Source organism: Erinaceus europaeus, chromosome 4, assembly GCF_950295315.1.
Source record: "Erinaceus europaeus chromosome 4, mEriEur2.1, whole genome shotgun sequence".
Classification (NCBI taxonomy): Eukaryota; Metazoa; Chordata; class Mammalia; order Eulipotyphla; family Erinaceidae; genus Erinaceus; species Erinaceus europaeus.
The window spans coordinates 36563798-36705596 of NC_080165.1; the positions used below are offsets into that span (position 1 = coordinate 36563798).

Sequence of the window (141799 nt, forward strand, 5' to 3'; positions counted from 1 at the left end):
CCCGCCGCTGGAAGTAGCGGTTTCATAGGAAGCGGGAAGGTAACATGGGGCAGGAGAGCTCAAAGAATGAAGGGCTTTTCCTCTCGGTCCTCCAGCAGATGCTGCTGGGACGAAGAATTAGGGTACCCCACAAAGAGCTAAAGCAATTCTTAGCATTTATTAAGAAAAGCAGTCCATGGTTCCCAGAAGAGGGAACATTATCATTAGAAGACTAGAGAAGAGTAAGAAAAGATCTGAGAAAATTTTACTCAGAACATGGGCCCAGCGAGGTTCCAGCTATAATATTCTCTTTATGGACCCAGCTGAGAGACTTATTAGGAGACAAATCAGAGTATGAATGTTTGGTAGAAAAAACACAGTCTAATCCTAGAAAAAAAAAAAGGCTATGGAGCTCTTGAGGAACAAGTTAGTCGCCCACTACTAGAGAAGTATAAGTGGCAGAATGATGACTGGTTAGATCCTGAAGAAGAGGCAAAATTAGATGATGAGGCCGCCCATTGTCATAATGATGATGACGGTCTTTTGCCCACCATCCCTATGGCCACGGTGCCTCCCTTGAAGCTCAAAGACAGACAGGGAGGACGTAGAGTCCCTGCTAATGCTGGGTTTATGGCCGCCGTAAAAGAGGCAAGAAGAGAAGGGGATGTTGGGTTCCTCTTCCCGGTAATATCATTGGATGATGAACCTGAGTGGGAGCCTTTACCATTAAAAATGTTAAAGGAATTAGCTCAGGCAGTTCAGTCCACAGGAGCTTCCTCACCATACACTTTACAAATAGTAGAAACGGTGGCAACTATGTGGTTAACTCCCTACGACTGGCAGCAAACAGCCCGGTCAGTTTTGAAGCCAGGACAATATATTTTGTGGAGAACAGAGTTTGAAGATCAGGCCAGAATTTACTTGCAACAGACATTGTTTAAAAGAAGCAGGGGCCCCAAGCCAACATTCTCTATGTTAATGGGCAGAGATGACTGGGGGGATCCCCGGCAGCAGATGAAAATTCCCAGAGAGTCCCTACAAGCTATTTCTAAGATAGCCGTCTCAGCGTGGTGTAAAATACCACAGCCTGAGGGGAAGGTTTCGGTTCTCTCTGGTATCAGGCAGAGACCGGAGGAGCCTTTTGAAGAATTTATTGCTAGGTTAGAAGAGACTGTAAAAAGAATGATGCCTGAGTCAGAAGGAGCAGAAATTTTATTAAAACAATTGGCTTGGGAAAATGCCAACACAGTCTGTAAAGACTTGCTACAGCCATTAAAAAGGACAGGGACAATAGAAGATTTTATCAGGGCATACATGGACGTGTCTCCTGCAGTTATTCAGGGAATGGCCATGGCAGCTGCCCTACAAGGACAGACCCTGCCACAATTCATTAAAAACAAGAACGCAGGGAGAAGACAAAAAGAGAAGTGTTTCAAGTGTGGCCAGACAGGACACTTTGAGAGGGAGTGTCCCCAAGGTAGAGGAGAAAACCGGGGGCCTGGACCCCCACCTGGTCTGTGCCCATGGTGCCAAAAGGGACTCCATTGAAGGAGAGACTGCAGGTCTAAAATTCAAAGGATGGGACCCCACAAGAGAATTTAAAAAACTTCATCACCCAGATGTGGTAATCTAAAAATAAAAATTATTTTGCTAAGGTAAATAGATATGTAAGGTAAAAGCCTAAGTATTTAAACTGACTAACTTCTTAGAGGTGTCAACGTGACAATTCTTCATCTCCAAATTAAAATACAAATTATATGTATGTTTTTAAGTCAGAAAGGTTCTGGGACATAATGGAGGGCCCCCATAATGCCCTTTGAAATTTCTGTAGAAATTAGTCCATAACAAAATTTGTTGTTTGTTTGGCACTGCAAATCTTCTGGAAAACATTGTCACAAATGTGTGTTGACTCTTTAAGTAATTTGAGTTTGTTTAGAGTTTAAAATAAAATTAATTTAAAAAATCAATGTACTTTAGTTAAATTTGGTGTAAAGATCCTGACATTCAGAGATTGATAGATAAGGTTAAATAAGCTAGACTTTAGATTTACTTCCTTTAAAATTCAAACAGAGCCTTTTAAAATAGATATCACACACTTAGGGTGTGTCTCAATTTAACTGAGTGTGACAAAAGACTACAACCATGACAAGCCTTCACATAAAAAACCAGCCTTTCATATGTTAAAAAGCTTTCTTAAAATAAAAAATTCCCTATATGTAGCCCAATTTCAGTTTATGTGACTTAACAATGTTTTTATGTTTTTCCAAAGATAACAAAATCTCAGCTGATTCCAACAGCCTTAATAGTCTTTACTAATGGGTCCTCCTCAAAGACAAGACCACAGACTCCACACAACATTCTTGGTGGAGCACTCTTTACTATTAATATTTTAATTAAACACACAGAAAAAATTTGCCAGTGATGGGTTCTGAAGAACTACAAATAACAGTAGATATACACTGGTTAAATAAAAAGACCCCCTGTCAGGGTCCTAAAAAAGACCAGATCCCGTCCTCATGTGGGGACGAGGGCATGTTTGTGTTTTCTCCTATACAGATAATGAAGCCCGCTGGCCACCAGAGAGGTCCATCCAACAAATGGAGGAGAAAGAGACAAAATGCCTGCAGATGCCGAGACCTATGAAAATTGACAGAAAAGATAGAGAAGCTGAGGCTTGAGATCACCCGGCGTTGTTGATAATGATTATACAAGAGAAATTAAGCTCATGATCTTCTCCCCATATGGGGTCGCTGCCATAGTAGTTATAGAGCACTATGTGTTACTCCTTTGCCTTATAATTCCTCCACTCACTGGGATAGGACTAGAAACCACCTTATGGGCATTTGGCAACACAGTGATATTTCCCATGACATTGATACCCTTCAGGCCCAGATTAGTGCCATAAGCGCTTCCTCCCTAGATACCCCGGATGTTTGGAAATTTGCCCAATCTCTAAAAGAGGGTTTGACATCTCTCAACCCTATTAATTGGCAACATATTCTCATATCACTGGGAGGCATTGTTTTCATACTAGTAATTGTTCTGCTTATTCTTCCAGTCCTCTTCAAGCTCCTCTCCAGATCCATCAGACAGCTCCAAACTGAATTCCACCGCTTTAAACTAAATAAAAAAGAGGGAGATGCGCCGCCCCGTCACGACCACCAGAGAGACTGACAAAGTCATCTCCTCTGGACCTGCATTCAGACTTCAAAGAAGCTGGGCAGAAGGACGGGAATGGGTCGACGCATTCTCCCCCCGTTATTGCTACAAACAATTATACTGTCACAATTGATTAATAATGCTTTGGCAGTGCCTGGTGGGAATGGAGAGTCAGAAGCACCCCCTCTCCCTTACACAGGAGCATATTTGAAAGTTACATTATTGAAAGTGGAGAAGGTGGGTCAGCATAGACGGACAAAACAAGTCATGTTATGACTTGTCCCTCATAGAAACAATACAGAGGTTGAGGCCTCCCAGATACAAGTTGACATATTGAAACAAAAAAAGATTAATAGTTAAACTAGACCAGACCTAGATGAGCAGTGGTCCACGACTAGGCAAAGATCTGTACGCCCCCATAGAAGATTAATGGTAGAGATAGCCCTCAGCAAAAGTCTAAAACAATTTTGGGTATGACCTCCCCTGGGAACAAAACGATACAAAGTATTGTACCCATTCTTTACAGTTATGAGGGAATAACATGTAGCCTGCCAAAGTCACAAGACTATTGTTACTTCTTTATGAGCTGGTTGCTTGGACAACCTGAATGTAACCTGAAAAAAGTATAAAAGTTAATGCAGTTTCACTATTAAAACGAGTCCAGATTCACCCTCCAATAGAGTGTGGTGTCTATCTGTTCTCCCTCGCCGACTCCTGACCCACCTGGGAGGTTGCCTTCAAGACCCCTGACCCTCCTGTTGCTCATCCACTGAGTGGTCCGCGGCAGAAATGGACCTACCCTATGACCCTGCAACTCCTCTCCTGGAGATATATCCTAAGGAACCCAACCCATCCATCCAAAAAGATCTGTGTACACATATGTTCTTGGCAGCACAATTTGTAATAGCCAAAACCTGGAAGCAACCCAGGTGTCCAACAACAGAGGAGTGGCTGAGCAAGTTGTGGTCTATATACACAATGGAATACTACTCAGCTGTAAAAAATGGTGACTTCACCGTTTTCAGCCGATCTTGGATGGACCTTGAAAAAATCATGTTGAGTGAAATAAGTCAGAAACAGAAGGATGAATATGGGATGGTCTCACTCTCAGGCAGAAGTTGAAAAACAAGATCAGAAAATAAAACACAAGTAGAACCTGAAATGTAATTGGCATATCGCACCAAAGTAAAAGACTCTGGGGTGGGTGGGTGGGGAGAATACAAGTCCAAGAAGGATTCAGAGGACCTAGTGGGGGTTGTATTGTTATATGGGAAACTGGGGAATGTTATGCATGTACAAACTATTGTACTTACTGTTGAATGTAAAACATTAATTCCCCAATAAAAAAAAGAAAAAAAATATCAATTTATTACTATAGTAAAAATTTATTTTTGGGAGTCAGACTGTAGTGCAGGTTAAGCGCAGGTGGCACAAAGCGTAAGGATCCGGGTTTGAGACCCCAGCTCCCCACCTGCACGGGAGTCGCTTCACATGCTAGAAAAAGAAGACTTCTGAACCCCACCACTAACCAGGTGTAGTGACTGAGGTCCAGAGATGAGAACTTATTTTATCGAAGTCACAGACATCATTGTACAGATTCATCAGAGTTTTAGGGAAGTTAACACAACAAATATTAAAGTTAGTGAGAACCCAGACAGATTCTAGCATAGTGGAATTTGTAATGCTAGTTGTATATATATATTTTTTGTTTGTTTGTTTTTTTGTTACCTGCTTCACCACTCAAGGTTTCCCCACTGCAAGTGAGGAGGAATAGAGGTTGAACCCAGGTCCTTGAACATGGTAACATGTGCACACAACCAGGTGCACTACTATCACACCCCTATCATTTCTTATAAGTCAGGGTTTAAAGTCCACTGAAGAAAGTTATGTAGTGCCATCTCTAAATACACTTCTCATAAAGAGATGGCTAACATAAGTCTCTCAGATGTATCTGGTTGTCAAGCTAGTATCTAAAATTTGTTCTGAGTTCTTTGATCTTAATGTTCTCTAAGTTTGGTTGGGATTATCTCCATTTTAGGTGGATTTATGATGAAAACAGGTCTCCACTTCAAACTTAAGAGAAAGGTAAAAACAGTATTCAGGGTGGTCCGGGAGGTGGCACAGTGATAAAACTTTGGACTCTCAAGCAGGAGGTCCTGAGTTTGATCCCCTGCAGCACATGTGCCAGAGTGATGTCTGGTTCTTTCTCTCTCCTCCTATATTTCTCATTAATAAATAAATAAAATAATAATAAAAAACAGTATTCAGGGACTCATTAAGTGGGGTGCCTTCTGGGGTTGGGGTTTGCTGAAACTTTTAATGAGCATAGTAAAGTAGAAGACCCAAGGAGACTAGTTAAATTACTGCCTAATTGGAAAAATATAGAAGTTTATGTTTCATTGCGATCTCAGAGCAGAATACTAGTTAGTCAAAAGAAAAACTTAACTATGACTATCAAATTCAAAAGAACAAAGTCTTAATAACATCTGAAGAAATATAAATTACATCTATCAAAATGAACATTGTGAAACAGTTGACATGTAACCATTCTATGCTAATTAATACAATTAGTAGAGTATGTGCAAGGCCTTTTGTAGTATAAAGGTCTCCTATAGACTTATTCTAAGTATATATGATTAAAATCATATCATTACATTTTTTAAAAGATTTATTTATTAATAAGAGAACCAGATCACTCTGGCACATGCAATGCTGGGGAATGAATTCAGGACCTTACATTTGAAAGTCCAAGGCATTATCCACTGTGCTATTTCCTGGTATGCTCAAATTGATGAACAACTGAAATTGAAAATGCTATAATTCTGATGACTACAGGATATTGTATATAATCAGTGTAATAGCTAGATTATAAGATACCATATACTTAACAAATTTATTTTATATTAGATTCCATTGTTAGTTATTGAATTAGAAAATCAGATTAAAAAAATTTTTTTAAAAAGATTTTATTTATTTGTGAGAAGATATGAGGAGAGAAAGAACCAGACATCACTCTGGCACATGTGCTGCTGGGGATCAACTCAGGACCTCATGCTTGAGAGTCTAAAGCCTTATCACTGTGCCACCTCCTAGACCACAGATTAAATCTTTTAAAATTTATTTAAATAAAAAATATCAACAAGACAGGGAGTCAGGCGGTAGTGCAGCAGGTTAAGCGTCGGTGGTGCAAAGTGTAAGGATCCCGGTTCAAGCCCCTGGCTCCCCACCTGTAGGGGGTTCCCTTCACAGGTGGTGAAGCAAGTCTGCAGGTGTCTATCTTTCTCTCTCCCTGTCTTCCCTTCCTCTCTCCATTTCTCTCTGTCCTATCCAACAATGACGACATCAACAATAATAACTACAAGAACAATAAAAGCAAGGGCAACAAAAAGGAAATGAATATTTTAAAAAAAAAATCAACAAGACCATAGGATAAGAGGTATACAATTCCTACTACCAGAGTTCCATATCCCATCCCCTACATTGGAAGCTTTCCTATTTTTTATCCCTCTGGGAGCATGGGCCCAGGATCATTATGGGGTGAGAAGGTAGGAGGTCTGGCTTCTGTAATTGCGTCTCTGCTGAACATGGGTATTGGCAGGTTGATCCATACTCCCAGTCTGTCTCTATCTTTCTCTAGTGGGGCAGGGCTCTGGCTCTGGAGAGGTGGGGTTCTAGGACACATTGGTGAGGTCTTCTGCCTAGGGAAGTCAGGTTTGGCATCATGGTAGCATCTGCAATTTGGGAGCTGAAAAAGCATTAAGATATAAAGCAGAACAAATTGTTTAGTAATCTGGAGCCTAAAGGCAAGAATATAGAAGATGAGATTTGGGGTCTCCATTTTGGAAAAAGCTAATGGGTGTATTTTAGGTATATTCCAAGGGGCCCAGGACTTTACAAAATTTTGCCTGAGCCTGACAGCTCACATGCAGGTGGGTTAAAGGTATTATCTGGGGAGATGGAATCAGAGTTGGGGGTGGAACTAGAAAGCTGAATCAGGGAAGAGAGTAGCTCCCAATATGAGAAAATTATAAAAATATTGTTAACTGTAAACCCCATCGATTTGATCTGGGGCCCATATTTAGCACAGGAGCCTGTGTAACCTTTGCATCCCTGTAGGTCTGAGTTTGCATTCCGTGGTCATAGTTAGGAACGTTTTAGGCTGCACTCACTTTAGGACCCATCTTCCTTGAGTGGTAGAGTATCTTGTCCCAACCTCCCTTTAGAGAATGGGGCAGTCTCTACCATTGTTGATGCACATTGTAGGGGCCCACAAAGGGGTCCATTATGTTGTTCCTGATGGAGATGATCATTGACAGTGGAAAGACGAATCTATTAGATCTAAGTCTAGGCCCATCATATCTATGCAGGAATCCCAGGATTCCCTGACTACAGCCTGGGTAATTGGGTGGCCTGATAGTAACCAAAAGAGCATGGTAATGTGTGGTCTGTCAAATATACCACTGCCAGCCACCCAATTATTAACTGTCTTCAATCTTATTTTAACTGTTATATGCCTTGGTGAACTTAGGTGTGTATTTTTCTTGGAACCCAACTGAGCCTTCTGGACCTGGGAAATCTTTCTCCACCAGGATTATCTTTGGGGTTCATCACCTGCACTAAGTCTCCAAGTGGGGAGGCTGGACGGTAGTGCAACGGGTTAAGCACACATGGCACAAAGCACAAGGACCAGCGTAAGGATCCCGGTTCGAGCCCCCCAGCCTCGCAAGCAATGAAGCAGGTCTGCAGGTGTCTTTCTCTCCCGTGTCTTCTCCTCCTCTCTCCATTTCTCTGTCCTACCCAACGACAATGACAGCAATAACGAGGGCAACACCAAGGGCAACAAAATGGGAAAAAATGGCAGGCCAAAAAAAAAACAAACACTGGTTCCAGCAGCTATTTTACTTTTTTTTAATAGAGAGAAGCAAAGAGGGAAACAGCTACAGTACCATTCCTCCACTCATGGAGCTTCTCCCCTGCAGGTGAGAGGCCCAAACTCAGGTCTTCCTTGTGTGTATTCTACCAGGTGTGCTATCACTCGGCTGCGATTCCCTTTAGTTTGGGGAAATTCTCAGCTACTATTTTTACAAATATGAATAGTTCCTCTATTTTCTTTCTTTTTTAAAATTTTTTATTAAGAAAGGATTAATGAACAAAAACATAAGGTAGGAGGGGTACAACTCCACACAATTCCCACCACCCAATCTCCATAACCCACCCCCTCCCATGATAGCTTTCCCATTCTCTAGCCCTCTGGGAGCATGGACCCAGGGTCGTTGAGGGTTGCAGAAGGTAGAAGGTCTGGCTTCTGTAATTGATTCCCCTATTTTCTTTCTTGAAGAAAATTTTGTTATCTTCATTTTGCCTTACTATTTTTGTTGTTGTGGGAAGAGGGGGTCTTCTACCTTGAGAAAACCAGAGCCCCACTGAGTGAGGCTTATGAGATGTCAGGGATTAAACTCAGCACATTATGAGGTCACCACCTCCTAGGCTGCCTGTTATTCCCCACTTTCATCTTTGGTATTTGTCTTCTTGCAGTTATATTAATTCCCCCACTATTCCATTGGATATGTTGCAGTCCTTTACCAAAACTCTTCTCACATAGGTAAGCACCCCTGGTTCCACAGCTTTGGTTTCACTAGGTTTATGTCATTAGTTCTGAATTTGAGATTTTCCTCAAGCTGCTATCTGGCCCAATATTACAGGTGAAGTTCCAGAGATGATCTCCCCCAAAGTAAATATATATTGACAAACTACCAAGTTACTTATTTTAGGTTAAGGTGTTATAATAAATTTATAACATTTCAATGAATATTTACTGATTTCTATATAGCTGACTACTGCTCTAGCAGGAATAAATATCCTTCATTAGTTTATTATCCATTTGTGTTTCATTAGATTGTCTTTTATACTTGTCATCTTACTCTGGCACACCAGAATTCTATATTTTACTTAGACAGTATTTTTTTTTAAATTATTTTAAAGATGCATTTATTTAGCCTCCAGGGTTATCACTGGGGCTCGGTGCCAGCACTACAAATTCACTGCTCCTGGAGGCTATTTTTCCCATTTTGTTGCCCTTGTTGTGGTTACTGTTGTTATAGCTGCTGTTGGATAGGACAGATAAATTGAGAGGGGAAAAAGCAAGGGGGAAAGACAGACACCTGAAGACCTGCTTCACAGCTTGTGAAGCGACCCCCCTGCAGGTGGAGAGCTGGGGGTTCAAATCGGGATCCTTATGCCGGTCCTGGCGCTTTGTGCCATGTGCACTTAGCCCACTGCACTACTGCCCAGCTCCCTACTTTGACAGTAAGAACTGACTTATGCTCAATTCTAACAAAGTTGATTTTCTAAAGACTTACTTTTTTCCAGTAATTGTATTTATTTTGGTCACTGGGATTTCACCACTCTGATTTGACTTTTTAAGATAAAGACAGGTGATGGGGATGCGGAAGATAACACAATAGCAAAGTTTCCTCTAATACAGTAGGGGCCAGGTTTGAAATAAGTCAAATGCAAGACAAAGCAGACATACTACACTCTGAGTGAATCAACTTTGCTGGCCCTTTCTATATATAAACTTTATGTTATAACCTTTTTACCTACAAATGGTTTCAATGACCTATTTTGATTCTTTCTCCATCAGGGTTATTACTTGGGACTCAGCAGTTTGCAGTGTCACTAGTCATCAGCTTCCCCCACCCCCAACACACACCTCTTTCATTTTTGATAGGGAGAAACTCCTGTAGCATTGGTGCATAGCTGTTTCTCCCCTGCAGCTGGGGACTTGGACTTGAACTTGGGACCTTGCACATGCTAATGTGTACTCTACTGGGTATGCTATCACCCAACAGCACCTACTTATTTTTTAATTTTTCCTTTTTTATCTTTTTGCATTATCAAGCTATCTAGGACCATGTACAAATAATAGTGGCAATGAGAGTGAATGGGAGTGGGAGGAAGGGCAGTGTGTGTGGCAACTTTGAGACCAGATGGAAAAAAGGTGAATAAAAGGGGGACAAAGAGATGGCGCTTACTTAGTGACTACCTCCTACCCCACCAAAAAAAGAAAAACCTACAAAGGCATATAAAAATATTTTTTAAATTTCTATAAATATATTTTAAAAGTAGCATTCAAACCAGTTAACCTATACCATTAACTCCTGTTGGTGCTAATGTTTTCTAAATTATAAAGAATGTTGCGTGCTTGCTATGGCAGCACATATACTAAAATTGGAACAAGCGATCCAGAGGGTGGCGCAGTTGATAAGGCATTGGACTCTCAAGCATAAGGTCCTGAGTTCAATCCCCAGGAACACATGTACCAGAGTGATATCTGGTTCTTTCTCTCTCTCCTATCATTTCTCATGAATAAATAAGTGAAATAAAAAAAAATTGGAACAATACAGAGAAGAGTATGACCCCTGCACAAGGATGACACACAAATTTGTGTCGCTTTCCATATTAAAAAAAAAAGGGGGGGGCACAGGTAGATAGCATAATAGTTATGCAAAAAGACCCAAATGCCTGAGGCTACAAAGTCCCAGGTTCAATCCCCTGTACTACCATCAGGCAGAGCTGAGCAGTGCTCTGGATTAAAAAAAAAAAAAATGTTGCTGCTGTGGTTCTAGAATAGCTGACTGGACTAGCCATTATTCTTTCTAGATTGAAATAAAGACTTTCTGGAGACAAAGAAATGGATTTTTCAAAGGGTCCCACAGAGCAAAAGACAGGTAAACAAGAGTCAAATAAAATACACATACATTAAACATAACCCTGCTAGTGACTTGGCAGGGATATGTTTAATGTGACTAGGGTTATGTTTAAAGGTGACTCGGCCAGTCACTTCAAGGAGTTGGAGAGAGGAGAGGTCCACACACATCTTTATCTGGATACTCACAAAGACAACCATGAAATGTTTGCCTGTGCTATCTTTATCGTGTAGAAAGGTAACAGATCTGTGCTAGGAGCTGGAAGGAACTTCTCTATACCCTCAAGAGTCCTTAACCAGTAAAGATTCCTCCATGTTTCCGGAAGGTGGTGGGGCTCCAAAAATCTTGGCAAGGAGTCCTTTGTTGGAGCGTGCCTGATTCTCGGCGTTAGCCAAACGAGCACGTTCACGTCCCCCAGGTCGTGCAGCCTTCCGGGCCCTCAGCTCCTGCTCAGTAAGCCGTTGGGCAAAGGCCCAAGAGCCATTCGGGCGATCAGAGTTTCCATCAGCCGCAAGGAAGCGTTTTCCCTGCTCCACATTTCGAAGATAGAAGTCAGTCTCTCGTTTGGCCTGGGCAACCTCTGCCCTTAGGCGTTGTCTGCGCACCTGGCGCTCAAAGGCAAGATGCTCGCTGAGGTGAGACCAGGTGAACCGGTGTAAATACTGCAGGTAGAAAAGACAAGAAAAGATGTGCATAGGATTGGTCAAGGATGGAGAGGAGATGGGATAAGGCCAGTCAAATAACCAACATGAGGGGTCTCACCTTGAGGTTCCATAGGTCATAACGGAAGGGGCTGCGCTTCCGGGCACCCATGGGAGTGTTATGGAGACTGGCCGCCACTCGTTTGGCTACTCGCTTGTCCCGGAACTCCACCCAGCCCTCGGTGTAGTCTTTGCTGTATTTGGAACGCTTCTTCCCATCCGTGGTCGAGGCTTTCTTTTTTCGCCTGATGAACCCATCTGTATGCCAAGGACAACAGTGGTCAAGAAAGCTGATGCAGCACTCATTCAAATGCAACTCCCACTCTCACAGACCTCCAAACCTACATGAGGGAAAGAATCTCATCTCAAAGGGAGGGTCCTTGTCCCACCTCTCCTGAATGGTCTCCCTCACCATCTCACTAATTTCCTCCCATGTCATCTCCTTATTTAGGTCTGGTCTGAATATTCTATTTACAATCCACATTAGGTCCAGTGAAACTGCTCACCAGATAAAGCATAAGAGTGCAGCCCAAGTTTGAGCCTAGACACCAAACCAGAATGTCCTGGCACAGGAGGCAGATGTGGTGCTGTAGTGTGACTCTCTCTCCCTCTCCCTCTCTGTCTTTCTTTTGCTCTCTAGCTGAAAGAAAGAAAGAAAAAAAAAAGCACATAAATAAAGCCCACACTATTATCAGCCCTAATTCCTAAATCAACAGGAGGTGCAGGACTGTCAGGTAACTTTTAAGTTCAAGGACATCGGTTCGAGCTCCTGCTCCCTATCTGCAGGGGAAGAGGCTTTACTAGTGGTGAGGCAGGTCTGCAGGTACCTATCTTTCTCCCTCTCTATCCACGCTTCCCTCTCAAATTCTCTGTCCTGTCAAAATAAAATAGAAAGGGGGGCAGGCGGTGGCGCACCTGGTTAAGCAAACAAACTACAGCTCTTGATCCCCACCTGCAGGGGTGAAATAGATTTCAAAGTGTCTACTTCCTTCTCCTCTCTCAATTCTTCTGTCTCTATGCAATAATAATGGGGGGGGGAGTGCTGGCACCGAATCGAGGCGATAACTCTGGTGGAGTTATAATAATAAAATAATAATAAAAAAGCGCACTTCTATTGACTGATCGATTTACAGTCATCGTGGGGGCTTCACAGCTTTGGGGTCGACTTTTTCAAGTAGCAAGTAGCGGAGAGACAGAAGCTGCTGAAGCTTCCTCCAAGGAGAGGGATGAGTGGCGGACACCGAAGCCTTGATAGCATGTCTTTTTTTTTTTTCTTTTTCTAAACCTTAGCTAAAACAGAGATGGGTTCTGCTTTTTTAAAAAAAAAAAAAAAAAAAAGTTTTTCATTCAAGCTGTATCCATTTAACAAACTCAAGTTAAGGTCATTAAAGAATGGTCTCCAATTGAGGAACGAGAGTCAGCTGGACCACTGAACAGCACACACCTCTCACCCCATTAGCAGCACAAGCTAACCACCAATGGTGAGCACCGCACCATCACCGCGACCGCCACCACCGCCTCCTCCAGCGCCAGGATCTGCGAGACCGAGGCAACAGGACGCGCCGGGGTGCTCCCCTCCCCGTCAGGGCCAGCACACTCACCCTCAGGCTGGAAAAAAACGCGCCCGACCTCGCCGTAGGCGCTCATCAGATTCCGTACGTGCAGAGGCCGAAAGCGAGGCGGAAGGTGACCCAGGTACACAATACCGGGCACCACCCGCTTCTTGCCGCTAGAAGCTGCTTCTTCGAAGTCTTCCTGATCCCCCTCCGCCTCTGATTTCGGCTCCGCAGCTTCTCCCAACGATTGTCCGGCCTCTTTCTCCGACTCCTCCGCCTCCATGCTTGCCGACCAGCGAGCCGTGACAGTCGTAAAGCAGCGTCCGACGCACAGCGCGTGGGACGGCTTACAATGAGGGGTGGGGCCTACTCGAGCGATGACCAATGAGAGAACTAAAGTGGGCGACGCTAGTGAGTTGCGTAAGAGGGCGGAAGTGGGGTTCCCGGTGGGCCCCGAGAACCCAAATTTCAGAGGGAGATCAAAGGCTCAGCTCTCACACTTCCCTGAGCGGGAGTAGCAGAACCATAAGAGTTGTATAAGACTGTCGCCTATGGAAATTTTGGAGAATTATCTTAGGAATTTGGGAGATTTCTGTTTTCTAACCATCAAAATAGCCGCACTGAGGGTCCCACCAAGTCTTATCCAGGTGCATTTTTATGTATATTTAAACATTTTGAAAAACTCATCAATCAATGAGAACTAGAGTATCTCTGGCACATGCGACGCTAGGGATCAAGCTTAGACTTCATGCTTTGGAGCCCAACGCCTTTTGTGCCACTTCCTGGCCACGATAATTTTTTTTTGTATTCTCTTTATTGAATTAATGATTTACAGTCAACAGTAAAATACAATCGTTAGTACATGTGTAACATTTCTCAGTTTTCCACATAACAATGTAATCCCTCTAGGTCCTTTGCCATCATGTTCCGGGACCTGAAACCAAAGCACTGCTCAGCTCTTAGCTTATGGTGGTGTGAGTGGATTAAAAACACCCCCTTCCTCTTCTGTCTTCAAGTGTGGCTTCAATGAAGATCAAGTAAGTTACCAGAAATGTAAATTTTGTTGAATTGAGATTGTGTTGTCAGATGTACAAATGACCCGTCTCAGGTGACCCTGTCTGCTCGCTTAATTCTATCCTTCGAGGAGGTTGTCATGACAGACTTGCCATCTGATAGTAAACTGCTATAACCTGTCTGCATTAAAACACCCGACCCCAAGGTTCCACCCTGGGCTCTAGGGGTCTATTCCGATACCTAGCCAGAGGTGTCTTTCCCGCCCTTGCTGAGCCTCTGCCCCTTCTTGTTTCTGATAATGTGCCCACCAGGGAGCGCTATCAGCATGCTTAGTGTTGGCTACTCTGGCTACCCACGCGAGTAGCAGAATGCACGCAAATGATATAATTGACTTCCTGGAAAGGACCGAGACTAGCAACCCAGAGATCTCCAGTGGAGAGAATTATGTCCTCAATTATACTCCAAGACGACAGCTATTGCCGGACAGGGTCTAAATATATTTGAAAAGTTAACACGTCCACATTCCCTTTCATGAAGTAATATAAAAAAGCTAATAACCAGATGGAGGGTAGATAGCATAATGGTTATGCAAACAGACTCTCATGCCTGAGCATTCAAAGTCCTAGGTTCAATCTTACACCACTACAAGCCAAAGCTGAACAGTGCTCTGGTTATATTAAAAAAAAAAAAAAAGCTAATAACTAGACTGAATTCTCACAGACCCTGTTTTATTAATTTTGTAGAAGAAAATGTTATATCCGTTTCTATCTGCTCCTTTTTTGGAATAGACTTGGTTTGACATTGATTTCTTACACATGCTGTCTTAAAAACACTGAGTATATATGAAATGAGAACACCTTTTGGGATCGCTTCAAAATATTGGGTTCGACTATAAGCCAGAGCTGAACAGTGCTCTGGTGTTTCTCTCTCTGCATCTCTCAAAAATAAAGAAAATATGTTTAAAAATCGGGTTCATTGGGTGATGACTGTGATGGTGAGGTATGCCATCTTCTGTACTATGTGTATGTTTGAAATTATTGTTAATAATATACTTAGATAAGTGCTAACTTAGAGAATCCTAAAGGGCATTCGAACCTGGGGGGAGGTATGGAACTAAAATATTAGGATGGGTGTTTTTCTTCCCACACCCCCCCCACAGCCCCCCCACTTTAATTCAGTAAAATTTACATTTCCCATAACCTGAGTTAGAGCAACTCAACACCTGAAGGAACTAGGGGAAGGGGGGTACTTTTAATGCACTTGTTCATCTGTGTGCACAAAGTAGCAGTGTGATGCTGGCTATGTTCAACATACTTAGATGTTGCTGCAAAGAACCAGGCCTACACAATGCCAGTGTGAACTTTCCAAAAATCCAAATCCTTTGAGCTAGATTCAACCCAGCAACCTAAGGATGTCAATGGGGAAAGCCTATAGCCCTTGGCTCTGCAAACTGGACTATCAAAGGGACCAAAATCTACAGCCTTTGAATAACTGACCATTCTAATGATTTTTGTTTAGTCTACATATTAACTAATATATACATACACCTGATTGAGTGCACATGTTACAATGCTCAAAGAACAGGGTTCAAGTCTCTAGTCCTCACCCTAGGAGGAAGTGGTGAAGCAGTTTTATAGCTCTCTCTCTTTCTGTCTCTCCCCTTCCCTTTCAATTTATTTCAGTCTCTATCAAATAAGTTAATTAAATATTTAAAATATATGTAGGCAAATCTGAAAACCTCAACTTTCTAGGATTCTTTTTTAAATTTTTAAAAATATTTATCTATTTATTTTCCCTTTTGTTGCCCTTGCTGTTTTTTTATTGTTGTTGTAGTTACTATTGTTGTTGTTAGATAGGACATAGAGAAATGGAGAGAGGAAGGGAAGAGAAAGATAGACACCTGCAGACCTGCTTCACTGCTTGTGAAGTGGGATCCTTAAGTCAGCCTTTGTATTCTCTCTCTCTCTTTTCATCTAAATGAAAAAGAGGTCATAAGTAAAATCTCATGCGTTCGAGACCTTGCCTCCAAAGATAAAAATTCACCATAACTATTTAAGGAAAAATGCTTTTTAGTTCTCCCTCAGCATCTAGGGGGTGAATAAGTTCTTAAACTGCAAGCATTATAAAAGCACAGGTCAGGGTGAGGTGGTGGCGCACCTAGTTAAGTGCATACATTACAATGCTCAAGGACTCAGGTTCAAGCCCCTGGTTCCCCCCCTACAGGGGGAAAGCTTCACAAGTGGTGGAACGGGGCTGCAGGTGTCTCTGTCTCCCTGTATACCTACCCCCTCTCAATTTCTCTCTAATAAGTAAACTAAAAATCTTTTTATAAAAAGCATACGCCAGACTAACACTTGATGAGAACAAGTTATTGAACAGCACAAGTACCTCCAACCATGACAAATTACTACCCTTCCTATCCATGCTGGTCGTTTTGAGAATGGAAACTGATAACTAATTAAATTGTCATCCTTAGATTAAAACCTCAAAAGTTAATAAATATTAAAAAGAAAAAGGTAGCCATCATCAATCTAGGTAAGAGGTAAATCAGTACAAATCACGTGGTCCCAAATATACCACGCACTCCCTCCCTGACTGAACAGGCCCAGACAGGATCACTAAGAAAATGAACGCATTGACAATCCACAGTCTAGGATCGAAAGTCAACCAATCACCATCTGAGAAACTTTTCATCAATCAGAACTACACTGACTGGAAACTTCATTTGCATAGAGGGCTTCTCACAAATGAGAATTAGGCCCACTTTCCCAGCTGCCTTCAACATAAATTCCAGAAGTTGGCTGAAATGCCTGTTAACTATGTCTTTGACACTTGTAGTTCTAAATACTCAAATAAGGATTGCTGTAGCATTTGACACAGGCTTTTGCAGTCAAACTGTGAGGGAGCATAGGCTATAAATTTATTGCCCCTTTTTCATCCTTAATGCCGATCTTTAAAAAAATGCCATGGCAAGCGAAATGAGAACACATTTTGGGTTTGTGTAGAAAGCTTAGCGGTTGGGGCAGGATGTACATTTGTGACAATTTGTGCAAAATATGGTTGTTGTTTATGGGCAATGGATACAATGAAACGTACTAATATTTTTCCTACTTTGGGGTATGTTCGAATTTGCTCTTAATACGAAGAATTAGCTAGAACTGCTGAAAATAATGTTACCCCAGAGAGCTGTTGCATATCTGAATCTTTAACAAAATTAAATTGAAAAGCCTGAGAGCAGGGCTCCCTTCCCACTCTTCAACACTTTTCATGCGCCTGTGCAAATGAATGCCGTAGCAAACGTTCTTTGACTTGTTGGGTCAATTTGCAGACACAACAGTAACCCACATAATTCAGATGGGGTGGGTGTGGCCAGACACTAGGAGGGCGCCAACAACCCACGGGGGCCGGGCACGGACTGACGGGATGCTGGGAGAGAGGCTGTAATCAAATGTGCATTTCATACTTGAAAATTAAAGACTTGCTAAGGGTGTGTCCTTTCAGGGACCTGACAACCTTTATTTCTCTATTGTGATCTAACGAAATTCTTTTGCGGACCGAGAGGGTCCAAAACTTTTGTCCTTCGAGCCGGATTCGAACCAGCGACCTAAGGATGTCCAGATTACACCTTACTCCTACAGTCCTCCGCTCTACCAACTGAGCTATCGAAGGATCAGCTAGTAGGAGTTTGGACTTTCAGGGTCAATTACTTTAAAAGCTGTAACAATGATTTTGTTGTTTTTTTTGCTTTAGTGATATTCACCTTTTAAAGTACCCATCAACCTTAAACCATCTTAAAAGCAGAACGTATTCCATATAATGATCTAGGTAAGGAATTTTCATAGGTTTATAAATGTATAAAAATCACTGGATTTAGGACCTGGTGGTGGAGCCACCTTGTTGAGCAGCACCTTATCATGAGCAAGGACTTGGGGTTTGAACATCCTGTCCCCACCTGCAGGAGGAAAGCTTTGCAAGTAGTGAAGCAACGGTGTTTCTCTTTCTCTTTTTTTCCTACTGTACCTCCCCCACCCTCTCGTCGGTTTCTGTCTTTATCCAATAAATACATTTTTTTAAATCACTGGGTTGTACGTTAGGATATAAACCAATGTATATCTCAAAACAAAAACCCGGTATCCATAACCTTCTCCCCTAGATGTAATATGGTTTCGTATGGAACCCTTGGATTTCTTGCTGTCACCTAAGGTCACATCCTTTTCCTCAAGTGCCTGGGTTTGCTCAGTAAATATAGTTGTCCTAAATACAACTAGACTGAGGCTCTCAGGGTTCTGAAAAAGAACATTGTCCAAAGTATTTTTGTACCATTGAGACGACACATTTGCAACAGTCCAACAAATAGCATGTATATGAATTCATCTAATGAGGTAATATATATATATACACACATATATATACACATATATATACACATATATATATATAAAGAGGGTTTGTGGTTGTTGTAAACTTTCTCAGTTGAATAGACTGTTCGGGAAGGTCATATATTACACAGTTGTAATGGAGCAATTAAACTGAAAAACAAAACTTTCTTTTAAATCAGTAATATGAAAGGATAACTTTGTCCAAGCTATGACAAAATATCACAGAGTGGGTGACTTAAACAATAGAAAATTAGTTTTCTCACAGTTCTGAAGAGTGGAAATTCAAGATCAATGTAATACCATTTGTTTTTTAGGTGAGAGCTCTCTGTATGCCTCACAAATTTGTGTTCTCACATGAAAGAAGAGAGAACATTTCCTAGTGTCTCCTCATTAATGGAGGTCTGCCTCTCAGGAACTTATGACCTTAATGACATGCATAATTTTACAGCAATAAGTTCTGGTAAATGCATATCTGGGTCATATTGTTATTATATGAACATCATATTCTATTTACACAATCCTAGATTTATAGCCTATCACATGTTTAGACTCTATGTGATCTCTGTCATATATATATGCCATTGATGGAGACTTTGTTTAGCAAAACGTGACTGTATTTCTATTTAAAATAATTAGATTTGGGGGGCTAAGCTTCAGCTTATGAATTTGGGGATGATGTGGGGAGTAAAACACCTTAACTGAGATCTGTGAGCTTAGAGTTGAGTCAGCAGTTTAACAATTGGTGTAGAGTCCAGTCAGCTGGCTGATTGTGGAGATGGCAGATGAGAAAGAAGACCCCACACTTGAGGAAGAATATGAAGAAATTGGAGGATGTGCAGAAGGTGGACAGGGTAAAAGAAAGAGACTTTTCTCAAAAGAATCGCAATGTATGGTGTATGTGTTTGGGGATTACCAGAATCCTTAATCCTTAAACTGAGTATAATGTGTGTGTGTGTGTGTGTGTGTGTGTTGTGTGTGTGTGTTGTGTGTGTGTGTTGTGTGTGTGTGTGTGTGTGTGTGTGTGTGTATAGTAATTTGTTTATTGACAAAGACCAAAGGATTCCTCAGCTTTGACTTATAATGGTTTTGGGGGATTAAGCCTGGGACCTCAGAGCTTCAGGCAAGAGATTCTTTTGCATAAGCATTATGCTGTTTCTTCCGTACTATAATTATATTTATACACCCCCTTCTTTTCAAATTAGCTCTACAGGTCTGAAACTAAGAAGAAATTAACTGGGACGCGCGCCTCCTAGTGGTCATGTCCCCACCGGTAAGTTTGTTTTTTTTTTCCTTTCTGAAAGCGAACCTTCAGGGTCATAATTAGGGACTCAAAGCAATCTGTTTCTAGGGTCAGCAGTAACAACTGGTGGAAATTTTAGGAGAGCAGGGATTGACAGAAACTATTGGAAGGACGCAAACCCAACTTGATTGCTTAGAAAACTTGATGTCTCTTTCTGAATGTACCTGTCCCTGACTTATAGTCTCCATTTTCCGGAGATAGGAATCTAGTGTTAAAAGTCGAAGACACATGTTTTTGTAGACTCCACACTCTTGCTCACGCTTGGTCTTGTCTCAAGACGACTCAGGAGAGGAGTAACTTGGTTCTTTAAGATGACATTGACTACAAGGTTGCCACGAAGGCTGTTAATATTGTACAGATGTTAAAGGGGGTGAGGAAGAGACAGTCACTTGTCAGGGTGGGGAATTAGCTCAAATGGTAGAGCGCTCGCTTAGCATGCGAGAGGTAGCGGGATCGATGCCCGCATTCTCCAGTTTTTTAAAATTTTAATCTTAACTCCCACTCCTGTAGACACTTTGCTAAAATTCCATCCGTTAGGGTCCATTTCATAAAAGCAATGGCACTTATTTCAAAAGTCACTTACTCACCGTTACTTCATTTCCCACCTGCTGTAATGTTTCTTGGTGCTACGGTAAGTAAAGTCTAATTTTGGGGCATAGTCTCACGTTTTGCAGAGCTCTGTCATGTAGACTGACAGATCGGCACAGAAGTATTTATGCGTTCATATATCTACATTTTTTTTCTCAGAATTTATCTCCTATGTCCATCTTAATGAGAGTCAGCTTAAGTTCTCACAACTGAGATAAATAATTTCTATTTCTTAGTGTAATGGTGAAGGACTAAGGAACATCTAGGTGTGTTTGAGGGGTTGTTTTTTGTTTGTTGTTAAACATTTCTCTCCTGCAGTCTTCTGACTAGTCTCTTGGGAGGGTAATGCTGTGGCTGTTACTAATATGAGGCTATGGTAGGATGTGAATCCCAGATACAAAGGTGTATAGCTCTGAAGAGCCTTACCTGAATCAAAATCTATGGTGTATCAGCAAGAAAGTCAGTCCAAGAATACCATAAACATTGTATCCAAGGCCCAAATGTTATCTTCAAAAATTGGATTATTATTTTTCCTTTTTTTTTTTTTTTGGTTCTTTTATCCACAATCCACTTTCTAAAGGCAATGAGCTAATCAAGAACTACCAATTTAGACAAATCTACAAGCCTCAACACAGGTGAATCTGAATCTCACAGTGAATCTTAAACCACTACCATGATTCAACAGATCTTGGCTTCTGTGTTATTTATTAACTCTCCTAATGGCTGTGATACATACCAAAGTTTGATACACCTTTAAAGAATAAAAAGCTATACATCATAACAGGAGAAAATCCAATAAATTATCAAGCACGAAATCTTCTTTCTTACTTTGTTATCTTTGAAGAGATATTAGGTGCCCAGGAGAACATCTCTGAGACAAGATAGTAGTAGAAGTAAAAATATACTGAGACTGAGACAAAATTAGCAACTATGTTTTATAATTAAGAAATCTCTACCAGGTGGGGGAAAAAAATCTTTCTCCAAATGTACTATTTCTTTTTTTTTTTATCATCTATTTATCTGTCATATATATATTTATTTATTATTTTTGAACCATGGTTGTTCCTGAGGTTCTGCAACTGAGTGCTTCCACAATTCCCTGAAGCCAATTTCTCTTTTTCCGTCCCTTTGGTACCTCTGTTTCTTTCTTTCCCTAGCATCTTTTCTTCTTTCTTTCTTTCTTTCTTTTTGTCTTTCTTTCTTCCTTCCTTCCTTCCTTCCTTCCCCTCTTCCTCCCTTTCTCCCTTCTTTCCTTTTTTTTTTAAATAATTCATTTCTTTATTGGGGAATTAATGTTTTACATTCAACAGTAAATACAATAGTTTGTACATGCATAACATTCACCAGATTCCCATTTAACAATACAACCCCCACTATGTCATTCATCATCTTTCATGGACCTGTATTCTCCCCACCCACCCACCCACCCACCCCAGAGTCTTTTACTTTGGTGTAATACTCCAAAAATGTACTATTTCTTTGTCCTAAAATGTTAAGTTTTCTACTCGTAGCGGTTCTCAAACCTTGCAGCACATAAAAATTAACCGGAAATCTTTTAAATTGTCAAATGTCTGGGTCCCGCTTCCAGAGTGATTCAAGCACAGGCGTGCTATATAAACTCTTCCCAGGTGACTTTGATATCCTCTAATTTTTCTCAGCCAAGACTGAAGACAATCCTTACATGATTAAATAGGGGAGAAGGGTATGGGAAAGAGGAAAGAGAGAAGTGGGGAAGAGGAAGGAGGGCCCCTGTCTCCTTCCCGCCCCCTCTCTAGGTAGAGCAATGTAGCAAGAAAAAAATAAAAACCGTTTACAGAGACTCGAAACTCTAACTCCACTAGGGGGCGCGCGTCAACCACCGGTTAGTCGCTGGTCCTTGTCCTGCATTATACCCCTACCTACCCAACAGCACTTCACACACTACGGGTCCTCACGCCCACCTCAAGTTCCCAAACCCGGGTTATTACTCTAGACCTATTTCCTGGTGGATCTTTAGACGCAGCACTTTTTCTTCAACTCTAGCTGCAGGTAAACTAAGAAGCTGAAGTTTGCGGGTATTTGTTAAGAATTATTACCAAGAATAATCATTTTTTAAAAATTGAGTCGCGGCACAGTGACAAGAACCTAAAACAGAAGTAGATCAAAAGATGTGTACTTAGGATGTGTCTGGCACTTGCGGCGGACCTTTTTGGGTTGTGTTTGAATGACGCAAAACGTAAATTCCTTCGAGCCGGATTCGAACCAGCGACCTAAGGATAGCCACAAGCTCCCACTACAGTCCTCCGCTCTACCAACTGAGCTATCGAAGGAACCACGCTGTTAACTTGAACTATTAAGAAGCCATCTCTACTCGACATTGGGTGTACGTGAGACACTTCTTTGGTATTTTTTGTCTGCCCCAGTAGCCTCCCCATCTTTTAATTCACCCATTAGAAAAAGAAATTTTTTAAAAAGATTCAAATATCAAGGAAAAAAAACGGAAACATCTACTGCTTTACAAAAAAAAGACAGACGTTAAGGACGCACAAGAAACGAGTCAAGATTTAGTTTTGGGTGGCTGTTCTTGTGATAAATGAATCTAAAAGATCAGTTTTGACCCTCAAGGGTATAACTCCATACCCTCCACCAAAGTTCTGTGCGTCCTCGAGCCCATATTTTTAGTTTAAAATTTTTAAATGCTATCAGCAAAGAAAGGACAAAGCATTTAAAAGCCTTGTTTTGTAGTTTAGAGAATTTGATACTTCATTTGAACATCTTTGTAATGAAAAGGACCACTGATTCTCAGCTGCATGCCTTAGTGAAAATTTTTATCTCTGATGAAGATTTTTGTGATTTTCTGTGCATACACATATATGATCCTCAATGGCAGGAGATGTATCCTCCCGTTTTCATATTCACCTGTTCCTGTGGTTTGATTTGATTTGATTTTTGACAAGGTGCCTAACACTGAACTTAAGGTTACAAAAAAAAAATAAGTTCAATAAAATATATGATTGGAGGGGTCTTGAGGGAAAAGTGAGTCGAAAAAAGGCAGACTTGAGGTTTCTGAAGTGTTTGTGTGTAAATAACATTTTTTGTAGGACAGGAATCATCTGACTCCTCTATATAAAGTTAGAATACTACTCTTTTTTTCAAAAGAAAATGTAAGTGAAATGGGGAAGGTTTGATGACTTCTTCCTTTCCTTTCTTTGTCCTCTTCATAAGTAGTCTTAGATGGAGGTGGGTGAAGAAATTTCCAGTCTTCTCAACCCCTTGACCCAACGCAGAAAAAGAAAAGAGGAGAGGGAAAGAGGGAGGGGTAGGGGAGAGAGAGAGAAGAGAGAGGAAGAGGGGGAGAAGGGGAGAGAGAGAGCGAGAGATATGGAGAGAGAGAAGGAAGGAGGGAGGAAAGAGGGGAAGGAGAGAGAGGGAGGAGGGAGGGAAAGATGGGGATGGGGCTTACATAGTGACGGGTGGAGGGGGCGGGGTGGGGAGGCATCGCGAGATTCTGCGGGGTCCTCGGTGGGAGGGTTTCCGTAGCAGTGTTGAGCTTTGGGCTGCGAGTCTGTATTGCTCTCTGCCCCATTTTTCCATCTTCTCCACCCACACCCAAGCGGCAGGCTTTCTTTGCCCCCCTATAATCAATCAGCAGTAGAATTAATTCTCGGAGTTCGAGAGGCAGATAAAGCAGGTAAGCACTCTCAATTCCTAGGGAGCAGGGTAGGTGCGGGGGTCACATGACTGCGAGGGTGCGGCAGGGGCCCGCCATGCTGGCGCGGTGGCTGCGGAGACCCCGGGCTGTGTGGAGCATTGTGCATCCGCATAATTAACGACCAAATACGTGTTTTATTCCGAGTGGGGCCCATGGTGCAAAGCCACAGGTCGTTAATTCACAGACGTTCATTTAGCCTTTGGTTCATAGTTAGAGGTTTACTTAAGCGCGCCTCCTGCGCCAGATTTTGAGACAAAAACCGATTAGTGACTCAAGTGTAATAGCTGCAGCGCCGGGTGACGCCAGAAGAAACCCACATGGAGAGTGTGCTGCGGAAATAATGCAGAGCTAATATAAATTGTGTTTTCTGTATGTGATGCCCCTCAAAGTAGACATGTATTGAACTAGTCATGTCTATAGACTCTAGAACACCGTATGAAATAATGTCAGCTATAGAAATAAGACCAGTCACGAAATATGTGATGTAATGAAAAGACCACTTTTGAGTCAACATGAGAAATCCCTAAGGGATCGAATTGCGACTATCAACAATGACTTGTTTACTGATCCACTCCTACAGGCTCTAGCGGGGATGTTTTGAAAGGCGTCTTATCTGAGATCCATCTTTGTGTAAATCAGTTGTCAATTCAAGAATAAACCATGTGGAGATCTAGCCTTCTGTAGCAGATGGGTTTTCTTTTTCTTTGTGGTTTCCTCAGTAACAGGTATGAAGCTCTGTTGATTGTCCAGAAGACAAAGGACAAAGAGAACTTGGGGGAAGGGCGTGAGGTTCTGATCCTTGTTCATGCTTTGCAGATTCAGTTTTAATGTTTAACTGTCTTGGAAAAAACAGTTCCAGTAAACAAGAGTGCTAAAAATTACTACCTCTTACCTAACCCAATTTCAGGTTACCTCTTTCCTCTAAGGTCATGTTACTGAGTCCTGCCCTTTGGGGGTCACATTTTCATCAGGATCATGTTTATGTAAGGTCTAAAAGTTGATTTTTTTTTTCTGATATTGGCCTTAATAGTTGTGATTGACTTAAAATCAAAGAAAGAAAGTAATATACTTTCAGTGTAACTATACAGTGACCTGTATAGTTACAAATATATATGGAACACTATTTCAGTCATTTGTAAGATCATATTCACAAGCACAAAGAATAAGTTGAGTCATAGAGTTAAAGGCACTCAGATTTGGAGATTTGACTTCTTGCTAATTTAGATCATAAATCATACTTGACAAAAATTACTTTGCCATAGGGCAGGTTATTTCTCCTCTGACATGTTGCATAGATTGACTGCAGATATCTTAACATGTACTCACCAACAAACACAGTATTTCTAGGTTTTATTTACTTATCTTTGATAGAGTAAGAGATGGGATGAAAGACTACAGCACCAGAGCTTTCTTCAGTGCAGTGATGGTTGGGCTCAAACCTGGGGACACACATGGTGAAGAAGCCCATGATCTTTTTAAATTAACTTGGAGTTTCTCATTCTTCCATGACTTTTCAGAAAAAGCATTTTATGTTAGAAGTGTAAGACTTTGCAGCCCAAGAGGTGGTGCAATGAATAAGGCTATATGATGGACTCTGGCATCCCAGGTACCAGAGTAATGCTCTGATTCTCTTGGTCTCCCCTTCTTTTTTTCAAATAAATCTTATGGAGGGTGTGGTTATACAAAAGACTTAATATCTGAGGCTCCAAAGTTCCAGATTCAGTCCCCAGTACCGCCGTAAGTCAGAACTATGCACTCTGGTTAAAAAAAAAAAGTAATAAATAAAGTAAGTCTTTAAAAATAGAACAGCCAAAAGAGTGAGTGGAATATGGAAAGAACATAGTAAAACATTTGCTAGACATTTATAAACATAAGGGGAAAAAATGCAACATTTTTAATTTAATGCATTAAACCTCTGTTACTGTCTGAGGTCAGGAACTTTCTGTCCTACTGTGTCACAGTTAGCTCTCAGATGATAAGAGAGCAATCATATTTAGTACTCATGATACTATATTAAGAAGTAATTAATAATTCAGAGATTTATCATCATTTTATACCAGAGCATACAGTTCTGACTTATGGTGGTATGAGGGATTGAACCTGGGACTTAAGAGTCACAGGCATTAGAATCTCTTTGAATAACCATTATGCTATCCATCCTCACCCTGAGATTTATTCTAGTAGGTCTAGAAGACAATGTTATAGTTAATTCTGACTTTAGATGCATCCATTTTGTTACTTTAACCTGTTGATGCTGAACATAGCTAATGCATGCAATAAAGGGAATTGGTTGGCATAGTTGACTCTTCTGGGAAAAGGGTACCATGTAGAAATTGCTAGAATAATTTGGTGGAAAAGAATGTGAGAGAGGGAGTTGGGCGTAGGTAGCGCAGCGGGTTTAAGCGCAGGTGGCGCAAAGCACAAGGACTGGCAAGTATCCGGGTTCGAGCTCGTGCTCCCCACCTACAGGGGAGTTACTTCACAGGCTGTCTTTCTCTCCCCCCTGTCTTCCCCTCTCTCCATTTTCCTCTGTCCTGTCCAACAACGATGACATCAATAACGACAACAATAACTACAACAACAATAAAAAAAATGTGAATGAAACTTGAATGAGATAATCCATTTGCTGATAGTCTCCATATTGGTTTCTTTTTTAATTATCTTTATTTATTATTGGCTAGAGACAGCCAGAATTTGAGAGGGAAGGTGGTGATAGGGAGAGAGACAGAGAGACACCTGCAACACTGCTTCACCACTTGTGAAGCTTTCTCTCTGCAGATGGGGACTGGGGGCTTGAACCCAAGACCTTGCACACTGTAATGTGTGCCCTTAACCAGGTGCGCCACTGCCTGGCCCAGTCTCCATATTCTTGACTACATTGCCTTTTTTTTTTTCTTTTCTTCCCTATAGAGACAGAAATTGAGAGGGAAAGAGGAGATAGAGAAAACAGACACCAAGAGATTCTCATGCCTAAGGCTCCAAAGTCCTAGGTTCAATTCCCTGCACCACTGTAAGCCGGAGCTGAGCAGTACTCTGGTAAAAAAAAAAAAAAAAGAAAAGAAAAGAAAAGAAGAAGAAAGAAAACAGACACCTGCAATATTTTTTCACCACCTCTGAAGCTTGTGCCCTGCAGGTGGGGTCCAGAGACTTGAACCTTGGTCCTTGAACATTGCAGTGTGCACTCAGCTGGTTGAATCAGCGCTTAATCCCTGCATCACCTTTCATAGTGTCTTCTATAAAAATGTGGGGTCTTTTCCCTCAAAAGACCTTACAATAGTAGCCCATATTACAGTACAGAGGATAAAGACTCTAAAGCATGAGATTTCAAGTTTACTCACTGATATCACTTGTACCAGAGTGATGCTCTGGTCCTGTCCTCATTAGTAGATTGATATATATATATATATTGCATAGCTTTCTTTCTGCGTTTATAATGATTTAATAGTGAATTAAAAATACAACATAACAGGAGTATAATCACACCCCCTTCCCTCCACTAGAGCTTTTTTTTTTTGTCATTATATCTTTTTTATTTTTATTTATTTTTTTAAAGTTGCATTGATTTAATGTCTTTTTTTTTCCTCTTTTTTTATTGGGGAATTAATGTTTTACATTCAACAGTAAGTACAATACTTTGTACATGCATAACATTCCCCAGTTTCCCATTTAACAATACAACCCCCACTAGGTCCTCTGAATCCTTCTTGGACCTGTATTCTCCCCACCCACCCCAGAGTCTTTTACTTTGGTGCAATACGCCAATTCCATTTCAGGTTCTACTTGTGTTTTCTTTTCTGATCTTGTTTTTCACCTTCAGCCTGAGAGTGAGATCATCCCATATTCATCCTTCTGTTTATGACTTATTTCGCTCAACATGATTTTTTCAAGGTCCATCCAAGATCGGCTAAAAACGGTGAAGTCACCATTTTTAATAGCTGGAAAAAAAATAGCTGAGTAGTTATCCACTGTGTATATATACCACAACTTGCTCAGCCACTCATCTGTTGTTGGACACCTGGGTTGCTTCCAGGTTTTGGCTATGCTGCCAAGAACATATATGTACACAGATCTTTTTGGATGAGTATGTTGAGTTCCTTAGGATATATCCCCAGGAGAGGGATTGCAGGATCATAGGGTAGGTCCATTTCTTGCCTTCTGAGAGTTCTCCAGACTGTTCTCCTCAGAGGTTGGACCAATTGACATTCCCACCAGCAGTGGAGGAGGGTTCCTTTGACCCCACACCCTCTCCAGCATTTGCTGCTGTTACCTTTTCTGATGTATGACATTCTCACAGGAGTGAAGTGATATCTCATTGTTGTCTTGATTTGCATTTCTCTGACAATCAGAGACTTGGAGCATTTTTTCATGTGTTTCTCGGCCTTTTGGATCTCTTCTGTGGTGAATATTCTGTCCAAGTCCTCCCCTCATTTTTGGATGGGGTTATTTGTCTTGTTGTTGAGTTTGGCAGGCTCTTTATATATGTTGGTTATTAAACGCTTGTCTGATGTATGGCACGTAAAGCTCTTCTCCCATTCTGTGAGGGGTCTCTTGGTTTGGGTAGTGGTTTCTTTTACTGTGAAGAAGCTTTTTAATTTGATATAGTCCCATAGGTTTATACTTGCCTTAGTCTTCTTTGTAATTGGATTCGTTTCATTGAAGATGTCTTTAAAATTTATGCAAAAAGACTTCTGCCAATATTTTCTTCGAAATATCTGATAGTTTGTGGTCTAACATCCAAGTCCTTGATCCACTTGGAATTTACTTTTGTATTTGGTGAAATACAGTGGTTCAGTTTCATTCTTCTGCATGTTTCAACCCATTGTTTCCAACACCATTTGTTGAAGAGACTCTGCTTTCCCCATGTAATAGTCTGGACCCCTTTGTCAAAGATTAGATGTCCATAGGTGTGGGGGCTCACTTCTGGGCCTCAATTCTATTCCACTGGTCAGTGTGTCTATTCATGTTCCAGTACCAAGCAGTTTTGATGACAATGGCCCTATAATACAATTTGAGATCTAGGAGTGTGATGCCTCCAGTTCTGTTCTTTTTTCTCAAGATTGTTTTGGCAATTCTAGGTCTTTTCTGGTTCCAGATAAACATTTGTAGCATTTGTTCTATTCTCATAAAAAATGTGCTTGGGATCTTGATGGGGATAGCATTAAATTTGTAGATGGCTCTGGGTAGTGTATTCATTCTGATGATGTTAATTCTACCAACCCATGAACATGGAATATCTTTCCACTTCTTTGTGTCTTTTTCAATTTCATTGAGTAGTGACTCATAATTTTCAGTATATAAGTCTTTCACTTCTTTGGTTAGGTTTACTCCTAGATGTTTTATTGCTAAGGTAAAAGGAATTGATTTCTGGATTTCAATTTCTTCTTAGTGTTTGCATAGAGGAATGCCACTGACTTTTGAATGTTAATTTTATAGCCTGACACCTTACTGTATTGCCTGATGATTTCCAAAAGCTTCCTGCTGGGTTCCTTAGGTTTTTCTGTGTATACTATCATGTCATCTGCAGATAGGGGGAGTTTGACTTCTTCTCTTCCAATATGTATGCCTTTAATTTCTTGGTCCTGCCTGATTGCTATGGCAAGAACTTCCAACACTATGTTAAATAGTAATGGTGATAGTGGGCAGCCCTGTCTAGTACCTGATCTGAGTGGAAATGCTTCCAGTTTTTCACCATTGAGTATGATGTTGGCTGTAGGTTTGCTATATATAGACTCCACTATCTTCAGGAATTTTCCATCTATTCCCATTTTTTGTAGTGTTTTGATCATAAAGGGATGTTGTATTTTGTCAAAGGCTTTCTCTGCATCTATTGATATGACCATGTGGTTTTTTGGTCTTGCTTCTGTTGATGTGGTGGATCACATTGATTGATTTACGTATATTAAACCAACCTTGCATGCCTCAGATAAACCCCACTTGGTTATGATGAACAGTATTTTTAATATACTGCTGTATCCGGTTGGTTAGAATTTTGTTCAATATTTTAGTATCTATGTTCATCAGAGATACTGGTCTGTAGTTTTCTTTTTTGGTTGTGTCCCTGTCTGCTTTTGGTATCAGAGTGATGTTAGCTTCATAAAAGCTAGCAGGGAGTATTCCAGTGTCTTCAATCTTCTGGAAGACTTTTAAAAGTAGAGGTATTAGTTCTTCTTTGAAGGTTTTGTAGAATTCATTTGTAAAACCATCCTGTCCAGGACTTTTATTTTTGGGGAGATTTTTGATAACTGTTTCAATTTCATTAGCTGTGATGGGCCTGTTCATGTTATCCACTTCCTCTTTACTTAGTTTTGGAAGTTGGTAGGTATCTAGGAAATTGTCCATTTCTTCCAGGTTCTCTAGCTTGGTGGCTTATAGTTGTTCAAATATATATATTTTTTTTATCTTTTATTGCCACCAGTTATTGCTGGGGTTCAGTACCTCCATCGCTCCTAGTAGCATTTTTTTTTTCCTTTTTCTCCTTTTTACTATATAGTACAGATAGAAACTGAGAAGGAGGACTGGGTGGTGGCACACCTGTTTGAGTGCACATGTTACAGTGCTCAAGGACCGGAGTTCAAGCCCCCATCCCCGCCTGCAGAGGGAAAGCAAATGTTGAAGCAGGGCTACAGGTGTCTCTCAGTCTCTCTCCCTCTCTTATCACCCCCTACCCTCTTGATTTCTGGCTGTCTATCCAATAAGTAAAGATAATTAAAAAAATTTAAAAAGACTTAAAGATGTTTTTAAAAAACAGAAATTGAGAAGGGAGAGGGAGATAAGGAGGGACACCTGCAAACCTGTTTCACTGCTCCTGAAATGTTGTCCTGAAGGTGGGGCGCAGAAGCTTGAACCCTGGTCCTTGCACATGGTAATGTGTTTATGTGTGCACTTTTTGAGTGCACCATTGTCCAGTCCCCAATAAATCATAAAACAAAAGGAGGGGGCTGGGTGATGACACCTGATTGAGCACACACATTGTATTATTGCTCAGGGCCCCAAGTTCAAGCCCCCAGCCCCTGCCTGCAGTGGGGAGGCTTCATAAGCTGTAAAACAGTACTGAAGGTGTTTCTTTCTCCATCTCCTCTTTCCCTCTTTAAGTTCTCTTCTTAGCTATCCTAAATAAATAAATTAAAATAATAATAACCTTATTACAACACCTGTTCCAGGTTTGTCCCCAGTCCAGGTCATTCCTCACAGTGTTGCCTTGTGAGACGAGGCAAAATTGCCAATGAGAAAATGTTACTACCATCACACTTTTTTTGTTTGTTTTGTTTCTTTCTTTATTTTTTATTTTCCTTCCAGGGTTATCGCTGGGGCTCAGTGCCTACACTAAGAAACCACTGTTCCTGGAGGCTATTTTTTCCCTTTTTGTTGCCCTTGTTGTTGCCATTGGTGTCGTTATTAAATAGGACAGAGAGAAATTGAGAGGGGGAGAAAAAGACACTTGCAGACCTGCTTTACCGCCCATGAAGCAACCCCCTGCAAGTGGGGAGTCCAGGGCTCAAACTGGGATCCTCATGCCAGTCCTTGTGCTTCACACCATGTGTGCTTAACCCACTCTGCTATCACCCAACCCCCTTTTTTTTTATTGATTTAATAATGATCAACAGGATCGTCAGATAAGAGGGATACAATTCCACAAAATTCCCACCACCAGAGTTCTGTATCCCACCCCCTACATTGGAAGCTTTCCTATTTTTTATCCCTCTGGGAGCATGGACCCAGAATCATTATGGGGTGTAGAAGGTCTGTCTTCTGTAATTGCTTCTTCACTGGAGATGCACATTGGCAGGCTGATCATGCTCCTGGTCTGTTTCTATCATTTCTTTAAATTATATTTGTTTATTTGTTTATTTATTTATTTGGATAGAGATAGCCAGAAACTAAGAGGGAAGGGGATGATAGGGAGAGAGACACCTTCAGCCCTTGTGAAGCTTTGCCTCTGTTTCTGTCGTTCCCTAGTGGGGTAGGGTTCTGGGGAGCTGGGGTTCCATGGCACATAGGTGAGGTCATCTGTCCAGTGAAGTCAGGTTGGCATCATGGTAGCATCTGCAACTTGGTGGCTGAAAAAACATTATAAAAAAGCAGAACAAATTCTTTAATAATCAAGAATCTAAAAGTAAAACTGCAGCCGATGAGATTTGATGTCTCGGTTTTGGAAGAAGTTAGTAAGTGTATTTTAGGTATATATTCCAAGGCCCGTGACTTTACTAATTTTTGCCTGAGCCCAACAACTAACATGCAGGTGGACCAAAGATAATGTCTGGGGAGATGATTTCAGAGTTGGAAGTAGGGCTAGAAAGCTGTATCAGGGTACAGCGTAGCTCCCAATTGTGGGAAAAGTATATAAATATTGTTATAATATAACCCCATTGATTTGATCTGTGGTCCATATTCAGCACAGGAGCCTGTGCAGCCTCTGCATCCCTACAGGTCTGAGCTGGCATTCTGTTGTCATGGCTAGGAACATTGTAGGCTGCACTCATTTTAGAACCCATCTTAATCAATTGGCAAGTATGCTGACCCAGCTTCCCTTCCAAGGACGGGCAATCCCACCAGTACTGACCCATATAGAGGGCAGGGTCTTGTAGAGGCCCACAAGAGGGTCCACTCTGCTGTTTTTGATGGAGATGACTGGTGACAGTGGGGAGAGGTATCTGCTGGAGGTCTAGGCCTGTCATTGTCTATGTCAGAGTCCCAGGATTCCACGACTAGGGCCCTGGATGACAGGGTGGCCTGGTAGTGGACAAAAAAGCCATCATTAAAGTGTCCCCTTCTGCTGTCATATCAGAAAAAAACTTCAAACATAGAGCCAGTCTTTTGCCACTATCTAGCTTTTGTAGTACTTACCTTGTCTGACAAGGTTAGCCTTGGAGTGATTGAGGGAAGTGAATTGGGAAGTAGGTGAGGAGGGTATAAGTAGAAACTATTTGATTAAGTACTTTATGGTACCTAATACAAAAAGTGCCCTCTTTTAGGTCTTTCTATTTGTTTGCTGTGCTTATTGAATCACTGCAAACTATTGTGTACTTCTACATTAATGTATATATTTCCCCTTAACTTATGGTCTACATATAGGTTCTGTGGCTCTTTCTTTTTTTTTTTCTTTCTTTCTTTTCTTTTCTTTTTTTTTTTTTTGCCTCCAATGTTATCGCTGGGGGTTGGTGCCTGCACTACAAATCCACTGCTCCTGGAGGCCATCTTTCCCATTCTGTTGCCATCGTTGTTATTGTTGCTATTGTTGGATAGGATGGAGAGAAATCGAGAGAAATATAGACACCTGCAGACCTGCTTCACTGCTTGCTCATGAAGCGGCCCCTATGCAGGTGGGGATCCAGGGGCTCGAACCCGGATCTTTCATTCTTCTTTTCTTTATGGGGAGAGAAAGTGACTGAGACCATTTATTTTCCTTTTTATTGCCCTTGTTGCTTTTTATTATTGTTGTAGTTATTGTTGTTGATGACGTCGTTGTTGCATAGGACAGATAGAAATGGAGACAGGAGGGGAAGACAGAGGGAGAGAAAGACAGACACCTGCAGACCTGCTTCACCGTCTGTGAAGCGACTCCCCTGCAGGTGGGGAGGCGGGGCTCGAAGACTCCCCCCACCACCCCTTTTAATAACATTTAGTCCTTATTCAAGGTCTGTAAAGAGTAACTTTTTGCCTGTTATTGATTCCTATAGATGTCAAAGAATATCCCTTGTCTGATTTATTTTTAATGTATATATGTATTTTTTCCTCATTTATATTCATCTCTCCAGCCCTGCCTTCACTTACTTTTTTTTTTTTCCTCCATGTTAACACTGGGGCTTGGTGCCTGCACTACGAGTCCACTGTTCCTGGAGACCATTTTTACCTTTTTTGTTGCCCTTGTTATCGTCATTATTATTATTGTTGTTATCGCTGTCACTGTTGTTAGATAGGATAGAGCGAAATCAAGAGAAGATGGGAAGACAGAGAGGAAAGAAAAATAGACACCTGTAGACCTGCTCACCATTTGTGAGTGACCCCTTGCAGGTGGGGAGCCTGGGGCTCTAACCCAATTGCTTACACCAGTCCTTGTGCTTCATGCCATGTGTGCTTAACGTGCAGCGCTACCGCCTAGTCCCGTGATTTTTTTTTTACGCCTTATTAATTAAAAAGAGAAGAGAAAAATTAGACAGTCACTCTGGTTCTTGCAGTGTCCTAGAATTCAAAGTCAGGACTTCATGCTTGAAAGTTCACTGCAGGGGCCAAGCGGTGGTGCACCTGGTTAAGCTCACACTTTACAGTGCGCACGAACCCAGGTTCAAGCGCCTGGTCCCCACCTGCAGGGGGAAAGCTTCACGAGTGGTGAAGCAGGGCTGCAGGTGTCTTTCTCTCTTCCTCTCTATCTCCACCTCTTCTCTCAATAATAAATTGTCTCTATCCAATAATAAAGAATTACTTAAAAAAAAAAAACCCACTACGAATAAAGAAAGTCCACTACCTTATCCCCGGTATCATAGCTTGAGCTGCTTCTGATCCCTTTCTGTTAGTTTATTGTTGAATACTTATGTATTGCTAATTATAATACATTTCTCTAGAAGGGTGCCTATTGGGTTTATAGGAGGTAATATGTATGCATTAAAAACACATACTTGGGAGTCGGGCTGTAGTGCAGCGGGTTAAGCGCAGGTGGCGCAAAGCACAAGGACTGGCATAAGGATCCCGGTTTGAACCCGGCTCCCCACCTGCAGGGGAGTTGCTTCACAGGCGGTGAAGCAGGTCTGCAGGTGTCTGTCTTTCTCTCCCCCTCTCTGTCTTCCCCTCCTCTCTTCGTTTCTCTCTGTCCTATCCAACAACGACGACAACAATAATAATAACTACAGCAATAAAACAACAAGGGCAACAAAAGGGAATAAATAAATAAAATATTTTTTAAAAAGTTAAAAAAAACACATACTTGTTATCTTAGCTGATTCTTGAAACAATCTTCTAAGTATACAGAACAGGTATTATACCCTTTTAATAAGATACTAAGATTCTGTTCATTTAAATGATCTGCTTAACTCGAGAAAAGCTCTGTAAGTGAAAAAAACTTTTACTCTTCACTCTAGATTACTGTTTTGTTTTGTTTCCCCCATGTTCTCTCTGCTTATGTCTGCTTTTTTTTTTTTTAATTTTGTTTATTTATTACTGGATAGACACAGAGAAATTGAGAGGGGAGAGAGACAGAAAGACACCTACAGCTTTACTTCACCACTTATGAAGCTTTCCCCCTGCAGGTGGGGACCAGAGCCTTGAACCTGGGTCCTTGCGCACTGTAATGTGTGTGCTTAACCAGGTGTGCTACCACCTGGCTCTTTATGTCTGCTTTTATACCAACCGGAATGGAACTGAAATAGAGTATAGTATGTGATTGTTTTTATATAGTAGATTTTTACTGCTAATCTAGTTAACTATTTTTAACTTTTTTTTCCCCCATAGATAATGGAAATGTGTTCTAAGAACTAGTGACCAAGATCAGCGGCTACTGTGACAGCGGCTGCACCACTAAATTGAGTACAGCTGTTGAAAAGTACTACACAGTATACTCATTGGCTGCCATTAGCTCGGATTTAGGCATATTAAGGTCTGATTGAGGAACCTCCCCCAGACTTGATTGTTCTACTCCCCCCTCCCACTCCCCAGTGGGCCTACCACACTGTGGTCACCTTTAACTAAATGCTACAGGTACTTGTCTTGACTAAGAACACAAACTGAAACTATAATTTCTCTCTAGTTTACATTCTCACTGAAGTTTGAGTTGCTATTGGACTGCCTTCCTTCAGCTCCTCCCTAATCCAGAAGCCAAGTCCTCTGTGGCAGATTCCTGACAAACAGCTTGTAAGATGGGATGGGCATCAAAATTCAAGCGTGATGTCTGCCGCCCAGCCCAGGAGAAGGGCTGGCGTGCCGAGAGCGCCTTTAAACTGCTACAACTTGATGAGGAATTCCATCTCCTCCAAGGCATCACACGGGCAGTTGACTTGTGTGCAGCCCCTGGCAGCTGGAGCCAAGTGCTGATTCAGAAGATGGGGAGCCAAGGGTCTGGCCATGTGGTAGCTGTGGATCGTCAGGATATGGCTCCACTGCCAGGTGTGTTACAGATCAAGGGGGATATCACTCAGCTGTCCACTGCCAAGGCAGTTGTCCAGCACTTTGAGGGTTCTCCTGCAGACCTGGTGGTATGTGACGGAGATCCTGATTTAACTGGCCTGCAAGATATTGATGAACATATGCGGACCCAGCTCCTTTTGGCGGCTCTAAACATTGCTACACACATATTGAAGCCTGGGGGCTGTTTTGTGGCCAAGATCATCCGAGGCCGGGATGTGACCCTGACCTACAGCCAGCTTCGAGTTTTCTTCTCCACTGTAGTCTGTGCCAAGCCCAGGAGTAGTCCCAGCTCAAGCAGTGAAGCTTTTGCTGTCTGTCAAGGTTATGATCCCCCTGCAGGCTTCCTACCAGATCTGACAAAACCCCTGCTGAACCATTCTTACGATGCAGATTTCAACCAATTGGATGGTCCCACCCGCATCATTGTGCCATTTGTGACCTGTGGGCACCTGAGTGCCAATGATTCAGAACACTGTTACCCATTGAATGCAGAGGGTGACTCGAAGTGCAAGGATGTTCTGCCCATGCAGCCACCCATCTTACTACCGCCCCGTGGGCCTACACATTGAAGAAGGAGCAGCTAGCTGAGATCTGTCCCCCAGAGTTACCCCCATTAGCACAATGGACGTGATATCCCAGTGTTCAGAAGCCCCTCTGCATCACACCCTGCTGGCTTCCGAGATGGAAGATGATGAAATTAATTATTCACTTTAACCTGTTGTTAGGGGACGAGCTGACACGACTTAGAAACTGGTCTTCTGAAAGTCATAACTTACACTAATGAGCTTGTTTTATAATGTCATTTTTTCCACAGATCCAGAACATACAAGTCCCATTGGGAACCTGCAACAACCACCACAAAAATAGCATGAAAATAGCATGAAAAGAAACATCACAGATGTGCCCCAGGATGTGGTGTATTGGGTAAAGCACTGGACTCTGAAGCATTAGATTCAGAGTTAAATCTCCAGATCATCACATGTCTTGTGAAGTTCTGGTTCCGTCCTCTCTACTGTTCCCTCTGTCTCTGTCTATCTCTGTCTCATAAATAAGCCAAAGGAAAGAAGGAAGGAGAGATTGGTCACAGATGTACTGCATTCCCTTTGCACTGCAAAGGAAATTGCTGAATGAAGTCTTGCTTCTTTAAATCTTCCTAGGGATATCCTAATTTTTCAGACTTCTTACTGAAGGCATGGGTTCCTTACTTATGTACAAATCAGATGATCCAAAACTCTTATCTGGGGCCAGGTAATAGCACACCAGGTTGAGTGCACATGTTAGAGTGCAGAGTTTACATATTACCATGCACGAAGACTTGGATTCAAGCCCTCAGTCCCTACGTGCATAGAGAAGCTTCGTGAGTGGTGAAGCAATGTTGTAGGTGTTTTTCTTCTCCTTCTCTCTCTTTTCAGTCTATTTCTCTCTGTCTCTATTAAAAAAGGAAGAAAAGAAAGGGGCTAGACAGTGGTACACCCAGTTGAATGCACATGTCAGTTTGCAAGGACTTGGGTTCAAGCCTCTGGCCCCCACCTGCAGGGAGGTGTCTCTACCCCCCACCCCCACCCCCAGCTTCTCTCTTTTCTATCAAATGAAAAAAAGAAAGAAAAAAACTTACATTTCCTACCTGGGTACAAGTGGCAAGGGTCAAGTTTGGGACCTCATACTTGAGGCCAGCACTTTAATCCATTGTGCCACCTCCCGAGCTTTGCACATCCCTGAACCTGATGAAGGAAAACGTTACATCTTTATTTTTACTAATATAACTGAAATACAGCTTTACTCCCGGATATGAATGCTGACAGCAAATGCCTATGTAAAGGCAGTACCAGCAACTTTTGCAACAATACAAATCATAGGTACATACTGACACTTAGCTTCGGGGAATGTGGACAACTACAATCCTGTAAGTAAATGTTTCTTCAGTAAAGTTGAAAAAAATCATTACTTTTTGTGTTAAATTAATTTGTTGGCACCTTGATCTATATTGTCCATATACCTCACTACAAAGTTGATTATAGCCACCAAGTGCTAGATGCTGGCAGAACACGCAATATAGGATCACGTGGGGAAGCAATAGCATGGTCAGAAGGCAGGAAACTGAAGCAGGGCAAACCTAGTCTAAAGCTTGTGTGTTTAAGTTTCAGCAAGAAAGTTAGGACAGAGTAAGTTTCCAGGTAAGTTTCCTGCAATCCAGTGAATAAAACATTAGACTCTCGGGCACTGCATGTGTCGAAATGATGCTTTGGTTCTCTCTCATTAAATACATTTTTCCCCCTTAAATACAGCCAGAGACAGAGAGAGAGAGTGAAAAAGACCACAGCACCAGATCTTGCTTTTAAGTATTCATAAACAATTTCTGTAAATTAGCCTGACCCTGGAAGGGCACTTTCCACAACCCAGAAAGTTTTAATTTGTTTTTTTTTCCTTTTTTTTTTTTTTTATTTGATAGGGCAGAAAAATTGGTAAGGGGGTGAGCTTGAGAGAGACCTGCAGTACTTGCTTAATTGCTAGAGAAGCACCATTACCTTCCCCCACTCCCACCCCTGTGTGGAGCAGGAATTCAAACTAATAATGTGTGTGTGCCACCACCAGTCTCCCAGAAAGTTTTGCAGGTGTCAAAGCATCATATGACATGCAAATAATTTTAAACATCAAAGATGTGATCTGAGTGTCATATTTGGCCATTTTAAATTAAATTGCTTTTTTCTTTTCAGGGAATGGTGTCTAGAAACTTTCAGAATGACCTGGCATTTGATATACTGTCTGAGGCTCCTCTATACAACATCTAACACAGTGACTGCCTTAAAACCCTGGTAATACATTTGTACCAAGAAAATTAGGAAATGTGATATGGACCCAGGCTAACTTAGAGGAGTTTGAAAGACGGGACTTAAAGTATTGTGAGATTGTCTAAAACCTATCAGCAGGGCCTAGGGTAGTTTGTTGTCTGCTGAATAGGAATATGTTCATGGCAGGACCAAGTATACTTGCCTTGTTGAAAAACATAAATTTGTGCAAGTGTCAAAAATACAATCACAGAGTCAGAAAGCCAAATAAAATATTAAAATTTTGTTAATACACACCTACTAGAGACTGTAATAAATATACCTTGCGACATAGAGACAGAACTGTAGTTGACAAGAAAAACATAGACCTAAATAGAAGAAAACGATGCTCTCCCTTACTCCTAGTAAGGGGAATAGTTGGTCCACCTTTTCATCCAGCATTTCAAAGACATCTAGCCAATGCCTGCAATTTTGCTAAATAACCAGCAGTGAGTTAGCCTTAGCTATTGTGTTCTAATATTGTTCACCTCCTATCTCTAGTTCTAATTTAAGGAGGTAAATGATGACATACAATGGAATACTAAAGTTCTAAAAAAAAGAAGGAATAAAAGCTTGTACATACTGCATCTTTAACTTTTCTGTTAAAAAGTGAAAGTAAAGACAGTATTGACTTATGTGTATAAGTAACTATTGGAAGAGTGCATACCAAACAGTGCTTGGATTTAAGATTTTGTTTATTTTGTCTTAGAATAGGTGGGAGCAAAATTGATGGGAATTAGGAATTTTTCATTTCATACTTTTAACATTGTGACTGTATTAACTATATAAACTGGATTTTTAAGATAAGGAGCATATAAAGCATGTGAGCTTAAATTGCATGTAACAAATGTGTTAAGAATAAAAGTTAGTATTCAGAGGTTATCTGTTTATTGTCCTTCATCTGTAGTTGCTATGAATTAAGTTTGTGTGCCCTTTGAGATATTACTGTTTTTATTTTGTTTTCAAAATACCACACTTTGAGGATTGAGGAAACAGTATAATAGTTATGCAGAAGATTTTCATATCTGAAGCTCTGAGGTCTCAGGTTCAATCCCCAGCACCACCGTAAACCAGAACTGAGTAGTATTTTAGTCTTTCTCTGTGTGTCTTTTTCCTTGTATCTCTCATTAAAATAGTATAAGATTTGAAAACAAAAAAAGTAGTTCAAGAGGTGACACAGTGGATAAAGCATTACTCTCAAGCATGAAGTCCCAAGTTCAATCCCCAGTAACACATGTACCATAGTAATGTCTGGTTCTTTCTCTCCTGTCTTATAAATAAATGTTTTAAAAATAAAAATTAAAAAAAAAAACATTCTTTGAGGAGCCAGGTAGTGGCACACCTGCTAGAGCACACACATTACAATGTACAAGGACCCAAGGTTTAAGCACCCATTCTGTTACCCATCTGCAAGAGGGAAGCTTCACAAGCACTGCTACAGGTGTCTGTCTCCACCTTAATCTCCCCCATACCTCTCAATTTCTGTCTCTAGCCAAAATAGAGTTGTTGTTTTTTTTCATTTATATTATTGTATAGAGATAGAGACATTGAACTATTAAATCTTTTCATAGGAGGGCTAGGTGGTGGCAAACCTCATAGAACATACATTTTGGGGGCCGGGCGATAGCACAGCAAGTTAAGTGCACGTGGCACAAAGCACAAGGACCACCAGCTTCAGGATCCCGGCTCCCCCACCTGCAGAGGGGCATGCCTTCACAAGTGGTGAAGCATGTCTGCAGCTGTCTATCTTTCTCCCTCTCTGTCTTCCCATCCTCTCAATTTCTCTCCTATCCAACAATGATGACAGCAATAACAACAAAAAAGGCAATAAAAGCGAAAATAGCCTCCAGGAGCAGTGGATTTGTAGTACAGGCACTGAGCCCCAGCAGTAACCCTGGAGGCAAAAAAAGAACATACATTTTATTATTTTTAAATGCTTTATTAATGAGAAAGATAGGAGCAAGAGAAAGAACTAGTCATCACTCTGGTACACATACTAGCAGCCAGGAATTGACTTTGGGAATGATGTGTGTTGTTAAAATTCAGAGGCTCTAGCAGGCCGGGCTAGCTTCACGGGTGGGTAACAGAGACAACCAGAGACATATGGCTGGGCAGGGAAGCTGTATTTCTTTATTCAGGAACAACGATTTATAAACTAAGACAAACTAATCACCAAACAGAACTCTCTTGCCTCCTTCCCCCGCAGTGGCGCCAAGCACTCTCGAACTCTGGAACTCTGGTGGGGTTCCTTGGGGTGGGGACAAGCGGGCCTGCGAAAACTAGCAGGACTGAACCAATTTTCTTGGCAGGGGGAGAGCATACAACAAACGTGGTTAAGAGTCCAGTGCCATACCCAATGTGCACCTTCCAGACCACTAGAGCACACATTTTACAATGCACACAGACCCATATTTAAGCCCCTAGTCCCCACTTGTGGAGTGGAGGCTTCATGAGTGGTAAAGCAGTGCTACAGGTGTCTTTTTTTTTTTTTTTAAGTGAAGGTCTTTATTTATTAGTGAGAAACATAGAGAGAGAGAGAAAGAGCCAGACATCACTCTGGTACCTGTGCTGCCAGGGATTGAACTCAGGACCTCATGATTGAGAGTCTGATGCTTTATCCACTGAGCCACCTCCCAGACCACTATTTATTCCCTTTTGTTGCCCTTGTTACTTTTTTATTGTTGTAGTTATTATTGTTGTTATTGATGTTGTTGTTTGCTGGCACTCACGTGGGTGGCCTCACAACAGAGTAAGCCACTGGTTTCCTGTGCTAGCTCAAGAGACTACATAAACAGAAGGAACACCAAGGGAAAATCCAGCTACGAACAATCTGGTTTATTAAGCAAAAGGCAGAGTTTAAATAGCAGAATGGAACAAAGAACATTTTTCACATATGTTGATGGATTTCCAAAAGATCAGCACCCTTATGGTGGAGGATCTAAGGAATGACGAGAATTGATAGGGGTAGAGGAGAGTTCAGGGTAATTAGTTACAATGAGTCAAGAGTGCTAATTATACCAGCAGGGTGCGCTAAACAGAGAAAGGCAGAATATTGATGCAAGGAGTAGTAATCAAAGAAGGAGGAAATAGTGTGTGGGCCTACTATTATGTTCTGACAAGGCAGGATGATGGAGTATAGTTTGTATGTGATCAAAGATGGTGACTTATAGTGAACTTTTAAACAGGCAACCTTGGTTTGTAGCAAGGGAATGAGTTAAGTGTTAGAGGGTGTAGGCCTTTGTGAAGCCTTGGAGACTGTTAAGTGTTAGAGGGTGTAGGCCTTTGTGAAGCCTGGGAGACTGACAAGAGGAAACCGAGTCAGGAAAGCTTCTCCCTCCATGCTGACAAGTGGGGTGTATTTTCATACCTCCATCTTTAGGATGGGAGTTCCCCTATGCTCTACCATGCTTTCACATTATCCTACAGTCATTGTTAGATAGGACAGAGAGAAATGGAGAGAGGAGGGCCAGACAGGGGGAGAGAAAGATAGACACCTGTAGACCTGCTTCACCACCTGTGAAGCAACTCCCCTGTATATAAGGAACCAGGGGCTCAAACTGGGATCCTTAAGCTGGTCCTTGCGCTTTGTGCCACCTGTGCTTATCCCGCTGTGCTACCGTCTGACTCCTTACAGGTGTCTATCTTACCCCATGCCTTCTTGATTTCTGTCTGTCTCTACCTAATAAATAAAATACTTAAAAAACTTACAGGCTTAAAAGAAATGAATTCTTGGAGTTAGGATTCCTTCTTACAGATTTCCTTCTTTGTTCGGTATGGTGGAATCTGCAAGGTTCCAGGACACTGACAGTGAGAAGTGACATCTGAATAAAAAGATCCTACATTTTACCAGGTTTGGGCATTTTGTTTTAAATTATTTTTGTGGTGATTCGGGCAGTAGCACAGTGGGTTAAGCACATGTGGTGCAAAATGCGAGGACTGGCATAAGGATCATGGTTCGAGCCCCTGGCTCCCCACCTGCAGGGGAGTTGCTTCACAAGCGGTGAAGCAGGTCTGCAGGTGTCTATCTTTCTCTCCCCCTCTCTGTCTTCCCCTCCTCTCTCCATTTCTGTCTGTCCTATCCATCAACAATGACATCAATAACAACAATAAAACAACAAGGGCAACAAAAGGGAATAAATATATATTTTTTAATTTTGTATTTATTTTCCCATTGTTGCCCTTGTTGTAGTTATTACTGATGTTGTCGTTGGATAGGACAGAGAGAAATGGAGAGAGGAGGGGAGTTGGGCAGTAGTGCAGTGGGTTAAGCGCACGTGGTGCAAAGCCACAAAGCGCTAGAAGCAGGGTAAAGATCCAGGCTTCAGCCTCCGGCCCCCCCACCTGCAGAGGAGTCGCTTCACAGACGGTAAAGTAGCTTTGCAAGTATCTTTCCCCCTCTGTCTTCCCCTCCTCTCTCCATTTCTTTCTGTCTGATCTAACATTGACGACATCAATAACAACAACAATAAAAAACAAGAACAGACTCTCTTCCTGTTCTCTATCATGGCGCAAGACCAGGGTGAAAAGGAGAGCCCGATGCGGGAGCTTCGCATCCGCAAGCTCTGCCTCAACATCTGTGTGGGGGAGAGTGGAGACAGGCTGTCGCAGGCGGCCAAGGTGCTGGAGCAGCTCACAGGTCAGGCCCCCTGTGTTCTCCAAAGCTGGATATACAGTGAGATCCTTTAGCATCAGGCTAAATGAAAAGATTGCGGTCCATTGCACAGTCCGTGGAGCGAAGGCAGAAGAAATCCTGGAGAAAGGTCAAAAGGTGCAAGAATATGAATTTAAGGAAAAACAACTTCTCAGACACTGGAAACTTTGGCTTTGGGATCCAGGAACATATCGATCTGGGAATCAAATACGACCCAAGCATTGGTATCTATGGCCTGGACTTCTTTTTTTTTTTTTTTTAATTTTTTATTTAAGAAAGGATTAATGAACAAAAACATAAGGTAGGAGGGGTACAACTCCACACAATTCCCACCACCCAATCTCCATAACCCACCCCCTCCCATGATAGCTTTCCCATTCTCTAGCCCTCTGGGAGCATGGACCCAGGGTCATTGAGGGTTGCAGAAGGTAGAAGGTCTGGCTTCTGTAATTGCTTCCCCGCTGAACATGGGCATTGACTGGTTGGTCCATACTCCCAGTCTGCCTCTCTCTTTCCCTAGTAAGGTGTGTCTCTGGGGAAGCTGAGCTCCAGGACACATTGGTGGGGTCTTCAATCCAGGGAAGCCTGGCCAGCATCCTGGTGGCATCTGGAACCTGGTAATTGAAAAGCGAGTTAACATACAAAACCAAACAAATTGTTGAGCAATGGCCTGGACTTCTATGTGGTTCTGGGTAGGCCAGGTTTCAGCATCGCAGACAAGAAGCGCAGAACAGGCTGCATTGGGGCCAAACAGAATCAGCAAAGAGGAAGCCATGTGCTGGTTCCAACAGAAGTATGATGGGATCATCCTCCCTGGCAAATTCCCATTTTTATTCAAAAGATCAATAAAAGGAAAAAATATATATATATACATATATATAAAAAGCCAAACAGATTGTTGACTAATCATGAACCTAAAGGCCGGAATAGTGCAGATGAAGATTTGGGGGGTCTCTGTTTTGTAGATAGCTAGTAGGCCTATTTTAGTTATATTCCAAAGGGCACATGACTATACTAGTTTTTTTCTGAGCCTGACATCTGATATGCAGGTGGATCTAAGTTATTTTCTGGGGAGAAGGTGTCATGGCTGGAAAAAGCTAGAAAGCTGGATCAGGGAAGAGAGTAACTCCCAAATATGGGAAAGTTATTTAAATATTGTTGACTATAAACCATCACTTTGACCTGGAGCCCACTTTTAGCACAAGAGCCTATGCAACCTCTGCATTCCTGTAGATCTGACCTCATATTCTGTGGTCATGAGTAGGAATGTTCCAAGCTGCCTCAATTTCATGGACCCATCTTCCTCAGGTGGTAGAGTATGTTATCCAGCCCCTCTTCAGAGGATGGAACATTCTCTACCATTGTTGATCCATGTTGAGGGCAGGGTCCTATGGGGGCCCACAAAGGGATCCATTTTGTTGTTCCTGATGAATATGACCAGTGACAATGGAGAGAGGGATCTATTCGAGGTCTAGACCCATCATGTCTGTGGGAATCTCAGGACTCCTGGACTAGGGCTCTAGATGATGGGGTGGCCTGATAGTGACTAAAGAGTCATCATTAAAGTATGACAGTCTCTTGCTCTTATTCAGCTTTTGTAGTCCTTATTTTGATAAGCTTAGCTTTCAAGTGACTGAGAGAAGTATAATAAGAAGTAGGTGAGTGCCGGGATAGCCTGAGGGTACTTCTTCCCGAGCTAGTGCTCTCTGGGTTGGAGAGCTCAACTGGAGCTGATCTAGGCTGCTGCGTGGGAGAGGGATCAGGAACTCGTGCCGCACTAACTTCTGCAGGAGATACACTCTGGAACTCTCAGAGCCGGAAAGCAATTTCCAAGTGTCTTTAATCAGAAGAGCAGCTGTTTTTATACTCTCCAAGTAGGGTGGAAACAGGATGTGATATAGAGAGGGTGGAGAGAAAAGTGACTGGTGAAAATCAGAGTGTGACAAAGAGGGGGCAGATTAGGTGAGAATCCTATCACTGAACCACAAATGCCCTGGAGGGAGGGTGGAACTTGTTAACAGTGGTTATGTAAATAGAATGAAGTGGTTATGTAAATAGAATAGTGTTAAGCAGGGGGGATTTAAACCAAATGAAACAGAAGGGGTCTCATGCATACCAACAGGTGAGGAGGGTATCTAGGTCTAAGTAGAAATTATTTCATGGGAGGTGAGCGGTAGCACATCGGGTTAAGTGCAGTTAGCGCAAAGCTCAAGGACAGGCATAAAGATCCAGGTTTGAGTCTGTAGATGTCTATCTTTCCCCCTCCTCTCACCATTTCTCTTTGTCCTATCCAACAACAATGACATCAATAACAACAATAAAAAAAGGGGGCAACAAAAGTAAAAATAAAAAAAAAACTAGGAGTAGGGTGGTAGCACAGTGGGTTGAGCGCACATGGCACAAAGCACAAGGACCAGCATAAGGATCCCAGTTTGGTGGTCCAGGAGGTGGCGCAGTGGATAAGGCATTAGACTCTCAAGCATGAGGTACTGAGTTTCATCCCCCGCTGCACATGTACCAGAGTGATGGCTAGTTCTTTCTCTCCTATCTTTCTTATAAATAAATAAATTCTTAAAAGAAAAAATGATCCCAGTTTGAGCCCCCTGCTCCTCACCTGCAGGAGAGTCGCTTCACAGGCGATGAAGCAGGTCTGCAGGTGTCTGTCTTTCCCCTTCTCTGTCTGCCCCTCATCTCTCCATTTCTCTGTCCTATCTAACAACGACAACAATAATAGCTACAACAACAATAAAAAAGTAACAAGGGCAACAAAAGGGGATAAATAAAAAATTTTTTAAAAGAAACTTTCATTAGGAACTTTGTAGTGTCTTTTTAGGTCTTTCTACTTGCTTCATTTACTGACTCACTGTAGACTATTGCACACTTTTGCTTTCAGGTATATTTTGCCCTAATTTATGGATACATGTGAACATATGCCCTATCTTATGGGATCTGGTCTTTATCTAAGTTCTACTGTGAGAATGTTATACATATGATAGCAACATCAAATACTGGAGAGGGTGTGGGGGCAAAGGAACCCTTCTGCACTGCTGGTGGGAATATCAATTGGTCCAACCTCTGTGGAGAGCAGTCTGGAGAACTCTCAAGAAGGCTAAAAGTGGACCTACCCTATGGCCCTGCAGTTCCTCTCGGGGATATACCCTAAGGAACCAAAGAGGACCAGGAGGTAGTGCATCCAGTAGTACAAAGTGCAAGGACCTGGGTTTGAGCCCCCACTACCAACCTGCAAGGGGAACACTTCAAAAACAGTGAAGCAGGTCTGCAGGTGTCTTTCTCCCTCTCCCCCCTCCTCTCTCAATTTCTCTCTGTCCAATAAAATGGAAAAACTGACCTCCAGAAGCAGTGGATTTGTAGTGCCAGCACCAATCACCAATAACTCTATAGGTAACAAAAAAAGAGAGGGGGAACCAAACACATCCAATCCACAAAGATCTGTGTATACCTATGTTCATAGCAGTATAACTTTTAATAGCCAAAACCTAGAAGCAACCTAGATGTCCAACAACAGATGAGTGGCTCAGCAAGTTGTGGCATATATACACACTAGAATATTACTCAGCTATTAAAAATGGTGATTTAACATTCTTCACCTCATCTTGGATGGAGCGTAAAGGTATCATTAAGTGAGATAAGCCAGAAAGAGAAGGATAAATAGGGAATGATCTCACTCATAGAAGCTGAAAAATAAGAACAGAAGGGAAAAACACTAAGCAGAACTTAGACTAGAGCTGGTGTATTGGACCAAAGTAAGGGACTCTGGGTTGTGGAACACCTAGGTGGGAATTAGAGTGTTATGTGGAAACCTAAGAAATGTTACATAAGTAAAAAAAAAGAAATGTTACATAAGTATCAACTACTATATTTTACTGTCAACTAAGCCATTACTCTCCACGATGAAGAAAAAAAACACCCTTAAGTATTGATTTCTAAGTCATTCTGATTCACTAGATCTGAGAAAAGGCTCAGGAATTCTTGGGGATTAAACCAGCTCCCCCTGCTCCATGCTGCATTGCTGATAGTATGGCCTATTTACATAATCATTGTTTTGCCTGATCTACTTTTTACCTCGAGACCCGCCCTGCCTACAGGGTATAATAATCCCACCAGTTAAAACCATCGCAACAGATGCTAAGGATGCTTCCACCTTCACAGCATGCCTTTTGCCTCTCTCTGCCCCTTTCCTAGCCATCTCCTTTCCGATTTGCCACTTCCAGTTTTATCCCATAAAACCCACTTCTGTTCCTGGTTTTGCTCTCTTCTTTTCTCTCCAGCATCCTGACCTGAAGAAAGGCTGGCGTGCAGAGCAGAGGCGGTCATTGGGGTTTGGCACTCATGGATTAACCCACTGTGGTCACACCCGATTCTGGAGCGTTCAGTATGAATAAAGAATTGTATTATCACACCACCACCAGTTCCTGAGAGAGATCCTCTCTCCCACCTGAAATGCTAGCCTGGCAAGGAATCTGAATTTCTTTTTCTTTTTAAAAAATATTCGTTTATTTATTTATGAGGAAGATAGGAGGAGAGAGAAAGAACCAGACATCACTCTGGCACATCTGCTGCCCGGGGTTGAACTCAGGTTGAGAGTCCAAAGCTTTATCACTGTGCCACCTCCTGGACCACAAGGGAATCTGAATTTCTTTCTTTCCTTCTTTCTTTCTTTTTAAGATTTTATTTATTTATGAGAAAGACAGGAGGAGAGAGAAAGAACCAGACATCACTCTGGCACATGTGCGCTGGGGATAGAACTCACAACCTCATGCTTGAGAGTCCCAAGGCTTTACCACTGTGCCACCTCCCAGACCACGGGAATCTGAATTTCTAAGCTTCCCCCCCCCCCAGGTGATCCATGTACAGCCAGGTTTGAATACTCAAGCTACAATGTTCCCACTGATTATTCTTGAAACCTGCAGAGAATGTTAGGACAATGTTAGTAAAATGATTGGCTTAGTTGGGTAAACGAATCAAGTTTAAGAAGTATGTGTGTGTGTGTTTCCTCTACTACTGATAAAAAAGAATAGGCCTCCCGCAAATTTTAATGGAACCAGTGGTGGGTCTTATTTTTTTCTAAGTTCTGACAAGTTGGAAGAATCATACCATCTTGCCAAGGCAGGTCAAGCATTTTATTATGAGTAAGAAAGGAATGGAAAACATGTACATAGGGACACGTAGGCTCAACAGAGAAGCTAAAAAAAAAAAAAAAAAGGATAGGTGCTAGGCCCCCAAGGGATGAGTGGTAGTGAGCGCTTGAGAAGAGCCCTTTTTCATAAGGCAAAGAAACTGACTTATTAAGGTGATAAATGACAGTTTGGGCAATAGTTCTTTTTCTTTCATATTATATATATATTTTTTATCTTTATTTATTTTTTGGATAGAGACAGCCAGAAATTGAGAGGAAGGGAGAGAGATAGGGAGACAGAGAGACACCTACAGCTCTGCTTCACCACTTGTGAAGCTTTCCCCCTACAGGTGGGGAGCCGGGCTTGAACCTGGGCCCTTGAGCACTGTAATATGTGTGCTCAACCAGGTGAGCCACCACCTGTCCCCTATTTTTTTTTAATTTTATTTATTCATTTATTCCCTTTTGTTGCCCTTGTTTTGTTGTAGCTATTATTGTTGCTATTGATGTTATTGTTGTTGGATAGGACAGAGAGAAATGGAGAGAGGAGGGGAAGGCAGAGATGGGGAGAGAAAGATAGACACCTGGAGACTTGCTTCACCGCTTGTGAAGTGACTCCCCTGTAGGTGGGGAACCTGGGGCTTGAACCAGGATCCTTATGCCGGTCCTTGAGCTTTGCACCACATGTGCTTAACCCACTGCGCTACCGCCCGACCCTTTATTTTTATATATATGTATATGTGTATATGTATATGTTTTAACATATCATAATTGGTTTTTCTGATCCTTTGCCTTTGCTCTGGATCACAGTGTACCAAATAACAAAGTGGCTTGGAGGCAGCCATATCCCATGCACATAAGCACACACATTTGCATTTCCTTGATGGGCCAGTCGCCTATTTATTTATTGATCGGTTGATTGATTTTTAAATTTTTTTTTAATTTATTTCTTTATTGGGGAATTAATGTTTTACATTCAACAGTAAATACAATAGTTTGTACATGCATAACATTCCCCAATTTGCCATTTAACAATACAACCCCCACTATGTCATTTATCATCCTTCATGGACCTGTATTCTCCCCACCCACTCACCCACCCCAGAGTCTTTTACTTTGGTGCCAATTACATTTCAGGTTCTACTTGTGTTTTCTTTTCTGATCTTGTTTTTCAACTTCTGCCTGAGAGTGAGATCATCCCATATTCATCCTTCTGTTTCTGACTTATTTCACTCAACATGATTTTTTCAAGGTCCATCCATGATCGGCTGAAAATGGTGAAGTCACCATTTTTTACAGCTGAGTAGTATTCCATTGTGTATATAGACCACAACTTGCTCAGCCACTCATCTGTTGTTGGACACTGGGTTGCTTCCAGGTTTTGGCTATTACAAATTGTGCTGCCAAGAACATATGTGTACACAGATCTTTTTGGATGGATGTGTTGGGTTCCTTAGGATATATCCCCAGGAGAGGAAATGCAGGGTCATAGGGTAGTAGGTCCATTTCTTGCTTTCTGAGAGTTCTCCAGACTGTTCTCCACAGAGGTTGGACCAATTGACATTCCCACCAGCAGTGGAGGAGGGTTCCTTTGACCCCATATCCTCTCCAGCATTTGCTGCTGTTACCTTTTCTGATGTATGACATTTTCACAGGAGTGAAGTGATATTTCATTGTTGTTTTTATTTGCATTTCTCTGACAATCAGAGACTTGAAACATTTTTTCATGTGTTTCTCAGCCTTTTGGATCTCTTCTGTGGTGAATAATCTGTCCAAGTCCTCCCCTCATTTTTGGATGGGGTTATTTGTTGTCTTGTTGTTGAGTTTGGCAAGCTCTTTATATATTCTGGTTATTAGCCTCTTGTCTGATGTATGGCATGTAAAGATCTTCTCCCATTCTGTGAGGGTTCTCTTGGTTTGGGTAGTGGTTTCTTTTGCTGTGCAGAAGCTTTTTAATTTGATGTAGTCCCATAGGTTTATACTTGCCTTAGTCTTCTTTGTAATTGGATTCATTTCATTGAAGATGTCTTTAAAATTTATGCAAAAAGACTTCTGCCAATATTTTCCTCTAAGTATTTGATAGTTTGTGGTCTAACATCCAAGTCCTTGATCCACTTGGAATTTACTTTTCTATTTGGTGAAATACAGTGGTTCAGTTTCATTCTTCTGCATGTTTCAACCCATTGTTTGCAACACCATTTGTTGAAGAGACTCTGCTTTCCCCATGTAATAGTCTGGGCCCCTTTGTCAAAGATTAGATGTCCATAGGTGTGGGGCCTCGGTTGATTGACTTTTTTACCAGCTCACTGATCAGCTCTGGCTTATGGTGGTGCAGGGGATTGAACATGGGACTTTGGAGCCTCAGGTAAGAGTCTCTTTGCATAACCATTATGCTATCAACATCCACCCCCACCATTTATTTTATTTTGTTTGTAGCAACCTTCATAGTGACTTGGTGTCACTTGCCCTGCCAGTCACTAATGAGAGGTCCAGAACAGATTTTCTCAAGAGGTGCCACTTTGGCATATACATTATTTTGAGAAGTCAGCTAAAACCCTACAAACTCAAACATCTTTTTATTACTCCCTTAACTACCTATAAGGTGAAATATGGGCAGCGTTGAAAGTGGTGCAGTGGGCAGAGCATTGGACTTTCAATTATGAGACTGTGAGTTTGGGCCCTGGTATTGCATATGCAAGGCTGATGCTCTGATGATCTGATTCTCTGTCTATCTCTATCTCTCAACATCTCCTCAGTGAACTAATTTTAACCAATATATAATATATTTTAAATAAATCTGTGGCAGGGGAGATAGTAATTTTTTTTTTTAAATGCATCACCATAAGCCAGAGCTGAGCAGAGTTCTCATAAAAGGGGAAGGGAGGTGGTCCAGGAGGTGGTGTAGTGGATAAACCATTAGACTCTCAAGCATGAGGTCCTGAGTTCAATCCCCATGTAGCAGAGTGATGTCTGGTTCTTTCTCTCTTCCTATCCCACTCATTGATAAATAAATAAAATATTTTTTTAAAAGGAGGGGAGGAAGGGGGAAAGTGAGAAAGCTAGAAAAGGAAAGGAAGGGAAGGAAGGAAGAAGGGTGAGGAATGGAGACAAAGAAAAAAGAAAGTAAACTTTAAAAAAGAAACAAAACAGGTTACCTGAGGGATAGTATGGTTCTACAAAAGGGCTTAGACATTCTGCAGAAAAAACAAGTGACCCTCCAAAACACAAGCTACACATTATTTATCAAAGACCCAATAACTTTTTTTTTTGGGGGGGTAGATGAGGAGGGTTCGGGTCCTGGAACATGATGGCAGAGGAGGACCTAGAGGGGGGTTGAACAGTTATGTGGAAAACAGAAATGTGAACAGCTGTAGGTAGTACAATGGTTATGCAAAGAGACTCTTCTTCCTGAGGTTCCAAAGTCTCAGATTCATGGTGAATTCACCTTTCAGTGGTTAACAACTATACCCTAGACATTTATTTAAAATCCCTAGGCATTTATTTATTTATTTACTTATTTACCTAAAATCTACCTGGAAGGTACCTAAATCTTCCTAAAGACAGAGCACTTTGGTTATCTTTTTTTTTTTTATAATTTATTTCTTTATTGGGGAATTAATGTTTTACATTCAACAGTAAATACAACAGTTTGTACATGCATAACATTCCCCAGATTCCCATTTAACAATACAACCCCCACTATGTCATTCATCATCTTTCATGGACCTGTATTCTCCCCACCCACCCACCCACCCACCCCAGAGTCTTTTACTTTGGTGTAATACTCCAATTCCATTTCAGGTTCAACTTGTGTTTTCTTTTCTAATCTTGTTTTTCAACTTCGGGCTGAGAGTGAGATCATCCCATATTCATCCTTCTGTTTCTGACTTATTTCACTCAACATGATTTTTTCAAGGTCCATCCAAGATCGGCTGAAAACGGAAAAGTCAGCATTTTTTACAGCTGAGTAGTATTCCATTGTGTATATAGACCACAACTTGCTCAGCCACTCCTCTGTTGTTGGACACCTGGGTTGCTTCCAGGTTTTGGCTATTACAAATTGTGCTGCCAAGAACATATGTGTACACAGATCTTTTTGGATGGATGTGTTGGGTTCCTTAGGATATATCCCCAGGAGAGGAATTGCAGGGTCATAGGGTAGGTCCATTTCTTGCCTTCTGAGAGTTCTCCAGACTGTTCTCCACAGAGGATGGACCAACTGACATTCCCACCAGCAGTGCAGGGGGGTTCCTTTGACCCCACACCCTTTCCAGCATTTGCTGCTGTTACCTTTTCTGATGTATGACATTCTCACAGGAGTGAAGTGATATCTCATTGTTGTCTTTATTTGCATTTCTCTGACAATCAGAGACTTGGAGCATTTTTTCATGTGTTTCTCGGCCTTTTGGATCTCTTCTGTGGTGAATATTCTGTCCAAGTCCTCCCCCCATTTTTGGATGGGGTTATTTGTTGTCTTGTTGTTGAGTCTGGCAAGCTCTTTATATATGTTGGTTATTAAACTCTTATCTGATGTATGGCATGTAAAGATCTTCTCCCATTCTGTGAGGGGTCTCTTGATTTGGGTAGTGATTTCTTTTGCTGTGAAGAAGCTTTTTAATTTGATGTAGTCCCATAGGTTTATACTTGCCTTAGTCTTCCTTGTAATTGGATTCGTTTCACTGAAATTGTCTTTAAAATTTATGCGGAAAAAAGTTCTGCCAATATTTTCTTCAAAATATCTGATAGTTTGTGGTCTAACATCCAAGTCCTTGATCCACTTGGAATTTACTTTTGTATTTGGTGAAATACAGTGATTCAGTTTCATTCTTCTGCATGTTTCAACCCATTGTTTGCAACACCATTTGTTGAAGAGACTCTGCTTTCCCCATGTAATAGTCTGGGCCCCTTTGTCAAAGATTAGATGTCCATAGGTATGGGGCCTCATTTCTGGGCTCTCAATTCTATTCCACTGGTCAGTGTGTCTGTTCATGTTCCAGTACCAAGCAATTTTGATGACAATGGCCCTATAATACAGTTTGAAATCTGGGAGTGTGATGCCTCCAGTTCTGTTCTTTTTTTCTCAAGATTGTTTTGGCAATTCTAGGTCTTTTCTGGTTCCAGATAAACATTTGTAGCATTTGTTCTATTCTCCTAAAAAATGTGCTTGGGATCTTGATGGGGATAGCATTAAATTTGTAGATGGCTCTGGGTAATATATTCATTTTGATGATGTTAATTCTTCCAACCCATGAACATGGAATATCTTTCCACTTCTTTGTGTCTTTTTCAATTTCTTTGAGTAGTGACTCATAATTTTCAGTATACAAGTCTTTCACTTCTTTGGTTAGGTTTACTCCTAGATATTTTATAGTTTTTGTTGCTATAGAAAAAGGAACTGATTTCTGGATTTCAATTTCTTCTAACTTAGTGTTTGCATAGAGGAATGCCACTGACTTCTGAATGTTAATTTTATAGCCTGACACCTTACTGTATTGCCTGATGATTTCCAAAAGCTTCTTGCTGGATTCCTTAGGTTTTTCCATGTATACTATCATGTCATCTGCAAATAAGGAGAGTTTGACTTCTTCTCTTCCAATCTGTATGCCTTTAATTCCTTGCTCCTGCCTGATTGCTATGGCAAGAACTTCCAACACTATGTTGAATAGTAATGGTGATAGTGGGCAGCCCTGTCTAGTACCTGATCTGAGGGGAAACGCTTCCAGTTTTTCACCATTGAGTATGATGTTGGCTGTAGGTTTGCTATATATAGACTCCACTATCTTCAGGAATTTTCCATCTATTCCCATTTTTTGTAGTGTTTTGATCATAAAGGGATGTTGTATTTTGTCAAAGGCTTTCTCTGCATCTATTGATATGACCATGTGGTTTTTGGTCTTGCTTTTGTTGATGTGGTGGATCACATTGATTGATTTATGTATATTAAACCAACCTTGCATGCCTGGGATAAACCCCACTTGGTCATGATGAACAATCTTTTTGATATACTGCTGTATCCGGTTGGCTAGAATTTTGTTCAATATTTTCGCATCTATGTTCATCAGAGATATTGGTCTGTAGTTTTCTTTTTTGGTTGTGTCCCTGTCTGCTTTTGGTATCAGGGTGATGTTGGCTTCATAGAAGCTGGCAGGGAGTATTCCAGTGTCTTCAATCTTCTGGAAGACTTTTAAAAGTAGAGGTATTAGTTCTTCTTTGAAAGTTTTGTAGAATTCATTTGTAAAACCATCTGGTCCAGGACTTTTATTTTTGGGAAGATTTTTGATAACTGTTTCAATTTCATTAGCTGTGATGGGCCTGTTCATGTTATCCACTTCCTCTTTACTTAGTTTTGGAAGTTGGTAGGTATCTAGGAAATCATTCATTTCTTCCAGGTTCTCTAGCTTGGTGGCATATAGTTGTTCATAGAAGCCTCGCATGATATGTTGAATTTCTGCAATGTCTGTTGTGATATCTCCTCTTTCATTTACTATCCGATTTATTTGGGTCTTCTCCCTTTTTTGTTTTGTGAATCTGGCTAATGGTTTGTCGATTTTGTTTACTCTTTCGAAGAACCAACATTTACTTTCATTGATCTTTTGTATGGTTTTCCTATTCTCAATGTTATTTATTTCTGCCCTAACTTTAGTGATTTCTGTCCTTCTGGTTGCTTTAGGATTCCTTTGTTGTTCTTCTTCTAGGTCTTTAAGATGTGCAATCAGGCTGTTTATTTGTGCCTTTTCTTGTTTCCTAATGTGTGCTTGTATAGCTATGAACTTCCCTCTTAGGACTGCTTTAGCTGTGTCCCAAATATTTTGATAGCTTGTGTCTTCATTTTCATTGAACTCTCGAAACATTTTGATTTCTTCCTTGATTTCCTCTTTGACCCAGAAGTTGTCAAGAAGTGTACTGTTGAGCTTCCACATTTTGGGACTGTTACTAATCTTTTGTTGATTGTTAAGTGATAGTTTAATTCCACTGTGGTCTGAGAAGATGCTTGGGATGATTTCAGTGCTCTTGAATTGGCTGATGCTGTCTTTGTGGCCTAACATATGGTCTATCCTTGAGAATGATCCATGTGGATTTGAATAAAATGTGTATTCCAGTTTCTTGGGATGAATGACTCTGAAAATGTCCAATAGTTCTAGTTTATCTATCTCTTCATTTAGCTCCCTTATGTCTTTATTGATTTTCTTCCTGGATGATCTGTCAAGTTGAGATAGTGGGGTGTTGAAGTCCCCTACTATGATTGTGTTACTGTTAATATATTGCTGTAGCTCTTTAAGTAGAAGTTTGATGTATTTAGATGGCTTCTCATTGGGTTCATAGATATTAATAATTGTTAAGTCCCCTTGATTGACTGATCCTCTGAGCGTTAAGTAGTGTCCATTCCTATCTTTTTTAATCTTATCTATTTTAAAGTCTATCATATCAGATATGAGAATAGCTGTTCCTGCCCTTTTTTGTGGGCCATTGGCTTGAATGATAGTTTTCCATCCTTTCACTTTAAGTCTGTGTTTGTCTTGTTGAGTTAGGTGAGTTTCCTGTAGACAACATATTGTTGGGTTGTGTTTTCTGATCCATCTTCCTACTCTGTGTCTTTTAATAGGTGAATTCAGGCCATTGACATTTATTGATATCAAAGTTTGAAGATATTTTAACGCCATTTTTGAAGAGTTTTAGAGTGTTTTGATATATGTCCTATTTGTGGTGGTCTGGTTGTTTATAGGAGACCTTTCAGAACTTCTTTCAGGGCAGGCTTGGTGATGGTTGCTTCCTTCAACTGTTGCTTGTCTGAGAAGGTTTTGATGCTTCCATCTAGTCTGAATAACAGTCTAGCAGGATATAGTATTCTTGGCTTAAAGCCTTTCTCATTGAGCACTCGATAGATATCTTGCCATTCTCTTCTGGCCTGTAGTGTTTGTATGGAGAAGTCTGCTGCTAATCTTATGGGTTTTCCTTTGTAGGTGACTCTTTGTTTTTCTCTTGCAGCCTTGAGGATCCTTTCTTTATCTTTATTCCTTTCCATTCTAAGTATGACATGTCTTGGTGTCTTTAGGTCTGGGTTAATTCTGTTTGGGACCCTCTGGGCTTCTTGAATCTTTATGTCTTTGGTGTTGTCTAGACTAGAGAAATTTTCAGCTATTATGGCCTGGAGAATGCTTTCTTCCTCTCCTTCTCTTTCTTCCTCTGGTAAGCCAATAATGCGTATATTGTTTCTTTTGAAGTCATCCCATAGGACTCTGTTGTTGTTTTCAGCATCTCTTAATCTCTTTTTGAGATCTCTTACTTCTTTTTTAGTTGTCTCTAATTCATCCTCAATCTTGCTAATTCTGTCTTCAGCCTCATAGATTCTATTCTCTCTGCCCTCTACTGCTTTCTGGAGTTCATCTATTTTGTTGCCCTGCTCTGATACTGTTTTAGCTTGTTCAGCTAGTTGCCTTCTTAGCTCAGCGATTTCAGCTTTCAGCTCTCTAATAACCATGAGATAATTAGAATTTTCTTCCATATTCTCATTTGTTGTTCCTGCATTTCTGATTACAATTTTTTCAAATTCTTTACTCACTCCTGTTATTATTTCCTTAGCTAATGTTTGGATGTTGAAGTCGTTGTTTTGTGCTTCACCCTCTGGAGGACTTTTAGCTGGACTCTTGTCCTGGTTCTTCTCCAATATTTTTTCTTGTTGTTTTAACCATTTTATATATTATGTTATGAGTTCTCTTTATCAGTACATTTCAAATTATTGATCACTATTGCCTGGATTGACTTGTGTCTAAGTAATTTAATTAAAGGGTTTGCCATGGTGGAAGTTAACAGTTTTTTCAATCCCTGAGTTGGAGCTCAGTGGTGTAAAAGCCTCTGTTTTTTTCTTCCCTCTAGGCTATGGGAGCCTGAGGGCTTTTAAACTGTCAATAGGCTTCTTAGCTTTATCACTGACTCTTGACCAAGAGATAAAGCAGGGTGTGGCAGAGATAATCCAGTGGTTATGCAAAGAGACTTTCACAGCCCCTCAGCTATGCCACCGAGGTATAGGTCTTCTCATGAGTTTCCTGGTTAGATCTCTGTCCCCTGGTGTCCCTCCTGTTGCTGCTCCAGATTCTGAGGGTAGTAGCAATGGAGACTCAGAGTTGCACTTGGTGAGTCTCTGGGGAGTCCTTTCCTCCCTTCAGCTGTCCCCTTGTTGTGGAGCAGACTGGAGGTGGTGTCTCCACTGATAAACTGCTGAATGTTAGCAGTCACTTAATCTCTCCTTAGGCCCCTCTCTCCTCTCTGTCACCAGCCACTCGTGTTTGTACTCACACGGGTGATTTACTGGGTTCCTGTGGTCATTCTAGTCCTGTCTTGTTTCGGTCCGGGTGGTCTCCTTTGGTATTCCTAGTTGATCCGGAAGAGGAGAGGAGAGGAGAGGAGAGAAAGCCATCTGCTGCTCGTAGCTCCGCCTCCAGAACCGGAAAAATCGACCCAATAACTTTTAAGAGAGCAAAAATTGTTCTAGAATCACATTGAGGTAGTGGTTGCACAACCCTGCATACAAACAATAAATAAATGGGTCTGTGAATTGGGTCTTACTAAAGCTCTGGAAAGAAAAAAGAGTGGGAGTGGGTAGATAGCATAAATAATGGTTATGCAGAGTCTCTCATGCCTGAGACTCTGAAGTCCGAGGTTCAGTCCCCTGCACCAACAATAAACCAGAGCTAGGCAGTGCTCTGGTGTTTCTCTCTGTGTCTCTCTCTTTGCATCTCTCTCAAAAATAAAATTCATAAAATATATTAAAAAATGCTTCCCTAAAGACACACCTTACTAGGGAAAGAGAGAGGCAGACTGGGAGTATGGACCAACCAGTCAACGCCCATGTTCAGAGGGGAAGCAATTACAGAAGCCAGACCTTCTACCTTCTGCAACCCTCAACGACCCTGGGTCTATGCTCCCAGAGGGATAGAGAATGGGAAAGCTATCAGGGGAGGGGGTGGGATATGGAGATTGGGTGGTGGGAATTGTGTGGAGTTGTACCCCTCCTACCTTATGTTTTTGTTCATTAATCCTTTCTTAAATAAAAAATTAAATATATATATATATATATATATATATATATATATATATATATAAAAGAGCAGGGGTAGATAGCATAATGGTTATGCAAAGAGACTCTCATGCCTGAGGCTCCAGAGTTCCAGGTTCAGTCCCCTGTACCACCATAAGCCAGAGCTGAGTAGTGCTCTGGTAAAATAAATAAATAAATAAATAAATAAATAAGAAAAAGAGAGGAAGGGAGGAGGAAAAAGAAAAGGAGGGAGAAAGATAGATTGGGAGATAGTATTAATGTTTTTACAGAAAGACTTCCATTCCTGAGGCTCCAAAATTTCAGGTTCAATCCCTCACACCCACCATAAGCCAGAGCTGAACAGTGTTCTGGCCTCTCCTCTTTCTCTATTTTTCTCATTCAAATAAAGTAAATGTAATTTTTTTTGGTAAAATTTTAAAAAATAAATCAAGAGTGGGTTAGGGGGTGGTACAGTGGCTAAGCGCTGAACTCTTAAGAATGAAGTCCTGGGGTGGGGGAGATAGCATAATGGCTATGCAAACAGCTCTCATGCCTGAGGCTCCAAAGTCCCAGGTTCAGTGCCCCATGCCACCATAAACTAGAGCTGAGAAGTGCTCTGGTGATTCTCTCTGTGTCTCTATCTGCATCCCTCTCAAAAATAAAATACTAAAAAAAAAAAAAAAAAAATGAAGTCCTGAACAAATCCCCTGAAGCACATATACCAGAATGATATCTGGTTCTTTCTCCTATTCCTCTTATAAATAAATAAAATATTTAAATTAATTAATTAAAATAAAATGTCCTGTATAATTACTGAAGCTTATTTCTACCATAAATCACATAATGTCACATAAATCATGCTAGCTGTGGAGTAAGGTTAAGTTAGCACAGTACTTTAGCATTACTATCCTAGATAGTGGATTTTGCTAATATTTGAATGACTTGATCATCAGTCAGTTGGTCAAACTGAGATTTTTGGAAAAAAAATTTTATGAGATTGTATGAAATATTTTTATTAAAAATAAAAATCTTGTGGTCCGGGAGGTGGTGCCCATAAAGCATTGGATTTTCAAGCATGAGGTCCCAAGTTCAATCCCTGGTGGCACATGTACCAGAGTGATGTCTGGTTCTTTCTCCTTTTATCTTTCTCATTAATAAATAAATTACTTATTTTTTTTTTTTTTTGTTATTTGTAAGTCATTGCAACTTGTAGATTGGTTGTTTTTTTTTTTTTTTTTTACCAGAGCACTGGCTTATGGCAGTGTAGGGGATGATTGAACCTGGGACTTGAAAGCCTCAGGCATGAAACCTCTTTGCATAACCATTATGCTATACCCACACCCTGGTTGGTTCTTTTAGTGGCACTGTGAGAGGAAAAATGTTTGTAAAAAGCATTATTTGCAGGAAATTCATTATGTAGTCTTGCTGGAAGTGATAAGGACCTGAAAATGTGTCTGCTTTAGTGGAAATAGAAAGTTCATCTTTCATTATTCTATAATGACTTGTATGGGCCAAAAAGTAGATTCATTCCAAGAACTTTGTGGCCACTGAAATTCTGCCCATCAAACTTTTTTTTTATAATTATTTTCTCTACCTTCAGTATCGAATTTTCCAACATCTCTGTATTTGTTTTCCAGCATCACAGAAAAATTTTGGCAGAGAATTTGATTCAGAATCACTAGAAGCATAAATATACACCTTTCATGTTCTTACATAGACCACTGTGAAAAGGTAAATAAACCAAAATGGATGTCCGCCAGGGGGCGATGCAGAATAATTAAATAGAAATAAGTCAACTATAGTCTCTCACTGTAACTTTATAATTCTATTTCTAGTGTTTAGGTCTAGAAATTCCTCTTGCTTGCTAGTGTGAGACTTCTCTGTGTAGATTAAATGTATGCAAAAATTGAATCGATAAAAATTGAGAAGCAATAAGTAAACCCGCCCAACGTGGGGCTCGAACCCACGACCCTGAGATTAAGAGTCTCATGCTCTACCGACTGAGCTAGCCGGGCTCTAGGAACTGCACCCCTATTATGTAAATAAGTACTTCTTAACTTGAATGAGCGTGGAGATTTTTAAATTATTTTAGTTTTGTAAGATAATAGTCAAATCTCAATTTAAAATTATTCACTCTAGAAATTAGGGAGATGGATTGAAGCAGAAAAACACTGAAGCGGGGTAGTGGTGGTGGTTATGGTAATGAAAAACTTTTAAATTATTTCGGTTTTCCTCCAATGTGTAGGGTCGAACATTCCGCCAACACGCAGAAAGTGAGGGTTTGTTTCTTCCTTCTTTCCTTCCTTTTCCTCTCTCTCCCTCTTTTTTTTTCCTTCTTTCCTTTTTGTTTTTTTACTGAGAAATGACGTTTTTCTCTCTTCTCCAAAATCGTACTGTTTGTAGACACATAAAACACATCTATTATGTTCAACGAACTTTTGCTGTCAGTGGTAAACAAACAACAAAAAAGAATTCTCTTTCCAGTAGTTATTATATTTTACATTGAAACATCTCAACAGCCCTCTAACCTTTCTGAGCGCGTAGTCCTTGATTGTGGAGAAAGTCCACAAATGAACAAACTGTGGGATCTGAAAAGGTAGAAGTTTTTGTCAAGGTCACATTCACAGTGTGGCAAGAATGGTGCTGTGAAAAGGAGAGAAATGTCTCGGAGTTACAGGAGAAGACTCGTGACTTTGGTTTCTAGTACAGGAACCCTATGGAACAGTCCTTTGAGCCACGTTGACCACCGCTGGAGCTCACAGACTAGTTTTATATCACAGATGTGAAGTCAGAACTGACTGAGACATTTGCCTTTGCAAAGTACTTTACAGCTAATGGAAAAGTAAATAAAGGACAAAAGTGGAAAATATTTATCTTTCTTTTAACTTAAAAAGATATCAGGTTACTTGTTGAAATCAAGGTGTCTCGTACATTTATCAAATTTCTACATTATCAGACAGGGAGGTAGCTCAGTGGCAGAAGAGCAGGAGTTAGATTTCTATATATAAATTTAGTAGCTCTATTTACTATAGCTGATCCATTTATGTCGAATGAAAAGCTTAACGCATAACGTAGTTGTGTGAGGAAACTCATACTATAGCTGATCCATTTATGTCGAATGAAAAGCTTAACGCATAACGTAGTTGTGTGAGGAAACTCAGGAAAGATGTAAAGGGGAAAAAAAGAGGGGCTCGTCCGGGATTTGAACCCGGGACCTCTCGCACCCTAAGCGAGAATCATACCCCTAGACCAACGAGCCATGTGTACAACAACTCCTCCTAAATACTTTAGAAGGTAGTAGATTGTAACTATGCTTTACCGGTTGTATTTTCCCAGTTCTATTTCCTTCTTATTAATTATTTTCCCCTCTCTGCATTCTTTTCTCCCTCTCTTCCTATTAAACTTTTCTTATAGACTTCGTTTTATTTTGGGTAGTGCATTTATTCCTACAATTTTAACACCCAATTATATGTGTTATTTTACATTTGGTAATCCTCTTTACATATAATATATTAGTAACTTAAAGTGCATAACATGATTTGTTATATTCCACATACAGTATTAGTCTTTCCTATATTTAAAGCTGCTCTCAGATCTTGCCGGGTTTTCTCCACACCCCAGTATAAAAGACTGTACAACTGCGGGTGGTGTAGGTACAGAAATCTATGCTTTTTCCAAAATTCTACTGGTTCAATGACTTTGGAAGTTACATTGCTGACAAGCTCGGAAACAGCCTACAACTGTTAGAGGGAGGCTGACCCAGACACTATGGCGTGCTTCCAAAATTCCGGCGGGAACCTTAGGCTTAATCTCAGACGCATTTTACATGGAGAAGAGTGAACTTTCACTCCACTCGTAAAACTATGAAGGCGCGGATTTATAATAGAAAACAGTTGTGCAAGGAAGAGACAGACACAAAACTAGAGTGCTGAACATCGATTTTGATGGAAACTAGGACTCACTAAAGAGACGCAACATGGAGACTGGGCTTTTACGTGTAGTTTATATACATTTCAATATTCCTGAAGGTTTGTTCTTTTATCAAGTTTTTGAGAACCCTAACACAAAACAATCACATAGGACACTCTGGATAATTTGCTTCTTTTTAAGAAAATTTCTAAGAATGTGAAAATAATGGCCCGTACGGGGATCGAACCCGCGACCTTGGCGTTATTAGCACCACGCTCTAACCAACTGAGCTAACCGGCCACCACGGAGCCCAGCTGTAAAAAGCTTTAATGAGAAGGTTTCGACATTGTTCTTTTGCTTGCCTACTTTACTTTTAAAAATAAAATTTTGGTTTTCTTACGTTTAAGATGGTATAGGCATCCAAAAATTCGAATTCACCCCACCAAGCTAGATTTCTTTATTTTTATTTCTTTTTTTTTGTGCTAAAACACAGCAAAAAAGGCCTAAATTCCTAGGGGCTCACAGGACAAATCCTGCCTTAAAGGCTATCAGTTCAGACAGCTTTCCAAGTTACTTCTCTTCGGTCACATCTTCACTAATTGTGTTTTTTGTTTCCAATTTCATTTGCTTCAATACGAAATTTTCCCTAAATATTTTTAAGTGGCTTTGCTTGCTTCTTTGCATACACTGTATTATACTCTGCATCTAAAACGGTATTATTGTGGAAATATATGAGTTTCCTTTTTCGAATGCAATGAAAACAAAGACTTGGAGATGCCGGGGATCGAACCCGGGGCCTCATACATGCGAAGCATGCGCTCTACCGCTGAGCTACATCCCCAACCCTATGCCAGAAGTGTTACTCGTGCCCCCCAATTCTTTGAATCTGATTTTTCCACTCTTTTTTTTTCAAATTACTGAAATTTTCTTCAGAAAAAACAAAAAAAAAAACATAATTGAGGATCTTTCGCTAATATCCCAAATGTAGGAAACCTTCCAGCCACGAGAGCTTTAACAAGCATCTAGATAATGAAGGCTAAAATTAACCTATAAATCTAGCAACTACCTAAAGTCTACAGGAAAGAGGGGAAAGGGGAGTAAAGAAGAAAAAGTGGGAGGAAAGAGTAAAAATAAGAGTGGGTATCTCTTCAAAGTATCTACTTTTGTTTTTCTTCAAAGCTTAGAACCAGCACAAAATAAAACACTTGCTCTGCCTTTCGACTCCTATTCAATTATCCCAAGTGTTACCGTCAAGATCCCAAGATCGTTAAATTAACCCCTTGAGAAAAATACCAGCATAACGTCGGTTTCTTTTTGAACGTAATCTGAGTCCTAATGTAGACTATTTGAGGTATTTCTTCGGGAAGCCTACAAACTGAAGATCTATATTCTGTACTACATGACTGTATTGAATTCTGTAGTGTATGTATGTGTGTATCCATGGTTAGATAACTATCCACAGATAGAGTGGGGACATGCTTAGACCTTGGCGTTGGAGAAAATCCTTATCTAGCTATGTTTGTATACTAATTGAGAGGAGTTTTTGTTAAAATAAACATCTTCAAACAATAATCAAGGCATGGTTCTAGTATTATCAGTATTTTTATCACAGTTAATAGAGTCCACAAGAAGTAGAGAGCCCGGATAGCTCAGTCGGTAGAGCATCAGACTTTTAATCTGAGGGTCCAGGGTTCAAGTCCCTGTTCGGGCGTTCTCCTTTTTTCTTCATACTCTTGAGAATATTTATTACAGTAACAATGGAGCAAGATAGTCTCAAAGTCAGAGGTTGGTTTACTCAGAGACTCAGGGATGTAAAATTACATCACAGGTGGTTCAAGTTAAAATAGGAGGCTTATTTTAGTATGCTTCCTGGAACCCAAGGCACAGAAAACGTTTCATTACTACACCAATAAAAGTATCATTAACACTAGTCACAGGTGATCGATCAGAGGTCAAACTGTTTCTTGCAAAATCCCCTTCCTTTCATTAGCGTTCTCCTTTCTAACTTCTTGATTTGCTCGACTCTAGGGTGCCGATGTAAACTGTACGGAGATCATGGTGTTGGCACTCAAACCTCAGGCAGGGGCTTGAACTTGATTTAAAGTTTGAAATTCAATTTACATCTGAATTCCTACATAGACATAAAACAGTAACAAAAGTTGCTCCAGTTACCATATACTTACTATTGCCAGATGCATAGCTTGCTGATGTTTTGGACTTTGTCTTATTATTTAAAATGCTCTGTTCTCCCCTCAGCCTCCCCCAATTAAAATTGATTTCAGGTTCCCCCACTGGAAAGCATGGAGCTGTAAAGAGAACCATAAAAATGAAATATACCCCGGTTCAGTCCCCAGCACCACAAGTAAAAGCTGAGCAGTGTTCTTGTAAAATAAGTAAACAAATAAATACGAAATGTAACATGTAATACAGCATCATTGGTGCTATCCTGGATAAACTATTTCGTTCCTACCCTTGAATCCAAGTCTTCTGAAAGACCCATAATCTTAAGTCACTTGAACATGCTGTCTTTGCCCTTGCTAGGAACCACTTGAGAAACAGAAATTGGTGGAACTTTGAGATTTCATTTGGTAACTGGCCAAAGCAGACATGTTATCTTAATGAATTTTGAAGGTAATGGAGAAATTAAATTTGTCTTTGCTGTTGAAAATTGTCAAAGAAGTTACAATTCTAGGAAAAAATAGCACAACACTTGCAGTCAGCTGTCTTCTTGGCACAGTAGGCAACATGCCAATCTCCTAATATGAACTAAATCTTAAGAGAAAAATGAAACTTTGCAATAATAAGGCTATAGAAAAAAATGTGCTCATTATTGTTGTAAGAGTACACATGGAAAATATATATTAGAGACAGAGTTAAGAGGGAAAAGTGAAATAGAGAGGGAAAGAGAGACACCTGTAACATTAATTCACCACTTTTGAAGCTTCTTCCCTGCAGGTTGGGAAAGAACTATCTTTATAACTACAGCTTACCTTCTTTAAAAGTCTGTACTTATTTACGGGCAAGAGAGAAAACCACAGTGTCACTCTAGCACATGGGATACTAGGGGTAGGACTCAGGACCTCATGCTTGAGATTTCAGTATTTTATCCACTGGCCCACCTCCCTGGCCCAAGCACCGGACCTTTTAATGATGGTGAGGCCACACAAAGGCAAGTTCTTCCTGGTTGTGAAAAAGTTATTTTGGGTTGTGACCTGACATTTTCTTAACAATCTTCAGTTTAGTTTTGTTCCTTTTTTAAAATAAAGGTAATTTCCATTAATTTTAATTGCCCACAGAACTGTTCTCTCATAACCGTTTTAAAAAAGCTGAAACAACTCACAGTGAACCAGCTAAACTATGCTTTCTTAAATTGGATTCACTAACTTCTAAAGAAATCAGGCTTTAGGAGGGATAGCTCAGTCTGCTAGAGCACTAACATATTCTTGAGGCTTTGGAGGGCACTGGTTTGATTCCCTGTAGCACTTTATTCCAGAATTTTCATTCTCTCCTTCCACTTCATAGTAAATAACAATGAAACAAAGATCCATACCTTTTTAAAGTTTGATATCTGAATATAACTTCTAACTACATCAGAATTTACTATTTTAAATCTATGACAAAGTTTAAATTTCTACATTTTTGCTTTTTCATTTCTTTTAACTTATGTTCTTTACATTATTGTGTGTGGAAGAAGTTGTGTTTCTCCTCTAAGCATGTGTTTGTACAGCCAGGATAAACATATATTAAGGGGAAAAAATATCAGGGTCACAAAACTGATTACTAATTCCAAAATGAATCCAACATTACATCAGAGAGTGTGCTAAGCAGTGAGTTGGTAAATATTGAACTGCTACAATGCATGAAAAGATAAAGGACTAATACAGCATGTGAATATTTACATGAGAATTAAAAAAAAAAACTTCACATTTTTTGAAGAGAGATAAAGAAAAATGGGTGTTTGGGGAAGTGGCTCAACATATAAGAACATGGGACTTCCATACTGGAATTTTGTCTCATGTGAATCACTATTATGTAATAAATACAATAACTTGAAAGAAAGAAAGACCACTGGGATGGGGAAATAGTATAATGGTTATGCTAAAGATTTTCATGCCTGAGTCTCTTGAGATCCTAGGTTCAATTCCCAGAACTGAGCAAAGATCTAAGAAAAAGAAAAATAACAGTAATAACACAGCACAAAGCCCCTCAAGTAAGATGTTGTGGAGATAATTATGAGACTTTAATAAAAGATTAGAAGCCTAAATAAATAGAGAGCTATTCAATATTCATGAGTTGGAAGATTCAACTTTGTAATCTATCTATAAATTCAGTACAAATTCAACAAAGATTTAAACAAGTTTTATTTTATTCAGAACTTGTCAGTATGGAAGAACAAATGACAGAGTCAAGCCAAGATACTCTCAAAGAAGACAAATATTGTGATGATATTGGATGTGGAAGTGGTATTTGTCTTGAAATAGAGATTATTTATTTATTTATTTATTTATTTATTTATTTATTTATTTATAGAAGAGTGGAGAGAAAGAATCAGAGCAGCACTCTGGCACATGAAATGCCAGGGATCAAACTCAGTACCACATGCTTGAAAGGTGAACACAGAGCCAGGTGTTGGTCCACCTGGTTAAGCACATATGTTACAATGCCCAAGCACCCAGGTTCTATCCCCCGGAAAGCTTTGGAGTAGTGAAGCTGTGTTGCAGCTGCCTTTTACCCTCTCTGTCACCCCCTTTCCTCTTGATTTCTGGCTTTCTGTCCAGTAAATAATAAAAAAAGATTAATAAAGATCAATACATTTAAAAAAAAAAAAGGCCAACACTTTATCTATTACACCATCTTCTGGGTCAACAAGGTCATTTTTGAAAGCTGTAAAATTTAGGGGTAGGCTGCCACAGGGGAAACAAACTGACTGCTGAGTCAGAAGAAAATCATCAACAACAGCCTTCTCCACTCCCTGTGTTACAGGTCAGTGTGGAAAAGAACTTTTCAGAAAATGGTGTCAGGACATTTTTTTTTTAAAGTATGTATACTGAACTTCTCTTTCACAGTTTTCACAAAAGAAAAAAAACAAACAGAAAAAACTAAAGACAATATGACTAGAGAGAAATGTGAAAAACAAAACTATAAACCTTTTACAAAGGCAAGAAAGAGGGACTGGGATAGTTTAATGGTTATACAAAGAAACTCTTACGCCTGAGACTCCAAAAGTTCCAGGTTCAGTCCCCAGTACCATGTTAAGCCAGAACTGAGCAGTGGTCTGGTTAAAAAACAAAAAAACAAAAACAAACAAAAAAAGGACAATAAAGAGTGCCTTTAAAACTCTGGATAGGAACCCCCCTCCCCCCTCCACACACATACAAAGAAAACCTGTAACTAGGTTTATAAATTTCAAATTCCATGTTTACACCCAATTAGACAATTCCCTAACATTTTACAACTTCCAAACTCCCATTTCTCAAGTCAACAAAGTCTATTCTTGCTGATTTGTACAGGAAAAGTTTTCAGAAGGGGGAGATGTTTCACAATGAATGTAAGAGCTTTTCACAGATCAACTCTGACCTGGAGGAAACAAACTGAACATTGTAGCATTCTCAGTGGGGTGATTCACAAACTAGGAATAGGAGTCTTAGTTCCACAACACCATCTTTTTTTTGTTATTACTAGAAATCTTGAGTATTGTTACTAGACACAGCTACTCAGGGGGGAGCCCTGGCCACATCATGATTCCTTGTTTCAGAAGTCATCAGAAAAAAAGATAGAAAGTTTGCTTCCCACACTGTAAGGTTTCTCAGTCAATGTAGCTGTGAATGTTAGAGAATTAGATTCTAACATTCTATAATCCAACACTGTGAATACTAGAGAATCTCTCCTAGATATCAAGAATAATCTAAAAAAAAAAAAAAAGAAGATAAAAAATCCTATCTTACCCCATTTCTATCACTCTCTTAGTGCCATTTGCCCACAAAAGATAGCCAAATGTTATTTTGTGTGCTAGAGTTATATCTTAAGGAAAAAAAAAAAATCAAGACTCTAAAGCCTTTGAACAGTAGAGTCCCTAGAAATACTGAGTTTCCCTAAAATCACTCTTTACTTGGCATCTTCAGTGCCTTCTGTCTTCTGTGATTGGGCTGTGGAGATATCTGGGCTTTTTGCGGGAGTGTTGACATCTTTTCCACCATCGGTTTTCCCCTTCTTCCCTTTGGGAAGCTTCTCTCCTTTCTTTGTAGGGTTCTTTTTTGGTTCTGGTTTTGGAGGCGCAGGCTTAGCAGACAACCGTGCTGACCTCCTCTGTGGCTCATGCTTCACCTTTACTTTGTCACCTTTAGCATCTCCTTTTGCTTTTCTTTTGGGCATGGTGGCAACAGTGCTTGGCAGGTGGCTTTGCCAATTCAGGAAGTACTTCTCTCTTCCTCACATTTCACCTAGAAAGTAGTTCTTTAACAAGACATAAAATATGTAAGTCATAAAGGGAAAAGACTGGCACATTTCAGTACATCAAGGTTGAACTTTGGAGGATAGAAGATTGCTCATTCAGTAAAGCATACACTTTACTATGCACAAGCATACTTACTTGTCCAGAAGAAGTAATTCAACTAGTTAGAGCATAAGGTTAGTGTACTTGAAGTCCCACGACTGAGGTTTAATGACTGGTGCCACTGTAAACTAGAACTGAGCAGCCCCTGGTATTTATCTTTTGTAGGGCCTTGCTTATGAATTCTCAATGGAATACTTTTTAGCAGCAAAAATGAAACAGACTACAGTTATATATGCAAACCATGAATCTTGGGAACATTTACGTACACAAAAACTAGCTGTAAAATATGTATAATACAGATCCCCACTATAAGTATAAAGCTTAAATGACATTTTAGACAATGAAGCATGTAAGAAACTTTAAAAAAGCACAGGATCAATATAAAAATCAGGACACTAGTCATCTCAGAAGCAATTGAGAAAAGAAAGATGGTTGTAGAGGGCAGGGAGTACTGAGAGATAAAGGGGAGCGTGGCAGAGGAAGTAAATGGCTGTTACATCATTATTTTCTAAAATTTACAGAAAGAAACTTTATGTGTTTTACTTATTTATTTTTACCAGAGCACTGTTCAGCATTGGCTTATGGTGGGGCAGGGGCTTGACCTGTAACTTTAGAGCCTCAAGCATGAGAGTCTGTTTGCATAACCATTATACTATCTATTTACCCTCTACTCTATGTGGTTTATTTTTTAATATATTTTATTTATTAGTGACAGGGATAAGAAGAGAAAGAACCAGACATGGCTCCGGTACATCTGCTGCTGGGGATCAGACTCAGGACCTGATGCTTGAGAGTCCAACACTTTATCCATTGCACCACCTCCCAGACCACCATGTTATCTTAAGTATTGGTAAAAAAAAGTTCTTGGAGAAATGTGGAAATATACTCTTCTAACAAAAATCTTGTCAAGCATTTCTTAGTAAAGTGACAGTGGAAAAAAATTAGTGAAAATAATTTTTAAAAAGGCAGATGCAGAGATTCCGGACCACACAGAATAGAAAGTGATTTGTTTTGTATTTTTTAAAGATGTATTTATTCATTAATAAGAGAGAGGAGGAAGAGGGAGAGGGAGGGAGAGAGGGAGAGAGAGAGTATCACTCTGACACATGAGATGCCAGGAATGGAACTTAGGATCTGAGAGTCTAGTGCTTTATCTATCCATAGTAACATCTCCCAGGCCAAGATGGTGATTTATTTTAAATTTGGGTAGCTACTGGAGATCAACAGGTGACTCACCTGGGACTGAGGGTAGAGCACATATGTTATTGTGTGCAAGTAGTGGAGTGCCTGCAGGGCTTACACTTCACAGGGAGTAGAGCTGTAGTGCTGTGATGTCTCTCCACTCTCTCCTTTTTCTGTTGTTTTATATCTACAGGAAAAAAATAAATAATAAATAAATAAAGTTCCTCCATAAGCAGAGTCATGTATGTACTGAGCCCCAGAACTGAAAATGAAATGGATGAGTAGAACTAGAAAAGGAAATGCCTATAAAAGCAGACTGTTTTTAAAACAGAAGTCACTCACTAGGTTAAGGATTGCTTCACACACACACACACACACACACACACACACACACACACACACACACAGCCATTACACCATCACATTTATTTTAGTCATCACTCAGCCATCCGAATATATGTGGAGAAATGGAATCTGAGAAATAAGACTTGGCTAATTCTTAGAAATAGTAGCAGTAATAATAAATCTGAGAAAGAAATGCTGAGGATGCACCTGAGGCTGCTAGGGGGAATAACAAGTCTTTCCCACAAAAGAGTTCCTTTGAAAGAATTAGTATGAAGCAGACCTTGTGCCAGACAGAAGTCAAAGTCAAAACACTATAACCTAAATCTTGGTTTAAAACAGTGGCATTTCTCAAGCTTAAGGGTTGGATTGGATCGTTTTGCAACTCTGAGAATTATTACTATCAATTTTTATTATTATCTTTTTTTTTTTAACGTAAAGAGGACTTGGCCTAAAAAAAAGACTCAACTCTTCAGTGTGCCTTTACTGGCGGTTCCCCTATAAATTCGGGAGGCAGGCAAGAAGAGAAAGCCCAGGGCGGGTACATCCAACCCAACCACGACCATTTCTTCCAGGCCACTGGCAGCTGGTCGAATCTTTTCAAGCCCTCTCCTCGCCTATTTTATCTTATTTTTTTCCTACCCTAGACAATCCCCTAGCCCCCAAGATTGGAGGTAGTGGTGATAACTCTCACCCCAGTGAAACCTGCCATCTGTGACCCTCAGCTCTGACTCGCCTTTCCCGGAGACTCCCATTCTGAGCCCAGGAAAAACACTGACTGCAGTTATTCTGGAAATTGGGGGTGGGAACGAAGCACAGCCGGGCCGATGGCAGGCGGCTGGAGAGCGGCGAAGGCCTGGGCCTCACTCACCGCGTCCCGCAGCTGTCCTCCTGCGTGGTGACTGCAGAGCCCGCAGGGCGGGTGCAGACGACCGCAAAGTGAGCGGACCTTGAGGGAGCTGGAAGGCCCCGCGCCAGGGTGGATGCGCTTCCGGGGCTGGGCGCTCCCAACCGGGAGACTTGTTTCTGTCTCTGACGCCAGGAATAGAGAATTTGGATTCATTTTAAACAGAGCTATCACCTACCTGTAACAAGATAAAAGGTGGGAAGTATTTGAAGAGGACCAAAAAAAAAAAAAAAAAAAAAAAAAAGCTTTAAATTTTGTTCTAAAAGGAATTGGAAAAACGTGTTTCCGCCCGGTTTCGAACCGGGGACCTTTCGCGTGTGAGGCGAACGTGATAACCACTACACTACGGAAACTACATGAACACTTCCCTTCTCAAACAATACTTCTTGCTTCTGAAGGCGCCCCTATCCCTGTAAACGGGTATATTTTATGTCGCTCTCTCAAAACAGAAAAGCCTATACGTGCAGACTAAACCCCCATATCTCACAGAAGTGAAGTCAAAACTTTTACTGTTTATTCAAGAAAACACAGAATAGAGCAAAAGACTTAGGATCAGCCTTTCTCAGGTTATTGAATACTTCAATGTCTTCCTCAAATTATTTGAGCAGCGTACTTTCCTTTGGTCACGCTTAAGTTATAAGGACGGAACCGACAGCGCGGGATAATGACGACTCCACTAAAGAGACGCCTTCTTAACTCTTGAGATTTTTACATGACCTTTATCGTGCAGATAATTCTCCTAATCAAGGAACAAAACAAACCCACATATGTCGAGCCAGCCAGGAGTCGAACCTGGAATCTTCTGATCCGTAGTCAGACGCGTTATCCATTGCGCCACTGGCCCCACGCATGCAGCCCCTTAGCGGAGGATATATATTGATGAAATCCGACGGCGGCACCATTCCTGTGGGTGATATGTGTGATTAGGAGATAAGTTTTTTTTCTGGCTAACCCAGTATGGCACCATTTGACACCGTACCGTTCATTTCTGCACGCTCCCGGATGTCTGTATTCTTCTCTTTGTCTCTATCAATAGAAAAACTGGCAGTGATAGGCAAGTCGGGCATCTATCCTCTCCGCCTCAAAATCACCTCTGTATTCATTTATTCGTTTAACCAATATTACTCTGCGAGGCATTGACTGAAAAAGCGAAGAAAATGGATGTGGTTCCTGCCCTCGAGAAGATAACATGACCATCGTAGAGATTATAATGATCACAAGATAAATAAAATAATGGTGATAAGCATTTGGAGGAAAGCAAACCTAAAGGAAGAAGGCTAGGAAAGCCGAACAAGGAAGGCAGTGGAGAGAGAAATGTAGATCTTAGTGGGGAGAGAGCTATAAGGAACAAGGAAAACTCCAGAGCAAAGACCTGCAAGTAGGGAAGGGCATAGTTTATGACGAAGAAGCCAGTGCTTACTGATCGCAAACAAAAGGCCTGCCGGACATGACCCTGCACCTCACAGGTCTTTGTAAGAACTCTTGCAGTTAGTTACTTTGTACGAAACTGCAAGATGTTGTAGGGTGGCATTATCTGACTTCTTTTCTTTTCGCTTCTTGGGTCGTAAAAATTTTAAATGGAACCTACATGGAAATCAGGCTCAAACCTGGATTGCGTGCATAGACAAAGTAGGCACCTTCCCAGGTGAGCTACATTGCAGACCTCAAAAATGGTACTTTTCCATTCTTTTTTAAAAGATTATTTACTAGTGAGAGAACATACAAAAAAGTCTAGTGTCACATATCAGTTTTTCATTTTTAAAGATTATTCATAAATGATATTTTTAAACAATTGCAATTACTGATATTAAATTTCAAATATTAACACTGTGCTTAGCAGCCTCACTATGAGCTGTTCCTACCTTGAGGAATTCATTGAAGAATTTCACACCTTTAAAAGGAACATGGTACTATACACAAGTAACATACAATAGCTGTACTATACACAAGTAACCCCCCAATAAACTGATTTGACAGAAAGAAAAATGAAAAAGGGGCACAGTCAGCTTCCACATAAGATCACTTGTTTGCCTTCTTGGGAAGCCAGGGTAGCCTATATATGTGTTGCATGCCTGATAATCATTGTGTTGAGGGTTATTACTATGCTATAAAAAGCAAAACAAACAAACAAAAAAACCAACTCTGTAATATTGTTCTCCAGTGTTATAACTCTAAAGTAACCAAAGAAGAAGAACTGAAGCAGACCTGAGGACACAGAATTACCTTTATTTTAGGTTAATGCATTACAGGTCCGTTCCCACCGTACCTGCACACCCTGTACTGCAGCACCCAGCTTTTAACTGTTTCAAGCTGGGATTACAGTCCATCAGGGTGTTGACAATAAAGGTGAGAACAAGTTGGCTGTGATCAGAGCCCACCACTAGGGATACTGGACCGTGGGAGAGTCCACCAACAGCTGCAGTTTCTCTCATTCTCTTGCCTATGGATTTCTCATTTCATTTCCTCCTCTTCTTGTACCTAGGAAATGTTTCTTGATGGCTTATCCCAGTTTGCATTCTCTCTGCACCAGTTGTAAATTAACTGTTTCTAGGCACCTAGTTATAAACTAACATGTTGACAGGCTCACTTGAGCAGAGAAACCACACCCACAACACCATAAACCTCTAAGCCTTGCTTTCATTTCTTTCTTAAGCCACACCCACACTGTTACTACTCTCTTCTTCTCCTTCCTTCTTCTCCTTCTCCTTCTCCTTCTTCTTTTGCCTCCAGGGTTATTGCTGGGGCTCAGTGCCTGCACTATGAATCCATTTCTCTTGGAGGCCATTTTTCCCCATTTTTGTTATCCTTGTTGTTGCCCTTGTCATTATTATTGTTATTGTTGCCATTGTTGGATAGGACAGAGAGAAACCAAGAGAGGAGGAGAAGATAGAAAGGGGGAGAGAAAGACACCTGCTTCACCTCCGATGAATCGACTCCCTTGTAGGTGGGGACCAGGGGCCTGGAACTGGGATCCTTAAGCTGGCCCTTGTGTTTTGTGGCCATGTGAGCTTAACCTGCTGCGCCCGGCCCCCTACTACTATCTTTTTACGCAAATTTTCTTTTTTTCCTTCCTTCCTTCCCTCCTTCCTTCCTTCCATTTTATTTTTGAGAGAGATGCAGAGAGAGAGAGACAGAGAAACACCAGAGCACTGATCAGCTCTGCCTTATTGTCATGCAGGGAACTGAACTTGGGATTTAGGAGTCTCAGCATAACCATTATGCTATCTCTCCCGCCCCGAAGTTTCTTTTCTAATAGTATGGGAGGTCCCTGTGTTTGGGGAGCAAGTACTCTAGCATGTCACAGTACTGTGTTCCCCAGGTTCTGCCTGTTCATTCCCTGACTCCAATATTTCCCCATCTAAGAGTATAAACCAGAATTCTTTTGGGCTGCTGGAGGGAATTTTGATCTTCTGTAACTATTACCTGCTGAGACAGGGACATAACCTGGTCTATCCATACTCCCAGACAGACCTGTTCTGTCCCTAATCTTTGGCTAGTAGAGCAGAGCTCCAGAGAGATGAGGTTTCTGGACACTTCCCTGTACAGTCATCTCTCCAGGGAGGTCAGGATGGGATTGTGGTGGCGTCTGGGACTTGATGGCTGAAAGACGGTAAAGCATACAAATAATAAATGAAAGGCTAAAGAATAGGATTAGAACCCACGAGAGTTAAGAAACTCAGGATGTGAAATATAACTAAAATATGCCTACTAGCTATCTACGAAATGGAGGACCCCACCCCAACACTGCATTTGCACTATCCCAGCCTTTAGGTCCATGATTGTTCAACAATTTGTTTGGCTTTGTATATTAATTCCCTTTTCAGTCACCAGGTTCCAAATGCTAGCAGGATGTGGCCAGACTTCCCTGGACAGACAACCCCACCAATGTGCCTTGGAGCTCTGCTTCCCCAGAGCCCTTCCCCACTAGGGAAAGAGAGAGACAGCCTGGGAATATGGATCAACCTGTCAAAGCCAAGGATCCGGATTGGAGCTCCTGGCTTCCCACCTGCAGGGGAGTCCCTTCACAGGCAGTGAAGTAGGTCTGCAGGTGTCTTTCTCCCTCTCTGTCTTCCCCTCCACTCTCCATTTCTCTCTGTCCTATCCAACAATGACGACATCAATGACAACAACAGTAATAATTATAACAACAATGAAAAACAACAAGGGCAACAAAAGGGAAAATAAATAAATATTTAAAGAAAAGAAAAAGAAAATAAGTCAATTATAAGGATTAAACTTTCAAGCATGAGGTTCTGAGTTTGATTCCTGTGCTAGAGTAATACTCTAATTCTTTCTCTCTTATAAATAAATATGGGGGAAAAGAAATCAACTATATTGAAAGTTATTATCAAAATATTAAAAATGCATGACAGGGCGGAGCTACGAGCAGCAGATCGCTTTCTCTCCTCTCCTCTCCTCTCCTCTCCCGGATCAACTAGGAATACCAAAGGAGACCACCCAGACCGAAACAAGACAGTACTAGAATGACCACAAAAACCCAGTAAATCACCCATGAGTACAAACACGCATGGCTGGTGACAGAGAGGAGAGAGGGGCCTAAGGAGAGATTAAGTGACTGCTAACAGTTCAACAGTTTATCAGTGGAGACACCACCTCCAGTCTGCTCCACAACAAGGGGACAGCTGAAGGGAGCAAAGGACTCCCCAGAGACTCACCAAGTGCAACTCTGAGTCTCCATTGCTACTACCCTCAGAATCTGGAGCAGCAACAGGGAGGGACACCAGGGGACAGAGATCTAACCAGGAAACTCAGGAGAAGACCTATACCTCGGTGGCATAGCTGAGGGGCTGTGAAAGTCTCTTTGCATAACCACTTGATTATCTCTGCCACACCCTGCTTTATCTCTTGGTCAGGAGTCAGTGATTAAGCTAAGAAGCCTATTGATAGTTTAAAAGCCCTCAGGCTCCCATAGCCTACAGGGGAAAAAAAAAAGGCTTTTACACCACTGAGCTCCAACTCAGGGATTGAAAAAACTGTTAACTTATATAAAATGGTTAAAACAACAAGAAAAAATATTGGAGACTCAAACCAGGACAAGAGTCCAGCTAAAAGTCCTCCAGAGGGTGAAGCACAAAACAACGACTTCAACATCCAAACATTAGCTAAGGAAATAATCACAGGAGTGAGTAAAGAATTTGAAAAAATTGTAATCAGAAATGCAGGAACAACAAATGAGAATATGGAAGAAAATTCTAATTATCTCATGGTTATTAGAGAGCTGAAATCGCTGAGCTAAGAAGGCAACTAGCTGAACAAGCTAAAACAGTATCAGAGCAGGGCAACAAAATAGAAGAACTCCAGAAAGCAGTAGAGGGCAGAGAGAATAGAATCTATGAGGCTGAAGACAGAATTAGCAAGATTGAGGATGAATTAGAGACAACTAAAAAATAAGTAAGAGATCTCAAAAAGAGATTAAGAGATGCTGAAAACAACAACAGAGTCCTATGGGATGACTTCAAAAGAAACAATATACACATTATTGGTTTACCAGAGGAAGAAAGAAAAGGAGAGGAAGAAAGCGTTCTCCAGGCCATAATAGCTGAAAATTTCTCTAGTCTAGACAACACCAAAGACATAAAGATTCAAGAAGCCCAGAGGGTCCCAAACAGAAATAACCCAGACCTAAAAACACCAAGACATGTCATACTTAGAATGGAAAGGAATAAAGATAAAGAAAGGATCCTCAAGGCTGCAAGAGAAAACCAAAGAGTCACCTACAAAGGTAAACCCATAAGATTAGCAGCAGACTTCTCCATACAAACACTACAGGCCAGAAGAGAATGGCAAGATATCTATCGAGTGCTCAATGAGAAAGGCTTTAAGCCAAGAACACTATATCCTGCTAGACTGTCATTCAGACTAGATGGAGGCATCAAAACCTTCTCAGACAAGCAACAGTTGAAGGAAGCAACCATCACCAAGCCTGCCCTGAAAGAAGTTCTGAAAGGTCTCCTATAAACAACCAGACCACCACAAATAGGACATATATCAAAACACTCTAAAACTCTTCAAGAATGGCGTTAAAATATCTTCAAACTTTGATATCAATAAATGTCAATGGCCTGAATTCACCTATTAAAAGACACAGAGTAGGAAGATGGATCAGAAAACACAACCCAACAATATGTTGTCTACAGGAAACTCACCTAACTCAACAAGACAAACACAGACTTAAAGTGAAAGGATGGAAAACTATCATACAAGCCAATGGCCCACAAAAAAGGGCAGGAACAGCTATTCTCATATCTGATATGATAGACTTTAAAATAGATAAGATTAAAAAAGATAGGAATGGACACTACTTAATGCTCAGAGGATCAGTCAATCAAGGGGACTTAACAATTATTAATATCTATGCACCCAATGAGAAGCCATCTAAATACATCAAACTTCTACTTAAAGAGCTACAGCAATATATTAACAGTAACACAATCATAGTAGGGGACTTCAACACCCCACTATCTCAACTTGACAGATCATCCAGGAAGAAAATCAATAAAGACATAAGGGAGCTAAATGAAGAGATAGATAAACTAGAACTATTGGACATTTTCAGAGTCATTCATCCCAAGAAAGTGGAATACACATTTTATTCAAATCCACATGGATCATTCTCAAGGATAGACCATATGTTAGGCCACAAAGACAGCATCAGCCAATTCAAGAGCACTGAAATCATCCCAAGCATCTTCTCAGACCACAGTGGAATTAAACTATCACTTAACAATCAACAAAAGATTAGTAACAGTCCCAAAATGTGGAAGCTCAACAGTACACTTCTTGACAACTTCTGGGTCAAAGAGGAAATCAAGGAAGAAATCAAAATGTTTCGAGAGTTCAATGAAAATGAAGACACAAGCTATCAAAATATTTGGGACACAGCTAAAGCAGTCCTAAGAGGGAAGTTCATAGCTATACAAGCACACATTAGGAAACAAGAAAAGGCACAAATAAACAGCCTGGTTGCACATCTTAAAGACCTAGAAGAAGAACAACAAAGGAATCCTAAAGCAACCAGAAGGACAGAAATCACTAAAGTTAGGGCAGAAATAAATAACATTGAGAATAGGAAAACCATACAAAAGATCAATGAAAGTAAATGTTGGTTCTTCGAAAGAGTAAACAAAATCGACAAACCATTAGCCAGATTCACAAAACAAAAAAGGGAGAAGACCCAAATAAATCAGATAGTAAATGAAAGAGGAGATATCACAACAGACATTGCAGAAATTCAACATATCATGCGAGGCTTCTATGAACAACTATATGCCACCAAGCTAGAGAACCTGGAAGAAATGAATGATTTCCTAGATACCTACCAACTTCCAAAACTAAGTAAAGAGGAAGTGGATAACATGAACAGGCCCATCACAGCTAATGAAATTGAAACAGTTATCAAAAATCTTCCCAAAAATAAAAGTCCTGGACCAGATGGTTTTACAAATGAATTCTACAAAACTTTCAAAGAAGAACTAATACCTCTACTTTTAAAAGTCTTCCAGAAGATTGAAGACACTGGAATACTCCCTGCCAGCTTCTATGAAGCCAACATCACCCTGATACCAAAAGCAGACAGGGACACAACCAAAAAAGAAAACTACAGACCAATATCTCTGATGAACATAGATGCGAAAATATTGAACAAAATTCTAGCCAACCGGATACAGCAGTATATCAAAAAGATTGTTCATCATGACCAAGTGGGGTTTATCCCAGGCATGCAAGGTTGGTTTAATATACGTAAATCAATCAATGTGATCCACCACATCAACAAAAGCAAGACAAAAAACCACATGGTCATATCAATAGATGCAGAGAAAGCCTTTGACAAAATACAACATCCCTTTATGATCAAAACACTACAAAAAATGGGAATAGATGGAAAATTCCTGAAGATAGTGGAGTCTATATATAGCAAACCTACAGCCAACATCATACTCAATGGTGAAAAACTGGAAGCGTTTCCCCTCAGATCAGGTACTAGACAGGGCTGCCCACTATCACCATTACTATTCAACATAGTGTTGGAAGTTCTTGCCATAGCAATCAGGCAGGAGCAAGGAATTAAAGGCATACAGATTGGAAGAGAAGAAGTCAAACTCTCCTTATTTGCAGATGACATGATAGTATACATGGAAAAACCTAAGGAATCCAGCAAGAAGCTTTTGGAAATCATCAGGCAATACAGTAAGGTGTCAGGCTATAAAATTAACATTCAGAAGTCAGTGGCATTCCTCTATGCAAACACTAAGTTAGAAGAAATTGAAATCCAGAAATCAGTTCCTTTTTCTATAGCAACAAAAACTATAAAATATCTAGGAGTAAACCTAACCAAAGAAGTGAAAGACTTGTATACTGAAAATTATGAGTCACTACTCAAAGAAATTGAAAAAGACACAAAGAAGTGGAAAGATATTCCATGTTCATGGGTTGGAAGAATTAACATCATCAAAATGAATATATTACCCAGAGCCATCTACAAATTTAATGCTATCCCCATCAAGATCCCAAGCACATTTTTTAGGAGAATAGAACAAATGCTACAAATGTTTATCTGGAACCAGAAAAGACCTAGAATTGCCAAAACAATCTTGAGAAAAAAAGAACAGAACTGGAGGCATCACACTCCCAGATTTCAAACTGTATTATAGGGCCATTGTCATCAAAATTGCTTGGTACTGGAACATGAACAGACACACTGACCAGTGGAATAGAATTGAGAGCCCAGAAATGAGGCCCCACATGCATGGACATCTAATCTTTGACAAAGGTGCCCAGACTATTACATGGGGAAAGCAGAGTCTCTTCAACAAATGGTGTTGGGAAAAAATGGGTTGAAACATGCAGAAGAATGAAACTGAATCACTGTATTTCACCAAATACAAAAGTAAATTCCAGGTGGATCAAGGACTTGGATGTTAGACCAGAAACTATCAGATACTTAGAGGAAAATATTGGCAGAACTTTTTTCCGCATAAATTTTAAAGACATTTTCAGTGAAATGAATCCAATTACAAGGAAGACTAAGGCAAGTATAAACCTATGGGACTACATCAAATTAAAAAGCTTCTGCACAGCAAAAGAAATCACTACCCAAATCAAGAGACCCCTCACAGAATGGGAGAAGATCTTTACATACCATACATCAGATAAGAGTTTAATAACCAACATATATAAAGAGCTTGCCAGACTCAACAACAAGACAACAAATAACCCCATCCAAAAATGGGGGGAGGACTTATACAGAATATTCACCACAGAAAAGATCCAAAAGGCCGAGAAACACATGAAAAAATGCTCCAAGTCTCTGATTGTCAGAGAAATGCAAATCAAGACAACAATGAGATATCACTTCACTCCTGTGAGAATGTCATACATCAGAAAAGGTAACAGCAGCAAATGCTGGAGAGGGTGTGGGGTCAAAGGAACCCTCCTGCACTGCTCGTGGGAATGTAAATTTGTCCATCCTCTGTGGAGAACAGTCTGGAGAACTCTCAGAAGGCAAGAAATGGACCTACCCTATGACCCTGCAATTCCTCTCCTGGGGATATATCCTAAGGAACCCAACACATCCATCCAAAAAGATCTGTGTACACATATGTTCTTGGCAGCACAATTTGTAATAGCCAAAACCTGGAAGCAACCCAGGTGTCCAACAACAGAGGAGTGGCTGAGCAAGTTGTGGTCTATATACACAATGGAATACTACTCAGCTGTAAAAAATGGTGACTTCTCCGTTTTCAGCCGATCTTGGATGGACCTTGAAAAAATCATGTTGAGTGAAATAAGTCAGAAACAGAAGGATGAATATGGGATGATCTCACTCTCAGCCCGAAGTTGAAAAACAAGATTAGAAAACAAAACACAAGTAGAACCTGAAATGTAATTGGCATATTACACCAAAGTAAAAGACTCTGGGGTGGGTGGGTGTGTGGGGAGAATACAGGTCCATGAAAAATGATGAATGAAATAGTGGGGGTTGTATTGTTAAATGGGAATCTGGGGAATGTTATCCATGTAAAAAAAAAAAAAAAAAAAGAAGTAGAAACGCAAAGCAGAAATTGACTGAGTTTGGAGTATGGCACCAAAGTAAGAAAGCAGAAGTACACTAGAGTTTGCATCACCAGGTTCCAGGTGTCATCAGGATGCCAGCCAGATTTCCCTGGATTGAAGACCCCACCAATATGTCCTGGAGCTCAGCTTCCCCAGAGACCCACCCTACTAGGGAAAGAGAGAGGCAGACTGGGAGTATGGACCGACCAGTCAACGCCCATGTTCAGCGGGGAAGGAATTACAGAAGCCAGACCTTCTACCTTCTGCAACCCACAATGACCCTGGGTCCATGCTCCCAGAGGGATAGAGAATGGGAAAGCTATCGGGGGAGGGGTGGGATATGGAGATTGGGCAGTGGGAATTGTGTGGAGTTGTACCCCTCCTACCCTATGGTTTTGTTAATTAATCCTTTCTTAAATAAAAAAAAAATAAATAAATAAAAAAAAAGAAGAAATAAAGGCAATATATAGAGTGAAAAAAAATGCATGACAATAATATTTATGCTCCTTTAAAAGTGTACTAGACAACAATATCTAGCAAGAGGTCTAAATGTTCTGTCATTTCCTAATTAAAAAAAAAACAACTATTATTTCAAAGCAACTCTGATATAAATTTTATATACATGTACATACAAAAGATTTTTTATTTTGAGGGAGGGGAAAATATTTTATTTTAAAGAGTTCATAAATATGAAAAAAATTGCCTTAAATAAATAAATAAAGCTAATTGGAGTACCTGCTGGTTCTGTTTTATCCTCATCACATAACCAATATAGGGAGAGAATCTAAAAATCTTATCATATACTTCTAAAATGAGTTTCAACTTAGCAGACTGGTCCTGTATGCATTTTCTGTATAAAGACTTTCTTTGGTTCCCCAGGTTTTAAAAACTACTTTTGGTTGTCTTAATTTTACCTGCCATTTTTATAACCTGACACAAACCAAGATACCTTTTTCTATTTGTGGATTTTATGCTGGGTCTTCTTTTCTGGTCACTTAGTTTCCAACTTCCAGTCTTGCCTTTAGTAGCTGAATTCGAAAGAGAAAGAAATCAGGAAAAAAACTGAATCAATAAAACACACACCACTACCACTACCACCACCACCAAACAACAACAACAATTACCTCTAACACCACTGCACACACTTTTCTAGGAGTTGGCTTATGTGACTATGGAGACTGGGAAATTAAAGTCTTCAGGCTAGCCTGACAACCTAGAAAAATTCTCAGGCAGGAGTTGATGTTGCAGTCTTGCAAGTCTTCTGAGAATTTTTTTGTTCTTTAAGAAAACCTCCTGGGGAATGTTATGCATGTACAAACTATTGTACTTACTGTTGAATGTAAAACATTAATTCCCCAATTAAAAAAAAAAAAAAGAAAGGAAACCTCCTTTGTGTGCTCTGGGAGGTGGCGCAGTGGTAAGGCTTTGGACTCTCAAACACGAGGTTGTGAGTTCTATCCCTGGAAGCACATGTACCAGAGATGTCTAGTTCCTTCTCTCTCCTCCTGTCTTCCTCATTAATAAATAAAATATCTAAAAAAGAATAAAAAAAGAAAACCTCCTTTGTGCACTTTAGCTTTTCAATTCTTTGGATAAGATCCACACTCAGAACTAAAGATCATCTCCTTTATAGCCAACCAGTTGTAGATGTTAACTGCACTTACATAATATCTTTATGTGTAACATTTAGATTAGTGTTTAATAATTGAGTACTATATCCAAGCTATGTCAACATATCAAACTATCAAAGCCATCACCATAGTAGCCTCTTCTGTGACTCGATACACTATTCTTTCATTCTCTGTCTCAGACATGTGGAAATTGTAGTATCCACCTCTCCCACATTCCTTAGTACAATCATCAGCAGGAAAATAGCAGTCTGCTCCTCCCAAGTCCAATGTGTGGAATAGAAACATGTGACAGGCCTTTTTGACTACAGAGGAAAATAAGTAGGAGAGATTTCTGTAAATGAGAATATGAGGTGCAATTTTCTCCCAAGCCTATTTTTTTTTTTTTGTCTCTAGAGTTATTGCTGGGGCCCAGTGCCTGTACTACTACAAATCCACTGCTTCTGGAGGCTGTTTTTCCCCTTTTGTTGCCCTTGTTGTTTATTTTTTTGTTATTATTATTGTTATTGGATAGGACAGAGAGAAATGGAGAGAGGAGGGGAAGACAGAGAGGAGCAGAGAAAGATAGACACCTGCAGACCTGCTTCACTGTCTGTGGAACCACCTCCCTGCAGGTGGTGAGGTGGGGCCTTGAACCAGGATCTTTAAGTCAGCCCTTGTGCTTTGCACCATGTGTGCCCGCTGTGTTACCGCCCAGCCCCCATTCTTTCTTTCTGTCTTTTTTTTAAACATTATTTTTGACTACTTAAATAGAATTTTTATTTCTGAATTTCTGTAGAATTTGACAATGGGCAGGTAAAGGGAAAAACCCAAACCAAACATTGTTGACTGCTGTCTTACTGAATGTTTTCCAACTTGGTACAAAGAACATTCGATGTGATTATGCTGCTTATGATTATTTGTTTCCAAGCACACTAATAATATAATGGCTACACCTATGATGTGTAGTAAATCTACACATTATAAAAAAAAAGTAATCTAGCAAAACCCAAATCTCCACCTCATCATGTATGTAGTAAGAGTTAAATGCCAAAGATCACCTTACAGTGTGACAAATCCTCCAAATACTGATGAAGCTTAGAAATACTGAAACATTGATTTTACTATTGTTACCATAACAACAAGTTTCAAGCAAAAGGACCGATTATAATTACAGGTTCTATTTGGGAGATTACTCTTAGAGCTAGAACATCAATATATAAACTCTTCTGAGCTTAAAAAAAAGCCCTTGTTTAAAATATATTATCAAAGACATTTATTTTGCAGAGAACAGAATAAATTGGGAACACTTAAAAATACACAGACCGGGGAGTCGGGCTGTAGTGCAGCGGGTTAAGCGCAGGCGGCGCAAAACCAAGGACCGGCATAAGGATCCTGGTTCGAACCCCGGCTCCCCACCTGCAGGGGAGTCGCTTCACAGGCGGTGAAGCAGGTCTGCAGGTGTCTATCTTTCTCTCCTCCTCTCTGTCTTCCCCTCCTCTCTCCATTTCTCTCTGTCCTATCCAACAATGACAACAACAATAATAACTACAACAATAAAACAACAAGGGCAACAAAAGGGAATAAATAAATAAAATAAATATTTAAAAAAAAATACACAGACCCCCATAACAATACAGATATCCTTTTTTAAAGGATATCTTTTGGGGGCATTAATGGTTTACAGTCAACAATAAAATACAGTAACAAAAAATAAAAGATAGTGGTTTGTATATGTATGAAATTTCTCAAGTTTTACACAAAAAATTCAACCCCCTCTAGGTTCTTTGATATCATGTTCCAAGACCTGAGCCCTCCCCACAGCGTCCTTTACTTTGGTGCAGTACACAGAAATCCTTCTAATTACTCCTTTATTTAATTTTTTGATTTTTTTTACCAGAGCACTGCTCAGCTCTGGTTTATGGTGGTGTGTGTGTGTGTGTGTGTGTGTTGGGGGGCGGGGGGGGGGGAGTTTGAACCTGGGACGTTGGAGCCTCAGGCAAGAGAGTCTTTTTGTATAACTATTATGCTGTCTACCCTCGCCCCCTTCTAATTACTCTTGATTTGACATCTCATCAAAAGTGATCCATTGGATAAGTTTTAGAACAAAAAAAGTATCCCTCCCTCTATAGTTGCAAATGAGAAGGGACCGCATTGTATCTTTTTCCCCAAGACAAGGTAGCTAATAACGAAGTGATGTTTTTACGGTATGACTGTGGAATTTCATTAGTTAAAATTAGAAACAAGGAGCAGAGCCGTGGTGCACAGTTTTGCAGTAAGAAATGGGCATTCTCTAACAGAATGACTGGGATTTTCATGAAAAATCGTGACAGGAAGAGACATACAGAGTTCAGTGCAGAAAGCGTTCTGGTGGACAAGTGTAGCACGACCCTAGGGCGTGTTCTAGTGTAAAAGTGAGCTGTCCCTCCTTCTCACTCAGTCCCCACCCCACCACAGCCAGCCCTTCAGGGGCACCTTTCTGCCACGCATCCCAACCCCACATTACACTCAGAAGCACCCTCTGAGCATCGCTTACTTTCCAGGTGAAAAGCTCGGAGGCTTCACACTCATGCCTGTGTTTTCTTCACTCCTGGCGAAGAGGAACTCCGGTTTCTCGGCAGATGCTGGGTTTTGTATTTCTTTATATGATGTGGCTAAGGTTCTTCTTCTTCTTCTTCTTCTTCTTCTTCTTCTTCTTCTTCTTCTTCTTCTTCTTCTTCTTCTTCTTCTTTTTATTTATTTATTTTTTTTAGGGAATGGGGAAGTATCTGGGTTGTTTTTGAATAGTAAAAAAGTGAAAAAGAAAAAAAAATATATATATATATAAAATAATGATCATTCCTTTTCCTGGTCGATTCGAATCCTCGTTTGCGTGCTGGCTCCGTGGCTTAGCTGGTTAAAGCGCCTGTCTAGTAAACAGGAGATCCTGGGTTCGAATCCCAGCGGGGCCTTTTGAGGTTTTTCACCTTCAACCCTCCAGAAAGGGATTTATTATTGTCTACTAAAATTTAGTGAAGATGAGTTCACTTTTCTGTCGGAAGAGTTTCAATTTTTCTAGGAATTTTTATATTTTTTATTCCACGTGTAATATCTTATTCACCAAGTATTAAAGAAACTTGAGTAAACAAAAGGTTTTTCTTCAATGCCCTCAGTTTTTTGGCTACAAACATTTTAATTTATAGCCTTTGTATTCTCTTTCTGAAGAAATCCCAAAGGAGGGCAAGCTAATAATATTCAGACAAGCTTCTTTCCTTCTCTTTCTCTCTTTTTAGAAATAGTATCTTCGGGAATGATTGACAATCGTGTTGTTGAGAAGGCTGTAGCACTAAAATCCATCCATTATAATAAGCTACAATTGATCAATTAAAAATGTTTAGCAATCAGAGATTTTTGGAAAGGACAATCTAAGAGGAAACAAATATTTGTCACCGTGGCTTTAGAAAAGGAGCTGTAAGGGAGAAGCATTCCCCTGATTGTACATATGAGTTGCGGAGAACCCCCTAACACAGACTTGAAGTAGACACTGTCCAGATTGGTTTGATGAAATGCAGGAAATATTGATATACTTTCTAAAGTCTCCGGGAGTAATGAAAATTAGGAATAGAATCTGGAGTTTGACTCCTAACTGGTACGCTTACATAGAAATATACACAGGTAGATGGAAGTTAGTTTTGACAGTTAGTAGTCTTCTCGCTTACCTTCCCAAATCTCCAATTACAGAGGTTATACCTGGTCATGAATTGAAGAGTAATATTTATTCAACCCGTTCAATATGAAGAAAATAGAAAAGCGACAATTAGATAAAGGCAGAAACAAAGGAGAATAAATTAAAATAATTAGTTCTTTAAAATGTACTTGTAGTGTTTCGTGTTCCATTGGAATTTTTTTTTTATCTTCAAATTGGTCGTTTTGCCGCCGAGAAATTTTTATTAAAAAGAGAAACTGTCAGGAGTGGGATTCGAACCCACGCCTCCAGGGGAGACTGCGACCTGAACGCAGCGCCTTAGACCGCTCGGCCATCCTGACTTATTGAGTGCCTGCTTTACTTTGAGAGTAGTTCAGTGTCTCTTTAAATGTCCCTTAACTCATTCTTCAAAAATGTGGGAACTTTCCTGTTTAAAGTGAAACTATTTCCTTGCGAACCTCGCTAGAGGTCAATCCAGAGTGTAAACTCAAAAGCTGACCGAGGTTATCGGGCACCAAACGGCATCTCAGTAACTAGGAATTTAGATCTCCCCGGAGGTGGCGGAGCCAGTGAGTGCACGGCGTTTTAGAGCTAGACTATACTTGTTTCCAGTGTAAATGGGCTTCTCGTTTTTCGTTGAATTTATCTAGTTTCATACAGAGAGTTTGTGGACTTTTCTCTATGGGTGTATACTGTAATAAATAATTAAAAGGCACAAAGCGTGAATAATTTATGTATTTACTAATTCTGGTATGGGAACCAGATGATTTAATACTCCACCCTAGTTTTTGCTTATATTTCCATTAGGGCAAACAATTACTTTGGACCTACTCAAGGCCCAATCTTGTTTATCCCAAGTCCCTCCTCCTGCCAGTATCAATATTCTCTAAACCAAAGAAAAGAGGAGGCTAAATTAAGCAATGCTCCTTCCCCTTGCATCTTCAATAAAGCAGATTTTCTTTTATATAAAAACAGGTGAGGCAGGGTTTCATTTCCGTGGTAATGAGTCGCTGGTTTAGCTTAATTTCCTTCCTTCCTCCCTCCCTTCCTCCCTCCCTTCTTTCCTCCCTTCCTTCCTCCCCACCTCTTTCTTTCCTTTTTTTTTTTTTTTCCTTTTCCCCTTGATAAATTAGTTGTTCAAATAAAAAATCCCCAAAATTTATTATTTCTATTTACGGATGTATGCCTTCTTTGTCACCAAGTGTTATTAACTTGCTGTCTTGGGCATTCATTAGGGTTGATACCTGATGGACCTCATGCATGTGAAGTTAAGTTTCTTTTCTCTTTTATCCCCTACAATGATGATGGGGGAAATGAAAGAGGAGGGGGATCATAAAGCTGATTAAAATTTATAACTTTGAGGCCAAGTGGTGGCACACCTGGCTAAGTGCACATGCCACAGTGTGCAAGCACCTAGGTTCAAGCCCTCAGTCCACATCTGCAGGGGGGAATCTTTGCAAGTGGTGGAGTAGTGTTGCAAGTCTCTCTCTCTATTTTTTTTTATTTTTTATTTTTATTGAGGAATTAACGTTTTACATTCAACAGTAAGTACAATACATGCATAACATTCCCCAGTTTCCCATAATACAACCCCCACCAGGGTTGTATCATCCTCCTTGGACCTGTATTCTCCCCACCCACCCACCCCAGAGTCTTTTACTTTGGTAGGATACGCCAATTCCATTGCAAGTCTCTCTCTATATCTCATCTGCTTCCCTCTCAATTTCTGGCTGCCTCAATTAAAAAAAAAAAATCTATAGCTTTTTCTTTCTACGCTTAGATGTTTCAGTGCAGTCATCATTGTTATAGAAGAAGTTTCACATGCATATTTTGGAATACATATTATTAATTAGACTAACAAAAAGCTTCCTGAAATCCTCAAATATTTTTTTAAATTTTGAATTTTTTATCTTTCTAAAAGTACAATATCTAAAGCAGAGATACTGTATATGATATTATTCTCCCTGGGGCACATGGTATGGGGTGGACAGTGTGGAATAAGTAGTATTTAAGGGATGAGCAAGGAAAGGAGAATACTATAAACCGGGGATCCATAAAATTACAAAGAAAGACACACTCTCTTTCTAAAAAATTTTTTATATTTATTTATTCCCTTTTGTTGTCCTTGTTGTTTTATTGTTGTAGTTATTATTGATGTCGTTGTTGGATAGGACAGAGAGAAATGGAGAGAGGAGGGGAAGACAGAGAAGGGGAGAGAAATATTCCTGTAGACCTGCTTCACTGCCTGTGAAGGGACTCCCCTGTAGGTGGGGAGTCGGGGACTCGAACTGGAATCCTTAAGCTGGTCCTTGCTCTTTGCGCCACGTGCACTTAACCCGCTGCGCTACTGCCTGACTCCTGAGACTCTCTCTTTTTTAAAAAAAATAATTTTCTTTTTAAATATTTATTTATTCATGAGAAATGATAGGAGAGAGAGAAAGAACTAGAGTGGTACATGTGCGCTGGGGACTGAACTCTGGACCTCATGCTTGAGAGTCCAAAGCCGTATGTACTGCGCCGCCTGCTGGACCATAAAATTAATTAAATAATTTTTTAATATTGTTATTATTTTACCAGAGCACTGTTCAGCTCTGGCTTATGGTAGTATCGGGGATTGACCTAGGGTTTTGGAACCTCTGGCATGACAGTCTCTTTGCATAACCATTATATAACCATTATGCTATCTACCTTCCGCCCAAAGAGACTCATTTATTTATTTATTTATTTATTTATTTATTTATTTATATTTACTCCCTTTTGTTGTCCTTGTTTTATTGTTGTAGTTATTATTGACAGAGAGGGGGAAAGAAAGACACCTGAAGACCTGCTTCACATCCTGTGAAGCGATTCCCCTACAGGTGGGGATTCCCCTACAGGTGGGACTCTACAGGTGGGGGGCCGGGGGCTCAACCGCGACCCTTACACCGGCCCTTGCGCTTTGCACCACCTGCGCTTAACCCGCTGTGCTACTGCCCGACTCCCAAAGAGACTCTTTTATACATAAAATAGACCTACTAACGTTTCCCAAAGTGGACACCCAAAATCTCATCTGCTATATTCTTGCCTTTAGGTTCCAGATTATTAAACAATTTGTTCTTCCTTATATCTTAATGTTTTTTTAGACGCCAAGTCGCAGTTGCTACCATGATGCCAACCTGACTTCCCCGGGCAGAGGACCTCAATAATGTACCCTGGAACCCCATTTCTCCAGAGCTCTACCCCATTAGGGAATGATAGAAACAGACTGGGAGTATGGATCGATCTGCCAATACCCACGTTCAGTGGAGAAGCAATTACAGAAGCCAGGCCTTCCATCTTTGGCACCCCATAATGATCCTGGGCCCATACTCCCAGAGGGATAAAGAATAGGAAAGCTTTCAGTGGAGGGGATGGGATATGGAACTCGTGGTGGGAAATGTGTGGAATTTCAACCCTCTTATCCTATGGTTTTTGCCAACATTTTCTATTTTATAAATAAAAAAGAAAAGAAAGAGAGAAAGGAAGGGAGAAAGAAAGAAAGAACAAAAGAGAAAGAGGTTCTCTGTTTGACTTTTCAGGTGAGAGTTTTGGTCTCTGGATAAGGTGGCCAGCTCAGTTACCTTTTCATTCTTCCTGACCCTCTCATGCCTAAGAATATCCTAAATCATTGGGTTGTCTTTCACTCAACTGTGTTTTCATCATGGCAGTTATCTTGGGGCTATCAAAGGAACCCACTTACAGTTCCTGGATTGGGCACATTTTTATGCATCTTTAAAAGAATTTAGTTTCTCCTAGTTTCAGTTTTTATGATTTCTGAAAGAAGGAAGTTGAAGTGAATACCAACATTCCATGCTGCCCCAGTATAGACCCATGTTCCTCAGGTGTAGCATAGAGTATGTTGTCCATCCTCCCTTCAGAGGATGGAACATTCTTCTCTACCATTGTTGATCCAGGTTGAGGGCAAGGTCCTATGGGGGCCAAAGCTAAAATTATTATCAAAACCTAAATGAAGGTGAGATACAGGAGCTCATAATGTGAGAAAGTGGGTAATGAAGTATTACTGTCATCATTATAATTTTCTTTGAGGATGATAACTGAAATAATTTCATGTTCAGAATTCCCACCGAGATGTGATGGTTTGGTTTCATTTTTGCCAGGGCTCAAACCTAGGGCCTGGTGTATGGTAAGATGTCCAATCTACTGTGAAAAATACCTCCTTCTCCATGTACTTTTGATATTTATTTATTTATTTTAGATTTTATTTAATCATGAGAGAGACAGGAGAGAGAAAGAACCAAACATCACTCTGGTACATGTGCTGCTGGGGACTGAACTCAGGACCTCATGGTTGAGAATTCAATGCCTTATCCAATGAGCTACCACCTGGATCATGATATTTCTTTTATTTATTTATTTATTTACACTTTTGTTGCCCTTGTTATTTTATTGTTGTAGTTACTATTGTTGTTGTTGTTGATGTCATTACTGTTTGATAGGACAGAGAGAAATGGAGAGAGGAGGGGAAGACAGAGAGGGGGAGAGAAAGATAGACACCTACAGACCTGCTTCACAGCTTGTGAAGCGGCTCCCCTGCAGGTGTGCATCCTTATGCACCTGGTCCTTGCTCTTTGTGCCACGTCTGCTTAACCAGCTGTGCTACTGCCTGGTCCCCGATATTTCTTTTTTAAATGTTTCATTTATTTACTTATTTATAGGATAGAGACAGAGGGAAATTGGGAGGCGTGGGGGAGATAGAGGAAGGGAGACAGAGAGATACCTGCAGCTCTTCTTCACCTTTTGAGAAGCTTCTTTGCTGCAAATGTGGACCAAGGGCTTAAATACAGGTCCTTGGGCATTGTAACCTGCGCTCAACCAGGTGCATTACCACTTGGTCCCAGTATTTTTTCTTTTTAAATTAAATTTTTATGAGAGAGATAACACTGCTCAACTCTGAACGTATGGTAGTGTTGAGGATTGAATTTGTAGCCTCTGAGGTCTCAGGTTCGGAAGTCTGGTGTAAAATACTGTCTGTCTGATCCTTCTCAGCTCCTGAGAATTCGGTTTTTATGTACCCTCTATGAGAGTAACGATTAGAATGAAAAATTTTAAAAGCTGGTTTTTAGCTTTATCATGGAAATAAAATGGGGTGCAACAATTAAAATAATGTCAGTATGACACATGAAACCTACATATAATTGTAAACTAATATTGCTTCAATAGAAATAAAACATATACAGCTAAATAATTTATGGGCAAATTACATGGTATTCTTTTTTTTTTTTTTAAGCTTATTAATGAGAGACAGGGAGAAAGGACAAGACGTCACTGGTACATACAATGCAGGGGCTTGAACTCAGGACTTCATGCTTGCAAGTCTAACACTTTATGCATTATGCCCATCTCATAGATTATTGACTTTTTCCCCTCAAAACTAATTTATTTCTCAGTGAGTGGGGAGAGGTAGAGGGGAGAAAGAGAGAGGGCCAGAGCATCACTCTGACATGTGTGGTGCCAGAGATTGAACTCAATACCTTGTGTTTTCAAATCCAAAGTTCTAGCTACTGCACCACTTCCAGGAGTGCTGACTCTGTGGCCTTAAACTAGCTGAACCTACTCCCTTAAAGTAGCTGAACAATAGCCTCTTGTATCTGCCTGCACTAGTGACTCTCCTATCACCCAGTCTGGGCCATAGGTTTTGGATACATAGAACATTTATCTTGGGTAAACCCAGGTATATTTTCCCCCTTCTGCTCTTGTTTCATTTCCATTTATTGGCATAAAGAAAGGAAAGTGCAGATGCCTTTTTAAACAGTCAGATAGTCTTATTTATTAGGTTTAAATGTATCCGTATATCTATCCCAGAAACTAGAAAAAAAATACAACAGAAATGGAAAGAGTGAGCCTAAATGAATTTAGTCCATTGTTAAGATAAACCATATGTATAATGGAAAATGCAAACACAACAGATATGATCAATCTAGCTGAGCAAGACACCCCCCCCCATCCCTTACTCCCACACTACACAAGGAGAAACAACATAGAGAAAAGCTGGTTAGAGAGAGAGTGAATGGTGATGCAGTGTGGAAATGGGTAGTAGCTGGAGTAGGATTAATGTCAGGGCAAGGGTCGAGGAGACATATGACTGCAATAGTGACTGATAAAGGGAGATGTCACTGATGGATGACTCCTGAAAATCCTCTGAGATGGAGAAAGAGAACTGGAAACATGTAGAATAAACAAAATGAGGCTGAAATGATCTCCAGACAAGGGAAAAAACAGGAGGCTGCAGAGAATAGGACAAGAATCCAAGGCATAACCCTTTGTTTTGCCTGGAATTTTTTCTTCTGTCTCACCTTTTGTATGATTCCCCAATCTTGCTCATTTCAGCTGTTCTCTATACCCCTTCCCAATTGCTCAGATCTCACAGAAGTAGGGAAGTTGCCTCTACCTTGCAGGGCATGGTTTAGAAATGTTTAGATATGGGCCTGTAAATTGTTAGGGCAGGATTGGTGTTCATCATTTGCCATTGGTCCACCTTACTTTCCCCCATCATGATGCACCCTCTGAGTTGCTTTATAGGATTTCAGTCATAGATTTTCCCTTCCTAGAGTCTTTAACATTTTCTGCTGGTCAAAACCTGTATATATATATATATATATATATATATATATATATATATATATATATATATATATATTATGGACCCTAAAATGTTCGTTATAACCCCATGCCAACTTAACCTGTTTGTGTTCACTGAACTGCCCTTTGAATTTACTTCAAGTTCATCCATATAAGACTTGACTTAAAGGGATAAAACACTAGAAGTCATTTGAATCACCTACTTGCCCCCTTGAATACTGGTACAGAAACAGATAAATATGGTTCTATACCCTATAGCCTTTAGAAGAAGAACCACAACTTTCCCAAGACTAATTCCTTCCCAACAGGAAGAAGCAAGAGTTAAAGCCTCAGGGGGTGATAGACAACAGGGGTGAAAGCAAAAGGAAACAGTTGTGCTGTTTCTTTAAACTGTCCCTTGGTTGGACTGGGTAGGGATTAGTTTAGAATGAAGAGTGTCTGTATCTCTAGAGGCATGGTTCTCCCCCATGGGGGACAGTGGAATCTCCTTAGAAAAGTCCTTGGCATCCACTATAACTGTAACTCCCTCATGCCCATCTGTGATTGGGCAGATGGTCAGGGGCTTTTTACCACTGGACCACAAGCAGAACAATGGCCGGAGGGGGCCAGAGAAAGAGGCATTGAGAAAATTATAGATAAGGGAACCATCAGTCATGTTGTGAAAGGAAATATTTCCTGATTCATAGTCCAGGAAAACCCCAACCCGATGGGGAGGTTCTGCCAACAGGAGAGGGGTCCTGAGTGAGGTGAGGGCCCAGTACCCATTTCCATATAGTTCCACAGCCCAAAACCCATTTTCTGGAGTCAAGGGATCAAATCCTTTCTTCATCACATTCTCTCTACATACTCCAATAGCCCAGTCAGTCCTGTCTCCCACCTCCACCTCCCAGTAATGTCTCCCTGAGGTGAAGGTCTCACGGCCTAACACACAAGGCCAGGAGTCAAATCTCTCTAGTTTATCAGGTAGTTTCTGACGAGAATCTTCCAGTCGGACAGATTTTGAATCTTCATATAAAAAGAGGTGAGGATGGGCAGTGTCTGGATCCAGAGTCACATCAACTAGACAGAGAAAGAGAAAGAGAATTTGAATATCAGAAATGTTAGCGGTGGGACCAGGTGGTGGTGCACTTGGTTGAGCACACATGTTACAGTGCACAAGAACCCAGGTTCAAGCCCCTGGTCCCCACCTGCAGGGGGGAAGTTTAACAAGTGGTGAAGCAGTGCTGCAGGTGTCTCTCTATCTCTTGCCCTCTCTATCTCACCCTTCCTCTCAATTTCTGGCTATCTATATTCAATAAATAAATAAAGATACTAAAAAAAAAATGTTAGAGGTTACAAAACCTATTCAGAGCACTGTTCTAGAATTTAGCAGATTTTCTGAGGAGGACAGCTCTTTGGCCTGCTCACTTGTCTCAATTTCCCTCTTCCATCAACAGCCAGAGGGCAAAGTATTAGCTGATTGCCTGCAGTAATTAATGGTACCCTGCCACAGGGGAGCTTGTCTTCTAGTCATCTTCCAAGGGCCCTCTAGATACCTCAAAGAAAATGTCCAGCACCAAAGTAAAAGACTCTGGTGTGGGTGAGTGAGAGAGTACACATCCTGGAAAAGGATGACAGAGGACCTAGTGGGGGTTGTATTGTTATGTGGAAAACTGAGAAATGTTCTGCATGTACAAACTATTGTATTTACTGTCGAATGCAAAACATTAATCCCCCAATAAAGAAATAAAAAAAAGAAAGAAAAGAAAATGTCCAGGTGATTTGTTATCAAGCTACCCTCTCTAGTATCATCACTAAAATGCATTTTAAGGGGGCCAGGTGGTGGCGCACCTAGTTGAGTGCACATGTTACAGTGCGCAAGGACTCAGGTTTGAGCCCCTGGTCCCCCCCACCTGCAGCGGGAAAGCTTCACAAGTGGTGAAGCAGTGCTGCAAGTGTCTCTCTGTCTCTCTCCCTCTCTATCACCTCCCCTTCCCTCTCAATTTCTGATTGTCTCTATGCAACAGATAAAGATTTTAAAAACTGATTAAAAAGTGTATTTTAAGGGTTGAACAGTGACACACACCCAGTAGACCACACATGTAACAGTGCATCAACAACAACACCCCCTTCCCTCTCAATATCTCTCTGTCTCTATCCAATACTAAATAAATATAATTTAAAATAAAATAAAATAAAAAAGTGGGGGGGATCAGGTGGTGGCACACCTGGTTGAGTGCACACATTACAGTGTTCAGGGACCCAGACTCAATACCCCAGTTCCCTCCTACAGGGGGAAAGTTCACAGGTGGTGAAACAATGCTGCAGCATTGTTTTTCTCTCCCCCTTTCCCTGTATCTCTCCCTCCCCTCTAAATTTCTTTGTCTCCATCCAAAATAAAGAAATAAAAATAAATTGAAATAAATAAATAAGTAATGAAACTTTAAAGTATGTATTTCCAAATTAAAAATATAATACATTGAATTTAAAATATGCAAATAAAATTATTTTTAGTTGACTTTTAGGGGAGCATATAAATTGTGTGTATGTTCTTTGTAGAAATAAGCCAATATTTCTTCCTTTCTATTCTATTGGAAAGAATAGAGAGAAATTGAGAGGAGAAGGGGGAATAGAGAGGGAAAGAAAAAGATAAACACAGGCCTGCTTCTCTGCTTATGAAACATTGCCTCTGCAGGTAGGGAGCTGGGGCTTGAACTAGGTCCCTGAGTATGATAATGTGTGCACTTAATTAGTTGTGCCAGTACCTGACCTCCAAGCCAAAAATATTTATTTATTTATTTATTTATTTATTTATTTATTTATTTATTTATTTTTACCAGAGCACTACTCAGCTCTGGTTTATGGTAGTGCAGGGGAATTGAACCTGGGATTCAGAGCCTCAGGCATGAGAGTCTCTTTGCATAACCATTATGATTTACCCCCACTCCAAGCCAAAAAAAAAATTAAAGATTTTATTTATTTTTCTTAATGAGAAAGATATGAGGAGAGAGAGAAAGAGCCAGACATCACTCTGGTACATGTGCTGCCAGAGATTGAACTCAGGACCTCATGCTTGAGAGTCTAGTTTCTTAGACTAGACTCTCTCACTGCACCACCTCCTGGACCACCAAAAGTATTTTTTTTAAATACTTATTTATTAATGAGAGGAATGGGGGGCGGGGGGAGAAAGAACCAGACATCACTCTGGTACTACTGTGGATCAAACTTAGGACATCATACATGAGAGTCTAGTGCTTTATCCACTATGCTACCTCCTGGACCACAAGCCAACAAATTTTTAAATTTTATTTGAATAAGAAAGATAGAAAGATCAAAGCATTGCTCATCTCTGGCTTATGCAGGGGACTGAAACTGGGACCTTGGAGCCTCAGGTATAAAGTCTTTTGCATAACTATTTTGCTGTCTTTCCAGCCTACCAATAATTAATTTTATTTTAAACAATATTTCATTTACTTTATTATGAGTATTATTTACATTTTTAATACTTTTAAAAATGTATTTATTTTCCCTTCTTGTTTTTTATTGTTGTTGTCGTTGTTAGCTAGGACACAGAGAAATGGAGAGAGGAGGGGAAGATCGTGAGGGGGAGAGAAAGACACCAGCAGACCTGCTTCCCCTGCAGATGGGGAGCTGGAGTCTCGAACCAGGATCCTTACTCCTGTCCTTGCCCTTGCACCTGTCCTTGTGCCTTGCACCACATGCGCTTAACCTGCTGGCTACCACTCAACTCCTAGTTTATTTTATTGTTTTAAAGAGGGAGGGAGGAAGGGAGAGAGAGAGGGAGCACTAGAACACTGCCCAACTCTGGCTTATTGTATTGCAGGGGATTGAACCTGATACCTCAGAGCCTCAGGCATGAAAGATGTTTGCATAACAATTATGCTACCACCCCAGCCCCCAACAATTAATTTAATTAATTTTTTTTTTTACCGGAGTACTATTTAGCTCTGGCTTATGGTGGTATGGGGGCTTGACTTTGGAGTGTCAAGCATGAGAGTCTGCATAACCATTATGCTATTTACCCTCTGCCCTTATTATTTATTTATTTATTTTTACAATGATTTCTTAAAATTGTTTTTATTTCCAAGTTTTGTAGGATTTTGAATCCTTGACTAGTAAAGCCCCAGAGGATAGAGTTCATTCAGTCACTGACCTGCATGTAGTGTAGCCTTTTTCCATTCTACAATGAAAGAGAGAGGGAGAGAAAGAGTTATTGAAAGGCTTTATTATAACAGAGACAGAATTGTAAGTGAAATAATGATAAAAAGATAGGACTTACTGAGCTCTTCCAAGAGTTTCTCTGAAAAATAACCAGAAATACCTTAGTGACTTATTTATAGTGGGCCTTACAGGGGACAGGAGGAGGGACGGGTATGAGAAACTGGTATGAGAAACACATAAAGTAGTAGTTGTTTAATTCATGACTACCTGGTTAGGAAGCAGTATTAGTAAGTGGAGAATAAGGGTTTTGTTTTGGTTGGGTTTCTAAGAAATGTACAGGAAACTCCTACTGGCTTGGCATCAGCTCTTTAATAATGAAAGATCATTACTGAGAAGCCAAGTTAAAAGTGAGGATAGAGTTCAAGGGTGAGTGGACATTAGATCTAATATCTCAATTAGAATTGTTTTGTACTGCTTAAACCTCAAACATCTGTTCTATTTCTTGTTGGATTTCAGTGACTTCAGGAGCTTGATCATCACTTTGACCTCTAGAATTCTAAAATCAAATATCTTCCCATTGGCAATCCTAAATGACCTTGGAAGTACTCTTGACAAATAACTTGGGATTCTCTGACTTACCTTTAGAGCTGAATTTATCCTTAATCATTCCAGATCTTTCTTTGTATAGTTTCCAAGTAAAAAATATGGACCCAATGCTGAGAAGTCCAAGTACTGTCACAAATACAACCACAATCACCATCCAGGGCGCCAGACTTGGGAAAAAGGGAGCTAGAATAAAATCCCCAAGAATAACACTTATTAAGAAATTGATTGGCCCCCATAGGACCTTGCCCTCAGCTTGGATCAACAATGGTAGAGAATGTTCCATCCTCCGAAGGGAGGATGGAAAACATATTCTATACTATACCTGAGGAAGATGGGTCAATACTGGGGCAGCTTGGAATGTTCCTACTCATGACCACAGAATGTGAGATCAGATCTAGCGGGATGTAGAGGTCACACAGGCTCCTAAGCTAATTATGGGGCCCAGATCACATCAAATCAATGGGTTTACAATCAATAATATTTATACCCCTTTCCCATATTAGGGAGCTACTCTCTTCCCTGATCCAGCTTTCTGGTCCTTTTCCCAACCATGACATCATCTCCCTAGACAATAACTTGGATCCACCTGCATATTAGATTTCAGGCTCAGGCAAAAAAACAAACAAAAAATGCTAGTATAGCTACAGGCCCTTTGAAATATAACTACAATATGCCTACTAGCTACCTACAAAATGGAGGACCCCCCAACACTTCATCTGTACTATTCCAGCCTTTAGGTCCATGATTGTTCAACAGTTTGTTTAGCTTTGTATGTTAACTCTCTTTTCAGTCACCAGGTTCCAGATGTTACCATGATGCCAACCTGACTTCCCTGGACAGACAGCCCCACCAATGTGCCTTGGAGCTCTGCTTCCCCAGAGCCCATCCCCACTAGGGAAAGAGAGAGGCAGGTTAGGAGTATGGATCAACCTGTCAATGCTCATGTTCATTGGGGAAGCAATTACAGAAACCAGACCTTCAACCTTCTACATGATCTTCTGCAATGATCTTAGGTCCATACTCCCAGAAGGTTAAAGAATAGTAGAGTTATCAGGGGAGGGATGGGATGTGGAGGTCTGGTAGTGGGAATTGTGCAAAGTTGTACCCCTCTTATCCTATGGTTTTGTCAATGTTTCCTTTTTATAAATAAAAAATTTTTTAAAAAGGAAACTGACTATTAGAGGAAGGTACAATATATGCCTTCAGAATCCTCACAGTGAGGTTGGTGGGGTTTCCTGAAATCAGTGGGCAAGAACTCAGGTAGAAAAAGTGTACAACTCTGTCATGAGGCCACAGTTGGGTAGCTGTCTAAGACAATATGGCCCTGAATCCATGTGAACTAGGAACACAGAATTATTCTCACTGACCTGGTATGGTAAGCCCCACTTCCTTATTCTGGCCAAGAAGAAGGTTCTGAATGCAGCAGGAAACATTCTCCAGGGAGGTATCTCTGATGATCACTGAAGCTGCCACCGTGAACAATCCTTCTCCATCAGGAATCCTAGACTCTGATGTAGATGGAAATGTCTTTCCCTCAGGAGTTCTCCACTGCACCTGGGGATCTGGATACCATCCCACTGAGGTACACTTTAGTTGGATTTCCCCATTTTCTTGAACTTCCACGGAAATGTGAGGATCAGAACCCAGAGCTGTGGAAAAAGAAAGTGGTCTTACTCCTGCAGTGGATGTGCTCCACAGGGATGCTGTGTTTGAGAAAGATAAGTAAAAAGGACAAGGAATAAGGAAGGGGACTAATCTCCATATTTCATTGCATAAGATAACAGTAAAAGGAATTTTATATACCTTCTCAGAAAAGGATAGTGGGACTTAGTGTTTGAATGGGTGTAGGAGTTTAGAGGTCTTTGTCCAGTCTGCAGGAGTAGGAGGTCAACGGTTTAGAGGTGTTCAGGAGTCTAGACTGGGAGCTGCAAGGATAGGAGAAAGCTCTGTGTTTGGAAAAAGTATGAGAAGACTCTAGGGAGGAGAACTAAGATATACTTGAAGAGAATAAGAACTAGAGTTTCTTTACATTGAGACTGTAGCTGACAACAAAAGTTTTCTTTAGGGAGTTGGGCAGTAACGCAGCGGGTTAAGAGTTTATGGCACAAAGCACAAGGATAGCGATGGGTCTGCAGGTGTCTTTCTCTCCCCCCTCTGTCTTCCCCTCCTCTCTCCATTTCTCTCTGTCCTATCCAACAATGACAACATCAATAACAACAACAATAATAATTATAACAATAAAACAATAAGGGCAACAAAAGAGAATAAATAAATATTTTTTAAAAATTTTATCTGTGATACTGAGACAGAAATTTCCTTAAATAGTTTCAACCTCATCTTACCTCACACAGTTATACCCTAACACAAATTAATATACAGCTATTTTTCCTGCCTGTTCAGTTTAGTTATTTTCCTTTTTGTTTTGTTATTATTATGATAGAGACAGAGAGAAATAGGGAGAGGGGAAGAGAGAAAGAGAGCTTGGTCCACTTTTAATGAAGCCTTCCCTGAAGGTGGGGGACTAGGGGCTTGAACCTGGTTTCATACTCATGGTAACTTGTGTGTTTGGCTGGTTATGTCACCATATGGCCCCCAACTTAGTTATTTTCTTACAATTCCACAGAGTGTAGAAAAATACTAAGCTCTTTTTCTTGTGGGAAAAGTCCTTAAATGCATAACCACAAGCATTATTTTATATTAATTTTCTAAGTGTGTATCTATATGTGAAAATGCATATTTTTTCTTTTTAAAAAAATTCATGGGAGTCGGGCTGTAGCACAGCGGGTTAAGCACAGGTGGCACGAAGCACAAGGACCGGCATAAGGATCCCGGTTCGAACCCCGGCTCCCCACCTGCAGGGGAGTCGCTTCACAGGCGGTGAAGCAGGTCTGCAGGTGTCTATTTTTCTCTCCTCCTCTCTGTCTTCCCCTCCTCTCTCCATTTCTCTCTGTTCTATCCAACAACGACAACAACAATAATAACTACAACAATAAAACAACAAGGGCAACAAAAGGGAATAAATAAATAAAATAAATATTTAAAAAATTCATATTATATTTGTTTATTTGATAGAGACAGACAAAAATTGAGAGGGAAGGGGGTGATAGAGAGGGAAAGAGACAGAGACAGCTGCAATACTGCTTCACTACTCACAAAGCTTTCCCCTGCAAGTGGGGGGTAGGGGGTTGAACCCAGTCCTTGCACATTGTAACATGTGTGCTCAACCAGGTGTGCCACCACCAGGCCCCCAAATATGCATTTTTTTCTTTCTCATTCTTCTATCTCTCTCTCTCTTTTTTGGTGATGAAGGTCAAATCTGGGATCTCATACATGCAAAACATGCACTCTTAACACTGAACTATATCCTGACCCAGAATTTGTATATATATATATATATATATATGCAGAATGTATATTCTTTTCATGAAAAGATTTGCTACTTTTAGATATTACTCACAAGAAGTAATGGTGACAGTCATATGCTATCAATTATCTAGAATATTACAGTCAACCTATAAGAAGCTTTCCTAAAAAGGAAATGTGAGTTAAACACAGTACTGCTGCATGGGGCATCTGCTATGAAGCAGGGACCCAGATTTCACCACTTGGCGAACTTCATTTGACTATAGACATGAATGGCAGTATATTTGTATATGATGCATTGTTGAGCAATCTGAAGCACAGTGAAGTTTTCTTATAAACATATAATGCTTTTGGATTGGGAAAGAAACTGTCATACTACCTAACTGTATTTTTGTTCTTTCAAAATCTTGTTTGATAGCAGTGTTCTGAGTCTTACAGTAGAAAACAAGGTTCAAAAAGAGATTTGCTCCTTATTATTTTTCCCTGGATTTTGGATTGAAGCAAAATCGGAGCAAGAGTCAAACCTTTTGTAGGTGAATCAAGAATGTTCATGAGTAACTAAGCTCTGTGATTTTAGGAGACCAGTCCATAAAACATCTTCCCATCTCTAGGCTTGTTTCTAGCATAAAAGGAGTTTTTGTAGATGAACCTGATGGTTTCCAAAGTAATATATCCATAGGAAAATATGTACTGCATGATTGTATCTATATCCTTGATACTGTTCTGATAAGCTTTCTTTCTTTTTTCATTTTTTAAAAATATTTATTTACTCCCTTTTGTTGCCCTTGTTGTTTTATTGTTGTAGTTTTTATTGATGTCGTTGTTGTTGGATAGGACAGAGAGAAATGGAGAGAGGAGGGGAAGGCAGAGAGGGGGAGAGAAAGATAGACACCTGCAGACCTGCTTCACTGCTTGTGAGGCAACTCCTCTGAAGGTGGGGAGCTGGGGGCTCAAACCTGGATCCTTAAGCCAGTCCTCGCGCTTCGCACCATGTGCGCTTAACCCTGATTCCCTTTGATAAGCTTTCTAATAGACTCCCAAAAATAGAGTTGCCAGGCTAAAAGTTTGAAGAACACTGAAGTTCCTTCTTGGAATATTATATCTATCAAGTCATCATCAGTAATATCCTTCTTATGTAATCCCTGGTTGGAGGGCCAAAGCCCATCTACTCACCAGCCACCTTCAGATTCACAATGGCTTCTTCATAGCTTTCGTTCTGCCTGAAAAAGCATCTGTATTCTCCGCCATCAGCAACCTTTACCCCATGTATCTTCATGGCTACACGCCCCACATTGATATCATCCTCCACCAGTGTGGTTCTCCCTAGGTACTCAGCCATCTGCTCTTCTTCTTGTTGTTGTCCATCCCGATATACCAATGCCGCTGAGGAGACCTCCCGGAACCATCGCAGCTCCATATGCTCAGCACTCATATTTGGGGACAGATGACAGGGTAGCCTGGCATCTTCACCTACTATTGCCAGGATGGGACCTGGAGGTCCAATCACGTCAAAGTAAACTGTCAAAAACAAACAATGGGAGAGTCAGACTGGAAATGGATATGGGAGTGGAAGACTGGCACAGACCAGGCTCCCTAATGGGCAGCCCTTTCTTTCTTTCTTTCTTTCTTTCTTTCTTTCTTTCTTTCTTTCTTTCTTTCTTTCTTTCTTTCTTTTTCTTCCTTCCTTTCTTTCTTCCTTTCTTTCTTTCTATCTTTCTTTCTTCCTTTTATTTATAAAAAAGGAAACACTGACAAAACCATAGGATAAGATGGGTACAACTGCACACAGTTCTCATCACCAGAACTCCATATCCCATCCCCTACCCTGATAGCTTTCCTATTCTTTAACCCTCTGGGAGTATGGACCCAAGGTCATTGTGGGATATAGAAGGTGGAAGGTCTGACTTTTGTAATTGCTTTCCTGCTGAACATGGGCGCTGGCAGGTCCATTTATACTCCCAGCCTGTCTCTCTCTTTCCCTAGTGGGGTGGGGTTCTGGGGAATTGGAGCTCCAGACACATTGGTGGGGATGTCTGTCCAGGGAAGTCCGGCTGGCATCATGGTAGCATCTGAAACCTGGTGCCTGAAAAGAGAGCTTATAAAGCCAAACAAATTGTTGATTAATCATGAACATAAAGGCTGGAATAGTGCAGATGAAGAGTTGGGGGTAGTCTCCATTTTGTAGATAGCTAGTAGGCATATTTTAGTTATATTCCAAAGGGCCTGTGGCTATACTAGTTGTTTTTTTTTTTTTTTCCTCTTTCCCCTGAGTCTGAAATCTGATATGCAGGTGGATCCAAGTTATTGTCTGGGGATATGATGTCATTGCTGGAAAAAGGACCAGAAAGCTGGATCAGGGAAGAAAGTAGCTCCCAAATGCATAGACCATAGGCTGAGTCTTTTATATGTTGACTCTCTTAAAAGCTTAGAACAGGGAGAAGAGAAGCAAACAGTGGCACAGCTATATACAAATAATGTCAAAGGACATAAATTATGGTGATGTTGTGTATGATATAACAAATCCTAAGAATGGGATATTTCAAAGTTAACCCAATTGCCAAATAATGTGATTATAGCAATAACTATCTATTGTCTTCTTAAACCCTAAGACAGCAGGAACCTCCAGTTTCCACTATAGAGCCTATATTTCCCCCAGTCCTGGAACCTCTAGGGAGGGGCTCACTTTCCTGCGTGCTTCTCTCAATTCATACCAAATGCTATTGCATCTGCTGATCCCAACCTAATCAACGCATCAAGAACCACGTCATCATGCTTTACTTCAGACTGTGTCCAGAGACTTCAGGCGTGGAATGTCAACTCTTCAGCATCATTATTTGTGTGAGACCTTTCCTTTCATAGGATTCTCTAATTCCATTCCAGGTGGTTCACTTCCTAACAAAGTTCCAAAACCTAGATATAGACCAGGTCCCGTGAGATAGGGCATATGTTCACATGTATCCATAAATTAGAGCAAAGTATATACCTGAGAGAAAAAGTACACAATAGTCTGCAGTGAGTCAGTATAAAGTTCATAATGAAATAGTGTCTACTTAGACTTAGATACCCTCTTCACCTACTTCCTCAGTTCTCTCATTCACTCCAAAGCTAACCTTATTAAAGCAAAGACTGCAAAAGCTGAATGAGGGCAAGAGACTGGCATTCATTAATGATGACTAGTCACTATCAGGCCACCCCATCAACTGGGGCCCTATTTGGGGAGTCCTGAGATTCCCAAACAGACATGATGGGCCTAGACCTCGAATAAATCCCTCTCTCTATTGTTACTGGTCATCTCTATCAGGAACAACACAATAGATCCCTTTGTGGGTCCCCATAGGACCTTGCCCTCAACTTGGATCAACAATGGTAGAGAATGTTCCATCCTCTGAAGGGAGGCTAGACAATATAAATTATGCTACACCTGAGAAAGATGGGTCCTGATATTTGGGCAGCTTGGAACGTTCCTACTCATGACCACAGAATGTGAGCTCAGATCTACAGGGATGCAGAGGTCACATAGGCTCCTAAGTTGAATATGGACCCCAGATCACATCAAATCGATGGGGTTTACAGTCAACAATATTTGTATACCTTTCCCATATTTGGGAGCTTTTTCTTATTCATTTGGCAGCAGGAGGAAATTCATCTGATGTTGCTAGGAAGAATGAAATGGGAATGTTTGTGCTTACAGAGAAATGTCAACCCTTCAAACTAGAGTCAGAAAGGGGGGTGGAGGTTGTCCCTGGACTAGGGAAGATATCATGTTGGTTGTGCAAAAGCCTTTCCTAAGGGACCAGAGGTCTCAGGTTTAGTCCCCAGTACCACCATAAACCATAGTTGAACAGTGCTCTGGGAAGGGGAGGAGGAAGGTGGGAGGGGCCCTACCTGAATCCAGTCTGGTCACTTGAAGGAGAATGAGTGTGAGAAGACACAGAGAGTGATAGGAATTTGTGGAAAATCCCATCTTCATGCCCTTCCTAGGGTGGCAAAACCTTGGTGTACTGGAGGCAGCAGGAACTTTAGCCTAGGACATGAAAGACAGGAGATCAACTATTGATCCTCTCAAGCCCTCCCAAATGCTTTTCTCAACTTGGAAAGTCTTTGTCTTTGCACCTGAAGCTTCTGTTTTGCCTCTTCCCCAGTTTTTTTCAACCATTCTGTCATCAATACCCCACCCACCCCAACCCCAACCCCCCAAACACACTGAGTTTTGTCAACATAAACATCAAAATAGCCCTAACTTCCCAGCAGAGATACAGGAGAAAAGAATTATGAAGTATACTCTGTCTTCCCCTCCTCTCTCCATTTCTCTCTGTCCTATCCAACAATGACATCAATAACAATTACAACAAGGGCAACAAAAGGAATAAATAAAAAATATATATATAAAAACAATTATGAAGTATAGTACACATCAGTGGGTTGCATATAAATGAGCAAAATATTGGAAAAACTGCACTAAAATAAGTTCTTTCAAATACAGCAATTTGGTGGCGAGTGGGCAGAGACATTGTTCATCAGTATAACACCTCCCTTGCAAGTTTGAGTTCCATCAGTATAACACCTCCTTTGCAAGCTTGAGTTTGATTTCCCAGTAATGCATATGACCAAGAGATTTCCTGGCCTCTCATAAAAAAAAAAATAGAATTCATCAAAATCCTTTTTTTATATTAAGTAAAATAAAATAATTAGGCTTTTTTTTTTTTTGGTAATCATGAAGATAAAGCAATGGAGGCAGAGATGAAGAGTAGAGAAATCAACTGAAGAGAAAAGAAGAAAATTTTGGAGGAGATGGAATAAGGAAAGGTAGCTGGGATTTGGGCAGTAGCGCAGCAGGTCAAGCGCAGATGGCAGAAAGCTCAAGGATCAGCCTGGTTTGAGCCCCGGGCTGCCCACCTGCAGGGGAGTGCTTCAGAGCGGTGAAGCAAGTCTGCAGGTGTCTGTCTTTCTCTCCCCCTCTCTGTCTTTCCCTCCTCTCTCCACTTCTCTCTGTCCTATCCAACAACGACAACAATAGTAACTACAACAATGAAACAACAAGGACAACAAAAGGGAATAAATAAATAAATATTTTAAAAAATAAGTTAAAAAAAAGGTAGTTGAAAAAGCTAAAGGAAAGCACATTAGAGGGACTTGAAAGGGAGGAACTTAAAGAGAAAAGCTTCTCCCTGGCTGTGACATTCTTTAAGGGGATTGAAAATAATCACAGATACTGACCTCAAGTCTTGATGGAAAAGACACCAAGGAGCCACTGCTACCAAGTGAGAAAGCTGATTGTAACCCCAGAAGCAAAAGTAAACCAGGAGAAGGAAAAAGGAAGTGCTTGCTATTAGGAAGCCTGCCCTAAGGCCACTGATGCGTTTATTAGGGGTAAAAAATGTATCCCAGAGAAATGAAGGGTCTGTGTATTTGTGTTCTTCAGCTCATATTTATAAATTAAAAGGAATGATGCGAAAAAGAAAGCTGACCAAGACTAAAATGACAGATAAGGCCCTTGCTTGCTTATTCATCTTGCCAGCTTCAGTTCCTTTATCTTTAAAATGAAATATTGTTAACAATGCCTTTTTCACAGAGATGTTGGAAGGGTCAAATGACATTAATCTTGAAAGGCACTTATAGCATATAATAAATACTAGAGTGGTCTGTAAGGTGGCACAATGGATAAAGCATTAGATTCTCAAGCATGAGGTCCCGAGTTCAATCCCTAGTAGCACATGTACCAGAGTGATATCTGGTTCTTTCTCTCTCTCTCTGCCTATCTTTCTCTTTATTTATTTAATAAATAAATAAAATATTTTAAAAAATAAATAAATACTAGAAGAAGGAAGATTATAATTTCTATGGGTTAAAAAATTATGAGAGGCTAAAACTGTATGAGAGATTTGGTTTTCAGGGTTTAACTGCCTGCTAAAGTTACCGTTTTGAAAATAGTTCATGAGGTGGTCTGAGAGGTGGCTCAGTGGATAAAGCACTGGATTATCAAGCATGAGGTCCTGAGTTCAATCCCTGGCACATGTACCAGAGTGATGTCTAGTTCCTTCTCTCTCTCCTCCTATCTTTCTCATTAGTTAATAAATTAAAACTTAAAAAAAGAGAAAATAGTTCATGAGGACTGCAATTTGCTATTTTTGTAGTAAGCTTCTTATTGTTATGTAAAATATATTTTTTAGAACATTTTTTTTATTTTCCCTTTTTATTGGCCTTGTCTTTTTATTGTTGTTGTAGTTATGATTGTTGTTGTTATTGACGTCATCATTGTTGTATAGGATAGAGAGAAATGGAGAGAGGAGGGGAAGACAGAGAGAGGAGGAGAGAAAGATAGACAACTGCAGACCTGCTTCACCGCCTGTGAAGCGACTCCCCTGCAGGTGAGGAGCCGGGGGCTTGAATCGGGGTTCTTCTGATGGTCCTTGCGCTTTGCACCACGTGCGCTTAACCCGCTGGACTACCACCCGAATCCCGAAAAAATATTTTTAAAGTAGAAATCAATTATAATATCATCAGTTAATGAGAACCTCTTTTCACATTTTGTAATATTCCCTCCCAGTCTTTATTTATATCACGCTTATATACATAAACTCATAATTGAAGTATTTAACTAATTCAAAACATTTTTACTAGTTATTTAATATTATACTATAGAACACTAAAATCTTTTTTTTTAAAGTTTATCTTTACTTATTGGATAGAAACAGCCAGAAATCAAGAGGGAAGAGGGTGATAGAGAGGGAGAGAGACAGAGAGACACCTGCAGCCCTGCTTCACTACTCCTGAAGCTTTCCCCCTGCAGGTAGAGACTGGGGATTGAACCTGGGTCCTTGCACACTATAACATGTGTGCTCAACCAGGTGCACCACCACCCGGCCCCCATAAAATCTCTTTTTAAAAATATTTTGTTCACTTATTTTGGGTAGAGACAGAGAGAAATTGAGGTGGAAGGAGGATATAGAAAGGTAGCAAGAGTGAAAGTGAAAGAGACCTGCAGCACTGCTTCACTGCTTGTGAAGCTCCCCTACCCCCAAAATTGGGGATGCGGACTTGAACCCAGGTCCTTGAGCATGGTAATATGTGCTCTATATGAGGTGCATCACCCCCAGGCTCCCAGCTCCTGTAATCTCCAAGATCATGGAACATCTTTTTTTTCCCTTTGTTATAAACAGTGCATTTTATAAATAAGCCTTTGTCTACATCTATGATACTTTCCTGATAAATTCCCGGAAATAAAGTCAACAGGTCAAAAATTATAATTGCCAAAGTTCCGTCTTGGAATATTAATCTATTGCACTATCGACGAAAATGTCCTCGCCCCATTCCTACCAGCACTGAGGGTTACCGTTCCTCATTGTCACTAGTGGGATGGGTAAGACTGATTAAGTTTTTATCTTATTATTCATTTACATGATAGTACAGACTGGCTGCTTTTTCATATTAACCACTCTATATATTCTGGAAATAAGCTTTTTGGACTTTTTTCTAGACAGACTCAGATGTTGCTTCTTATCCATATCTATATATTTTTTATAAACTAAAAAATGTTAACCCTGCATTATATTTATCCTCAGAGTACTTTACCACTTTAGTTTTTTTTTTTTTTTTTTACCAGAGTACTGCTCAGCTCGGGTTTATGGTGGTATGAGGGATTGAACCTGGGACTTGGGAGCCTCAGACTTGAAAGTCACTTTGCATAACCATTATGCTATACCTCCACCCTGGTTCTTTGTTTTTTAAAATTTATTTTATTTATTTAGAAACAGAGAGAAATGGAGAGAGGAGGGGGGATGGAGGAAGAGAGACAGAGGGGACCAAGGGCTTAAACCCTGGTCCTTGTGCCCTGTACTGTGTTTGCATAACAAGGTTCATCACTGCCTGGCCCTGGCCTTTTTCTTTTCTCCTTCTTCTTCTTCTCCTTCTTCTTCTTCTTCTTCTTCTTCTTCTTCTTCTTCTTCTTCTTCTTCTTCTTCTTCTTCTCCTTCTCCTTCTCCTTCTCCTTCTCCTTCTCCTTCTTCTTCTTCTTCTTTTTAATCTTTCTTTCCTGGCCCCTTTCTTTTTTCTTTTTCTCTTTTTTTAAAAAATCTTTCTTTGCTTCTTTCTTTCATTCCTGGCCCTTTTCTTTGTTTGTTTTTAATCTTTCTTTCTTCCTTTCTTCTTTGTCTCCAGGGTAATCACTGGGGCTCAATGAACTGCCCCTGCGGCTACAGACAGACTATGACCCACATAGTCAACGACTGCCACCTCTCCAGATTCAAAGGAGGTCTCGAAACTTTACATCAGGCTCAACCTGACGCTGTTGACTGGCTATGGAAGAAGGGCAAACGCTAGAAGAATGCCTGCAATAGGAATCCACTGTGCCTGGAAGCTATTTTTTCCTTTTGTGGCCCATGTTGTTTATCGTTGTTATTGCTGGTGTTGTTGCTGAGTAGGACAGAGAGAAATGGAGACAGGAGGGGAAGACGGGGGTGGGGGGGGTGGGGGGGTGGGGGTGAGGGTGTAGACACCTGCAGACCTGCTTCACTGGGGGAACCAGGGGCTTCAACCGGGATCCTAAAGCTGTGCCATGTGCGCTTAACCCGCGCCAGGTCCCCTTTGTTTTTTAATTGGCATTTTCAATTAGGAAGAGAAAGATGGGGAGAGGAAGAAACACGATAGTACCGAAGCTTCCTCCAATGCAGTGGGGACTGATCTTGAACCTGGATTGCACACATGCTTAAGTAAGTACTCTCTCAGGTGAATATCCTACTAGTCTGGCACTATTGTTAAAACCAACAAAAGATAACTACACCAGCTGACACATTAGACTGTAAGAAACATGATTTTCCTGAAATGCAAATCTGATTGTGTTTTTTTTTTTTGTTTGTTTGCTTGCTTAAACTTTCTGTTTCACACAGGTGTCCTGTCCTGATCTTCTTTGTTTCTCTTTTATTTATTTACTTTAATTAATTAGCTATTTTAATTTTTTTTTTTTTTACCAGAGCACTTTTCAGCTCTGATTTATGGTGGTAAGGGTGATTGAACATGGAACTTTGGAGCCTCAGACATGAGAGCCTCTTTACCTAACCACTATGCTATCTGTCCCAGCCTGCTTGGTTAAAATTTCTATGGAAGTGGGGGCCTAGTGGTGACAGATATAGCTGAGTGTACACATAATAATGAACAAGAATCTAGGTTCAAGCTCCTCTCCCCACCTATGGGGGGGGGACTTCAGAAATGGTGAAGCAGTATGTAGGATTCCCTCTCTCTTCCTCTCCTACCCCCTCCACCCAATTTCTCTCTGTCCTATCAATTTTTTAAAATATTTATTTATTATTTATTCCTCTTTGTTGCCCTTGTTGTTTTATTGTTGTAGTTATGATTAATGTTGTTGTTGGATAGGACATAGAAAAATGGAAAGAGGAGGGGAAGACAGAGAGGGGGAGAGAAAGATAGACACCTGCACACCTGCTTCACTGCTTGTGAAGCAACTCCCCTGCAGTTGGGGAGCCAGGGGCTCGAACTGGGATCCTTATGTTTGTCCTTGAGCTTTGTGTCACCTATGCTTAACCTGCTGCGCTACCGCCTGACTCCCCATTTTTTAAAATTCTATGGAAAGTGATTTAGAACATAACTCTGGCTTATACACAGTGCCAGAAGTCAAACTCAGGCACTTATGTTTGTCAGTTCTGCATGTTACTACTGAGCCAGCTCCTCTTCTCTTTAAAATGAGCTTTATTTTGTCAAGGTTTTGTATCAGAACACTAGTCAGCTCTGGCATGCAGTGATGTTGAGGACTTTTCATGCCTCAAGCATGAAAGTCATTTTACATAACCATTATGCTATCTTCCCAGCCCCAGTATAGATTTAAAAAAATATATTTATTTGTTAATGAGAGAAAGTGGAAGGGAACCAGAATATCACTTAGTATGTGCAATGCCAAAGATTGAACTCAGAGCTTCATGCTTATAAGTTCAGTACTGCAGTTACTACCCTATCTCACAAACCACAGTATAAAGACTTTGTTTTTAACTTATGAATATTAAGCAGTTTTTTTTTTTTTTTGCTTCCAGGGTTATTGCTGGGACTCGGTGCCTGCACTACAAATGCACTGCTCCTAGAGGCCATTTGTCCCATTTTTTCCATTTTTTGCTCCTCTTGTTACCCTTGTTGTTGTCCTTATTGTTATTATTGTCATTGCTGTTGTTGCTGGATAGAACAGAGAGAAATTGAGAGAGGAGGGGAGACAGAGAGGGGGAGACAAAGACACCTGCTTCACCGCTTGTGAAGGGACTCTCCAGCATGGGAGGGAGGGCCTCAAACCGGGATCCTTACGCCAGTCTTTGCTTGCTACAGGCCCCCATTAAGCAATTTTTATAATCCCCCCACCCCTCAGTGATTTTTTTCTTGGAATATGTCAAAGTAATTCTGTTAATAAAATTTATATTGTAGATATAAGATATAAAGAGTTTATATTGTAGATTATACTAGTTCAAAGTTTTTGAAGAAAGGAAAAATATGCACTGTACTAAAGCAAAGGACTCCTTTAGGAAGGGCAGGAAAGGGCTTCAGGATATGACCCTTTGGGGTTTTATGTTTGACAGTGGCAGAGACCACCATCAAGTCATATATATTATATGTTACATGCGCCACCACCCCGGCCTCCCTAATATGCTACTGTATATATTACCTTTTGATACACTGTTTTTTTTTTTGTTTGTTTGTTTGTTTTTACCCAGAACACTGCTCGGCTTTGTGGAACTGAACCTGGGACATGGGTGCTTCAGTAATGAGAGTCTGTTCTCCATTATATTATCTCCCCTTGATAGCTCTACTATGATAAATGATGTTTTAGCTTTTGTGATAGTTAATTTTAGGTAAAAGTTTGACTTGACAAAAGGAACCCAGGCATTTCATTCTTTTCTTCCTTCCTACCAGAGTACTACTCAGCTCTGGTTTATGGTGGTACGAAGTATTGAAAGTGGAACTTTGGAGCCTCAGGAACTGCTCAACTATGGATTTTGGTGGAGCTAGGGATTGAAAATGGGACCTATGGTGGTCCGGGAGGTGGTGCAGTGGCTAAGGCACTAGACTCTCAAGCATGAGGTCCCGAGTTCAATCCCCAGCAGCACATGTACTAGAGTGATGTCTGGTTCTTCTGTCTCTCCTATCTTTCTCATTAATAAACAAATAAAATCTTTTAAAAAAAGAGGGACCTTTGGTGCTTTAGGCATGAAAGGCTTTTTGCATAGTCATTATGCTATCTTCCCAGTCCTCATAATTTATTGATGCTGTTCCATACCCTTCACATCCTTATCCTTCCTTTTCCTCTTTTTATTACACTTAATTTTCTTTTAACCGGAGCACTGATCAGCTCTGGCTTATAGTGGTGCAGGGGATTGAACCTGGGAGACCTTGGAACCTCAGGCGTGAGAGTCTGTTTGAATAATCATTATGCTATCTACCCCACCCCTTTTTATTATACTTGATAGAACAGAGATAGAGAGAAGGGGAGATAGAGAGGGAAAGAGAAAGAGGGACACCTACCCACCTGTTTCACATCTCATGAAACACCCCCTTCTCCCCCTGGCAGGTGGTGAGGAGCAAGGGCTTAAACCCAGGTCCTTGCACATGATGGTGTGTGTGCTTAACCCCAGGGCACCAACACCTCACCTCAGGAACAGCATATTTATAACTTAGATGAGCACACGCTTCACTGGAGGGTCTTATTAAAAATATACATTTTGGTGATCTAGCAGGTGTCCAGTAGACAAGGCTTTAAACTCGAAAGCATGAAATCCCATGTTCACTCCTTGGCATTGCATGTGTCAGAGTGGTGGTCTGGTTCTTCTCCCTCCCTCATAAATAAATAAATCTTTTAAAAAATACAGATTCTGGGGAGTCGGGCAGTAGCACAAGAGGTTAAGCGCAGGTGGCACAAAGCACAAGGACCAGCAGAAGGATCCCAGTTAGAGCCTCTGGCTCCCCACCTGTAGGAGTGGTGAAGCAGGTCTACAGGTGTCTATCTTTCTCTCCCCTTCTCTGTCTTCCCCTCCTCTCTCCATTTCTCTCTGTCCTATCCAACAACATCAATAACGACAATAATAACTACAACAACAATAAAAAAACAAGGGCAATGAAAAGGAAAATAAAGCAACCGACAGCACAGCTATATACAAGATGCTGGGTACTATACCCCAAACCCTGTCAAAGGGACTTTCCAAAGTTAACCCTATCACCAAATAATGTGATGATAACAATAACTATCCATTGTCTTCTTAAACCCTAAGACAGCAGGAACCTCACATTTCCACTATAGAGCCTATATTTTCCCCAGTCCTGGAACCTTAGGGTGGGTCCCACTTTTCTGCATGCTGTTCTCAATTCAAATCAAATAATATTGCATCCGCGGATAGCAACCTAATCAACGCAACGAGTGCCACCCCAGCATGCTTCACTTCAGACTGTGACCAGAGACTTCAAGTGTGGAATGACAACCCTTCAGCTTCATCACTCGGGTGAGACCTTTCCTTTCATAGTATTCTCTAATTCCATTCCAGGTGTTCCACTCCCCAGTAAAGTCCCCAAACCTAGATATAGTCCAGGTCCCCTGAGATAGAGCATAGGTTCACCAGTGCCCATAAACTAGGGGGGAAAATATATACCTGAAAGCAGAAGTACACAAGAGCATGCAGGGAATACCCCCAACACTTCATCTGCACTATTACAGTCTTTAGGTCCATGATTGTTCAACAATTTGTTTGGCTTTGTATGTTAACTCTCTTTTCAGCCATCAGGTTCCGGATGCTGACCAGAGTTCCCTGGACAGACGACCCCATCAATGTGTACTGGAGCGCCACTTCTTCAGAGCCCCACCCTATTAGAGAAAGAGAGAGGCAGACTGGGAGTATGGATCGACCAGTCAATGCCCACGTTCAGCGGGGAAGCAATTACAGAAGCCAGACCTTCCACCTTCTGCAACCCACAACGACCCTGAATCCATACTTCCAGAGAGATAGAGAATGGGAAGGCTATCAGGGGAGGGGGTGGGATGTGGAGATCGGGTTATCCCTCTTATTCTATGGTTTTCTTAATGTCTCCTTTCTTAAATAAATAAAAAAGGAAAGGAAAATAAATAAATAAATATTTAAAAAATACAGATTTTGGGGCCAGATGGTGGCACACCTGGTAGAGTGCACATGTTACCGTGCTCAGGGAGCTGGGTTCAAGCTCCAGTTTTCCAACTATCTTGGTGAAGCTTCATGAGCAGTGCCGCAGGGTCTCAGGTGACTCTATCTCCCCTTTCATCTCAATTTCTCTGTTTGTATCCAAAATAAACAAGTACAATATTTTTATATTTATTTATTTATTCCATTTTTGTTGTCCTTGTTGTTTTATTGTTGTAGTTATTATTGTTGTCATCGTTGTTGGATAGGACAGAGAGAAATGGGGGGGGAGACAGAGAGAGGGAGAGAAAGACAGACACCTACAGACCTACTTCACCACTTGTGAAGTGACTCCCCTGCAGGTAAAATATTTAAAAACAACAACAACAACAACACAGATTCTGTTAGGGAGATAGAACAGAGACTGTGCAAAGGACTTGTATACAGGAGGTTCCCAAGTTCAGTCTCCAGCATCATTAGTGGAGCTCAGTAATGCTCCAGAAAGCTTACATACATACTCATAAAATAAAAATACAGATTCTGATATAGTAGGTCTGGAGCTAGACCAAGATTCTCTTGTTGGGCTATAGAAGCTTCACCTTGTACTTCCCTCAGAAGTTGCAGGTGAAGTGTGTCCTGGAGCTCCGCTTTCCCAGAGACCCACCCTACTAGGGAAAGAGAGAGGCAGACTGGGAGTATGGACCGACCAGTCAACGCCCATGTTCAGCGGGGAAGCAATTACAGAAGCCAGACCTTCCACCTTCTGCAACCCACAATGACCCTGGGTCCATACTCCCAGAGGGATAGAGTGGGAAGGCTATCAGGGGAGGGGGTGGGATATGGAGATTGGGTGCTGGGAATTGTGTGGAGTTGTACCCCTCCAATCCTATGGTTTTGTTAATTTATTCTTTCTTAAATAAAAAATAAATAAATAAATAAATAAATTTAAAAAAAAGACTCTAGGAGAAGTGGATTTGTAGTGCTGCCACCAAGCTCCAACAATAATCCTGGTATAAATTAATTAATTTAATTAACTCAGTGTTTTATATTTTTATTAAAATAAATTTAATAAACCTTTATCTTTAAAAAAAAAAGAAGTTGCAGGTGAATAGAAGCAACTACAGGCTGCACTGTGGAGATGCCCCCGGTGGTTCAGGGTCTTCAGTTTGCTTATTTTGCATGTGGCTAAATCAAGTTAAGACAAAGAATTGCAGAGAATGGGTATCACGTGGGTATAAGTCTATATTTCCCTTTTCTTTGCTCTTCTTTTCCTTTCTTCTCTTTAATGAGAAAGATAGGGAGAGAGAAAGAACCAGACATCACTCTAGTACATGTGTTGCTGGGAACTGAACTCAGGACCTCATGCTTGAGAGTCTAGTGTCTTAGCCACTGTGCCACCTCCTGGACCACAAGTCTATATTTTTCTTTTCTCACCCATCCCTTCTTTGCTGGGGGTGGGTAATGGATTACAGTATAGTTGGTGGCACATGGAGACAATTTATTTCCCTGTGAGACGTGTTGAGGAATATATATATTTGTTTCACTTAAGGGAGAGATACACAGAGACAAACACCAGAGCACTGCTCAACCCTGGCTTATGATGGTGCTGGGGATTGAACCTGGGACCTTAGAGCTCCAGGCATGAGAATCATTTGCCCCCCCACCCAAGAATCTTTTGCATAATCATTATGTTGTCTCCCCAGCCCGAGGACTATATTTTTCTAGGACTTTCAAGTGATCTTGGTGGTCAGTGGTTATATCTTGGTACATATACTGTTGACATGCTAGAAATCATCAGATATGACCTAATAAACTGACTCTATACTACTGAATTAATTTTCATATTTACCAAGACTATTACATTTACATGCATTATCATACAACAAGGTTAGTGTATGTGAAGGATGAATAGCAAGGAACTGATAAAGCCTGAAGAATATGACACAGGACTACTGTATAAAGGAGGTCCACAGGGAGTGAAATTAAATGTGCCCTAGACAAGAGGATGCTGAGAAGTACCTGGAAATACTTTTGAAATGGAGTGCTCCAGGATGTGAAAGAGGGACAGGTAGGAAATTTATGGAAACCAATCAAATGAGGCTGGATTGAGTATGTGAGAGATAGGAGTATTGCAGCTTCTCTTCTGGTCGCTTGGTAAATAAGACACTAACTCTGTGGAGGACAGGCTGTAGAAGACAGGAAAATAAGGAGTTTAGACATTTGAAGAGTTAGTCATGAATATATTATTGCTGTATTCTATTTAGCATGACTGCCACTTTATTTTCCCACATCAGACTTTGCCTTAGTTTGAGATCCTCTGCTCCCCTCACCCCCAAAGCAGACACTGAGACACACATTTGGGTGCACGTAATTTATTTGGGAGGTGATCCTCGAAAAACTGTGGAGGAAGTAATAAATGTGAGTGAGAAGAACCAACAAAGGGTAAATAACTGTACTTTGTGAGGACCCGAGACTCTATCTTACACCATCATAATCTCTCAGAGATTGTGTGGAACAATCTTTCAGAAATTGTGTAAATTCAATCCCTGCCAGTGCATGTACCAGAGTGATGTCTGTTTTTTTTTTTTTCTCTCTCTCTCTCTTCCTATCTTCTTCATGAATGAATAAATAAATAAAACCTTACCAAAAAAAAAAAAAAGAATGAGCGCAAACATACATTGTATTATTATTAGAGGTATGTAAAACTAATCTCATAGATTCTTTGAAAGTGTAATAGGAGTGCCCCAGAAATTGGTACCCATGTTTCTGAGACCCCAAGTAGAGGATTCTTGGAATTGAATCAGACATCTCAAGTCATGCTTTAAATGAAAGTTTCACATTCACTACTTGTCAATCTCTCCCTTCTCCTCTCATTTCTCTTCTTGTATAATACTTTCATGTTCAAATATATATCTGTTTGCTTGCTACTAGGGTGATTGCCAAGGCTCAGGGTCTTCATTACAACTCCACCACTCATAGAAGCCTCCCTCACCATACATACCTTATTTCTAATAGAGACAAGGAGAGAGGGAAAGAAAGACACCTGAAACACTGCTCCACCTCAACAGGAAGGGAACTATGGGCTTGGACCCAGGTCCTCACACAAAATAAAATAAGAGAACCATAAAAAAGATCAATGAAGCCAAATGTTGATTCTTTGAAAAAGTAAAATTAAACAAAATTGACAAAGCTTTATCCAGACTCACAAAAGAGAGAGAGAGAGAGAGAAGACTCAAATAAATAGAATTGTAAATGGTAGGGGAGATGTCAATACAGAAATCCAAATATCATGTGAAGCTTCTATGAACAACTATATGCCACCAAGCTAGAGAACCTGAAAAGTGCAAAAAAAAAAAAAAAAAAAAAAAAACTATTGGCTAATGAGAGAGTGTAATTCTTGCATGTACAACGCTGGGAATCAAACACACGACCTCCTGCTTGAAAGTCAAGACTCCATCCACCACACCATCACTCAAGGAACAGAAAATGTGAACATGTTATTCCATTTTTTTTTTTTTGCCTCCAGGGTTATTACTGAGGCTAGGTGCCTGCATTATGAATCCACTGCTCCTGGAGGCTATATTTCCCATTTTGTTGCCCTTGTTATTATGTTATCATAGCTGTTGTTGTTGTTGCATAGGACAGAGAGAAACAGAGAGAGAAGGGACGACAGAGAGGAGGAGAGAAAGACACCTGCAAACCTGCTTTCACTGCTTGCGAAGCAACCTCCTGCATTTGGGAATCTGGGGACTTGAACCGGGATCCTTAAACCGGCCCTTGCGCTTTGTGCCATGTGCGCTTAACCCGCTGTGCTACCGCTAGACTCCCCATGTTATTCCTTTTAAATATATATATTTAGTGAAAGAGAGATACACAGAAAAAGAAAGAGACTCCAGATCATTGCTTAGCTCTGGCATATGGTGATGCTGGGGATTTAACCTAGGATCTCAAAACCTCAGATATAAACATCTTTCATGTATCCATTATGTTGCTTTGCGAGCCAAGTGAATATTTTCAATTCTGTAATAAGATTTATTTATCTGTTTGTTTATTTATTTATTTATTTAATGAAAGATAATCAGAGCATTACTATGGTACATGGGATGCTAAGGGTTAAGCTCAGGATCTCATGCTTGAGATTCTAAGACTTTATCTACATCACCACCTTCAGGGCCCCCTGGTAAGAGAGGCTTTACAAGAAAAGCAATGCCTGTTGATAGAAAAATGGAGAGAAATCTCAGCATTCAGCAACGTCTTTTATGAACTTCTATGGAATATAAACGAAACTAACTCAATTAAGATTTGATAAGACGGGGGATGTAGCATAATTATTATGCAAAACAGACTTTAATGTCTGAGGTTTCAAAGTGCCAGGTTCAAACCCCAGCACCACCATTAGCCAGAGTTGAGCAGTGTTGAGGGGTGGGGTTAGGGGTTGGATTTGATGTTACCTGGGAGGTGGGCGGTGGCAGAGTGGTAGGATTCTGGACTTGCAAGCACAAGGTCCTAAATTCAGTCCCCAGCATCTCATATACTAGTGTTACTCTAATTACTTCTTTCATAAAATAAATAAAATAAAATATTAAAAGATAGATCTGATTTACAGACATGGGCAGGAGATTGGCATTTGTTCATAAAACTTACAATGGAGTGACTGTTGCCTTCTGTGAATACAACTACTAAAAACTGGTCAATAAATCATGAACAAGGAGTATTTTTTGTTTCCATTTTTGTTCTTAGAAATCTGCAGGAAGTTCCTTTTGGCTTGAGATACTAAGAGATTTTCCTGTATCTGGAGAACCAGAAGTATGTTTGGCCAAATTTGAGGTGGATGGAAGTGAACATAGGCTCATTCCAGCCCAGGAGAAATTTTTTAATCTGTTCAGGATTTACATATGTTAAGGTCTGAGGTTTGGTCCTGGAGTGGGTGCATTGGTCTATTATTCTTTAAATAAATTAAAAAAAACTTTGAATCCAGAATGCAAAAAAATTTGACAAACTTCCATGGAAGATCTTGATTCAGGAATTTTTCTCCTGTAGGAATTAAGTCATAGTCAAAACCAAGAAGGGAGATGGGTTAACAGACATGAGGTTCTCAGTCACCAACAGGGTTGGCATCACTATATCAAGCCTGACCAAACACACCACAAAGGAAGGGAGGAAGAGCCCTTGGGCCATTTCCCCTTTCCTCCATACTCAATTCTTTTTCATTCTTCCTCCCAATCACAGGGATACATAAAGGAAATTCAGGAAGATTAAATTCTCCATGCTACTAAGAATGAGGACACCTTCCAAGAAGAGAAAAACAAAATATCACTTTGATAACTATAGGCATTTTCTGTTCGAGCTCCACTTTTTCATAACATTTCATTTCTGTCTGAGACTTAATACTTTATTATGAGGCTTCAGGTGATCTGCTTTCTGTTTAAGTCTCCTGTTTATAAAATTTCAGTTTTTGCTCTTGCTACAGGGGTCTCTCTCGTTTCTTCAATTAGCAAATTCTGCTGTGGGGTTTCTGCACTTAGCACCTATTCCACCAGAGCTCAAGGGGCTCTTAGTCTTCATGTCTTAGAAAACCATCACTTCCGGACGCAGGGATCAGAGTAAGTGTCTCGGTTCGAGTCCCCGGCGCCCCAGCTGTAGGGGCGTCGCTTCACAGGTGGTAAAGCAGGTCTGAAGGTGTCTTTCTCTCCCCCTCTCTGTCTTCCTCTCCTCTCTCATTTTTCTCTGTATTATCTAACAAGGACGACATCAGTAACAACAATAATAACTACTACAACATTAATAAAAAAGGACAACAAAAGGGAAAATAAATAAAATTAAACCAAAAACAAAAACAACAAACCATCACGTCATCTAGACTCTTCTTAACTTCACATCTAAAGTAAGTCGTCTCCCACACCTCTATCCATTCCTTTCTATAATACATCTGTTTATTTCCTTCACAACACCACATATATATGTGGTCGACAAATTAAAGGATTAAAGGTACCAACTTTGTTGGGTCAAGAATGCTGGGAAATTCTTCTTCTTCTTCTAGCGTTTGCCCTTCTTCCATAGCCAGTCAACAGCGTCAGGTTGAGCCTGATGTAAAGTTTCGAGACCTCCTTTGAATCTGGAGAGGTGGCAGTCGTTGACTATGTGGGTCATAGTCTGTCTGTAGCCGCAGGGGCAGTTCGGGTCGTCTCTGGCTCCCCAGCGATGGAACATAGCGGCTCACCGGCCATGGCCTGTTCGATAGCAATTGAGGAGGGCCCAGTCATAACGTGCTAGGTCAAAGCCAGGTTGACGCTTGCAGGGGTCTGTGATGAGGTGTTTGTTCTTTACCTCAGCTGACTGCCAACTCTGTTTCCAAGAGTCTAGAACAGAGAAGTTCAGTGTAGGCGTAGGGGACCAGATTGGGTGACGAGACGTCAAGCGTTGAACAGGGTGGGCGAAGATATCCGCGTATATTGGTAGGTCCGGTCGAGCGTAGTTGTGGGAAATGAACTTAGATGATGCCGCATCCCGACGAATATCTGGCGGGGCGATGTTGCTAAGAACTGGCAGCCATGGGACCGGGGTGGAACGGATGGTTCCAGAAATGATCCTCATGGAGGAATATAATTTGGAATCGACCAAGTGGACATGGGGGCTACGGAACCATACTGGGGCACAGTATTCTGCAGTGGAATAGCATAATGCCAGAGAGGATGATCGTAGTGTGGAAGCGCTCGCGCCCCATGAGGAGCTGGCCAGTCTTGCAATGATGTTATTCCTCGCGCCCACCTTTGCTGCAGTTTTTATGAGATGTTCGTGAAATGACAGAGTGCGATTGAGAGTAACGCCAAGATAGACTGGCTGGGAAATGTTATGCATGTACAAACTATTGTATTTACCGTCGAATGTAAAACATTAATTCCCCAATAAAGAAATTAAAAAAAAAAGAAGAAGAATGAAGCTCAGTGGTGGAGAACATTCTTCACATATATGGAACTCTGGGTTCAATTCCTGGTACTCTAAAAAGTGAACACATGAATAAAGGTGCTATTTTTACCTTCAGGGTTATTGCTGGGGCTCGGTGCTTGAACTACCCACTGCTCCTGTAGACCTTTTTTTTTTTTTTTCCATTTTGTTGCTCTGGTTGCTTTATCGTTGTTGTGGTTATTATTGTTGTTGTTACTGACGTCATTGTTTTTGGATAGGACAGAAAGAAATCGAGAGAGATGGGGAAGAGAAGGATCGACACCTGCAGACCTGCTTCACCGCTTGTGAAGCGACCCTCCCCTGCAGGTGGGGAGACCCAGGCTCAAACCCGGATTGTTACGCAAGTGTTTGTGCCTGGATCCTTGCACCCCGTGCGTTTAACCTGCTGCACTACCGCCCGATCCCAATGAAAAAAGATGTTAAAGTTGTTGAGAGTGAAACAAATATGTAGGGGTCTGAATAAGAAGCTGAATAAATAACACAGAGGTCAGGGGGAAAATTATACTAGTTTAATGCATCCATATCACAGGCCACCATAAGATTAGATTTATGCCCAGTTTCAATAAATACTTAACATTTTACATTTGGAGGCTGGGAGACAGCACACTGATTATACAAAAAGCCTTATGCCTGAGGCACCAAAGTTCCCAGGCTCAATTCCTAGTACCACCATAAGCCAGAGCTGAACAGTGTTTTTTAAAATTTATTTTATTTTTATTAAAGATTTTGTTTATTTATTAATGAGAAAGATAGGAGAAGAGAGAAAGAACCAGACATCACTCTGGCACATGTGCTGCCAGGGATCAAACTCAGGACCTCATGCTTGAGATTCCAAAGCCTTATCACTGTACCACCTTCCGGACCACTAAATTTTGTTTTATATTTTTGCCTCCAGGGTTATCACTGGGACTCGGTGCCGGCACTATGATACAATGCTCCTGGAGGCTTTTTTTCTTTCTTTTTCATTTTATTGGATAAGACAGAGAGAAATTGAGAGGGGGAGGGAGGGAGAGAAATAGACACCTGCAGACCTGTTTCACCACTCACGAAGCTTCCCCTTAAAGCATGATTTTAGATGTCTGATTCAATTCCAGAATCCTCTACTTGGGTTCTCAGAAACATGGATACCAATTTCAGGGTCACTCCTATTACACTTTCAAAGAATCTATGAGATAAGTTCTACTTACATACCTCTAATAATAATAATACAATATATATTTTCTCTCAGTCTTTTTTTTTAAGGTTTTATTTATTTACTGAATTTAGAAGATAGGAAGAGAGAGAGAAAGAACCAGACATCACTCTGGTACATGTACTGCCAGGTGCTGAACTCAGGATCTCATGCCTAAAATCTAATGCTTTACCCACTGTGTCATCTCCGGGAACACTCCTCTCATTCTCTAAGTAGTGTGCAGTAAAAGTTTCTAGAGACTATATGACCTGTGCATACCAGTACTGAATAGAAGCATGCATCAGGATCTAGCCATGTTTTAGAAAGCCAGAAATTTGATTTGTAAAAACATTAAAGAATGTCATTATCAACAAATATTTTGCTTTGGAGATAATTTTTTAAATAATATATCATTTTAAGAGATTTAAAAATATATATTCTAGTGGTCTGGGAGGTGGTGCTGTGATAAGGCTTTGGACCCTCAAGCATGAGGTCCTGAGTTCAATCCCCGGCAGCACATGTGCCAGACTAATGTCTGGCTCTTTCTCTCTTCTCCTATCTTTCTCATTAATAAATAAATAAAATCTTTAAAAAAAAATAAACAGAAATAGGTTGTGGGATTCTGTTTCTATAAATAAATAAATAAATATATTCTATTTATTGGGTAGAGAGAGAGAAATTGAAAGGGAAGAGGCGATAGAGTGTGAGAGAGAGATGTCTGCAGCACAGCTTCATTGCTTGTGAGTCTTTCTTCCTGCTGGGGACCAGGGGTTTGAACCCAGATCCTTGTGCATGGTAGAATATATGCTTACTGGGTGCACCACCACCTGTCCGCCAATAAAATATGGTTTCCAGAAATAAACAGCATAATCTGGGAGGTGATACACTGGATAAAACATTGAACTAGGGAGTCGGGTGGTAGCACACATCAACAACAACAAAAATAACTACAACAATAAAAAAAACAAGGGCAATAATAGAGAAAAAAAACACACACAAAAAACATTGAACTCACAAGATGGAGGTCCAGATTTTGATCTCTGTTATTGTATATGTCAAAGTGATGCTCTGGCTCTCTCATTAATAAGTAAATCCTTAAAAACAAAAAAAGAAACTGGGAGTCGGGCGGTAGTGCAGCAGGTAAAGTGCACGTGGCAAAGCACAAGGACCAGTGTAAGGATCCTGGTTCAAGCCCCTGGCTCCCCACCTGCAGGGGAGTCCCTTCACAGATGGTGAAGCAGGTCTGCAAGTGTCTCTTTTTCTCTCCCCCTCTCTGTCTTCCCCACCTCTCTCCATTTCTCTCTGTTGTATACAACAACAATGACAGCAATAACCACAACAATAATAATTACAGCAATAAAACAACAAGGGCAACAAAAGGGAAAAAAAACTACAATTAGCTTAGTATTTTATTTATTTATTTATTTATTTTCACAAGACCACTGCTCAGCTCTGGCTTATAGTAGTACAGGGGTTTGAACCTGGAGCTTTGGAGTTTTGGGGTTTCAGGCATGAAAGTCTCTTTTATTCTATTTCCCCAGACCTTATTGTTGTTATCATAATACAAATTAATAATTAAATTTAATGTTCTAATTATATTGCTTAATGCCATAAATATTGTCAGGTATCTGCCCATTTGGTGCAATACTCTAACCTGCTCAGCTGGAATTGTATCCCCCACTCATTAACTGAGTACTGAGTCCTTATTTATTGCATGAACTTCTGAAATAAGCTAGATTCAGATGTGTCCCTTTTCTATACCCATCTTCTTTTCAGTTATAGAATTGGTAGATTTACTGTGTTGGCCAGAAATTCTGGGAGTGGTACAGAAATGACTATCTACTTTTGAGGCCCTCTGTATGTGTATGTATGGTGGGGTGAAGTGGTTGGGGGAGTTGTTTTAAGATTAGGTTTAGCTATGGCCACAGCCTTGACTCCTTCTACCTCTCAGGTACAACTTCTATCTCCAATCTCCATTTGCGGCCTCTTCCTTTAAATGTATTTTGTTGCCCTCACTCAAGAGTCCAGTGTCTGGTGTCAATTTGAGTATCAGGTTGAAAATGTCACTTGATAGAAAAGCCTGTTACTTTCTCACATTTTCTTCTGGCTGGTAGCTGTGTAGCAATATTTACTTCCCTAAAACTGTACCCTGCTCCATAGTTACGAGCAATTAAGTTTGTAAAGCAACAATCTAATGAGCGAGAGATAGAGCTGTGGCCTAAAAAGGGTGTTGAATTTTTGAGGGAGGTTCTCTGATGTGGCCAGAAAGAAGAGTGGGGGAGGGAGTACTTTTTTTCCTTCAGGGAAGGTTGTGCTTTGGTAGTAGAAGTGGCTTCTTTTTTGGCTTCTCTACTTGGCTCTGAGACCAGGGAATTGTTCTGACTGACAGCAGTGGGTTCCTGCCCTGTGAAGGATCAAGCCAGCCTCAGGTACTGTGAGTCCCTTAGCCCCTGTGAATGCTGGACAAATGAAGAGAGGGCTGTCATCAGATCCCAGCCTAAAGAAGGGTCTCAGGGGCCCTGAGAAAAGTGAATGGGGACATGTGTAGATGTGTGATCTGTCCCTCATGTTGTAGAAGGAGATATCTCCAGATTCATAGTCTAGAAAGACAGCCACCCGACGAAGGCATTCTTTCAGAGGGAGAATCTTCTCAGGGGAGGACAAGACCCGGTACTGGTTTCCAAACATTTCTAGGGTCCAGAAGCCATTCTCAGGCACCAGTAGTGCTTCTCCTTTCCGCTCAACATTGTCTCTACAAACTCCCACTGCCCATACCATCACACTTTCCACCTCTACTTCCCAGTAATGTTTTCCTGAGGAGAAACTTTCCAGGCCTAGGACACAGGGCCGGCAATCAAATCTCTCTGGGTTGTCAGGTACACTCTGCCTGTAGGAACCCCTTTTCACACTTCTCAGGTCCTCTGACAGAAAGAGTTCAGGGTGAGCCGTGTCTGGATCCAGGATCACATCAGCTATAAAAGAAGTCTGAGACTTAGGCCTAGGGTTTCAGAGTAATATGTAATTCCTAGAGTTTCCAGAAAGATTCCTTCACCAGAAATGTATCTTAATCTCAGATCCCAGGCAACTCACGGGCTAAGAATTACTGAGGGAGTCGGGCGGCAGCACAATGGGTTAAGCACAAGTGGAGCAAAGCGCAAGGACTGGAGTGAGGACCCCGGTTTGAGCCCCCGGCTCCCCACCTGCAGGGGAGTTCACAGAGGTGAAGCAGGTCTGCAGGTGTCTATCTTTCTCTCCCCCTCTCTGACTTCCCCTCCTCTCTCCATTTCTCTTTGTCCCATCCAGCAACGACGACATCAACAGCAATAATAACTACAACAACAATAAAAAAGGAGGCAACAAAAAGAAAATAAATACATATTTTTTAAAAATCTTAAAGAAAAGAATTACTGAGGCCGTATTTCTGTCTCTTGAGTAATAGAAGCTTACCTAAGATAGAGACTAATTGGGGCTTCAAAGAATGTAGGTTTCACAAATGAGCTGGAATTAATAGCTTCCATTTTTCTATTTCTCTTTTTAAAACTTTATTTATTTATTTATTTATTTATTTTATTTGACAGAACAGAGAGAAACTGAAAAGGAGGAGATATAGAGAGGGAGGTTCTAGACAGTGGCACACTTGGTTGAGCCCTTATATTCCAGTACATAAGGACCCAAGTTCAAGCCCCTGACCTTTATATGGCCCCTACCTGCTTCACCACTCATGAAGTTTTCCCCTGCAGGTGGGGACCGGGAGCTTGAGCATGTATTACTTGCAGGTAACCAGATGCACACTAGTTGGCCCCCAATCTTGTTGAGCATTACTAAATTACTAATTCAAAAACAATGGTGTTGGGTGGTGGTGTACCTTGATGAGTGCGCATGTTACAATGCTCAAGGATCCTGGTTCAAGTTTCGCCATGTATTAGATATTTATAATATCTAATATTATAAATATTAGATATTATAAATATCTAAACAAGTATCATTTTCTTTCAAACTAATCCAGGATCCAAAGAGCAACAACTAGTAAAATGGAACCTTTGGGGAGGGTCACTATGTATGGCAGATCTCTAGCAATTAGGGACTAAATTATTCTAAAATAGGAAGGAGGTGTGAACTAAGTCATGGAATTGCCTATAAACCTATAAAAAGTGGTGATCAAATATTGGAGGAATTTAGCTAATACTCCCATACTACCCCTCTGCCCTCCTTTCCCCATTTCTACCTCCCAGACTCCAGTCAGCCTTGCAACCCTTCTTCATCTCCTAAAATATGTTGGCTGGCTAGTAGGGTAAAAGCTAATAGGATCAGAGGAGATGTCTGAGGCACTTACCAGCATGTAAGAGGGTTCTTCTCCATCCTGCAACAGGACAGATAGACAGCAGAGCTCATGAGATAATGGCTAAGCAAGCGGAACACTAATTGTGCATGCTGTAGCTCAGGACACCCTAAACTTACGCAATTCTTGAAGCTGCTCTGAAAAATAAACAGAAACAAATTAACATTCTCAAAAGAAGAACTAAATTTATACAAATGATGCATTGATCTTTTCTATGGAAAGAAAATCTCCCCTGACTGCTTCCCTAGGGAACTGTCAGATATCAGAAGTGATATATGATCAGATGGCTGTATATTATTTGTAATTATTTAGGCTTGCTTTTGCATAATAATATATTGATGTGTACTGATGTCAAGGAAATGAATACAACATTTGCAGAGTAGAAGAAAACGAATTCCAACGGATTAGTAGGATGTAAGTGGTCCAAGTCCTTGCTTTTGATTCTTGTCTTCTATTTCCCAGGTTTCTTTTTGTAAATATATTTTTATTTACTTATTATTGGATAGAGATAGAGAGAAAATGAGAAGGAGTGAGGAGACAGAGATACCTATAGCCCTGTTTCACCACTTGTGAAACTTTCCTCCTGAAAGTAGGGATCAGGGGCTTGAACCCAAGTCCTTGTGCATTATAATGTGTATACTTAACCAGGTGTGCCACCACCTGGTCCCTGTTTCCCAGGCTTCTATCAGAGCTGTTGGTATTTGTTTGTCAGTGAACTCCTATTCTTTTACTTTTCACTTAACATTACTTCATTTTTTAAAAAAATAATTAATTAATTAATCAATCTATTTATTTATTGCCTCCGGGGGTTATTGCTGGGGCTTAGTACCTACACCATGAATCCTCTGCTCCTGGAGGCCATTTTTCCCATTTTTGTTGCCCTTGTTTGTTGTTTTTATTGTTGTTATTGCTGTCATTGTTAGATAGGACAGAGAGAAAATGAGGAAGGAGGGGAAGTCAGAGAGGGGGAGAGAAAGACATCTGTAGATCTGCTTCACCACCTGTGAAGTGACATCCACCTGCACGCAGGTGGAGAGTTGGGGACTTGAACTGGGATCCTCATGCCGGTCTTTGTGCCTTGCACCATGTGTGCTTAACCCACTGCACTACTGCCCGGCTCCCATTATGTATGTATGTATGTATGTATGTATGTATGTATGTATGTATGTATGTATGTATTTATTTTTACATGAGCACTGCTGAGCTCTGGCTTATGGTGATGCAAGGGGATTGAACCTGGGACTATGGAGCCTCAGGCATAACCATTATGCTATCCACCCCTACTTTCCATGTGCTATTTCCCCAGTTCCTTACGTGCAATTTCTTTCTCTTCATTATCAACTTCTTTTTCTATGGATAGCATCTCTGTTTCTTTTTGAAGTTTTTTTATGAGGCAGATACTCCCAGCAATGAGGATGAACAGAATAGGTATGCTGGCAGCCAAGACCATCATCCAGGGAGAGGTGGTAGGGGTGAAAGATTCTGAAAAGGGAGCCACAAAAATCCTTTTACCTAGGGACTGGAAACGTGGAATAAGAGTGCCTACATAGGTGTGCATATACAGAACTCCTAGGTTCCTTGCATGGTCAATGTCTCAGAAACCCCAGATAAAGAGATTTTGGTTCTGTACTGGTTAACTTTACAACAGTTGTTCAAAGTAGGGCTTCAGAGACAGAAAATCTGAAACACATGAGGTCATTTTGGATAGGATCAGGGTTAATAAAAGCTAACCCTCCCTAGTGAATCACCACAGCAACCACCCTGGTAAAACCCCTCATAACTTCTTTCCTGAAATACTGCAATATCCTATTCCCTGCTCCTGCCCATATTCTCTACAGTCTGCCCTTAGTATAGTAGCCTAAGTAGAACAGCATGTATTTCTTTGCTCAAAATCCTGCAATGTTTTCTATCTTACTCCGACTGGAGGTCAAATAGCCCAAATTACTGACACGTGATCTGTGCCTATTACTTCTCTGAGTTCACCTCTTTCAACATTTTATGTGCTCCAGTCCACTCCAGCTACCTCTGTCTTTTGGGATATCTTAAGACTGCTAGACCCACTCCTGCTACAGGCCCTTCACATAAGCTGTTTCTGATACCTGGCTTGTTTCAGTCTTCAAATAACTGCATGGTTTATTCTTCACTTATCAATTTGCCTCTTTTGTTTTTTTGAAAAAAAATTTATGTATTTATTACATAGATACAGAGAAATCAAGAGGGGTAGGGGAAATAGGAAGACAGAGAAACACCCTTAGCCCTATTTCACTGCTTGTGAAACTTCCAGCCTCTTGCAAGTGGAGACCAGAGGCTTGAACCTGTCATTAAACATGGTATCATTTATGCTCAACCAAGTGTATCACCACCAGGCTCCAATCTGCCTCTTTTCATCGAGCACTTATCTAGCCATCTTACTCATGATTACAACCTCAGGGCTCATAGTACATTCTGACCCTTCTTTGATTAATTTTTTCTACTGTATTCATCACCATTTGAAAGAATCCACAGTTGGGGAACTGGGATCCCTATGCCGGTTCTCGTGCTTCCTACCATGTGTGCTCAACCTGCTGTGCTACCACCTGGGCCCCCTTACAAATGACTCTTGTTTAAACTCATGATTTCATTCTATTTATTTAGTTTTTTAGAACTTTTTTTTTTTTTTGTATTTTTTACCAGAGCACTGCTCAGCTCTGGCTTGAACCTGGGACTATGGAGCCTCAGGCATGAAAGTCTCTTTGAATAACCATTATACTATCTACCTCTGCCCATGATTTCATTTATACACACACACACACACATATATATTTCTATTTGCATGCAGGTTCTGTATTTAGGATGTCAATCAACCAATGTTGGCTGCTTGAATCCACTGTTAATTGAATGAATCCATGATGGGGAACCCTTGGAGACAGAGGGCCAACTATAAGGGAATTGAGTATCTGTGGCTGCTCTGAGAGATGGGAAGGATGTGTGCAGACATTATGCCTTGAAATTAATCCTTCCAGGAAACCAAGTACAATTTTAGCTCAGTTTGGGAGAGGGAGTCAAAAATTACAGGGAGGAAACATGGGAGTTAGCGCAATGGATGAAACATTAGGCACAAAAGCATGAGGTTTCATGTTTGGTCCCCAGAATCAATATACCAGAGTGATGTTCTGGTTATCTTTCTTTCTCATAAATAAATAAACATCAAATAATAAAAAAAAAGGAGCCAGGTGGTGGCACACCTGGTTGAGTGGACATGCTACAATGCCTAAGGACACAGATTCGAGCCCCTGGCCCCCACCTGTAGGGGAAAACTTCACAAGTGGTGAAGTAGTGCTGCAGGTGTCTCTTTGTCTCTCTCCCTCTCTGTCACCCCATTCCCTCTCAATTTCTGGCTGTCTTTATCCAATAAATAAATACAGATAATAAAAAATTTAAATTAAAAATATAGGCAGGGGCCATTCAATGGTGCACCTGATTAAGCACACACATTACAGTGCACAAGGACCCAGGTTCAAGCCCCTGGTCCCCACCTGCAAGGGAAAAGTTTTATGAGTGGTGAAGCAGGGTTGCAGGTGTCTGTCTGCCTCTCTCCTTCTCTATCTCCCTCCCTCTCAATTTATCTAATAATAAAAAATAAAATAAAACTGAAAAAGAGAAAAATAAACCTTTAAAAATATATATAGACAGATTTTTGACCATGAGTGAAAGGTGTCAGTTCCCCCAAACCACCTCAACTACCACTTTGTTCAATGGTGAACTGCATTTAACTTGCCCTTTGTGCTCAGGCCTCTAGTTCTTCAGGACCTGGAACACTTCCACCCCATGCCCTTATCTCCCCATCCATAGTCTAGGCTCTAATCAGTCTGCTGCTGAAAATCCTGCCTCGACACCTGAGAGCACAGGCAACTAACCTGGAATGAAGATCACAGTTTCCTTTTCCTGGCCAAGCAGGGTATTGTTGATGGAACAGGACATGTTTCTTACAGTGCAGTCTCTGATGATTATAGCTATAGTGACCTTAAAGAGACCATCTGCATCCATGGTGTAAGCTTCCTCCAGGGAAGGCATGATTTCGCCATATGGGTCCTTCCATACTGCATGGGGCTCCGGGAACCACCCTAAAGATTTGCATTCCAGACGGATGCCTCCATCATCATGACCTTTAATTTCAATGAAGGGTATAGATCCTAGGCCTGAGGACAGAAATCAGGACTCAGCTAAAACAAGTGATAATGGCATAGCCAAAATGCCTTAGATTAAAAAAAAAATTTTTTTTAATGATCTCATCCTCAAGCAGAAGCTGAAAAACAAGATCAGAAGAGAAAACACAAGCAGAACCTGAACTGAAATTGGCGTATTGCACCAAAGTAAAAGACTCTGGGGTTTGTGTGTGTGTGTGTGTGTTGGGGGGGGGAATACAGGTCTAAAAAGGATGAGAGAGGACCTAATGGGGGTTGTATTGTTATGTGGAAAACTGGCAAATGGTATGCATGTAGAAACTATTGTATTTCCTGTCGAATGTAAAACATTAATTCCCCAATAAATAAATTTAAAAAAATTTAAGTATCAGTACATTATACCATTATATAGGTCTTAGGGGTGCATTATTGAAAAACCAAATGTGCATTATCCCCATTGTCTTGATTTACTCTCTCCCACCATTATCATCTTCCTTCTAGTAATTGGTTTATTAGATGAAAGTAGCCATTTCTCTAGTTGAAGAAAATTTTGTTGATCAGCAATGGGCTGGTTTAATGTTAGTAAAGACTTTTCTAAGTATCACACAGTGAAAAAGCACCAATTCAAATGAAATTATGGTACCCGCTCACTTGGACAGTGAGCTGCTTTGCTCTATGTGTGACCCAGGCTTGAACCTGACCCTCACTACATTGAAGGAAGCTTTGGTGTTCTGTCTCTTTGCCTCTCTCTCTCTCCTCTTGCTATCACCCTGTCTCTATTAAAAATGGGGGGGGGGGCAGGTGGTAGTGCAGCGAGTTAAGCGCACATGGAGCAAAGCCAAGGACTGGCATAAGGATTCCGGTTTGAGACTCCTGGATTCGTAGTGCAGGCACTTAGCCCTAGCTATAACCCTGGGGAAAAAAAAGAAGAGGGGGGCCAGGTGGTAGCACAGCGGGTTAAGCACAGGTGGCATGAAGCTCAATGACCCGCCTAAGAATCCTGGTTCTATCCCCTGCTCCCCACCTGCAGGGGGTCACTTCACAAGTGGTGAAGCAAGCCTGCAGATGTCTTTCTCTCCCTCTCTCTGTCTTCCCCTCCTACCTCCATTTCTCTCTATTCTATCCAACAACAGTAATGATAACAAGGGCAACAAAATGGAGAAAATGGCTTCCAGGGTCAGTGGGCTTGTAGTGCAGGCATAGAGCTCCATCGATAACCCTGGAGGCAGAAAAGAAAAGAAAAGAAAAGAAAAGAAAAGAAAAGAGAGAAAATGATGATGTACCTGCCACCATTAGGTGCATGATGGCCTTATCGTAGGACCTGCCTTCTTGGAAATAACAGTGGTAGATGCCATCTTCATGGGCTGTGACATTGTGTATGATCAGAGCCACACTGCCCTTCTGAATATCTTCCACCAAAAAAGTTGTTCTTCCTCGGTATTCTTCCATCTGCTCCTCTGTGCGTTCACGCCCACCCTTATACACAAGCACTGCCTGAGACAACTGAGACCGGAACCAACGCACCTCCATGTGTTCAGCATTTTTCTCAGGAGAAAGGTGGCATTGTAACCTGGTGTTTTCTCCCAGCATGGCCAAGATTGGGTCAGCTGGCCCCACAACTGTAAACTGGGCTGTTCAACAAAGGGGTAGTATCAGACAGGGGCTCTGGACATCAAATATCTAAGGCAAAAGAGGAAAAGTCTAGGAAACAGATATATTCTTTCAAAGGTCAGAAAGATTTCTGGGATGAAGAATCTGGGAGCTAGTATCTGTGACCAGTTGGCAGTAACAGATCCTGGGAGGTTGCAAATGCTTTAAGGATGAAACATTGAGGAGACCACACTGAGCACATCCCATCTTCACCTTTGCCCAAAAGAGCCTTTTGCTCAGAGGTTTTCTTCTGCTTCTCAATTTATCAGAGTGCCTGGAATGTAAACTGGGGATGTTCAACACATGACAGCCACAAGCTAGTCCCAACTGAAGTGTGCTGCAAATGCAAAATGCATACACAATTTTGAAATTGTAGGAGAAAAAAAATCTAAACATCTAATTGTTGATAGTTGGCATTAAGCTTAGGTAATAATATCTTAATTACTGGGGATAAAACATATTATCCAAAGTTTATTTTTTACTTCAAACTGTAACTGATCAAAAAACTAAAATTGCAGATGCAGCCTGCTTTTATAATTCTCACTGTAGACTAAGTAATATCTGCTGGGCAACACCGCCTTAATTCAAAAAACATATGTGAAAAGTGGGGTGGTCCAGGAGGTGGCCCAGTGGATAAAGCATTGGACTCTCAAGGAGGTCCTGAGTTCACTCCCCAGCTCACATGTACCAGAATGATGTCTGGTTCTTTCTCGCTTTCCTCCTATCTTTCTCATGAATAAGCAAAATCTTAAAAAAAAAAAAAAAGAAAAGAAAAGAAAAGAAAGAAAAAAAGAAAAGAAAATGGGGAGAAGACATGGCAGAGCCTTCACCATAAAAAAAAAAAAGTGCAAGTGGGGTGGGAGTAGTTATGCAAAGAAACTCTCATGCCTGAGGCTCCTAAGTCCCAGGTTCAGTTCCCCCTACCCCATCCCACCCCACCCCTACACACCACCACACCACCAGAAAATGAGAGCTGAGCAGTGTCCTGGTGAATAATAATAATATAAAAATTGTAAAAGTAGAAATGAATTCAACTACTGTACTTCTCTCCTTTCCCTTTTTGTAGGTTGATTTTCATTTCTGAGAAAGTGATAGGAGTTCAGGCACACACCACTACCTGAGACCTGTGCAAACAAGCTGATAATGGGGAAGAAAAGAAGGGAATCTGGCAGCGAAAAATGCAGAGAAACAGCCGGCTCCATAGGCATCAGAGATGAATCACCCATGAAAGGCAGGGACTGGAGTCCTAGGGGTACAAACAAGGAGAAATCAGTCAGAGACTTAGTAGCTCAGTTCTGATCTAGGTCAAATTTCTCTGTAACTCGTATTGCTATCGGCACTACCCCAACTTCTGTGTAGGGCTGTAGGGTAGCCCCCTATCACCTGGTTCAGGTATTTCCCAATAGATTGATTCATTAAACATTCCATAGTATAAATCAACAAACAAGACAGTGATGGGGGAGATCTGGGAGGCAGTTTTCCCTATCTCTTCGCTCATTTCTCCAGTCAGAGTAGAGTTTCTTCAGTCGTTATTTGATACACTTCCATACCTCCCTCCCTTTTTCCTCTTCCTCCTTCCTCTGATCAGGCTGGTGACCCACGGTAAAGTCAGACAAGGAATGCCTCCCTAAGGGGAAGTGTTCCCTTGGGGGCTGGGGTGCGGAGAGGGTGTCTCTTCCTACCCTAGGGCAACTACCCCAGAGTTGGAGTACTTCCCTTCCCTATCCTACCTTCTAAAATAAATTTCTTCGTTTTCGTTCGTTCTCTGACACGCTGACGACAATTTTCCTGTTGTCCCTCTTCCCTCTAAGGCGCCATGGGAATGGTTACAAGCAGAGGACAAACTAGCCAGAGAGCAGAGACAACATGTGCTTCAAGATTTCCAATGAATGATTTAAAGACCAGAATTGGCCAGCTGTGGGTCAGTCAGCCAATAGTATTCCAGAGCCTGCTTGCTCACCAGTTACTAGGTGAGAAACCACTCCTACCTGTATTCGCAGGTAGGAATAGTTTTTGAGAATCTCTGTCCTTTATTATTCCTGTCTTCTTTCTTCAGAAATAAAATACTTTTCGGTTTCTCCCCTTAACTTCCCTGAGGATAATGATGTTAACGCTAATCACTAGAGACTTTTGTGTAAAGTGCTTAAAAATGTGTATGTGGTGGTTGGAATGAGGGGAGTGGGATTGGGGAATAGCAACGAAGATTATCTATTTAGATTTCATCATCTGCCAGTAAGTAGATAGTTTGGTTTGGTTTGGCTAAATTCAACACTTTCCTACCCCTACCCCAACCCCACCCCACAGTATTCCCCTTTCATGTCCTATGGATCCAACAAGATCTTTTTATAGCTTTCTTTCAAAATAATGCTTCTAAGGCACATTTCTTTCTTTCTTTTTAAAATTTTTTTTGGATTTTTTTTTTTTTTATCTATTTAAGAAAGGATTAATTAACAAAACCATAGGGTAGGAGGGGTACAACTCCACACAAATTCCCACCACCCAATCTCCATAACCCAACCCCTCCCCTGATAGCTTTCCCATTCTCTATCTCTCTGGGAGCATGGACCCAGGGTCATTGAGGGTGGCAGAAGGTAGAAGGTCTGGCTTCTGTAATTGCTTCCCCGCTGAACATGGGCGTTGACTGGTCGGTCCATACTCCCAGTCTGCCTCTCTCTTTCCCTAGTAGGGTGTGTCTCTGGGGAAGCTGAGCTCCAGGACACATTGGTGGGGTCTTCAATCCAGGGAAGCCTGGCCAGCATCCTGGTGGCATCTGGAACCTGGTGATTGAAAAGAGAGTTAACATATGAAGCCAAACAAATTGTTGAGCAATCATGGACCCAAAGCTTGGAATAGTGGAGAGGAAGTGTTAGGGAGGTACTCACTGCAAACTCTAGTGTACTTCTGCTTTCAGGTATATATTTTGCAGTAGTTTATGGAACGTGTGAACATAAGCTCTCTCTCACAGAAACTGGTGTATATCTAGGTTATGGGACTTTGTTAGAAAGTGAATTACCTGAGATGAAATTAGAGTGTACTATAAAAGGAAAGGTCTCACCTGAGTAATGAAGCTGAAGGGTTGTCATTCCACACGTGAAGTCTCTGGACACAGTCTGAGGTGAAGCATGTTGAGGTGGCAATCGTTGCTTTGGTTAGGTTGTGATCGGCAGATGCAATATTATTTGGTATGGATTGGGAGAGGCATACGGGAAAGTGGGCCCTATGCAAGGGTTCCAGGACTGGGGGAAGTAGGGGCTCTATAGTGGAGATGTGAGGTTCCTGCTGTCTTAGGGTTCAAAAAGACAATCGATAGTTAATGTTATCATCACATTATTTGGTAATTGGGTTAACTTTGAAAAGTCCTTTTGTTATGGTTTGCTGGACAGTATCCAGTATCTTGTATATAGCTGTGCTATTGGACTTTTTAAAATTTTTATTTACTAAAAGGAAACATTGACAAAACTATAGGATAAGAGGGGCACAACTTCGCACAATTCCCACCACCAGGCCTCCGTATCCCCTCCCGATAGCTTTCCTATTCTTTAGCCCTCTGGGAGTATGGACCCAAGGTCATTGTGGATGCAGAAGGTTGAAGGTCTGGCTTCTGTAATTGCTTCCCCGCTGAACATGGGCATTGACTGGTCGATCTATACTCCCAGCCTGTCTCTCTCTTTCCCTAGTGGGGAAGGGCTCTGTGAAGCGGAGCTCTAGGACACACTGGTGGTGTTGTCTGTTCAGGGGAGTCTGGTTGGCATCATGCTAGCAGGCACATTTCTTAGTATTTACCTCAAGTGCTTTCATGTTTCCTCTTGAAGCCTCCAATTCTCTTCTGAGTCAGCTCAAAGCTGTTCAATTTACACACTTAGCAATTTCTCTATAGTTCTTTTTATCCCACTACCGTTAAAGGAGTAAGTGGTGGTGGGGCAAACACTCCCATTTCTCGGTGGTTCTTCTCTCCCTCCACACTACTGCAACTTTTATGATCCCTATTTCATTTTTTATTTTTATTTTTATTAACGATTTAATAATAATTGACAAGGTTGTGTACATTTCATTTTTCTATGCTATTCACTTTGTCTTTCCAGCACCTGAATTATTCCTTGATTTCTGACTCTTGGAATTCTTCACTTACCTTCTCAAGAACAATCCCAATATTTCCAGCTTAGAGCGTCTTCAAGTTCCTCTGACCCTCAAGGCTTTGGATGGTACCTTTTTCTGTCTTGTGTACCTGTTATTCTGCTTCAGAGAGGAGACAGAAAGAGAAAGACACTACAACACTGCTCAGTCATCTGTCTGTGTTGATGTTCAAACCTGTGCATTCTATGAGGTGAACTATTTCCAACCTGCCCCCAAGTTTGCTTCCTGATTGATGCAAAGCCATTAATATATTAAGATTATTAACAATTTTTGTGTCATATATCATGTGTATTATGTCAGTTGGCTTTGAGAACATAAAATTGCTTAATATGTTATTTATTTATTGGATAGAGACTGAGAGAAATCAAGAGGGAAGGGAGAGATAGAGAGAAATAGAGATACCTGCATCACCATTTGTGAAGCTTTCCCCTTCCAGGTAGGGAGCAGTGACTTGAACCCAGGCCTTTAGGCATTGTAACATGTGTGCTCTAATAGATATGCACCACTTGGTACCGATGACATAAAAACTTTTATTATGTATTTTCTTTTTCACAAAGAAAAGATTACAATTTTCATATTGTCAAATGCAGTAAGTTTTCCTTAGGGCCAAGCTTTTATAATCCTCTTGATTTTCCTAAGATTATCAAGAGGAGACATGAAAGGAAAGCACTTAAGACTTTTTGTTTGTTTGTTATAGCATAATTTATTTTATAAGTACTTATGAACTACTGCGGGTCAGGCACCATATGCTGAGCCCTGCTAGCTCAGTGGGTAGAGCATGAGACTCTTAATCCCAGGGTCGTGGGTGCCCCACGTTGGGTGCCAGGTGTCTTTCTGAGATGCAGAGGAGAGAGAGAGAGGAGATCCTGAGCGGAGAGGGAACACAATTCTTTATTCTCTTGGGCACCTCAGAGGTAAGTGAGAGCACAGTGGTTCTGGCCATGTGGAGCTAGCCAAAATGGCCGCCTCCGCAGCAACCTTCCCTGTGTGTGATCACCAAAGTGAAAAGCGGGCAAGAGAGAGAGGGGTGGAAGAAGAAGGGCTTTATAGGGCAAAAACCGGGAGTGACGAGCCGGGACAGGATTGGTTGGGAAGGGCACTTCGAGAATATCGTATTAACTCTCGCAGGAACTGGCACTAGTCTGAGGGGACATCTGCACAGCACAGGTGGGGGTCAGGGGCTTGAACTTGGGTCCTTGCACACAGTATTATGTGCACTTAACTTTATAGTTTCCAAGGTAGTAGGACACTAGTTCTACTTCTCATCTTGACCTTTACATGAAATCTGGGGGAGAAAAATGCATATCAGAAAGAGCAGGGGGAAAATTATGGAGTGGCTAAAAACCATGGACTCTGAACTATGGAGGAGATTTGATATAGCATGTATACCCTGAGTTTGTGAGGCCGTGGGTTTGATTTTTAAGAGTCCGATAAAGAATAGCAATAAGGGTAGTCCAGGAGGTGGCACAGTAGATAAAGCATTAGACTCTAAAGCATGAGGTCTTGAATTCATTTTCTGGCAGTATATGTACCAAAGTGATATCTGGTTCTTTCTCTCTCTTCCTAGTTTCTCATTAATAAAAAAATCCTAAAAAAAAAAAAAAAGCAGCAAAGGATTATAGACTCCTAAGCCATGTTATCTGGGTTTTATTTTGTTTTATTTTTCTTCTTTAACAAGCTCTGTTAAAGCTTGGGTCAGTTAATTAATAGCTCTGTGCCTTTGCTTTCCAATTTTCATAATAAAGATCATAATAGCATCCATAATAGTTGCTGTTGTGAGGATAAATTGAGATTATTTAAGGAAAATAATTATAATAGTGCTTTCTTTTTAAAAAAATTTTTTAAAGAAAGTATTTATTTATTTATTTATTTATTCCCTTTTGTTGCCCTTGTTGTAATTATTGTTGTTGTTGGATAGAACAGAGAGAAATGGAGAGAGGAGGGGAAGACAGAGGTGGGGAGAGAAAGAGAGACATCTGCAGACCTGCTTCACCGCCTGTGAAGTGACTCCCTGCAGGTGGGGAACAGGTGGCTTGAACCAGGATCCTTCCACAGGTCCTTGTGCCACGTGGGCTTAACCCACTGTGCAGTAGCTACTGCCCGACTCCTCTATAATAGGGCTTTCTTAACATAAAATAAGCCATAAGATATATAACAAGCAAAAAGCAACCTCCTCTGGTTGTAACCAACCAGCCTGCACTGGGTGCCAAGACAGAAGATTATTCAGACCTGGTAGGAATCAACCTGAAATCCACTAAGGAGAAATAAATGTAACTCCCTAACTCTCTGCCCTCCATGAGGCCTTGATCTTATTCTTTGGCTACATTTGAGCTATAACACTGGAGAGCTGAAACACACAAGAACTGAAACATGGATTTTTCTGTAACAACACCACATGGTAATACTGTAGTCCCATGGAAAGTTCTAATGTGGTCTCTCTCTTTCTCTCCATCAGAAAAATTTTTAAAAAGTGAAAAATCTGGCCTGGGAGGGGTGAAATTGCCTCTGTATTGCAACAAAGCAAATAAAGTATTTTATACAAATACACACCCCAGTCTCTCTCCTTCCATGCCCCTCTTATAAGGTAACCTTAATTCAATTATCATGCCCACTGGTTTGTCTTTATATTTTGTTTTAGCTGTCCATCAATTTTATATCCTTATATTGTATGCATGGGTGAAAGCATCCAATATTTATTTATCTTTATCTTTTAAAAAAATATTTATTTATTTATTCCCTTTTGTTGCCCCCCTTTATATTGTTGTAGTTATTGTTGTCGATGTCATTGTTGGATAGGACAGAGAGAAATGGAGAGAGGAGGGGAAGACAGAGGGGGGAGAGAAAGACAGACACCTGCAGACCTGCTTCACCACTTGTGAAGTGACTCCCCTGCAGGTGGTGTTATTTATCTTTTTCTTTCTGATTTATTTCAGTTCACTTATGTTGTTTTCGCGGGGCTGGCTTCACGGGCGGGTAACAGACGACCCGGGACTCATGGCTGGGTTGTACGCAGTATCTCTTTATTCATGCAGGACGCAGCACAATCTATACCAAGCTAAGCTAAACTCAAAACTACAATCTTGTCCTTATAAATATACTAGCCCAGTAGGGTGGGAACAGGATGCAACAGAGAGGGTGGAGAGAAAAGTGACTGGTGAAAATCAGGGTATGACAAGGAGAGGCAAGAATTCTACCACTGAACCACCAATGCCCTGGAGGGAGGGTGGTGCTTGTTAACAGGTTATGTAAATAGAATACAGTGTTATGTAAATATAATGCAGGGGGGATTAAACCAAATGAAACAGAAGGGGTTTTTAAAAGCAGAATTAGAAGCATAGCAACACACTTAATCCTCTGGGTTTCCTTCTGTGCTGAATGGCAAAATTCCACCGTTTTTAAAAAAATAGACGAATAGTGTTTCATTATTTTATAGCCAAATAGTATATCCACTATATAAATGCCACTACTTATCATTTCTGCTGTTCAGAAAAGATTTCCGTTTAATAGTTTGCTTTCTCCACTCCCTAGTTCTTTGCATTCCTCATTCCTTGCAGTTCTTACTTAGCCTTTTTCTCCTCTTTACCCCTCCGTCTTCTCTTCCCAAATTGCTCAATGAAAATCTTTGGGCTATTCCGCCATCTACTGGTCACTGTATGGGACTCCATGGGTTGTACACCTCGAAAAGGTCTGCCTCTCCACCCCCCCCCCCAAACAAAACTAGAACAGAACAGAACAGAACAGAACAGAACAGAACAGAACAGAACAGAACAGAACAGAACAGAACAGAACTGGAATAGAATAGGCTAGGCTAGGCTAGGCTAGGCTAGGCTAGGCTAGGCTAGGCTAGGATAGAATATGGCCTATAACTATGGAAACTCCTACCTGCGCACAGTAGGGAACCCCAAAAACTGCACGGTGGAGAACCCAAAATAAATGAAATGTGGGGACAGGTAGTGCAACTTGTTGAGTGCACCTTTCCCACCCACAAGGCCCTGGGTTCAAGCCTCCAGCCCTCAGCTGCAGGGGGAAAAGTTTCAGGAATAGTGAAACAATGCTGCAGGTGTTGTTCTCTCTCTTTCTATAGCCCCCTCCTCTCTCAATTTCTCTCTGTCCTGTCAGATAAGAATAAAACATATTACCATGCACAAGGACCAATATTTAAGTCCCTGGTCCCCACCTGCAGGAGGGAAGTTTCTTTTTTTCTTTTTTATTTAAGAAAGGATTAATTAAAACCATAGGGAGGAGGAAAGTTTCACAAGTGAAGCAGGGCTAAAAGTGTCTCTCTCCCTCCCTAACTCCCCCTCCCCTCTCAATTTCTTTCTGTCCTATCATGAATAAATAAAATTAAAATATTTGCTGGAGCTGAACAGTGGTGGCGTACTTGTTGAGTGCACACA

The 141799-nt window shown here is 40.8% G+C and overlaps 5 protein-coding genes, 2 long non-coding RNA genes, 13 other non-coding genes and 1 pseudogene across 22 annotated transcripts; 7 read left to right on the forward strand and 14 right to left on the reverse strand.

The window, feature by feature from the left end:
* The first annotated feature begins 10497 nt into the window (after positions 1-10497).
* On the forward strand, positions 10498-10604 carry LOC132538449 (U6 spliceosomal RNA). The gene has a single exon (XR_009549814.1). It is a non-coding gene; the product is annotated as a U6 spliceosomal RNA (small nuclear RNA).
* Positions 10605-11006: 402 nt separating this feature from the next.
* ABT1 (activator of basal transcription 1) lies at positions 11007-13416 on the reverse strand. Its single transcript, XM_007534582.3, has 3 exons — positions 13150-13416; positions 11610-11806; positions 11007-11509 (listed from the first exon to the last, which is right to left on the reverse strand). The coding sequence occupies exons 1-3, from the start codon at positions 13385-13387 to the stop codon at positions 11129-11131; spliced, it is 816 nt and encodes a 271-aa protein (XP_007534644.1). The 5' UTR covers positions 13388-13416; the 3' UTR covers positions 11007-11128.
* A 136-nt stretch (positions 13417-13552) lies between these two features.
* On the forward strand, positions 13553-21906 carry LOC132538046 (uncharacterized). The gene is made up of 4 exons (XR_009549448.1): positions 13553-13751; positions 14014-14141; positions 19700-19767; positions 20966-21906. It is a non-coding gene; the product is annotated as an uncharacterized LOC132538046 (long non-coding RNA).
* Positions 17695-17787, reverse strand: TRNAY-GUA (transfer RNA tyrosine (anticodon GUA)). The gene is made up of 2 exons: positions 17751-17787; positions 17695-17730 (listed from the first exon to the last, which is right to left on the reverse strand). It is a non-coding gene; the product is annotated as a tRNA-Tyr (tRNA).
* TRNAA-AGC (transfer RNA alanine (anticodon AGC)) lies at positions 20197-20269 on the forward strand. The gene has a single exon. It is a non-coding gene; the product is annotated as a tRNA-Ala (tRNA).
* Positions 21907-22606: 700 nt separating the features above from the next.
* On the reverse strand, positions 22607-22694 carry TRNAY-GUA (transfer RNA tyrosine (anticodon GUA)). Its single transcript is given in 2 exon segments — positions 22607-22642; positions 22658-22694. It is a non-coding gene; the product is annotated as a tRNA-Tyr (tRNA).
* Positions 22695-23878: 1184 nt separating this feature from the next.
* On the forward strand, positions 23879-37265 carry LOC103123936 (putative tRNA (cytidine(32)/guanosine(34)-2'-O)-methyltransferase). The gene is made up of 2 exons (XM_060189244.1): positions 23879-24055; positions 35519-37265. The coding sequence occupies exon 2, from the start codon at positions 35923-35925 to the stop codon at positions 36757-36759; it is 837 nt and encodes a 278-aa protein (XP_060045227.1). The 5' UTR covers positions 23879-24055; positions 35519-35922; the 3' UTR covers positions 36760-37265.
* Positions 37266-43499: 6234 nt separating this feature from the next.
* Positions 43500-60529, forward strand: LOC132538196 (large ribosomal subunit protein uL5-like; annotated as a pseudogene).
* A 252-nt stretch (positions 60530-60781) lies between these two features.
* TRNAK-CUU (transfer RNA lysine (anticodon CUU)) lies at positions 60782-60854 on the reverse strand. Its single transcript has one exon. It is a non-coding gene; the product is annotated as a tRNA-Lys (tRNA).
* A 1172-nt stretch (positions 60855-62026) lies between these two features.
* Positions 62027-62098, reverse strand: TRNAP-AGG (transfer RNA proline (anticodon AGG)). Its single transcript has one exon. It is a non-coding gene; the product is annotated as a tRNA-Pro (tRNA).
* An 876-nt stretch (positions 62099-62974) lies between these two features.
* Positions 62975-63048, reverse strand: TRNAI-AAU (transfer RNA isoleucine (anticodon AAU)). The gene has a single exon. It is a non-coding gene; the product is annotated as a tRNA-Ile (tRNA).
* A 469-nt stretch (positions 63049-63517) lies between these two features.
* TRNAA-CGC (transfer RNA alanine (anticodon CGC)) lies at positions 63518-63589 on the reverse strand. Its single transcript has one exon. It is a non-coding gene; the product is annotated as a tRNA-Ala (tRNA).
* Positions 63590-64386: 797 nt separating this feature from the next.
* On the forward strand, positions 64387-64459 carry TRNAK-UUU (transfer RNA lysine (anticodon UUU)). The gene has a single exon. It is a non-coding gene; the product is annotated as a tRNA-Lys (tRNA).
* A 2633-nt stretch (positions 64460-67092) lies between these two features.
* HMGN4 (high mobility group nucleosomal binding domain 4) lies at positions 67093-75329 on the reverse strand. 3 transcript variants are annotated; one of them, XM_060189248.1, is made up of 6 exons: positions 75156-75329; positions 72712-72872; positions 72525-72636; positions 71697-71857; positions 70538-70670; positions 69190-69201 (listed from the first exon to the last, which is right to left on the reverse strand). In XM_060189248.1, the coding sequence occupies exons 2-5, from the start codon at positions 72797-72799 to the stop codon at positions 70564-70566; spliced, it is 468 nt and encodes a 155-aa protein (XP_060045231.1). In that variant the 5' UTR covers positions 72800-72872; positions 75156-75329; the 3' UTR covers positions 69190-69201; positions 70538-70563. The 3 variants fall into 3 exon arrangements, with proteins under 3 accessions (XP_060045232.1, XP_016048662.1, XP_060045231.1); XM_060189249.1 differs by lacking the exons at positions 72712-72872; positions 75156-75329 and having other exon boundaries at positions 67093-69201; positions 72525-72592; XM_016193176.2 differs by lacking the exons at positions 71697-71857; positions 72525-72636; positions 72712-72872; positions 75156-75329 and adding an exon at positions 71520-71657 and having other exon boundaries at positions 67093-69201.
* Positions 72013-72085, reverse strand: TRNAV-CAC (transfer RNA valine (anticodon CAC)). The gene has a single exon. It is a non-coding gene; the product is annotated as a tRNA-Val (tRNA).
* On the reverse strand, positions 72504-72576 carry TRNAR-ACG (transfer RNA arginine (anticodon ACG)). Its single transcript has one exon. It is a non-coding gene; the product is annotated as a tRNA-Arg (tRNA).
* A 7418-nt stretch (positions 75330-82747) lies between the features above and the next one.
* Positions 82748-86499, reverse strand: LOC132538048 (uncharacterized). The gene is made up of 3 exons (XR_009549450.1): positions 85950-86499; positions 83641-83739; positions 82748-82834 (listed from the first exon to the last, which is right to left on the reverse strand). It is a non-coding gene; the product is annotated as an uncharacterized LOC132538048 (long non-coding RNA).
* Positions 86291-86364, forward strand: TRNAT-AGU (transfer RNA threonine (anticodon AGU)). Its single transcript has one exon. It is a non-coding gene; the product is annotated as a tRNA-Thr (tRNA).
* An 857-nt stretch (positions 86500-87356) lies between the features above and the next one.
* TRNAL-CAG (transfer RNA leucine (anticodon CAG)) lies at positions 87357-87439 on the reverse strand. Its single transcript has one exon. It is a non-coding gene; the product is annotated as a tRNA-Leu (tRNA).
* Positions 87440-94101: 6662 nt separating this feature from the next.
* On the reverse strand, positions 94102-105810 carry LOC103123935 (butyrophilin subfamily 1 member A1-like). Its single transcript, XM_007534606.1, has 7 exons — positions 105732-105810; positions 103020-103364; positions 99851-100132; positions 98517-98666; positions 97996-98016; positions 97870-97896; positions 94102-94775 (listed from the first exon to the last, which is right to left on the reverse strand). The coding sequence occupies exons 1-7, from the start codon at positions 105808-105810 to the stop codon at positions 94102-94104; spliced, it is 1578 nt and encodes a 525-aa protein (XP_007534668.1).
* Positions 105811-124559: 18749 nt separating this feature from the next.
* On the reverse strand, positions 124560-135118 carry LOC103123934 (butyrophilin subfamily 2 member A2-like). The gene is made up of 8 exons (XM_060189225.1): positions 134999-135118; positions 134386-134514; positions 132902-133249; positions 131352-131633; positions 128770-128937; positions 127575-127592; positions 127450-127476; positions 124560-126088 (listed from the first exon to the last, which is right to left on the reverse strand). The coding sequence occupies exons 2-8, from the start codon at positions 134492-134494 to the stop codon at positions 125466-125468; spliced, it is 1575 nt and encodes a 524-aa protein (XP_060045208.1). The 5' UTR covers positions 134495-134514; positions 134999-135118; the 3' UTR covers positions 124560-125465.
* Positions 135119-141799: the final 6681 nt, after the last annotated feature.

Coding starts and splice junctions, on each gene's coding strand:
- ABT1 (XM_007534582.3), bottom strand. CDS start 13,387: ATGGAGGCGGAGGAGTCGGAGAAAGAGGCCGGACAATCGTTGGGAGAA. Junction 11,807..13,149: donor CGTTTTTTTCCAGCCTGAGG/GTGAGTGTGCTG, acceptor CTTGGCATACAG/ATGGGTTCATCAGGCGAAAA. Junction 11,510..11,609: donor ATGACCTATGGAACCTCAAG/GTGAGACCCCTC, acceptor TTCTACCTGCAG/TATTTACACCGGTTCACCTG.
- LOC103123936 (XM_060189244.1), top strand. CDS start 35,923: ATGGGATGGGCATCAAAATTCAAGCGTGATGTCTGCCGCCCAGCCCAG.
- HMGN4 (XM_060189248.1), bottom strand. CDS start 72,799: ATGCCCGACTTGCCTATCACTGCCAGTTTTTCTATTGATAGAGACAAA. Junction 72,637..72,711: donor GGAGCGTGCAGAAATGAACG/GTACGGTGTCAA, acceptor TATCACCCACAG/GAATGGTGCCGCCGTCGGAT. Junction 71,858..72,524: donor TACGGATCAGAAGATTCCAG/GTTCGACTCCTG, acceptor TCCTGGCGTCAG/AGACAGAAACAAGTCTCCCG.
- LOC103123935 (XM_007534606.1), bottom strand. CDS start 105,810: ATGGGATTTTCCACAAATTCCTATCACTCTCTGTGTCTTCTCACACTC. Junction 100,133..103,019: donor TGTGAATCTGAAGGTGGCTG/GTGAGTAGATGG, acceptor CTTTTTCCACAG/CTCTGGGTTCTGATCCTCAC. Junction 94,776..97,869: donor AAAGGCTACACTACATGCAG/GTCAGTGACTGA, acceptor TTCTCTGTCTAG/TTGATGTGACTCTGGATCCA.
- LOC103123934 (XM_060189225.1), bottom strand. CDS start 134,494: ATGGGTGATTCATCTCTGATGCCTATGGAGCCGGCTGTTTCTCTGCAT. Junction 133,250..134,385: donor CTTGTTTGCACAGGTCTCAG/GTAGTGGTGTGT, acceptor TTTGTTGAACAG/CCCAGTTTACAGTTGTGGGG. Junction 128,938..131,351: donor AACTGTGATCTTCATTCCAG/GTTAGTTGCCTG, acceptor CTCCCTTTTCAG/AATCTTTCACCCCTACCACC.